The sequence below is a fragment of the Hyperolius riggenbachi genome, chromosome 8 (assembly GCF_040937935.1).
Source record: "Hyperolius riggenbachi isolate aHypRig1 chromosome 8, aHypRig1.pri, whole genome shotgun sequence".
Classification (NCBI taxonomy): domain Eukaryota; kingdom Metazoa; phylum Chordata; class Amphibia; order Anura; family Hyperoliidae; genus Hyperolius; species Hyperolius riggenbachi.
The window spans coordinates 204,768,060-204,889,955 of record NC_090653.1 but is presented as its reverse complement, the minus strand read 5'-3'; the positions used below and the strand labels follow the sequence as shown (position 1 = coordinate 204,889,955).

Here is a 121,896-nt window from a genome sequence, read left to right as displayed (position 1 = left end):
TTTCCATAGTTTCTGCACTGCTCGGTGTCCTTTTAATTTATATACTCTATCCAAGACTGGCTTTTAGTATAGACTGATTTTAAAACAGGATTGAAGTCTGACGAAGGCTGCACAGCCGAAAGCTTACTCTTATTCTCTTAAGCTAGCCAATAAATGATTCAAAACTTCTTGATTTTAAAAATAAGAGAGTTTAAAAACAGAATGCAAATGTATATGCTAAAACAGGTTACATTTTTTATTTTACTTATTTTTATTTTATCAAATAACTATTAACTATTATACAAAATCTCACAAAACTAAGTACACCGTTCACATTTTTTGTAGATATTTTATTATATCTTTTAAAGACACAATGCTGAAGATATGAATATTTGGTACAATGTAAAGTGGTCAGTGTAAAGCTTTTGTAACGGTGTAAATTTGCTGTTCTATCAAAATAACACACAACCATTAGTGTCTAAACTGCTGGCAACAAATGTGAGTACATCCCTAAGTGAAGAATGCCAAGATTCTGCCAAATTAGACATTTTCCATCCCTGGAATTATGCTCCCAGTTAATGTTGCAAAGTCTCAGGTGTGAATGGGGAGCAGAGGTGTTAAATTTCATGTTATCACTCTCATACTGGTCACTGGAAGCTCAACATGGCACATCATGGCAGGGAACTCTCTGAGAGAAAAAAATAAAGGTTGCTCTACATAAAGATGGCCAAGGTTATTAGAAGATTACCAACACCCTGAAACTGAGCTGCAGAAAAGTGGACCAGACTACAGAGATGTCTTACAGGACATGTTCCTTTCAGAACAGTCCTGAAGTAGTTGAGTTCACATTTACAGTTTCATCTCCAGAGGTTGTCTTTTGCAAATAGACGTATGAGGACTGGCAGCACTGCTGCAAAGGTTGAAGGGGTGGGGGTTTGGGTCAGCCCTCAAACTATATGCGATATAAACAGACAAACCGAGAGCCCGATATAGTGTAGTAGGTATTAGCCCAGATGGATTGAAATGATAGGTAAGTATTATACTTACAAACACGGGTTACCGCTGAGGCAACCACTGTATAGGCAGGTGGGGAGTATAAACCTGTCCCCACTCAGGATTAAGATGTCGCTCTCTGTGATAGAAGAAAAAGGAGGGTATATCACCCTTCCACCAAGGGTGGTTCACTGGATCAATCGATGTACAGAGGCGCCAGTAGGATAAAAGATACTAAAAAGCTTAAAATATCTAGGTGGTGGTGGTGGACCAACCAACCCAAAATGGACACGATGCTGTCAGTTAAAGTCAACGACAATTTATTCACATACTCCAATAAACACTGCGACGCGTTTCACGGGCATGGAAACCCGCTTCTTCGGGCATTAAACAATAGGAGTATCTCACAGTTCTAGGTCCTGATAGGGCTTGGCATCGATTGACTCAAACTATATGCCGCACACATCAAATTTGTCCCAGAAGGAAGCTTCTTCTAAAGATAATGCACAAGAAAGCCTGCAAACAGTGTCATGATTTGGGGCTGCATGAGTGCTGCTGGAACTGGGGGTGCTACAATTCATTGAAGGAACCTTGACTGATAATATGTACTCTGGCATACTGAAGCAGAGCAGGGCAGTATTCCAACATGATAACAACCCCAAACCCACCTGCAAGAAGACCACTGCATTGATAAAGAAACTGATAGAGGCGTTAAACTGGCTAAGCGTGTACAGGTAATTAAGGCGCCGGGAAATTTGGGCCCCGGGTGAAGCTGAAAAATGGCTCATCCTGCTAGTGGCTGAATTATGCTGTTTTTATCGTAATTTGGACTCCGTCTTTTGACGGCCCCCAAATTACTGACTGAGAGCAGCTATAGCCGTAATTCACATTACAGCCAACGGCAGCGTATGGTGCACCTAAATTTCCAGTGCTGTTTTTGCTTGACTCGGGCTAAGCATGCCTCCAGACCAAAACACTATTGAGCATATGTAGGGCATCCTGAAATGGAAGATGAAGGAGTTCAATATCTCTAACATCTACCAGCTTTGTCAAGGAGGAGTGGAAGAGGATTCCAGTGGCAACCTGTGAAGTTCAAGTGAACTCTATGACCAAGAGAGTTAAGGAAGTGCTAGAAAATAATGACAGCACACAAAACATTGACACTTTGGGCACAATTTTGACTTTCTTCACCTAGAGGTATACTCACTTTTGTTGCCAGCAGTTTAGACATTATCAGCTGTGTACTGAGTTATTTTGATCAGACAGCAAATTTACAATGTTATACAATCTGTACACTCACTACTTTCATACAGTATTAAGTGTCATATCTTTGGTGTTGTCCTATGAAAAGATACAAAATATTTACAAAAATGTGAGAGGTGTACTCACTTTTGTGAGATTCTGTATATTAAATAACATGTAAACAAGGTTGAATCTATATACAAATCATAGAATATCACTAATTCACCATCGCTCAATCTATATCTAGGTCACTGTCATCGCTGTCATAGCACTGCACAGAAGGATTACAAATTGAAGTGCGCACTAAGTCCTTTTCTGGTAACAAGCTGCACTCATGCAGAAATGCTTCCAATTCAACGGCAAAGAAATCATCCCCGAGCTGATCTGTTATCCGCACAAAATTACCAATCAGCTCTCCTGATTTGTACACGAGCAGAGCTGGAAGGGCATTTTTGGTGAACTTAGCGCTTGTTCCTAACAGGGAACTTTTTACTCTGCAGAACTTGACTCCCGTATATTCTGCTGCGAGGCAGATGATGCTGCCATTTGCTGCTTCAGCTCCGGGAATATCGTCCTCATAAATCAGAATGATCACAAGGATGTTTTTCTGTTCCTTATCTACCGTATCCAGGAACTCCTCTCCACTGTTTATGTCAAACACCTGTTTGAAAAGCTGGGAGTGGATCAGCTGTTTCTTCATCTCCTCTATCCTCTGCTTTCTGTACTGTTGTAGAAACTCTTCATCCTCTTCCTCATTCAGCATATTGTACTCCTGCATGGTCATCTAGAAAAACAATGGTACATTTACCCACAAATGATGATAATGGTGATAATGAGTGCTGTATTTGGTATCTGTATACTGGAAAAATATAGGTCTTTTAAGAAACACCAAGGCTGGTATAAGAAAAACAGCTGTCTGGCTGTAATGCTGATGTTCTGGTTAGAATACGTTGTTACACTGAATTTAATTTTGCCTTCTTAAAACAAAAAGGTCTTTCTGACAATTCAGCTGTAAGTAAGCAATCAACTGTGGTTTCCCATGATGCATCACTTCCAAATATGCAAATCATCATTTTATACCATTGCTTTTAAAGGGCATAGAGATTATATGCATATTTGGGAGTGATGCATCATGGGAAACCACAGTTGCTTACTTACAGCTGAATAATCGCAAATATCAGAATCTTTATTTTCGCCAAGCACGACTGGGTCGTGCCCGGAATTGATCTTGACACGTACAGGATACAGGTAGGATAGGGTACACAGAATACATCAGAAAGGATCAACACTATATCAGACATTTCATACAGAGAAAACATACAAGCAAAAACAACACTCAATTTTAGTATAGTTACACCACACAAGTTATTCACTGGGCTTGGCGCTGCTATGGATATGTGTGACGGCAAACCATGATCACACTGTGGTGGGGAGCGCGTGGAGAGAGTTTGGTAAGTTTACAGCTGAGGGGAAGAAGCTGTTTCTGTGTCTAGTGGTCCTGGTGTAGATGGACCGATACCTCTGGCCCAAAGGAAGCTGGTCTTCGACTTATGAACGCCCCGCCGATACGAACGGCATGGATTCTCTTAAAAAAATTGTTTTTGAGAAAATCGATTTAAAAAAAAAAATCTAAGAAAAAATGGCTTTTAAACTTGTATTAACAGGTACAAAGGGCAGAGGTGACAGAGAGGGAGACACTAGAGGCACAGAGGAGGTACAGGGGACAGAGATGGCACAATGTTCCGACTTAAGAACAGATTCGGGTTAAGAACGAACCTACAGTCCCTATCTCGATCGTTAACCGGGGACTACCTGTACATTCTGTTTTAATAAGGCAAAATTACATTTAGCATTGCTTTTTAATAAAGTGCTTTTTGTCTCTTTAAGCCCTTTATACCTTTCAGGTGGTTCTGGGTCACCATGAAAGCAAGTGTACAGAAAATCATATGACAGCTTTAGGTTTTTTCACCCGCCATGGGGACAGGGAGGTAAGCTACCCTGGAAGCAGCATGTGTCTTCCAGAGTCGGCTGAAATGACAGAAAAATAAAATATAAAAAAATCTGGCTCACAATGCGGCGTTCGCGTAAATGACAGGAAGCGTTGATCAACAACAGTACAAGTGCTGCCCATTCAACTTGAATGGGCAGCACTTTAAGGAGCGCCACGCCTGGTGGTAAATGTCCTGCAATCGCCCATGTAAACCAGCTCTTATTCAAAAAAGATTGTAGCTAGCAGATTAGGCAGGATAGACCGAAAACTCGCACCAGAGCCTGGAGCATGCGCTTTCCACTCTGCACACCCTTGTGGATCACGCTCCCGCATGGCTTTGCACAGTGGCTGTGGCTGAGAGGGTCCTGAGGCGCTGCAGTTGGAAAACAATCCTAATTGAGCATGCCCAAAATGCTTCCGGTGACGACTGTTGCACAGAGCCAAGCGGGAGCATGTACAGAGAAGGCACACAGATGGACATCTGTACATCCCACCAGGGTTCCAAATGGGGGCTACAGCAGCAAACGGAAGCAAGGTGGGACTCGTTATGAAGCCTGGAGGTGTGTGGAGACCTTATATATTATTCTAGGTAATACTAGGTATACTTTTTAACATTATTTTCTATTTTTACGGAGACTTTACTTTAAAGGGACACTTAAGCCAGAAAAAAAATGAGTTTTACTCACCTGGGGCTTCTACCAGCCCCCTGCAGCTGTCCTGTGCCCTTGCAGCCACTCACTAATCCTCTGGTCCCCCACTGCCGGCTAGTTTCGTTTTTGCCGACAGGCCTGGCCACGCGTAGTTTCCTCTGCATTCCCGACTGCAATTAGCGCTATTGCGGGACGTAACGCGTACAAAAATAAGTGTTGCCGCATTATCAACACATAGATATGCGGCAACGCGTATTTTTGTACGTGTTGAGGCCCGCAATAGCGCTAACTGCAGTCGGGAATGCGGAGGAAGCTACGCGTGGCCAGTCCTGTCGGCAAAAACGAAACTAGCTAGCAGCGGGGGACCAGAGGATTAGTGAGTGGCTGCGAGGGCACAGGACAGCTGCAGGGGGCTGGTAGGTTTTTTTACTAGCTTAAGTGTCCCTTTAAGCTGGACTAAACCTAGATTTGAACTGGGCAGCTTTTGAGAGCATTAAGTCAGATAAATGAATATAAACAATGTCTAGAGGTAAAGTTTTGGACAGAAAACGTTTCATGGGCCAAATGTGATTTCAAAAATCCCCTGTAGCTCTCATGCTGTCCTCTCTGAAGGTTAAGGAAATAAGGGGTAGTCACACAAAAGGCATGAGAATGGTGAAAAATGTATGGAAAATTGGCAGTATGCATGCTCTTGCACATGGTGGAAGTAACTTCCCTGACATCACAGTTCATCTCCTACTTTAACCAAATCCAACTTTATGCATGCGTGACCAGCAAGAACTCATGTCTCTCACTATAATCTCTACTTGAGGTTGCAGACTTGCACTTCACAGGCAGTAGGTGGTCAGCAAATGTACAACAGCCGGCTCACAGAAAACTGAAACTCTATGGTATATGTATGAATCGATGCACCAAAAAAGCAAACGCAGCTTCATAATGGACTTTTGATCCTGTCAATTCCATTATCCAAAAGGCAGAACTTATCATAGATACTAATCATCATGATTGCTTTGAGAATTTACCTTGTTCAGTGTTGGGTTTAGATGAGTTTTGATAATACCAGGTAAGAGTGTGATGGACTTATCACCACTTTGCTTCATAATAGCTAATACTGCTATATTACTAACACTCAAACTCTCTATTTTCCTAAAAACACAATGAGGCAAAATATCTTTTTAATTAACCACACAAGTAGCAAAAATTGCGATCATCCCATAAAGCTTTATTTGATTTTACCTTCCCATGCAGTTTCTCTTCAAGTTCCTTTTGTTTCTGTTTATCCTTCTCTTCATCGAGATGAGATTTACAAGTCATTGAAAGCTTCTTAATTAGCTGTTCCATTTCCCTCCGCTGTTCCTCGCTCTGCTCAGTCTCCATCTGTTTATACCGCCGCCAGTCATTAATGACACCTTTTGGACCTAAATAATCACACGTAAGAAACCCACTTAGTAAGCAGAAAATGCGAGGAAATTGCATTGCAGCATTTGCATCATTGCTGTTTTATGTGCTGTATAGCTGACTCATTACAAATATTTCCATAGCTAGCTGCCTATTGCCTATTTCAGAAGAAAAAAAAAAAAGCTTCACAAACTGCTTGTAGGGAACATATAGCGTTTTGATTTTTTTTTCTTTTCTTGAGATATGCATACGGATGTGATCTGTATAATGCAAATATAAATGTCAAGGTATCGCAATGTTTTTAATAATTCAGAGGAATGAGAAAATGGCTACTCAGCAGTGCAAAGCCTCAAATACAACTTTGTTCCTTAAATAAATGAAGCAGTAATTTAAAAATGGTTATGTGTACATTTTTTCCTCTCTAGCTTTGCATTTGTCTGAAAATCTGGAGGGGGGTCCACATGGCCCAATACCATGCCTGACTAGATCGGACAACTGCACCCCTAGCGACGAGTCCAAATGCGGACACATAATACTTAAATTACATGGTGGAGCATGGGGCCAGTGGTGATTACAGTGTCAGACTTAGTGGGACACTTTGGTCTAAAAGGCCTGATGCCATGTTTTCCTGTGTCTGACTATGTCCAACATTGGTACTGAACTGGAAAGTGCCAATGTGTGATATAGTTTGACACACGATTGGAAAGTATTAAGTTGTGTATACATTCACAATACTTGTCAATGTAGGCATCACTTGATCCCCTGGGTAAGGGTTTGGAAGCCCAGCGCTGTAAAGAGGCCTTATTCTACTATAGTAGAGCGAGGAGTCTGTTGCTATGGACAAGGGAGGAAGAACCAGGCACAGCGCAAGTAAGAGGGGCTTGCAGCAGGAGGGGCAAAGTGGAGAACAATGGACTCCAATGGCAATTGTTGCTTAAAGATCAGCATACCAGATTATTAAGCCACCTCAAGGGGCACAGGTACACATGCTAGATTCTTGGGTGAGACAGAGCCACCTCAGCCAACAACAGTCTATTGTGTGTACGAGACTTTAGAGGCAGAGGCTAGAATCAGTACTATAGTGGACTCCTTAGTCCCATCATGGCGATGTTAGGAAAGTCAAAGCTACTGTTAATAGCCTGCACTGATGAGCAGGGCTGTGGAGTCAGAGCAATTTTGGGTACAAGGATTCAGAGTTGGAGTCGGTTTTTTCATAAACTGATGAGTCAGATGATTTTTGTACCAATTCCACAGCCCTGGTAAGTATTAGACTAAGGAGTCTGAGCAATTTTGGGTACCTGAAGTCAGAGGATTCATAAACGGAGGAGTCGGATTTTTTGTACCGACTCCACAGCCCTGCTGAAAAGTAGAGGTCCAAGAAAATAGACAATACAGATCCAATGTGTGCATAGACAGCTTCTCTGTGAAAGACAAGGGTAATAAGCCCAAATAATTTACTGAAGGACCCCTGGTACAGCTCTTCAGCAGAGAAGTCTTTTTAACAGTATAAAATAGTAATATTGCCTATACAATATAGCTACCCAAGAGCCTCCTAATTCATGGATGCTGAGCTATGGGCTACTCCATGGCCAACAGTCAAAAATTTGTTTCCGGGGCTGATGGGCAGCACATTTGCGAGGGATCGAGCTTCAACAATACAGGTTAAACGGATTTGGGTAATAGCATGAAAGACATGTATGAAAGATAAAAGCGACTAATATACCCCCTTGATGGACTAACCGCAGCTTCAGGGAACTTGCCGAATTGGATTCAGCAGGTTTTTGGAAAGGTCATGGGGACTGATGTATAAGCCAATTCTCTGAGAATCCACTTCTCTCTACCTTTGTGAAATTAAAACAAACATTCTCTGTCTCCTATCTCATGATACCTTCAAGTGTGATACACCCTTTGCACAGCTCCCTCTACTGAGCATACAAACTACTGTACCTCCAATTGTCTCTTTCTTTCAGGGAGGTGCGGTTAGAGACACTATGGGCGTTTGCGCTGGCCGAATCGTAAAGTCGCAAACCGCTAGCGATTTTACAATCGCTACGGTTTGCTTTTTAACATAGGAATCGCGGTAGGTATCAGTAGTTTATATGAAATCTTAGCACAAGCCCACTGCTGTCTGTAATGGGGAGAAGACTGACCTTAAATGGCTCTTTAATATCCCCTTCATCGATCAGGAGGGGTGGGAAATGGCCACTAACACCTCTTAGCTGGTTTTCCTATGCATCAGTGACAGGCTTGCGCAAATCTACATAATAAACTCCGAATACATGACTTCTGGACAACATGCCAAGTTTTCAAGTACCAGTGGTCCTGCATGCTCAAGGTGCTCTACACACACTCCTTCCTTTTTTCACATTATACAAGACTACCAAGTCATTCAAGAACATTGGATGCAATTTATGTCATAATGGGATGCCCTGTTATCACTGACCACCAGGCTTGTCTACTGGGTATTGTAGGTGAATCTCCAATGTTGAACTGCACTAAAATGCTAATGCTTGAGGCACTTTTCAGTGCCAGTAAGGTCATTGCAATGAAATGGCCGTCTCCCACTCCACAGGACTGAATCAGATCAGTCGATCTGTCTCTATCACATAAAAACTTGAACATGCCCACCAAGGTGGTTATATCAAATCTGACAACATTTTGGGGATTCTAAAAAAACAAACTATCAAGCAACAATAGGCTATATGTGTAGAGAACTAAAGGGCCTAAAATGTATACATAACCTTGTCAGACTTTTTGCAACATATGCAAAGATGGAAAGATGTAAGTATAAGTGGTCTTCTCCTTAGTTTTTATGCCTGAGTTCCAGCAGATGTGAATGATTTATTCTTCTGACTACAGAGCTAAGTTGTGATAGTGTACAAATTGTTAACCAGGGCTGTGGAGTTGGTACAAAAATTATCCAACTCAAGACTCCTCAGTTTATGAAACCACCGACTCCAGGTACCCAGAAATTGCTCCGACTCCACAGCCCTGTTGTTAACATTGTACTGTAACCATATAGTTATATTTTTTATCATGTTAAGACATCTGAAATGCTACAATCAAGAAGTAATTTATTTTTGATGGAACATGTACCATTTCTCCCATATTTCCAAAATGAAGTTTGTTTGGCCAGGAAAAAAAATTAGCGAGTGGTAGAGGGGAAAAGTGAGGTCCCTGAAGTCTCATGCTCACCACTACTCTAACGTATGATCAGCATACTCAAATCCCTACAAAATTGGCCATTTCTTTGTTACGGTCTACGATGCTCAGCATTGGCTATACTGTAATAACAAAAAGCCAAAGCTAAACAAATACTAACTTGCCAGTCTAGTCACACAAAACAGGAACATAATTACTGCACAACTGTGTATTACATACTGATCTATGCCTACAGTCACTTTCACACCTAACAATGATCTGTACTTTATAGTATAATACACACATATCTAGCTTTTATACTGTACAGCTTACATTTGCAACATAGCACAATCAGAAATCACTCAGAAGAAAAAAACTAAAACTTTGCTCAGGACAAAACCAAATTCAGATAAAAAGTGATATTGCAGGAATTACCTGTGTTCATGGCTCCTTCATCTTTGCTCTGCTCAGATTCTCCCCCTGTGCCTTGCTGTATTCTGCGATCCTGATCACTGTCCTCATCATCACTACTGCTGCTGTAGTAGTATTGACACTTTTCTCCCAACAGCTTGTCATCCAGAGTAGTCATCCTTTCCTAAATACATTTAACAAAAATAGTTAATCATGCAATGATGAATTTTGCATAGGAAGCTATAATTACTAACCTACCATGACAAAGAGAGACCAAACAAAAAATGTAGGGTTTGTAGGCCAGTGAGAGTCCAAGTATCAATAAAACCTACCCGGCTATCCTGACTACTGCGGCCACGAATATCACCATCTGTGATTTTACTACTAGCTTATACATACAGGATTACTTACATCTGAGCCAGATCCATTTACCCTATTGTGGCTATTTTGAGCATTCTGGATGATAGTTTTGTACCTACTTGACACTATGATGTTATCTCTATCTTCATGAATGTCTATTTACAATCTAATGCTGGGAATACACGGTTCATTTTGTAGTTGATTAGATGGTTCGATAGATCATTTCCGACATGTCTGATCTCCCTTTCGATTCTTTGGCCGCTCGTTTTCTGATAGAAGTGAATGGAAAAGATAAGAAAAACGAGCAGAAGAGAATCACATCTGACAACGCATGCAGGAGCCGTTCTCCTGCATGTGTTATGGCCTGCGGCGTGTCGTTGGGATGTTGCGGTGCGATGCAATCAGCGGTGGTAGTAGTTATCAATTCACCCGACAGGAAAACGCTGGCTCCTGGTGATAAGATACCGGGTGTGTCGAACCGCAATGCACCAAAACACAGCGTCGGATGTGAAAGGTAAAATGAAAGTCTATGGACCTTGGTTAACGCGAAGTATTGACTTTGCGTTAAAACCGCAGAAAACAAGCTCAGATGTGAGAGATCCCTAAGTAGTCAGCAGAGAGAGTTACTGCATCGTAGGTCATCTTGAGGAGGTGGCCTTTGAATATGTTGAAAGAGTGGGGCGAGTCTGATGGGTGGTGGTAAGGAGTTCAATATGGTCTGGATGGCTCTCAAGAAGTAATGCAGGGGCGCATGGGAGTGGAAATGAGCGGGGCAGTTAGGCAAAGATGATTGGAGGACCAGAGAGGGAGTGTCCTGGTTAGCTCTCTCGCCTTGCAGCGCTGGGTCCCTGGTTCGAATCCCCGGCCAGGGCACTATCTGCAAAGAGTTTGTATGTTCTCTCCGTGTCTGTGTGAGTTTCCTCCGGGCACTCCGGTTTCCTCCCACATTCCAAAAACATACAAATAAGTTAATTGGCTCCCGCTAAAAAAATTGGCCCTAGACTACAGTACTTACACTACATAAGACATATGGCAATGGTAGGGATTAGATTGTGAGCTCCTTTGAGGGACAGTTAGTGACAAGAGATATATATATATATATATATATATATATATATATATATATATATATATATATATATATATATATATATATATATATATACACACTGTACAGCGCTGCGTAATATGTCGGCGCTATATAAATACTAAATAATAATAATAATAATAATAATATCTATGAACAAGCTCCGAGATGTACCGTACTTTTTGGATTATAAAGCACCGTTCACACTGCACGCGTTTCCAGCCGCGTTTTGGAAACGCGTGCAGGTGGCCAAAACGCACGACATCAGACATTGCATAGAGTGCAATGTCTGATGTTCACACAGCATGCGTTCCGGACCTATGCGGTCCGGGAACGCATGCTGCACGCAGATTTTACAAAAACGCGCGGCTGTCCCATTCACTTTTCAGTGATGGGATCAGCCACGCAACGCATACGAACGCGGACATGCGTGCGTTCGTACGCGTTGCGGTCCGCATGCGTTGCGGTCCGCATTTTGTAGTCTGAACGGGCCCTAAGACATTTTTGTCTCTCCAAAAAGTGGGGGGAAAAAGTGCGTGCATCCTATGGTCCAAATAGTAAAATTTTGACTGCGACAGGTGTCCCCCCCCCAACCCACACACACACACACACACACACCCACACACCCTGCCTAGAATGGTGTATGCATTGCTCACTCTCCTTCGCACTGAGCTCTGAACTAGGAACTGCACTATCATGCCTAGTTTTCTTTGTAAACAAATGCGAGCAGAGCATAGATTGGATTTCAGCTGCTTATGCAGAGGGGTTAGGAAATTTGTTTTATACTTCCCTTCTCAGCCTCGTGTTACGCAATCTCCCTCTGAACTGCCCTCAGCCAACCAGCGAGGAGTAGGAATATGGGAGGGGAAGAAGGGGAGATGAGAAGGCTTTCCTTAGCTCCCCTCTCTCCAGCAATGTACAAGGAAAGAGTCAGGGATGACTGCAAACACATAATTACCCTGGAATGCTTGCAATGCAGGGTCGTGGTGTAGACTACTTAATAAACACAGAGCAGTGGGTAATTTGATTTCATGGCTGACAATCCCTCTTTAAATTAGAAAGAACCAACATGACAATGTGAAAAAAAGGCTATATTGAGTGTAATATTCCTGCCACACTTCAAGTATAATTTGGGAAAAACAGAGGGCCCGATTCACAAAGCTTTTCTGTTAAATTATCTCACCTTACTTATTAACTCACAATTTATCTCTCCTTAAATGACTAAACCCATGATTTAGCTCTCAACTGACTTAACTCATGGTTTAGCTATTCTGAACTGACTTAATTCATTGTATAACTCCTTAACCTCCTTGGCGGTTATCCCGAGCTAGGGTCGGGGCGGAAAACCGCAGCTAAGAGTGGTGATCCCGACCACTGCTCTGGGTAGCCGCCGGAGGCTGATTGCAGAGCAATGCGCGCAGCGGGAGCGTTTCTACATACCTCCTGGGGATCCCAACGTCGGCTGGCATTCTTCTTCCTCTCCTCCGGGGCTCTGCTTCCTGCTGGTGAGATTGCCATGATGACAGCCGGCAATTTCACTTTAGAGTTGCAGCGCCACCCGGAGGATGGAGGCTTAACTGCAGCACTGGAGCCAGGGAGGTGAGTGATTGCTGGGCTGCTGTAGATCTCCCTGGCAGCATGATTTTTTTCCAGGTTTTAGGGTCTGAAAGGGTGCAAAAAAATTGCACGGCTTTTAGACCCTAAAATCTGCAAGGAATCAGAACGCCAAGGGGGTTAACTGACAAATCATAGTTAAGCTCTCCTTATCTATTTATCTCATGAATTATCTCTCCTTATTTGTTTTTCTCCTGCATTAGCTCTCCTTACAGTTAAGGTGAAAAATAAGTAACCTTTGTGACTCAAGCCAATGTGATTTACAATATATTTTTGGAATTGCACCTGGAGAAAAACCCACAAAACCTGGTGAAAATTCAAACCCTTTCCTAATCCACAAATAAAATGGTTTAAAAGCACTTGGCATATTCTATCTAGGAAACATGTTCCTTTAAGCTTTTCTATAGTATGTCTAGGGCTATGTAGTCACAAAATATAAAACTACACAACACCAGCGATCATGGAATCGGTAGAGTGGAAAATTACTCTACGTACATAGGTTTCCATTGGGTAAACCCTCAGCTGACACGCATCTCTAGGAAATATGTTGCATGATACACTATTTTGAGTTCTCCCCAAGGCAATATATACAATCTTGACATTTCCCTCACACACTTGTGTTGCCATGCAGCAGTCCTCAGGTGTGAATCCCAGTTATTCCTATTTCCTGCCCTCAGTCCCTAAGAAAACATTTATTTATGATGACAAAGCAAACCTAAAGTAGATTATACACAATAAATTGTCACCTGAAACATCAATTCATGAGTTGTCAGCTTTGACGAGTTTGGTGACCACCAGTACTGTAGTTCAGGGTACCCCTTCTCTATTGTACAGAAGTAAAAGCTCATCAGTGAGTCAGTATGTCTGTATAAGGGCTGGGTCACACTATGAATGGCAAAACGCTTAGTATTTTTGAAAGAGATTTTGCACTAAACTCAGCAATTGTAGGGAATGCGATTTTGAACTCTGCATTCTCTAAAATGAAAAATCGCTCAAAAAATGCTGCAGCCCGATTGCTTATTGCAAGCGCTAGTGATTTTGAGTGGAGTCATCCTCATAAGGTTCTACTGGCGTAGCGCTTTTGGAAACGCTATTTCCAAAACGCTGCTGAAACAGCTCTAGTCGACCCCAGGCCTAACAATCATTAGTAAAATGTCACTAAATGATCACAGCCCTTTTTGCCAACACAGCCAGTGATCCTAAGGAGATAAGGTCACACAGAATGTCGCCTTACCAGCTATTATGTCTACAGTGATAAATCAAACACTTTAGAGAAATCCTCAAAGGACATTACTAAAACTACTGAACAGGCGCAGAACACACGGAGGGGAGGGGGGTGTTGCGCATATGTACGGACAGTGCATGTGCAGAAGAGCACGGTCGTCCAGATTGCTGAGGGGCATATCAAGTGAACAGAGCAGCCAGGGAAGACAGCAAACAAAGGAATCTACGCACCTCATAGGGCTGGAGGAAGCCCCAGGTAACTATGAATACACCCAATTAACCCATCTCAAATTCCCTTTAAAGTGAGCATGAGGTGAAAATAAACAATTGTATTTATGTTCCTACTCCTGGAAATTACTTTTTTAGATTTCCCATGGTTCTATTTCATATTTAAAACATTTACAAACTAGATTGAATCTTTCATTGCCTTTGCTCAGTACCAGACTAATAAGTGTCCCAGAGTTAGAAAAAAGGTAAATAGTTAATGTATATCATCGTTACTTGACCTCAAAAGTTGTATTCTGCCAGGAAAACCTTTATGGCTCTAATTTTCTTATCGGTGAAATTTACTATGTTCCCGACAAGCTACCGACAAGACAGAAGCGGTCACTTTCATACCTGGGCAGCACGGTGGCGCAGTGGTTAGCGCTCTTGCCTTGCAGCGCTGGGTCCCTGGTTCGAATCCCAGCCAGGTCAACATCTGCAAGGACTTTTTATGTTCTCCCCGTGTTTGCGTGTGTTTCCTCCGGGCACTCCCATTTCCTCCCACATCCCAAAAACATACAGATAGGTTAATTGGCTCCCCCTAAATTGGCCCTAGACTGCAACACATACACAACACAATACATACATAGACATAGGACTATGGTAGGGAATTAGATTGTGAGCGCCTCCGAGGGACAGTTAGTTACAAGACGATATACTCTGTACAGCGCTGCGGAAGATGTTGGCGCTATATAAATACTAAATAATAATGCCTAGAAATTAACTCTTTCAGGCAGCAACATAAAACAACTAAAACAGCCTGGTTATTATTATTATGTTTTGTACCACATATACACATTTATCTCATCATGTCACTTAAATTGTCCCTCAGAGGAGCTCACAATCTAATCCCTAACATAGTCATATATCTATGTATGTATCATGTATTGTATGCATCATAGTCTAGGGGCTATTTAGGGGGATTCCAATGAACTTATCTGTATGTTTTTGTGATGTGGGAGGAAACTGGAGTGACCAGAGGTAACCCACATAGATACGGGGAGAACATACAAACTCCATGCAGATAGTGGCCTGGCTGGGATTCAAACTTGGGCCCTAGTGCTGTAAGGAGAGAGTGCTAATTACTACACCACCGTGTGGCCCCTGATACTGATTGTCATAGCTGGTGACAATTGTCATAGGGAGTGGGGCACAAAGTGGCTAGATTTTTTTTTCTAACATTGACATTAATATAAAAATGAAAAGTCCTTTTAAAGTGGAGAGAGGAAAGATCAGAATTTTCTGTAGCCTAATGACTAAGCACTGGTCTTGAAATAAATAGCAATCCTAATAAATAAGTGAGGAATTTTGCATATCTAGCTTACATTATCCTTTGATTTCATGACAGATTTATTGAACGCGGTTCTACGTGGCGGTTAGAGCCAGGTGGCTACCATACCTTAGTAAATTACTAATGCACTTTCTGATATTAAAGTCAGAATGGAGATTTTTGAGATTCCGTAGCTTCAAATCTCTACAGCTACAATGGAAATTATGTAATAACATGGCAGAAAAATGTATTAAAAGAGATTAAGAGCCTTCTAGAGATGCTGAATCCAGCCATACTTGAGCAAATCCTGGCTGTATTGTCATGGAGACCAGAGAATAGCTCCAGATGTTGGGGGGTTTGTTTTGAGGCAGCACCATTTCATCACATCATGCACAAAAACACGAAAAGCTTTTTATCAACATGCCAGCAAAAGCCTGAACTTTACAAGGCATGTTCTCATTATTGTGGTCAAATTTTGAAAATGGAACTTGAGAAAAATCTGTTTGAGGGCTAAAAAGCACTAGCGTAATCACAAACACTCAGCGTTTTTAGAAGTGATTTTACTAAGCAATTCTAGGCATGTGCCTAGCAGTTTTCTAGTTGTGCCTATTGATTTTTGGAGTGTTTTGGTGTAGCAATTTCTTATTTTTTGTACAATAGAGCTGCAAGTGTACAGCTTTTGTAAAAAAAAAAAAAAAAAAAAAAAAAGAGGATGCTTGGAAAATTACTCTGTTGTAGCACTTTTTAGAGCGATGTTAACAAACAAGATAGGGACTGTCGGCCCGTCCTTAACCTGAATCTGTCCTTAAGTCGGGACAGCCACCATTGCCCCCGTTTTTAATGCAGAGTATGCGCAGCGGAAGGTAGACAGGACAACTCACCTGTTCCACGGCGGTAGAAGGTCCCATCGTGCTGCCCGGAAGCTGCGCGGCCCGTCCTCTCTCTTCGTTCGCTGACACCCCCCGCCGGCTTCTCATGCGTCGCATAATGAAGCATTAGGAGGCGCCGCCACTAGGGGACTTTTCCTGATTGCGCCATTATGCGACGCATAAAAAGCCGCCGGGGGAACAGTGAACGGAGCGAGAGGACGGGCTGTGCAGCTTCCGGGCAGCACGATGGGACCTTCTACCGCCATGGAACAGGTGAGATGTCCTCTATCTACCTTCCGCTGCGCATACTATGCATTAAAAACGGTAGCAGAAGAGGTAGTCCCCGGCGGCATCACGTCATCACAGCGGGTCAGCGGGCGTTCGTATCGCCGGGTCATTCGAAAGTCGGGCGTTCGTAAACCGGGGACTACCTGTGCCTAACATTGAGGCTGAATTGCCTCAGAAATACTGCAGGACCCGCATCTGGGGAAGAAAAAAAAAAATATCACATCACTCTGATGTGATCCATCCCATTCAAAAGAGGCGTTTTCCCCTAACTTCTCATATTGGCTATCATTCATAAAGCATTCCCCCATGCGGAAATGCTAAAAACAGCCGACTTTACCAAGCACTGAGCAAAATGTGTATTCATAAAGGCTGTTTCCGCATGCGAAGCTGACTTTTCCGAGCAGAGCGATAAATCACCGCATTCTGCTGTGATTCTATGCGGAAATGTAACAAAATGTCAATTCATAAAAACTAACGCAGGCGGTATGCGGACGGGGATTGCCGGAACGGCATGTAGCGATAGGCATGCGGAGTACATGTAAGTGAATGGGACAGACCTCCCAAGCAGCAGCAGAGAGAACACCGCATGGAGGGACTCGGCCAGCTTCTCCTGTTTCCGCATGCCTACCGACAGCCTACCGCCAGCCTACAGCGGGATATCTCCGCACTCCTATCGCAACAGGCAACATTTTTATGAATGACCAGCCAGAATGCTGAAATACCGACAGCGTTGTTTTCCCGCACGGATTTTAGTTACCGACAACACTTTTATGAATGATAGCCATTGCCTCAGTTATAAAAACAAACACCTGACACAAATGATAACGCTATCAAAAACAAAAAAAGTTTTGCATGCATCGCTTATGTCTTTCATTGTACCATATTGCAGTGTGTTCATTTCAGTGGAGGATGAGTATTTTGCATGCTACTACAGGTATTAAAAAGCAGAGTTAGTACCTGCTAACGATGTTTTCAACAATCCTTCAGGGCAAAGGTGAGACGTAGCTCCTCCCAGGAACAGGAACAGACAGCACTTCCCCTATAAAAAAGTCACATGGTTAGTCCACCCTCAGTGCGTTTAGCCAAGTACCCGACAGGTGAACATTCCACTAACCCATAACCGTGCAACTATCAGACACAGACAATTAACACCCGGGTGGGATCGTTGCCCTGAAGGATTGTTGAAAACATCGTTAGCAGGTACTAACTCTGCTTTTTCCCCACAATCCTTCAGGGCAAAGGTGAGACGATTAACAAGTAATACAACCTCAGGGTGGGACCAATGCTTGGAGAACGTTTCTACCAACCGCCTGGTCGTGTGCAGACATTGCATCAATTCTGTAATGACAGATGAACGTAGAAAAGCTTGACCATGTTGCTGCTTTACATATTTGCTCAGGCGAAGCCCCTGCATTATTAGCCCAAGAAGCTGCCCTAGCTCTAGAAAAGTGAGCTTCAAATGAGGCAGGAGCCTCACTTCCCATAACTCTGAAAGCGTCTATAATAGCTAACCTAATCCAGTTAGCTATAGTAGACTTAGAAGCTATCTGACCTACAGTTTTCCCTGAAATAAAACAGATAAGGAATCGGCCTTCCAGACATCTGCAGCTCTGTTCAAGTATTCCAGAACACATCTTCTAACATCTAATGAGTGAAAAATCCTCTCTTTTCCACAACTTGGATTCACAGAAGGTAGGCAAAATAATATCCTGCGACCTGTGAAACCTAGACATAACTTTTGGACAAGACTTTGGATCCGTCTGTAATACTAACCTATCCTGAAAATAAGGACTTTTCATAGACAAGGCCTGTAGCTCACTAACCCTTCTGGCTGTAGTGATGGCTACTAAAAATACCGTCTTTAATGTAAGAAATTTAAAAGAACTGTCCCCTAGCGGCTCAAAAGGACCTTTGGACAGCCCCTCTAATACTAACGATAAATCCCAAGGAGAAACGTATGGCTTGTAAACTGGCAGTTTCCTAGATAGAGCCTTCCGAAATCTCAGTATTGGAGAGGAAGACAAGGGGATACCTGAAAAAGCAGATAAGGTAGCAATCTGCACCTTAAGCGTACTCACAAATATTTTTATCCCAACCGTCCTGGAGAAACCAGGACTGCTGGGACTGACAAGCTATCAAACTTAGAGCCAGATAACCAAAGATGGAAAGTCTTCCAGTATTTCAGATAGATCCTCCTAGTAACTTCCTTACAGCTAGTAACAAATGTAAAGGCTGCCTTCTCAGATACTCCCAACTTTTTGAGTAAGGCTAATTTAAGATCCAGACTAATAGATTCAATTTTCCTGGATGCGGATGCCACAGGTTCCCTTGTAGCAGTAGATCCGGCCTGCAAGGAAGTCTCCAAGGGTCTTCTGATGCTAACCTGAGAGCTGAAAACCAGCTCCTTCTCGGTCACCAAGGTGCTATCAAAATCATCCAATCTTGACAACCTCTCCATTTGCTGATGACCGCGGGAATCAAATTGAGAGGAGGAAATGCATACAGAAGTGGAAAGTTCTACTCTTGAATGAATGCATTCACCCCCCTGCTTTGATCTCTTGGATTGAGAGAGAAAAAAGTCTGAATCTGGGTATTGTCTTCTGTTGCCAACAGATCGATTGACGGTGTTCCCCATCGTTTTATGATGTCTGCGAAAACACCTCCTTGTTTAGAGACCATTCTGATGACAGAATCCTGCTTCTGTTCAGTTTGTCTGCATGTATATTGAGTGTTCCCTTGAGATGAACAGCTCTCAAGGATGACACATTCTTTTCTGCCCAAGACAAGATGTCCTCCGCTTCCTCCTGCAACAACAGGAATCGCGTGCCTCTGTTTGTTGATAAACGCTACTGCCGTAACGTTGTTCGACTGGATCAGAACATTGGACTGCAACAGTATCGATTGCACCTGAAATAAAGCCTGCCTTACTACTGTTAATTCCTTTCAATTGGATAACCTTTGAGACTGATTTTGTCCATTTCCCCTGAAAGGCTCTGTGAGCTATATGAGCTCCTCAGCCCCAGGCGCTTGCATCCGTAGTTATTACGTTGTCTACAGGCCCCTTCCAAGGCCTGCCCTTCATAAGGTAGGATTCCTCCAACCACCGTTGCAGAGACACACAGTTTGAGGGATTTTGACTTTGAAATCTAATGTTTGTGGACGACCGTCCCAATTTTCTAGGAGGAACCTCTGTATCTTCCTGATATGCGCTAATGCCCAGGGAACTGCCACCATCGTGGATGACATTAACCCAAACACCGACAAAATCGTTCTTAGGGAAACTTTGTCTTCCCCTTGTAATGATTTCACTGCCAAACTTATCTTCAGAATCTTCTTGGGAGGAAGGAAAATCATCTGTTTTACTGAATCCACTAGCATGCCAAGAAACTGAGTTCTCTGACTTGGAATTAGAGAGGACTTCTCCAGGTTGATGATCCAACCTAGGGATCGGAGATGTTCCGATACCAGATTCAAATGGATTTTCAGCTGTTTTGCTGAACTTCCTAGAATAAGCAAGTCGTCTAAATACGGAATGATTAAAATCGATTGTTCCCTTAACGGAATTAATGCTTCTCCCAGAATTTTTGTGAACATTCTAGGGGGAAGAAGTGATCCCAAACAGGAGGCAAACAAACTGGTAGTGTTCTACCATCCCATTTATTCTCACTGCAAAACTTAAGAATTTTTGTGATTTTTGGTGAATCGGCATATGCCAATATGCATCTCTTAGATCCAGAGATGCCATAAAGGCCTCTGGAAACAATAACTCCCTTACTGATTCCATCCGAAAATTTTTCATAAACCGACTCAGGTTTGTTAGGTGCAGAATCAGGCACAGGATGAATTCCATTACCTTGTACAGCTCCACGGAATATGTTGGCGCTTTATAAATCAATAATAATAATAATAATAATTCTGTCTTAGCATGTTCTGCAATATGCTCAAAATCTCTGGAACCAGAGTGGGATCTCTTAGGGCCTTTGAGATCACAAATCTTGATGGTGGAGGAAGGGCAAACAATTTGGAAACCAAACATTATTGTCTGGCGAATAAATGGATTTTTTGACACTTTTGCCCACCTAAGAGAAAGTATCTTAGCCTTCCCCCCACCGCCTGACACGAGTCATTGGGATTCTGACTGGGACTCTAGAGCTTTAGACTTAAAGCCCCCTTTCCTGGACTTGTCAAAAGTCCACCTCCTGCCTTTACTTTGATCCTTAGAGGCATCCTTTTGATCACTCCTTGGCTTACGAAAAATATTGCTACCACAGTCTTCTGTTTCTTAAGCAAAACTTTATTTTTATTCAATGTTTTTTCCAAAGCTGAATCCAGTTCTGGACCAAACAACCATTCACCTGAAAAAGGGACACCACACAGCCTGTTTTTGGATGAGATATTACCATGCCATATTTTAAGCCACAAGGCTCTAATAGAAACAGAGCAATGGACCTGGCAGTAAAGCTAATTGCTTCAGCAGAAGCATCTGATAAATATGCAGCAGTTTAAATGAAAATAGCAATAGAATTAAACAATTGCAAAACAGGTGCACCAGCCAGTATGTTAGCTTTGAGCTGATTAATCCACAGCTCCAAAGTTGTGGCCACACATGTAGAGGTAAAAGCCGGCCTAAACATAGCCGCACTAGCCTCCCAAGACCTTTTCAAATAAACATCCACCTTTTAATTAAGTGGATCCTTCAGCTTTGTATAATTGATTATGAATAAACAAAACAGCTACCACATCCTCAATACAGAATTTAAACTTTGAAACAGATTCAGATTCTATTTCTCTAGTGTCTGAAACTATCAACTTCAATCACAGATACTCCAGATACAGCAACCTGAGAAGTGGATGGATTAGCATTCAATAATGAGGACTTAATTGATTCCAATGAAGCATTAATCACCTCTCTAAAGGATTCAATGTATCCTAAACAGAGTGACCCGGCTCCTCCCCTACAACCCTCTGTATGCACAACTGACAGAGTTTTTGCATAGGGCAACATAAAAATTGCACAAAGGGCATGTTTTATCATTAGGAGGATGCCTATGCTTATCTGCAGCAGCAGCAGATTTAGCAGAAGCCTTAAGGCAGCCATACACTGGTCGATGTGCCATTAGATCGACCAGCTGACAGATCCCTATCTGATCGAATCTGATCAGATAGGGATCGTATGGCTGCCTTTCCTGCAAACAGATTGTGAATCGATTTAAGCCTGAAACCGATCACAATCTGTTGTGGTGGTGCTGCCGCCGCTCCCCCCGCCGGTATACATTACCTGAGGCTGGCTCCCGGGCGTGATGTCCCCGTCATGTGGCACCTCCGGCTCCGGCATCCGCATAGAACTTAAGCTATCACACCAGTGACAGCGGAAGTTCAAATAGAGCGCCCTCTAGTTGTACTTCCGCTGTCACTGGCATGACAGCGGAAGTTATACGAGGATGCCGGAGGCGCCATGACGGGAGCAGTGACGGACGGGATGCCCGGGAGCCAGCCTCAGGTAATGTATACCTGATCGGATCGGCCGCCGCTAGCGACGCGCTCCCTACCCGCGGGCGATCGAGGGTAATTTCCCGCACGGCGCGATCGACGGACCGATCCGATTTCGGGAGGAAATCGGATCGGCGGGTGCGTGTTGCGCGAACGATTGGCAGCAGATTCGATCCCAGTGATCGAATCTGCTGTCGAAACTGCCGCAAATCGGGCCAGTGTATGGCCACCTTTAGTATTGGCATAAACAACAACACAACAAGGCATGTAACTCTGCTCACACATATAGCACAATCAGCCCAGAAAGAGAAACCATTATCTCACCTTTTGGGCGGCCTGGTTGCTCTCAATCCTCTCAGCGTCTGACATGCTTCCAGCTGACACATCCAGCGCAGGACAAACTCTCTCTGAGCAACAGTGCTAGAGGCCCGCGCAGCTTCCCCTTGAAACATACCTGGCCTGCCGCGAATGGATGAGTGGCGGCCCGGAAGCTGCAGAGAGAGTAATGAGCCGGCACTACACATTGTTACTTTCGGCATACCCGCCGGAAAGTACGCATCCGGACGCGGCCAAGCGTCCTAATGGCCGCAATGCGCTCCACGCTGCACATGGCCGCCGGCTTACCTCCGTCCTGCTCACTCCGCCGCAAGGCCGCCAAGGGGAACCCACGCCTTCCACTCTTGCTCTCCCTGGAAGCGGGAGAGAAAGGTAGGCAAACCCCAGGAAAGCTCCAGCCTGGGGCGCATGGCCAGACTGCCTCAGTACCACAGTCTCAGCCACCCAGAGAGATCCACCTGCAGCCCAGCACACAGGCTTCACCCAAAGGGGAGATGCCGACCTGCCTGGACGCAGGAACAAACAGCACTGAGGGTGGACTAACCATGTGACTTTTTTATAGGGGAAGTGCTGTCTGTTCCTGTTCCTGGGAGGAGCTACGTCTCACCTTTGCCCTGAAGGATTGTGGGGAAAATATATATTAAGATATACACACAAACTTTACTGTATGTGTAGTTAGCCACTATTCTAATTTGATAATGTTGTTTATATACGTTTTATTTGACTGATCATATTCTAAAAAGAAAATAACAAAAAAATAACATTTCTTATATTTCATTAACTATATCAAGCCCCCTGGATCCACCAGAAGTATTCCCCCTGGGCTACCCGTACCACACATTAAGAATCTAGGTTAGATGGCAGGAATGGAAATTTTGGAGCAAGCACCATCCCAAATAAATACGATAAGCAATAATGGTGAACAAAAAATAAAACGTCACTGTTTGCACCGAGCGACAGTTGAGAGCATCGTCCAGGGCTGCGGAGCTGGTACAAAAATCATCCGGCTCCAACTGCTCAGCTTATAAACCACCAACTCCAGATACCCATAATTGCTCTGACTCCTCAGCCCTTGCAGGGCTATGGAGTGGGTACAAAAATCATCCAACTCCTCAGTTTATGAAACTACCGACTTCAAATCCAGGTACCCAAAATTACTCAGACTCCAAAGCCCTGGATGTAACACCTGCACCACTCCTCAGACCCCCACATAGCAACAGAACATAGTTAACCTACAGCAGTGGTCCTCAAACTAAGGCCCGCGGGCCGAATGCAGCCCCCTAAGGCTTTTTCACCAGCGCCCCCTTCTCAAAATGTATAACTTATAGATGCGGTCCACTGCATCTTTAAGGCCTCTTTCGCACCTAAACCACAAGCACTTTAACTTCGTTGTGCGCTTTGTTTCACCCTCCCGGATGCTCCACCGCACGCTGTTTCCGGTAAAAGCGCTTTCTAAGCGATTTTCCAGAGCGGTTTCGTAATTCACTCCCTGACGCAAGTCAGGAAGTGAACTCTTTGACCCGGAAAAGAATAAATACAATGTATTTATTCTTAAAAATGCAAACGCTGCACAAAGCCATTTTGTGAGCATTTGCGTTTTTACTATACCTACCACTGAGGCAAAATCGACTCACAAATGGTACAGGCACCACTTTGCTGAGCGGATTGGAAACAACCCGCTCAGCTGTGAACTCTCTCATAGGGAATCATTGCACAAGCATTTTAGGGCGATTTTGAAAATGCCTGCACTTGAAAAAAGGGCAAAAACTCCCTTAGTGTGAACGAGCCCTAAATATTGGCAGCCTGCATATAGAATAGTAGTGCTGGCACCACCCATCCACACAGCAAGAGCAGATAGTATGCCCTGCAACACAGCAAGAGCAGATAGTATGCCCTGCAACACAGCAAGAGCAGATAGTATGCCCTAGTGATGAGCGAAAATATCAATATTCTTTTCGCATGAATTTTTGCGAAAATATTATATTCAATTTATTTTGTGAAAATTCCAGCGAAAATGTGTTTGTGTTTTTTTTTTTGCACTTCTTGTAAATTTTCGCAGCAAAAATATCAAAAAAAATTTTTACAGTTCAAATGGCGATTTTCCACGTTTTTGTGGAAATCGCAAAAATACAAGCCTGTCTTCCGTAAAAAAAATTTAAAATTAAAAATAGCATGTTCGATGCGGAATTGACTGACGAAACTTCACAAGCAACACCGTTAACAGGTAATAGTTTATACTGCCTAGGGTCAATATAATATTTTCCACATCATTTCATGAATACTCCTTCCCCCAGCAGTCTCAAGTATGTTGACCCGGCCCTTGACAGAAAAAGTTTGGAGACCCTGATCTACAGGCTAGCGACACTTCTGCACAGCCTCAGCCCTGCAATGTCGCCCGAAGGATCAAGTGCCCCAATCCCACAAGGGTGACATGCCTTGTACAGGTGTGTTTTTTATTTATATAGCACTGTACAAACAACATATTGGGGAGCACAGATACATGAGAAGTTCAAAACTCTGTACAATCGGGTCATCCAGCAATACAAGTACAAATACACAATCGCTTCTCGGCCTTTTGGCTAAGATCAAGTGTAGTATCTGTTCTTGAAATTTTTTGGGGGACCTGGAGGGATGGCACTGTGGCAGGGTGTCCTTCCTGGTCGTAATTCCCAGGGGTTGATTGAATGGATCTATACCATGGTCGAGGCTGAATGGCTGAGGGCTTTGCTTAGGCGTACTGCCCCTGGAAGTGGCGCTCCAGGTGCACCTGAAAAAACCTGAGATGTGGCAGATCTCAGGCGGAAGTAGGGTGCTTTGGTCTGTACTGCCCATATGCATCGCCAACTAACGCAGCTCCCCGGCCTTTTGGCTAGGGAGAGTGCGGAATTTTTATCACTCCGGCCGCAAGGTCGGGGCCAGCTTGCTGGCACCGGGGACTTCGGTTCCCACCCGGCTCCCTCTCGGGGGAGCCACCCGGACCATGTGGGATGCCACATGGCCAGGCCCTTTGGGTAACCACTGGGCACAGTAGGGGTCCTCCTCGGAGGACTCCAGGATCCTTCAACCCCTCGGGTGTTGGAGGATGCCACCCCCTGAGCCGATGGCAAAGGGGGAAGGTTCCCTTCGGGGAACAACCGGAAGGGCCCTGCTGTATTGTGGGGCCCGTGGCTACTCGTGCACGTTTTGTGGGGGTGCTTTAGGGCACTCACGCTTTTTCCGTGCACGGGGCTAATAGCCTTGCTGACCGGGAGCCAAGACAAGCTAAAAAAAAACAAAAAAAAAAAAAACAACAAGTACAAATACACACGTAGCTGATGTGTGGGTTAAGCCTAGATTTGGAGTATTAGGTTACACGGAGAATAGATTTAGATATTATGATTAAAAAGTTGAAGCATACCTGAAGTGAGGAAAGGGGGAGAGATAGATACTTAGTGCTTAAAGTGGATCCGAGATGAACTTTTACTCATTGCATAATTGTGTTCCTTTCCTATTGTTTATAGGGCATTCCTCAAGCCAAATACTTTTTTGTTTTAATACTCTAATTCCCTATAAACTAAACAAGCCTTGCCCATAGTTTTTCAGAGAGCCTTGGCAGTAGCAAGGGCTCATGGGAGCTCAGTCTGGGCAGGAGGAGGGGGAGGAATTACTAGCCAGAAGAAATGTTAAAGCGGACCTGAACTCAGAACTTTCTCTCTGCACTAAAAGATACGCAACAGTATAATAACCTTTACAGAACAACATTTCTTTGTTACAGCGGATACAAATACTGCAATAAATCTGCAGTATGTCTACTTCCTGCTTTCAATCAAGCAGACATCCTGTGTTTACAAATCAGCTGCTCCACCATGGCAGATAAGATTCCTGAGCTGACACAGCTGAGAAATCATATTACAGTGGAGTTTAGTCACAGATGAGGGGGAATTACACAGGCTAAACTGTAAATACATTAAGGATGCAAGTCTCTGTTTTCTTTCTGTCTTGTGCAAGAGTTCAGGTCCACTTTTACTTTAGCTGCTTTAATCCTAGCAAGCTACAACTGTGTGGACAGGTCAAAGATTGGTCATTCCGGCCACCAACCTGTGTCTGGGGGCTCGACAAGGTAAGCTAAGGGAAGGGGAGGCAGAGAAAGGGAAGCTGCCATTGCTGCCAGTGTGTTGTGTGTGAAGCTATTCATGCAACTATCTAAGTGCACACTGTACACCCAGGAGTCATGCGGGACAGAGGGAAGGATCGGTACATTAGATAGATAGATAGATAGATAGATAGATAGATAGATAGATAGATAGATAGATAGATAGATAGATACATACGCTGTAAAGTCACTGCCAGTCCGCTCACGTTATTCTGTTTCAAGACACACGGCGCAGCCTCAGCCCTCACACAGAGCCGCCCACTAGCTGCAAGCAGCACAGTGATTGGCCACCTCCATTATCCATTACAGTCTCAGCATCGCTGATAGGTTACAGGCTACTTCCGGCTTCAGAGAAGACAACAGGGATTAGCCGGCTTACTATTGGCTAAGTGCTGGCGTAAGCACCAGTCATTGTTTGCGATGCTCGGCTTTTCCCTGTAATAACGTATTCGTGTGTCTTGTCTTCAAAGGAAAGTAGGTTACTAACACTGGTGGTACTGCTCAGAGCCCTCTGCTGGAGGAAGAACCGAATGAGAACAAAACAGTAATGCAGTGTTGACAATCTTCAGAACACACGGTCTATAAATAAAGTAATTCATTTATCCTGTTCGTGTACTCCTTAATGGGAATCTTAAAGTGAACCTTAAAGGACTTACGAGCCTTAATCACAAAAAAAGGTCTGTACCTGCATGAATTTTGAAGGCACGGAGGACGCCCTCCGTGCAGTTCCGCCAAGTCCCCGCTGCTTATTCGGGTCGGGCTCTTCTGCCCCCTCAAATATGGCTGCTGGAGGAGGCTGCGGCTGCGCAGTCCGCACAGACACGAGTGCGGCTGCGCAGCTCTAGGGCCACTCCCCCCCCCCCCCCCCCCCCGATCCACGCTACAGGAGAGCCTGTGGTGTGGATCGGTGAGGGAGGCCCTTGAGCTGCGCAGCCGCACTCGCGTCTGTGCGGACTGCGCAGCCGCGGCCTCCTTCGGCCGCCATATTTGAGGAGGCAGGAGAGCCCGACCCGGTCTGTGGGGTCGGGATCAGGCCGTGGGGAGAAAAAGCAGTGGGGACCCGGCAGAACTGCACGAAGGGCGCGGATGGCATCCTCCGTGCCTTCAAAATTCATGCAGGTACAGACCTTTTTTTTGTGATATAAGCTCGTAAGTCCTTTAACCCTGGGGGAAGAAAAGTTTCACTCATCCGGGGCTTCCCCAAGTCGGCCCCCGGCAACGTGTCCTTGGGGGGGGGGGGGGGGGTCCGGTCCGGAGGACACTCGAGGAGCTGCGAGGGCACAGGACGGCTACAGGGGACTTGGGTCCAGTGCTCTTCAATTTATTTATTAATGACCTAGTAGATGCAGTAGTGAGCAATGTTGCTGTTTTTGCAGATGATACAAAATTGTGCAGAATCATCAACTCTCAGGAAGATAGTGTCATATTGCAACAGGATCTGGATAGGATGGCTATATGGGCACATAAATGGCAGATGAAATTCAACGTTGAAACATGTAAAGTCATGCATTTTGGTCGTAGCAATGGTCTAGCACCATACAAAATAAGTGGGATACAGTTGGGGACATCAAACTTGGAGAAGGACTTAGGAGTACTCATCGACAACAAGTTAAATAATCGTACTCAATGCCAAGCCGCTGCAGCTAAAGCTAACAAAATGTTGGGATGCATTAAAAGGGAAATTAAAACTCGAGATGCTAGCATAATATTGCCCCTGTTTAACTCTCTAGTAAGGCCACATCTGGAATATGGAATTCAGTTTTGGGCACCACATTACAAAAAAGATATTGCAGTTTTAGAGCAGGTGCAGAGATGAGCAACAAAATTGATACGTGGGATGGAAGGTCTCACCAAGAAAGGTTAGATAAACTTGGTTTATTTAGTCTAGAGAAAAGACGCCTTAAAGGGGATCTAATTAACATGTATAAATACATAAGAGGGCAATATAATAGCTTGGCGGATGAGCTTTTTGTCCCTAGGCCTTCTCAAAGGACTAGAGGACATGATCTGCGCATGGAGGAAAACCGTTTTAGCCATTTATTTAGGAAAGGTTCTTTACAGTAAGAGTGATTAAGATGTGTAATGCATTGCCACAGGAAGTCGTTATGGCAAACTCTATACCTGCATTTAACCTCCCTGGCGTTCTATTAAGATCGCCAGGGCGGCTGCGGGAGGGTTTTTTTAAAATTAAAAAAAACTGTTTCATGCAGCCAACTGAAAGTTGGCTGCATGAAAGCCCACTAGAGGGCGCTCCGGAAGCGTCATTCTGATCGCCTCCGGCGACCAGAATAAACAAGGAAGGCCGCAATGAGCAGCCTTCCTTGTTTTGCTTACATCGTCGCCATAGCGACGAGCGGAGTGACGTCATGGACGTCAGCCGACGGCCTGATGTCAGCCGCCTCCGATCCAGCCCTTAGCACTGGCCGGAACTTTTGTTCCGGCTGCGCAGGGTTTGGGCGGCTGGGGGGACCCTCTTTCGCCGCTGCTCGCGGTGGATCGCCGCAGAGCAGCGGCGATCAGGCAGCACACGCGGCTGGCAAAGTGCCGGCTGCGTGTGCTGCTTTTTATTTTGCAAAAATCGGCCCAGCAGGGCCTGAGCGGCGACCTCCGGCGGTGATGGACGGATATATTCGTCCATACCGCTGAGGAGGTTAAAAGGGGCTTAGATGCTTTCCTTGCCTTGAAAGAAATCCATGGCTACAATTACTAGGTAATGCCCAGTGATGTTGATCCAGGGATTTTATCTGATTGCCATCTGGAGTCGGGAAGGAATTTTTTTCCCTTTTGGGGCTAATTGGACAATGCCTTGTAAGGGTTTTTTTCGCCTTCCTCTGGAGCAACAGTGATATGTGAGGGAGCAGGCTGGTGTTGTATTTTGTTCTCTGGTTGAACTCGATGGACGTATGTCTTTTTTCAACCAAAATAACGATGTAACTATGTAACGTGGGGGGCGGGGCTCAGGGCTACGCGTGCGCAGCAGCTGCCGACTGGCGGTGATAGCCTAGATTTGTGGGGTCGCTGCTGCTGCCCAGGGGAGATCAGGAGGACATAGTGGGAACAGTAGGAGTCCAGGGGGCTAGAAGAAGCCCGAGGTAAGTTAAAAAATGTTTATTTTTACTTAAGTGTCCATTTAAAGTGAACCCGAGCCGAAGCTCGGGTTCAAAACAAGATCTTACCCTAAAGAGAGGGAAGCCTCAGGATCCTATTGAGGCTTCCCTCCCTTGTCGGCAGCCTCCCGTTGCAGAGCGGCCCTCTTTCTCACCGGGGCTGTGCAGCTCCACTTCCTTAATCATTCATCATTGCTGCGCTGTAGCCGCGGGAGCCCGCCCACTTATGCGCAGTAGCATGGAGCCCGTGTCTCCGACTCACTGCTCACTGGCGAACGGAGGGGCTGTTCTGGGTGTCTGGAACACCCCCCCTGCACTGAGCTGTGTATTCAGCCAGGGAAGCGAGGGGAGCCATAATATAAACAGCCTCATTCTCCCTCCCTTTTTACTTCTGGTGCCTCCCTCCAGCTAATAGAATGAGAGAGGCAGCCGAGCTTCCCCTACAAGAAGATGCAGCCTGCAGTGAGAGAATGTTGATTCTGGAGTCCCTGGACTCTCCACAGCACAGAAGTGTCAGACATGATTCAATTAGAGGGCAGGCAAGCTGGTAAATATACACAGCATGATGCAGAGCTTGCCTGGACTCAGGGTCCGTGGGCAAACATCTGTATGGTCTCTCCCCATTGTTATAATGACTGCATGTGTGAATAAGGTGTTAAACAAGTTGAAAAGTTTTTGACAGTCCCTAGACTCCAGGAGGGCTTCTTTCTGACTTTTGTGGGAGACTGGCAGGGACAGGAGTCAGATTACAGGCAAGTAGCCTGTCTAATGTGGGACTGCAATACAGATAAGTTCTCTGCTCCATCTCAGGCTATTCTCAATTTCTCCACTCCTATCTCTGGGCTAGTGCAACGCCAAAATGACAATAGCAATCGCTAGCAATTTGTGAGTGTGATTTTGTGAAGCGATTTTCAGAGTGATTTTTGAATGAATCGCTCAAAAACATGCTACATGCAGTATACCTGCGATTTTGAAAAAGTCACATTGCTGCTGTGGGAACACCCTCATAGGGTAACATTAGCCAAGCGCTTTTCAAATCACTGTTAATTTGAAAAACGCTCAGAAGCCCTCTTGGTGTGCACCAGCCTCCTTTATTCACCTTTGTTTTCCTCTTCCCCTAGAGCTGGCTGTGTCTTTTTGTCATACAGGAAAGCTAAATAAAAGTGCAATTCTGGTGAGGCAAAGCGCCGCCATCTTCCGCAGATGCAAATATCCCTGCATCATATGGGTATCGCTTGTGGTATGTGACACTATGTAGCATATTCCACTGAATTGTCCAAACTAAGTCTATCTCCCGTTCCTCTCTCGGGGAGTTGTTCCAGCGCTGTACCCCGTTCAAATTTGCTGCTACCAGAAGCCCTCAGAAACACTTGTGTCCTTGAGTACTTCCAAAGATAGGCAGCTCCGTAATACGCCAGCGCACTTTTGTGCATGGGCAGTATGGAGCCACCTGTATTCAGAAGCACTCGGGGACATAAGTGCTTCTGGACCTTTCAGGAATCCCCCCCTTAAAAATCCTGCGTTTGCCCCTGCATGCGTGGGCAGGCTCAGTCGACTATTGCGCGGCAATAAATAAGGAAGTGGAGCTGCGCGGCCCAGATCTGATTAGTGACCATGCCTTGCTGCTACTCTTCCAGGGTACTGCGCTCAGCGACAGGGGACATTAGAATAGAGAGGAAAGCCTCAAAAAGATACTGAGGCTTCCATTTCTTTAGGTAAGTTTCTGATTTTGTGCACCCGAGCTTCGGTTCAGGTGTACTTGACAGGGGTAAACAAGTTTTATTTTACTTATCTGGGGCTTCTTCCAGCCCTTGTAGCCTTACAGGTCCCTCAGTGTCCTCCCAAGCTTCTCTGTTGTGCTGCTATGTCCCTCCAAAAGCTCAATTGTGATCTCTAATGCATGTGCAACCCAGGCTGCGCACATCTTCAACTGGGAGCATTCTGTGCATCCACAAAACACCCTTGGCCATGGGAGCGTGATCGAGGAGGCACAGGCCCGGTATGCGCATGTGCAGAAACCCGCTATGGCAACTATGTTTTCCTGTGTCAGACTACGAAAGACTTTGGCACTGAACTGTAAAATACAGTGTCAGTCGTATTCGACACAGGATTGGAAATGGTTAAAGTGAATTCCAAGTAATTTTCTTTTTTAATTAGATACCCATATAAAGGGAAGCTTCTGCATGTTTCAAATTACACTAAAGATTACACTTAAATCAATGCATATATCATAAATAAATTCACATACTTTAAAACACTTGTATAATTAATTAATCAAACTACACAATCCATGCAATAAAACCCCACTGTGATTAGAATAAAACAGTAACTGAACTAATTTGCATCTAGATCCTTAATTAATTATATATTATTACTATAATTGGAATACCATTGCATAATATTACATACATATATTAAATAAATATCCAACAATTCATAATTAATTTACAATTACAGTTATATTTATTTAATCTATGTATTTATTATTTTGGAAATTAATTATGAATTGTTTATAATGTGTAATTTGTGTATATATTGGAAGTTTAGAGCATTCTTTTGTGTTCAAGGCACAATCACTGACCTGAAAAGCAGTGTGTACACCGCGAAACATGTTGTCCGTAGTGCAGTACAGTCTAAATAAACTGTGAAACATTTAATATTTTTGGGTGCCCTCTGCTTGTAGTGTTCCTTGCTTTCAATCCCTTTGGGTGCAGAAAAACATTTCACAGGTTTCGGCAGCAATCTGCATTTTTCACCTCTGCAGGGGGACACGGAGGCACGCATTTAAACGACACTGGAAGCAACCTGTTGCTTCCAGGGTCACCTCAAACAACAGGATTTTTTTTTTTGCGGGGGCAAGGCAACCCAGAGTTTTCTTCAGTGTGATTTCAGGTCTTATACTCTCTAAAGCTATACTGCAGTGCTCCTGCTATAGCCTGATGAAGTGGGCTTTGACCCGTGAAATGTGTTGCAATACCTCCGAGTCACGAATAAACTATATTTTGCTGACATAACTGAATGTCTGCTCTTCTGGGGACGTAAGTCCACTACTACCTCCCTTTTGAAAAAGTTTTTAAATATTTTATTCAATACTGGTGCCTCTGCTAACTTAGTCCGCCCTTGGTGGAGGAATGTTACCCTGTTCCTTTTGTGGTCTACAGAGAGTGACTGGGTCGAGTCTAATCTCCCCACCAATACAGTTGTTGCCTTAGTGGTAACCCACCTTTATGAGTATCATTCCTTTATTTTGTTTACATTTCATTGATTTTAACATACTATACTATTAAAGTGAACTAACCACCCTTTTTCTCACAGAAATTTTTCCTGGCATAGAAGCTGCCATGTGCCCCCCTCCCCTTCTCACAGTCCTTAAAGAGAACCCAAGGTGGGGTTCTGACAATGCTATCCACATACAGAGGCTGGGTCTGCTTATATTGCCCAGCCTCTGTTGCTATCCAGATCCCCCCTAAGTTCCCTCTGCGCTCTGCTATCCCCCATAAATCACAGATCCACCAAGCGGATTGCTCAAGTCCAGTCTTATCAGCTGAACGACGGAGTGTATACACGCCCGATTTAACGTCCACACGTTCAAACATCCAAACACTAGGTCGTTTGCGAAAATCTGACGTGTGTATGTACCTTGATTTATACAAGTCAGAGATGCTATCTTGACACATTGACACACACAATGTCTTTGAAGAAACTGTCCTAATTACCCACCCCCCTCTGTTGATGAAAAGGTATTGTTTACTTCTTGGTAATGACCCCAATAAAACAATTAGCTTCCTGAAATCTCTGGGGCTGGGGACTGATGGGCAGGCCTCCTGAAGTAGACTAATAAAACCACTTTGAATATAAAATAAAAGGTAAAATGGAAGTTCATTTTAATAATGACAGAATCCACTTCAATCCAGCACAGCACTTTTACAAATCCACTTTATTTTATGAAAATAGAGTACAAAGTTCCATTAAAAATGCTGCACGAGTGGCTTTTAAAGAGGAGCTGTTAGGTATAAGGTCTCAGAGAAAATAAACACATATATCAGTAGCTAAAGATTGGCTGTACTTACATTACATATGCATTTCACTGTCCACGTTTGGATTTCACAGAATTTGTATATAGTATATGCAGAGATAGATGCTCCTGACAGCTCATGGCAGGCTCCATGTTTTTCTGTCAAATGTGTCGTCATGTCCTGCCTGTTTCCTGATCACAGAAAAGCTGGTACTAAATAACACAGTGTGCAGTGAATATTAATGAGCCATGTGGCTAGGAACAATAGCTGACTCCTGCAGTGTAGTCTGCCCGGAGATTTATCAGTGCTACGCTCTGGACTGATTACAAGCTCCTGTAACGTCTCATTAGCAGCCGAGGGGAGGGCCCCAGAATGCTTTGCAGTTTAGTATGCGGCTTGCGTCCTTATGGTTCTATAACAGCCTTTCTGATAAGCACACATCAAAGGTAACTGAGATTTTTATCTTCACTAATGGCTTTATGGCTTCCTTCTAAACTGTTTAACACAGGAGAATAGAGGTTTAAATTAGCTTCTGCAGCCTGACAGTTACTCTTTAATGGAACTTTGTACTTTATTTTCATAAAATAAAGTGGATTTGTAAAAGAGCTGTGCTGGATTGAAGTGGATTCTGTCTGATGACCTGCTGATACACAGGTGAATCCCTGCACACTTCTACACCATGGCCATTTGAGTGCTGCTCCTGTCTTGTGTTTGAAGTGCATTTTAATAATGAGACATATTGTTGGCATGCATTTTTCATGTGCTATTGAGATGCCCTAGCTGCTAAAAGTGGTGCTCAGTTCACTCTAATGGCTCTCAATTAGTTTTATTTATTTTTGCCAGTTTATCAGGTTTCGGCAGCCATCTGCATTTTTCACCCCCTGCAGAGGGACTCTGAGGCATGCTGGTAAACGACCCTGGAAGGTCACCTCAAACCACAGGATTTTTTTTTTGGGGGGGGGGGGGGGGGCAGAGTTTTTTTCATTGTGATTTCAGGTTTTGCCTAATTGCCTCTAGATAATTTCATTATTTTTGGACAGCATGGACATGTCTGCAATGTTTGAACGGATACTCGTATTTTTAACATTGCGTGTCAGTTGGTCCGTTGTGTGAGAGTTCTGGTTCTTATTCTGAATGGGGGCTTAAAAAGGCAACTATTCTCTTTGTGTACTGCTAATCTCACTTCAGAAGCTACATTTCTACTGTAGTGGTGCGTTTTCATGCAAGGAAAATCACTTGCAATTTTTCTGAAAATGAAAACAATGCATGGTATTTTACATGTGTTCTTTCACAATGGGCCTGATTTACACGTTCTACCTAGTAACAATATGACAAGTTCATTTTTCCGGTAACAAAACGGACATGAAAATTCACATTTTATGGGGATATGCGGAATGCATGAAAATGCAACAATTGTTTTTTTCATGCATACAGTCACATGCGAAAATTTGGTTGAAATAAAAACTAGCCCATTGGTTTTTATGCAAATGCGAATTTTTGGTACAAAAAGGTGGAAACCTAGCCTGAATGTCATCTTTTGTCTAAACATCTATTTTTGCCTTTTATCTGCTGTCCTGCTGTGCTTATTAGAATTCACCTGAGCTTACTGAAGCCAGAAAAAAAATCGTCAGTTGGAAGGGCAACAATAAATAGTACATTCCCACACATATTTTCTTAAAGGACAACTGAAGTGAAAAGAATATGGAGGCTGCAATATTTACTTTTAAATAATTCTCTCCGCTGTGGATTCCCTCCAAGCAGACCAATGGTTGTGTTCAGCTACACCATGCCTCCCTTCCTGCATATTGGACTCTTTGCGGAGGTCTCTTGCCTGCTTCTGACTGGAGTGCCTGATCCCCGGCTGCCATCTAAACCTAGGTACACACTATACCATTTTCTGTTAGATTTTCTGTTAGATTTACCTGCCAGATAGATAATTTCCAACATGTTGGAAATTATCTATCTAACCATCTATCTGCCTAGCAGGAGATAACCAGAAAACAATGCACCAGAGAGAATGACCAGTCTCTACAGAAAATAATCTTTAACAGAAAATTGTATGGTGAAATCTAACAGAAAATTGTATGGTGTGTACTAGGCATAAAGCTGGCCATACACTAGGCCGATTACCCGCCGATTGACAGCAGATTCGATCGCTGGGATCGAATCTGCTGTCAAATTGTTCACGCAACACGCTCATTTTCGATCTATTTCGGCCCCGAAATAGATCGATCCCGTCGATCGCGCCGTGCGGGAAATTATCGTCGATCGCCGCGGGTAAGGAGCGCATCGCTAGTGGCGTACGACCGAAGCAGGTATACATTACCTGAAGCTGGCTCCCGGCATCTACTCCGCATCACCTCCCGGCTCCCCACTGGCATCTTCTCCGCATCAGCTTCCGCATCCCGGCATCCGGCATAACTTCCTGTGTCACTGCAGTGACAGCGGAAGTACAAGTAGAGGGCGCACTATTTGAACTTCCGCTGTCACTGGAGTGACAGAAAGTTATGCCGGATGCGGAAGCTGATGCGGAGAAGATGCCCGCCGGGAGCCGATGCGGAGAAGATGCCCGGGACCAGCCTTCAGGTAATGTATGCGGGGGGCGACAGCGGCAGCTCAGCAGATGGTGAATCAGTTTCAGGCTGAAATCGATTCACAATCTGTTTGCAGTAAAGGCAGCCATACGATCCCTCTCTGATCAGATTCGATCAGAGAGGGATCTATCTGTTGGTCGAATCTGATGGCAAATCGACCAGTGTATGGCTACCTTTAGAGGGACACAAGCTGACTAACTACACTATGAGATTTTATGGTCGATTTACTGTCAGATCGGATTATTTCCAACATGTCCGATTTGCTTTCCGATCTATATCCGAGCATTTTCCGATCGATCTCCATTAACTTCAATAGGAAATCAGAAAGCAAATCGGACATGTTGGAAATAATCGATCTGACAGTAAATCGACCATAAAATCTCATAGTGTGCACCCAGCATTAGGATGATCCTTACCGACAGCCACTACATTCCAGGTGAGACCTGTCCTGGATAGGACAGTCTGATTGCTATTTTCTCTTTTTGTTTATTTTTAACAAATGTCAAAGTAGGAAGCTGTATTGCTGGCTCCTGAGAGAGGGAAGAAGGGAACAAAAAAGGTTAGAAGGAAGAAAAAGAAGGAAAAAAGGAGGAATAAAGAATATAGACCTCTGAGACATTTTAAGTACCCTTTCTTGTTGAAGAAGGTATCTTATTGCAAAATTTGCAATCATATACTCTAATTTGTCCAGTGCAATCTGGCACTGTGCACTTAATGGTCAATAAGCTATAAATCAATAATCAATAGATATAAATACAGCCACCAAACCTCGTAAATCTCTGAAATATTCCCATTCACTCTCTTTGCTCCTCTAACACTCTATGGGCTTGATTTACTATATGGTGCTAACCTACTTAGCACGTCTAAAGTCTTTAGGCGTGCTAACCAGGGTGCTAAGTAGGTTAGCACCGGTTTTCTCAATCAGATCGCGCGCTAAGTACCGCGTGCAAAGTTTTGCGCGCGCAAAGTCCTATGCGTGCGCTAAGTCTTATAGGCTTTAGTCGGCACTTTGCGCGGAGCGCCCTGCGCTCTGTGCAGTGCGCGCACAAAACTTTGCGCGCGGTACTTTGCGTGCGATCACTACTTCTCACATTTAAACTCAGTTTAGATGTGATAAGGGCCAGTGCTAACAGTTAGCAGTGCTTTGTGAATCGAGCCCTATGGATATCCTTCAATCCCAAAGAAAAGGTGCACAGGACAAGTGCAGCAGCTTTCAGGAGTGCAGCACACCAAGTTTCCATTAATAAGTTGTATCAAGGAGTCCAGAGGCAGCACACATCCACAATAAAAGCCACGACTTTATTGGTACATCTTAAAGAGGCGCGTGCCAATACACAAATCAACAAGGGGGAGAGAGTGGAATCAACGTTAATATAGAGGTCGACAACCATTTTGCACCCACCTACCTGGTGCTTCTCCAGAGTAGCCTCTACTCTCTGGAACTCCCTTCCACTCTCCCATCAGGCTTCCTCCCACCTTCAGCTTGAAAGCCTTAAAAAGAACCAGAGACGAAGCACCCTCATGTATTTTATTACATTTATCAGTGGGAACATGACAGTAAACACCTACCCTGCTTTTAGTTTCATTTTTCCCTGCTAAATCTGCCTGTTATCAGCTGTGATAAGAATCCCCGACTGAGCATTCAGTCTAGGTTTGACCTGGAATCATTATAGCTGAGTCAGTCTTCTGTGAAGTCTTTTCAAGCCCGTCCTCTTCTGGCTCAGCTTTCCTGCTGTGCATACTCAGAGCTCTGATGACATGGAAAGAAGCTCTGAAACAGACAAGTGTGGCTGGATGTGTGATCTGTGTGCACTGTGCAAGTTCATTCCTATGAGGGACACTTCCTACAGGCAGCCACACAGCATACAAGAATAATAAAAGCACACAGATGAAAGCCTGCAGCAGCCCTCCTTGTCTATAGTCTCATAGAGCCTAGACAGCACATCTTGAACAGCTCATAATCTGGAAGCAGAATGGGTATGAGCCGGCAGCCATATTGGATTTTTCCTGGAGCAATAATGGATAAAAACACTCAAAAATGCACACCAGAGCGGTGAAATTATCAGGTAGAGCATTTATTCTTTACAAGCTATCGACTGATATGTTTATATTGTGTGAATCGCTCATCTCTGGTTCCCTTTAAAGACCCACCTGTGCAAGCTCACGTATCCTCCATCTGTTTCGTCCTAGACCCCTCCTCTGAATATAGATGCACAATTTGCCTTTCACCTAGTGTGTCCTTCTTACCTTTCTCTTAGATTGTAAGCCTTTTTTGCAGAGGCCTCTTCCCCCGTATTTACCAACCCCATCTGGCGCCATGCTACTCTGAAACCGATTCCACTCAGTGACTTTCCCTCCTCTGCTCCATTCGTACATTGTACATACGCTACCTTACTTGTATACCAACCCCTGTTTTGTAATACGTAACCTGTCTCTGTACCATTGTATAATGTTGAATAGTTTCCTCTATTTATTGTACAGCACTGCGCAATATGTTGATGCTCTATAGATAAAGCTAATGACAATAATAAGCTGCTATGTGTGGGACTTCAAGCCTGATATTGGAGACCCTAATACACAAATCATTGGAGTTTTAGGTACAGATGCTCACCTACTGTACGTGGAGGGAAGGCTCTGGATGCCATAGAGAGCCTTTCCGAGCCTCTCTCTGTGCCCTCGGTCCAATGATATCATCTGTTGAAATTCCATAGGACTTCTCGGAAGTCTTTAGAAGCTTCCAAAGATAGGCACATCCATACTGTGCATGCACAAACCCAGACTCGCATGTGAGCAGTATGGATCTGCTCACTTCCCTGAGGACTCCTAAAGGCATATGCGACCGGTTAGTCAAATAACTTCAATAAGGGGACTGCCAGGGACGGATTTACCATAAGGCACTGTAGGCAAGTGCCTACATGTGCCTGATAATGGAAGGCATGGGCGTAACAATAGGGGATGCAGCCACTGCGCCCGCGGGGGGGGGGGGGGGGGGGTCGGCTCCCTTCCTGGGGCCCGCTTGTGGCTATTTTGGGGGGCTGGAGGGGACACAGCATGAGGGGAAAGCTATGGCCACACTCGGCGGGGAGGGGGACGGTCCCCCCTCCCTCCCCTCGGCTTTCCCCTCTGCGCTCCCCTCCAGCTTCAATAGCTATATATGTGCAGCGGAGCGGCGAGCAGCGGCAGGCAAACATACCTTCCGTGCGTTCCATCGCGGACGCTTCTCGCTCTAGTGACTGACGTGACCTGTACAAAACAGGAAGTAGCGTCAGTCACTAGAGCGAGAAGCGTCCGGACGCACGGAAGGTATGTTTGCCTGCCGCTGCCCGCAGCTCTACTGCACAGGTGGCTGGATGGTGTACTGGTTAAGGGCTCTGCCTCTGACATGGGAGACCTGGGTTCGAATCTCGGCTCTGCCTGTTCAGTAAGCCAGTAATTCAGTAAGGAGTTCATTGGGCAAGACTCCCTAACACTGCTACTGCCTACTGAGTGCGCTCTAGTGGCTGCCTCGCAAGCGCTTTGAGTCCGACAGGAGAAAGGCGCTATACAAATACTGCCATTATTATTATTATTCTTATATAGCTATTGAGCTGGAGGGGAGCGCAGAGGGGAAAGCCCGAGGTGAGGGAGAGGGGGGGGGACGCCAAGTGTGGCCATAGCTTTCCCCTCATGCTGTGTCCCCTCCAGCCCACCCAAAATGGCCACGAGTGGGCCGAGGGGAGAGGGGGGGCACTCAGAATTTCTGCAGGTTATCCCGGTGGCTCTTAGTTACGCCCCTGATGGAAGGGCAGCTTTCTCCTCAAGCGCCTCCCTCCCTCCATACCTATGAAGAGTCCTGAGCAGAGTGTAAATGAGCGGTTACTCACCCTGCTCTCTGCATTCCACTAACGAAATCTCCCTTTAGTCGAGGGCACCTCCAGCTACCTAATACTAAGTGGCACCTTTAGCTACTTAATACTGAAGATAGTTCTGTCTGCCTAATATTAAGGGGCACCTGTAGCTACCTGATGACAGGCAAGGGAGGAGTTCAGTATTTGTTTGTAGGTTCATGGAGGGCAAAATCTAGGGTGCTAGGACATCTGTGCCTATAGGATCCTGTGATGTAAAATTGGGCCTGGGAACTGCAGTAGATCGAGTGCATGGAGATAGGACCGGGAAGGCTTTATGGGATCCAGAGCTTTCCTTCTGCATAGGTGAGTAACTTATGTTTTTTTCAGCGTTGCTTCAGTATTGGACAAGGTCCTCCGGCACCCAAGGCACCAAAGTGCGCCCCTCCACCCCTCCCACCCCTCCCACCCCAGCTGTCACTCACTGATTGCTGTTAGACTAAGAGGGCCACAGGGCCCCCAACACCTTAATCTCTAGTTATCTGTCTTGCAGTCACTGCTATGTATCCCCTTTTCTTATTTCTTTCTGCTTCATACACAATTAGGAATGACAGCTGAATGAATTGTGCGCCCCCTCCTACACTGCGCCCTGAGGCTGGAGCCTCTCCAGCCTATGCCTCGGCCCGGCCCTGGCTTTAAGTATGACATACAGCCAGTCATGAAGGGGTGAAGATATTAGGGTCAGGTTTGCCAAGACGCTTATGGCCAGAGATTTCCAGTCCGGGCAAACCTACTAATCAGAACTACCTCATCGTCTTCCTTTCATCCAGTGCAAATGCTTCACAGCCACCCATGAAATCCAGCCAATGACCAAAACATGCAGTAAAGTTGTAGGTAGTGCAAAACATTTATGTTTTAATCCAAGTTATCCTGTAACCCAGCCATATTTTTAAAATTATGTTTCTGGAATCAGACTTGTGTCAAAAAAGGACACTAAACCTTTTTTTAACGGTGACAGCTGAAAAACTGCTTTGTAAGCAGGTAGCCGCGGTTTCAGTGGTCTGATGCTAAGCTTCTTTCTAAATCTTGTGAAAGGAATAAAGCCCTCTACTGTACCCCGTCATGCTGCTGGCACATTAAGTAAGTTAGGCCAAGCAATCAATGAGCTTCTGACATCTGTTTGTCAGCAGTCATTATAACTAGTGCACTAAAGCTTGTGGAGATTTTGACTTTTATTATATGAGATTTAAGTTATGGGTTTTTAATTGTTTAAAAAAAGCTAAGTGAGGGAGTCTATATTTAGCTAGGCCGCCATAAATATTAATAGGGCTACTTTATACATAGACACACCATAAGGCTGTCACATTCCATTCCTGGAGGGCAGAGATAATAGTATTTAATGACTTGCCTTTGCACAGGTGTCAGAATAAAATGACAGTAGCAGTATGCAGCGAGTCGGTACCAGACAGAAAGCTGTATTTCAGGTTCAAAATTAGTGCTAGCTTTAGGTTCGTGCAATATGGAATAAAATAGGAATTTATTTAACTTTTTTTTTCTGTGGTAGATTTCCAGCACTGACTGCATTAATAGTGTTCGTAATGTCTGGTCACCATTTATTTAAGCTAGTGTAGAAAATAAAAGTGGGGTTCTTTCAGATTTGTTTAGACTAACATAGAGAGCTTTGGTTTTAACTAAACAGGGATTTGCAGCAGATCACAAAAGAACATTCTCAGTGGAAACCATAAGGAGCGATTGGATCTCCGATACACGTGAGCATGATGCCTTGTCCGTGACTGTCTCAATAAAGATTGGACTCTTTTAGGTTCCGGTTTCAGCAATTATTTTCATCAATATATTCTCAGTGGAAACTTAACTCTTCCCCCCGCAAACCTACTGAATGTACTCTGTAAGCTTGTAATGAATGTCCTCTTTTGGCATCTTTTTAGTTAGTTAGACTTTTACCAGTGTATGTCTCTAAATCTAAAAATAACTGTTATTTTTTAATTTGTGGGCTTATACAGTGGTTTGTAAAAGTATTCGGCCCCCTTGAAGTTTTCCACATTTTGTCACATTACTGCCACAAACATGAATCAGTTTTATTGGAATTCCTCGTGAAAAAACACTTAGTGGTGTACACGTGAGAAGTGGAACAAAAATCAGAATCAGAATCAGAATCGCTTTATTTTGGCAAGCATGACTGGGTCATGCCCGGAACTGGGTTTGGCACAATACTGAGCGGTACATAGACAAGAAAGGCAGGACAAAGTATCAGAATAAAGCAAGACAATATTTACATACACAGATATACAATCAACATCAAATCAAATATGCATTCACAACCGTATGCACCTTTCAAGGATATTTTCCAGTTCGTCGCTATGCAGGTGGTAGGGCACTGATGGAGGGTGGGAGAATAATAAGGGAGTTTAGGAGGCTAACGGCCATAGGGAAGAAAGAGTTCTTGTGTCTGGTGGTCTTGATGGGGATAGCCCGGAGTCTCCGGCCCAATGGAAGTGGGGTGAAAAAGTAGTAGCCCGGGTGTGAGGGGTCTCTTGCGATCCTCAGTGCCCTGGCACGCAGTCTTGTATTGTACAGAAAGTCAAGTGGAGGCAGAGGTCTCCCAATGATTCTCTCTGCCGACCTGATGGTCCTCTGTAGTTTGTGCCTGTCGCTGGCAGTGGCTCCCGCATACTAGACCAAGATGGCGGAGCAGATGATTGATTCAATGGTGGCAGAGTAGAAACAAGTTAGGATCTCCTGCGCCATGCCGAACTTCCGCAGTTGGTGGAGGAAGAAGAGTCTCTGTTGGGCTTTCCGCCGGATTGATGTAATGTTGGCCCTCCAATTAAGATCGCTGGAGATGGTAGTTCCCAGAAGGCGAGCGCATGGCACTCTGGCCACCTCAGTGCCATCGATGTAGATAGGAGGTGGGGTGGGAGCAGACTTCCTAAAGTCCATTATGAGCTCGACGGTTTTGGCCGCGTTGAGCACCAGACTGTTCTCCTTGCACCAGTGGCATAATCTCTCCACCTGCTGCTGGTAATCCTGGATGTTGTCCTTGGTGACGAGGCCGACGATGGTGGTATCATCGGCAAATTTTATGACTTTGACAGAGTCAACCGTGGATCTACAATTATTTGTGTAGAGGGAGAACAGCAGCGGGGACAGGACGCAGCCCTGGGGTGTCCCTGTGTTGGTTATAATTTCTCGTGAGTAGATGTCCCCCAGCCTGACAACTTGGGATCTGTTCGAGAGAAAGTCCGCGATCCATAGGCGTAGGGTGGGGTGGACCCCAAGTGTTGCAAGAACATTCAGGAGGGTGCGTGGGCATATAGTGTTAAACGCTGAGCTGAAGTCTAGTAGCAGTACTCTGGCGTACGCATCTTGTCTGTCAAGATGGTTGTAGATGAATTCCAGACAAATGTTAAGAGCATCATCAGTGGACGTATTTGCCCTGTAGGCGAACTGGAGTGGGTCTAGTAGGGGCATGGTGGATAGCATGAGGGTGGATAAGACTACTCTCTCTAGGGACTTCATGATGACAGATGTCAGGGCCACAGGCCTGAAGTTGTTGAGGTCGGAGATACCTTGTTTCTTAGGAACAGGAATGATGGTGGACCTCTTGAAGCACGCAGGGACTCTGCCCTCTGCTAGTGACTTGTTGAAGATGGCAGAGAGGATGGGGCAAGTTGCCACGAACAGGTTTTGAGGCAGGCTGGGGACACGCCGTCGGGGCCTGGGGCTTTCCTGGCATTTAGCGTGGACAGGAGGTGCCGAACGTCCGCCTCACCCACCTCCAGGGTGGGTGGGTCCTCACTTGGGTCGCTGATCACGGGGGCTGGAGGGAGAGTGGGAGGTGGTAGGTGCCCCCCAGGCTCAGCCTGATTCTCAAACCTGTAGTAGAATCTGCTTAGTTCTTCAGCTATCTCAGAGCTGGGTGTTGCATGCTGCGGGGGAGGCTTGTAGTTGGTGGCAGCCTTAAGCCCCTGCCATACGGCTCTTGAGTCATTTGAGCGCAGGTTCTGCTTCATCCTCTCAGCGAACTCCTTTTTTGCGGCTCTCAGCTCTCGTTTCAGCGCGTTTCTCGTCTTCCTGAAATCCTCCTGGTTTCCCGCCTTGTGTGCCACCTCCTTGCGTTTCCGCAATAGCCGTAGCTTGTTGGAGAACCATGGTTTGTTATTCGGGTAGACCTTGAAGGATTTGATTGGGACGCAGGAGGCCTCACAGAAGCTGATGTATGAGGTGACGTTATCCGCCCACTCGTCCAGGTCTGGGGCCGCCAGGGACTCCCAGTCCGTACAGTCAAAGCAGGCTTGAAGGTGGAGCTTTGCCTCGCTTGACCATACCTTGGAGGACTTTATGACCAGTTTTGCTGATTCCAGGAGCCTCCTGTAGGTGGGGATGAGATGGACAAGGCAGTGGTCAGAAGAGCCAAGCGCCGCCCCAGAGATAGCCTTGTAGGAATCCTTCAGTGGCGTGTAGCAGTGATCGAGGGTGTTCAGGCCTCTGGTAGGGCAAGCAACATGCTGATGGTAGCGTGGCAGCTCTTGTCGAAGGTTTGCCCTGTTGAAGTCTCCCATGACGATGAACAGTGAGTCTGGGAGGGATGTTTCCCACTGTGAGATGGCGTCGCTGAGGGTACTCAGGGCAGATTTGACCTCCGCGTCAGGGGGGATATACACTCCGACAAGGACATAGGAGGCGAACTCCCGTGGTGAGTATGCTGGCCTGCAATTCACGAGTAGAAGTTCTAGGTCCGGGGAGCACCTCCTGTCGAGTACTGGTGGGGTGGGGCACCATGAGGAGCTGATGTAGAAGCAAATGCCACCACCTATTTTCTTCCCAGAGAGGGTAGGGTCGCGATCCCCCCGTATGAGGCTGAAGCCTGGAAGGTGTAGGGCATTCTCAGGGATGTTCTCATGTAGCCAAGTCTCCGTAAAGCAGAGTACTGGGGTGTTCTTCCCGAGCTCCCACCTGCCACAGAGGAGACGTAGTTCGTCCAGTTTGTTGGGGAGTGAGCGGACATTTGCCAAGAGTACTGCAGGGATGGTTCACCTTAGTCCCCTCCTCTTAAGTCTCACGCGAGCCCCAGCTCGACAGCCCCTTCGCCGCCAGCCTGCACTGGGCCATGGAGCAGAGACCAGGACTTGCTGGATGTACTTCTGGACCAGGTTTGGCAGGAAATTGGCCTCAGGGAGTGGTGGGCCGCGGTGTTCCCACCACAGAAGTTGCTCCCTGGAGTATGTGGTGCGTGTGGTGGCGTGGGGGGCATGCCCGATGGCGGGAGTGGGGCGCCAGCGGCGGGTGGAGGATCATGGCATTTCACAGGGTCGCAGGCCACAGACAGATCAATTATGGTGCAGGTCAGAAACAGATCGGTGGATGTAGCAGTAAGTAATCAGATCAGGCAGTTTGGCAGATCAGATGCCAGTGGCAGAACATAAGATGTGCTGGACAAGTAGTTCCTGGGGTCAGCAAATGTATATATACACAAGTAACAATTGAAGCCCTAGCAAGCATAGCAGTACTAGTCAGCAGTTCCTGGGGTCAGCAAAAAATAGTGATAGTAGAAGCCCTAGAAATCATAGCACAGACAGGTCGGATAGGGCAGCAGCGGCAGCAGTAACAGTTCAATGTGTGCAGGCAGCACACAGGTGATGGGAGCAGGGTTCTTACCGGTGCTGAGTCTCCTTAGTGTGCCATGGTCCAAGGTGGCTCCGTGGTGGCAGGATGGTGGAGGTGGCTGCTCGGATGGTCCGGGCGTTCTGGTGTGACAGTGTCCACGATGGGGTCGGTGTGTGTGGTACTTCTTTGTTTTCCACCTCCCCACGTGGGAGGCCTAGACGACCCAAGGCGTGGGCAGCGGTGGATGCAGTCAGGAGTGCAGCTCCCTAACTGCCGACAGAGGTCCTTCAGCAGACTTCCCCAGCTGCGTATGCTGTGGATGGGGGCAGAGTGCAGATGGCGGTTCCTGCTCCCCGACGTTCGTGGCCCTTGGGGGCAGAGTGCAGCCGGCGGTTCGTGGCCCTTGGGTGACTGGCCGGCGATGTCCTGGTCTGCCGCCAGCTGCGGGGGATCCGAGGCTCGGCTGTGCAATGGGCTGGGCCTGCTTTACTCCACTGCGAGGAGAGGCGAGGTGATCCGGGGCTTGCCGACGTGGGTGGCCCTGCTCTGTTGAGCGGTAGTGCTCCGGGGGACTTCTCTTCATGGAAGGCTCTCCTCCGATGGGTGGATGTACAGCGGGGTCTTCTCCATGTGGGTGGCCTGATCGGGATGCGTCCTCCTGGGCTCTTTACAGCAGCCAACCTGCCCGAGGGGAGCTGGAGCATGTGTGCCAGACCTTTATGTGCACTTATGTGCATCAATTGGCTATGAAAAATAGGAAAAATAGTGAAAAGAGGAGAAAAAAGAGCGGAGCTCTGTGCCATGGCAGCCGTCCAGCGCCATCTTGATATATACATGATACAAAACATTTAAAAAAATAAATAACTGCAAAGTAGGGTGTGCGTAATTATTCAGCCCCCTGAGTCAATACTTTGTAGAACTACCTTTTGCTGCAATTACAGCTGCCAGTCTTTTAGGGTATGTCTCTACCAGCTTTGCACATCTAGAGACTGAAATCCTTACCTATTCTTCTTTGCAAAACCGCTCCAGCTCAGTCAGATTAGATGGACGGCATTTCTGAACAGCAGTTTCCAGATCTTGCCACAGATTCTCGATTGGATTTAGATGTGGACTTTGACTGGGCTATTCTAACACATAGATATGTTTTGTTTTAAACCATTCCATTGTTGCCCTAGCTTTATGTTTAGGGTCGTTGTCCTGATAGAAGATGAACCTCCGCCTCAGTCTCAAGTCTTTTGCAGACTCCAAGAGGTTTTCTTCTAAGATTGCCCTGTATTTGACTCCATCCATCTTCCCATCAACTCTGACCAGCTTCGCTGTCCCTGCTGAAGAGAAGCACCCCCAGAGCATGATGCTGCCACCACCATATTTGACAGTGGGGATGGTGTGTTCAGAGTGATGTGTAGTGTTAGTTTTCCGCCACACATAGCATTTTGCATTTTAGCCAAAACGTTCCATTTTGGTCTCATCTGACCAGAGCACCTTCTTCCACGTTTGCTGTGTCCCCCACATGGCTTGTGGAAAACTGCAAACGGGACTTCTTATGCTTTTCTGTTAACAATGGCTTTCTTCTTGCCACTCTTCCATAAAGGCCAACTTTGTGCAGTGCACAACTAATAGTTGTCCTATGGACAGATACCCCCACCTGAGCTGTAGATCTCTGCAGCTTGTCCAGAGTCACCATGGGCCTTTTGACTGCATTTCTGATCAGCGCTCTCCTTGTTCGACCTGTGAGTTGGACGGCCTGTGAGGTGGACGGCCTTGTCTTGGTAGGTTTACAGTTGTGCCATACTCCTTCCATTTCCGAATGATTGATTGAACAGTGCTCCGTGGGATGTTCAAGGCTTTGGAAATCTTTTTGTAGCCTAAGCCTGCTTTAAATTTCTCAATAACTTTATCCCTGACCTGTCTGGTGTGTGCTTTGGACTTCATGGTGTTGTTGCTCCCAATATTCTCTTAGACAACCTCTGAGGCTGTCACAGAGCAGCTGTATTTGTACTGACATTAGATTACACACAGGTGCACTCGATTTAGTCATTTGCACTCATCAGGCAATGTCTATGGGCAACTGACTGCACTCAAACCAAAGGGGGCTGAATAATTACGCACACCCCACTTTGCAGTTATTTATTTGTAAAAAATGTTTGGAATCATGTATGATTTTCATTCCACTTCTCACGTGTACACCACTGTGTATTGGTCTTTCACGTGGAATTCCAATAAAATTGATTCATGTTTGTGGCAGTAATATGACAAAATGTGGAAAACTTCAAGAGGGCCATATACTTTTGCAAACCACTGTAAATAGTGATGGACGCAAAACTGAAAAAAATGCACTTTTTTCCAAATAAAATATTAGCGCCATACACTGTTCTAGGGAAAATTTTTAAACATTGCAATAACCGGGACAAATGGGCAAATAAATTGTGTGGGTTTTATCCACAGTAGAACGTTTTATTTTAAGGACCCGTTTCCACTTGTGCAATGCGGAATCGCCGCTGATTCCCCGTTGACGAAATCGCATGGGGGTGCGATTCCGCATGCGTATTTTACCACGATTTCGCACAGGTTAGTATTTATGCGATTTTAACCATGTCACTGCCTATGTGATTTAACATTAGTTTCTATGCGAAATTGTGGTAAAACATGCATGCCAAAACCACATGCGGTTTCCCTATTGAATATATTAACGGCGATTCGCATAGCGGTGTGCAGGGTGCGAATTCTGAGGGCTCTTCCATGCAGATTTTTCCCAGAAAAATGCTCAGGATTACTGACAAGTGGAAACAGGGCCATCCACTTGTATTGGCTATGCTAATCCGCATGCGGACAACGCATGCGGATTCGCGATAGTGGAAACGGGCCTTAACGCTATAATAGCTGAAAACTAATAAAAAAATAAATTTTTTCCATTTTTTTCTTATTATTCCAATTAAAATGTGTTTAGAATAAAATAATTCTTAGCATAATGTACCGGCCAAAGAAAGCCTAATTGGTGGTGAAAAAAACAAGGTATAGAGCATGTTGTTGTGATTAGTTGTGATTAACTTATTGGCGAAAGAATGGGAGGAGCGCTGACAGGTGAAAATTGCTCTGGTCCTGAAGGGGAAAAACACTTTAGTGGTCAAGTGGTTAAACAGGATGAAAGGTACAATCATTCAAGGTCTAGATTTGCATGGGAATAGTTTGTCAAGTGTTACTAATGCCTGTATACCAGGCATGGGCAAACTTGGCCCTCCAGCTGTTACAGAACTACAAGTCCCACAATGCATTGCAGGAGTCTGACAGCCACAGTCATGACTCATAAAGGCAAATGCATTGTGGGATGTGTAGTTCCGTAACAGCTGGAGGGCCAAGTTTGCCCATGCCTGCTGTATACCTTTCACTGCTTATTTCTTCCCTTAATGTTATCAAATTCCTTTCACAATTCACTGACAGTGGGTGACAGGCCAGGGTGAGGGACCAGTGAATCATGAGGGGAAGGGGAAATCTCTTTCCCTACATCTGTTAACTCTGTGTGTACTTGATATACTTAGCAAATGACAGGCCTCACTAGCTTAAACTGAAGCTGCTTGTGTCTGAGGAGAATAATGCACTGAGAGCAGAGAAAATGTATCTTCTTATGTGCAGTATACACATTTGTAATTGTGTGTGAAACCTGATATCAATGCAGAATTTTCATGCTAAAGGTTTTTTGCTTTCAAAGAAAAACACTTGTTTTATATGAAGAAACCAGCACTGGCTTTGTCACATTTCTCACGAAGCACAGACATACTCCCCTTTGCTAATGATTTGTTCCAATGCAGCTAAAATGTACACACAGCGAATTACAGCTTTTGCTTCTGATATTTAACATGAAAAGTTGGAAAATGCTTACACAGCTACTTAGACATTATTTGTACATTGTCATTTTAAAACACTTGATTATTGATAGTGTTCCTTTAAGTGTGACAGCTCTTTCAAATGAAAGACTAATATCTTTGAGCACTGTCAACACTGTGCAAAAAAAAAGTTATGCTAATTAACAGCATGTTTTGCTGCTTTACTGCATGTCACATACAGTAAAGCAGCACAAAATGCTGTTAATTAGTATATCTTGTTTTGTGCGCACAGTGCTGACAGAGCTTACATACAGTAAATTAACTATGTGACAGAAGCATCTTAACCATATAGATAATGTCACATTTATTTAAAGCCATATTAACTACCGGTATACAAAGAAAATTAATGTAGGTCTCCTAACTGTTAGTAAGAAATACACACTTTACTTCTAGCCTTTTCTTCACTCCAAGCAAGAAGCCCTGTGTACCCCTCCCCCCCTCCAGGAAAAAAGAAAACCAGACACTATATGCTGTATAGGGTGGATGCATTATACAGGGAGCCCCTGAGATACAAACAACCCACCGATCCTGTTGCATTTTGTTGCACACCCTCTTCCTGCACTACCCCAGCTTAGTGTGTAAGGGCTGGTTCAGACGGGCATCTGAGGAGCGTTTACCGCCAGTGTTCAAGACTTGGCGTTAAACACTCCCATTCAAGTGAATGGGAGCATTTGTACCAGGCTTTTACCGGCGTTTATGCGAATGCAGCGTTCAAGTCCCGATTTTCCCTGGCATTCAAGGCAACCCTGGACGCTACATGTAGCGTCCTGGGGCAGTTAACCGCCACGGGTAATGTTCCCCTAGGGGAAGAAAAATGCCGACCGCATCCGAAAGCTACGTGAAGGCTGCTGAAAGCCTGAATGCGTCGCCCGCCGCCATGCCACCAAACGCGACGCCACAGAAAGCCGGGCAGGCGCCCGTGTGAACCAGCCCTAAATGCAGAGTATAGTGCTGCAGAAGCTATGCTCTCACCTCTCCACAGTGCTGTGCAGAGCTTGATCAGGGGCATGGAGCCCCCCGGACCAATGGCACTCCAGGCAGTGGACTGTAATGCTTATGCCTAAAAACACCCCCGGCTTCTCTATTAATTTGGAAAAGTTGCAGTGAAGAGCCACTAAGTTAATGTGAGTTATGAAGGACCTCAGTTATTAGGAGAGGTTATGTAAATTAAACTTATTTAGTCTTCTTGAGAAGAGGATATGAATAGGGTATATAATTACTATGTATAACTACTGTATATACATGCTCCATATAGAAATGTAAAGCACACCTGTAATGGAAAGGGTAAAAGATAGCTCCTTATATCAGTAGTTAGAAGTCTCTGAATTGTACAGTCTTCCCGGATCCTCACTGAGTCCACTGTTCCAATGCAGGTTTCCTCTTTTCTTCTGGTCTTCTGGCCTTGCTCCCATCATGGTTGAGGTCATCTGGAGTAGACATGCTTGAGTAAGGTCCGCACATTCCCGGTAGAATAAAGCTGCTCATGCACTGTGTTTTTTCTCTATGCATTAGTGCTGGTGAATGACCACACTTTTTAAAAAAAAATATTTATGTAGGTCCGACACAGACAAATCCTGGACTATTTTTTGTCTGTTCCTTCTTCTCATAAGTGTTTCTCAGTCATGCAGGAGTTTTATAGCCTGTAATTAGTTACTAGTGAGAATTACATTTTCATTATTGTATTTGTAAAAGTATGTATTTGCTGTATTCATTATCTAACTGTACATGCACAATCGAAGGTGGTGGCACTATATAAAAAAATAACAATAATAATAATAATAATTCTGTTGTATGAAAACCTGAGTCTATTGAAATAAAGGGCAGTCAACCGTTCCATTTTATGAGTCTAGTCTTTTCTCTAGAGCTCTACGGTAAAGTATTAACAGATAATCAGTGAATACTCATTTGAAAAAGGCAAGCAGAAGATCTAGCTACAAGTAATTTTTTCCTTCTTATAATTACAACGCTTTTGTCTTTAAATGGTGACAGGCAGTACAAGGCACACTGTAGCGATGGAGTAGATCTTAACATATGTCAGCTTTTAAAGTGATTAAATTAAAATTCTAAATGACTGCAATTTATTTTTATGTGCATAGCTCCAAACTTCTGATTAAAATTTTAATTGCAGTCGAGGTAGCTGGCACTTACAAATAGCTGTTTAGCTTGAGGAAGAGAACGAGAACGGTAATGTGTTTCCTCATGGTACTGTTGGCGGCAGAGGGTTATTGGGAAGATTTTATTGTGCCAACTGTCATGTGCATTTCCACCACTTAATAAATAACAGCTTTCATTATGTGTATTTCAATTGATATTGCTCTGCTATAATCCATACCTGGGAAGTGTAACAGGGCTTATAGCTTTTTTCAGTGAAGTAGAAAAAAAATTGTATCAGAAGATGAAATTTGAATAGAAAGAAGGATACTTATTGTGGTGGGCAGATATCACATTGCTGAAGATGGCTTTCACTCAGATAACATTGACATTAGCACATTGCTGGTAGAACTTACACTACATGTTCTTTTTTAACAATTAAAGAAAATGCACATCAGAATAAGAATCAAATTTATTTCGCCAAGTACAACGGGGGTTGTACCCGGAATTATTTTTGGCTCATACAGGGTCGAAGATGGTACAAATATGCATGCAATTCAACACATACAATCAGGTACAGTAGTACAAGTAAGCATATACCTATATATACATGTCACCTATAACTGTAGTGAAGGACGCGTGGGGAAATCTGGAGTGCTATGTAAGGGGAGCAGCCTGCCAACTATCAACGGCTCCACAGCAGTTCCAGATGCCCCGCAGTGTGTCCTGGAAAGAGTGGTTAGAGAGAGAGAGAGAAAGGATAGCTAAGAGAGACGAAGAGAAGACCAAGGCAAGGAAAGACAGAGGCAGAGTCCATGGGGCTGCAGATTAAAAAACACCCCTGGATCCAGCCATCAGTCCAGTTGATGTGCAGGGATCTATGGTGGATGCAGGCAGATGGGACCCCGTGCTTCTGGCCGCTGAAGCATACAGAGCCAGGACTGGTGTAGAAAGGACCAAGCTCCAGGGCCCATGGGGATCCAGGTAAACAAAAGGATCCTCCGGCCTTGGTGGATGGGGCCTGCCATGGCGTGTCCCACGTGCAGTGAGAAGCTGGGAGCTGCTGTGACCCTCCGCTGTGCGGCCACCTGGATCCGTTGGCAGCGCCTGCTAGCTGTAAGCGGTGGGGGAACGGCCGTCACCTATTCTCAGGGATAGGTGGTGGTGCTCACAGGCTCACTGGAGGACAGGGTCCCGTGGGATGGCTGGAGCCCTAAAGGCAGCTGGTGATGTGGTGGGCTGGCTGATGACCACTTGTCCTGGAGCTGGTCCTCTGGTGACTGGAGCTGGGCAAGTTGCGATTTCCTCCTCCTAGACCTAGTTGGATCCAGGGCTGTGCTGCTGATGCTTGCTCCTGATCAGCTGGTGGATGGGGCTGAAGCCGTGCCGCTGATCCTCTGCTTTGTTCAGTGCGGCGGCATGGGACCCTCCGACGAGCACAGAACGGCTTCCATGGCACGTGGCGGTGGTGGGAGTCCAGTCGGCGGTGAGTGGCAGACTAGAGGCAGTGGGACAGTGCAGCCAGGAACCCTTGCAGGCCAGCTGATCAGCACGTGCTTGATCAGCTGGCAGCTCGATCAGCTGGCTGCACACCAGCGGCGCCTGCATGTCCTGTCTGCGAGCCCACACCTCCGCAAGTGAGGAAGAGAGCAGGTGGTGTCCAGGGTCCCGACAGGCAGGCCTCAGCAGCGACACAGCCGCACGGAGCACAGATCTAGCTCCGGGGCCAGCACCAACATGTATTGTTCTAAGCATACAGTATTTGTTTCATAATGAGGAATAAGGAGAGAGATCAAGAGCCATCTATCATGCAGTATGTCAAAGCCAAGGAGAGGTATGACAAGAAGTATATAGATTTTATACTGACAAATGTGGGTTATTGAACAGGCAACCACTTTTCAGACAGGATGGGAACCAATACCCGTCCCCTCAAGGGTTTAGGATGTCGCTCTATGTAGACAGGAAAAGGAGGACATGGGGGTAGACGCCTCCACCGATGGTGGACTTGAAATAATGTAAATCGCAGGAACAGAGGCGCCAAAAATGGTAAAATATAAATGTATATTTAAAAAGATAAAAACGAGGGGAAGTAACTACTTTGGAGTATTTATCACATTTTTGTTTTGATGATAATATCTCACTTATTCTTCAATGGGGAGTTAAGCGTTACTTCCCCTTGTATTTATCTTTTTAAATATACATTTATGTTTTTCCCTTTTTGGCACCTCTGTTCCTGAGGTTTGCGTTATTTGTTTCATTCGTTTATGTAGTGTGGTGGGGGTGTCTCAGCACCCTGTAGAAAAAGTACAGGAGACAAAAGTGGGAGCCAAGTAGTGCAATATGTCAGTAGAAAAAAATACAGGTTAGATAAGTAAGTGCCCCAGTATAGGTTAGATAGGTAGGTGCCCCCCAGTATAGGTTAGATTAGGTAGCTGCCCCCCAGTATAGGTTAGATGAGGTAGGTGCCCCCCAGTATAAGGTTAGATGAGGTAGGTGCCCCCCAGTATAGGTTAGATTAGGTAGCTGCCCCCCAGTATAGGTTAGATAGGTAGGTGCCCCCCAGTATAGGTTAGATTAGGTAGGTGCCCCCCAGTATAGGTTAGATTAGGTAGCTGCCCCCCAGTATAGGTTAGATAGGTAGGTGCCCCCCAGTATAGGTTAAATTAGGTAGCTGCCCCCCAGGATAGATTAGGTAGCTTCCCGCCAGGATAGGTTAGTTTAGGTAGCTGCCCCCCAGGATAGATTAGGTAGCTGCCCCCAGGATAGATTAGGTAGCTGCCCCCCAGGATAGATTAGGTAGCTGCCCCCCAGGATAGATTAGGTAGCTGCCCCCCAGTATAGGTTAGATTAGGTAGCTGCTCCCCAGGATAGATTAGGTAGCTGCCCCCCCCCCAGGATAGATTAGGTAGCTGCCCCCCAGGATAAATTAGGTAGATGCCCCCCAGGGTAAATTAGGTAGCTGCCCCCCAGGGTAAATTAGGTAGCTGCCCCCCAGGATAGGTTAGAGTAGGTAGCTGCCCCCCAGGATAGAGTAGGTAGCTGCCCCCCAGGATAGGTTAGGTAGCTGCCCCCCAGGATAGGTTAGATTAGGTAGCTGCCCCCCCCCAGGATAGGTTAGTTAGGTAGCTGCCCCCCCCAGGATAGGTTAGGTAGGTAGCTGCCCCCCCAGGATAGGTTAGGTAGGTAGTTGCCCCCCCCAGGATAGATTAGGTAGGTAGCTGCCCCCCAGGATAGGTTAGAGTAGGTAGCTGCCCCCAAGGATAGGTTAGAGTAGGTAGCTGCCCCCAGGATAGGTTAGGTAGCTGCCCCCCCAGGATAGGTTAGGTAGCTGCCCCCCCAGGATAGGTTAGGTAGGTAGCTGCCCCCCCCGCCCCCCAGGATAGGTTAGGTAGGTAGTTGCCCCCCCCCCAGGATAGGTTAGGTAGGTAGCTGCCCCCCCCAGGATAGGTTAGGTAGGTAGTTGCCCCCCCCCCCCAGGATAGGTTAGGTAGGTAGCTGCCCCCCCAGGATAGGTTAGGTAGGTAGTTTCCCCCCCCCCAGGATAGGTTAGGTAGGTAGCTGCCCCCCCAGGATAGGTTAGGTAGGTAGCTGCCCCCTCCCCCAGGATAGATTAGGTAGGTAGCTGCCACCCAGGATAGATTAGGCAGGTAGCTGCCCCCCAGGATAGGGTAGGTAGGTGCCCCCCCATAATGGAGGGGGAGCCACAGCCGCGGGGAGGGCAGCCCGACCTCTCCCTCCCTTCCTCTCCCCGCCCCCCCCCCTCAGATGCAGAGTGAGCGCTCACGGAAGCGCTGTAGGCAGAACTCACCTCCGTCCCTGGTTCCAATCGCCACTAATCTCCTCCCGCTCTGTATAGATGCTGATACACACACTGCCGGAAGCAGTGTGTGTATCAGCTTCTATGCAGAGAGGAGATCAGCGGCGATTGGATGTGAGTTCTGCCTACAGCGCTTCCGTGCACGCTCACTCTGCATCTGAGGGGGGGGGGCCCCGGGGAGAGGAAGGGAGGGAGAGGTCGGGCTGCCCTCCCCGCGGCTGCGGCTCCCCCCTCCTAATAGTGCGCACGGGCCGCATGGCCCTCCAAACGGACATGGCCCCCCGGGCCCCTCCCCCGCCTCCTCAGGAGCCGGGCCCGGTTGTCATGGCGACCGTTGCGACCGCGGGCCCTACGCCATTGCTTACAGGTCTATCATTTCCTGGATCTGATTTTTTTGCCCTTCTTAAATAATGGGAAAACGTGGGCCGTACGCCAAACCACTGGGACTCTGCCAGTTGAAAGAGAGTCACAAAAGATAAGATAAAGGGTTTTATATAGCGGAATGCCATCTGGGTCAGGTACCTTGTCTATTTTTAATTTATTTAGTCTTGCCTGCACTTCTTCCTGCGTTAAGTATTTAATATTATAATTGGAAGATTGAGAATCTTCTGCATCTGTAATTTGCAACAGTGCAACCTTTCTTTTTTTAGAGTTGATGTACTTGTAAAACTTCTTTGGAGTTAGATTTGATATCCCTAGTAATTTGATTTTCAGCTTCAATCTTTGCCAGCCTAATTTCTTTTTTACAACTTTTATTGCACTCCTTATAATTGCTTAAAGAGACTCCGTAACAAAAATTGCATCCTGTTTTTTATCCTCCTACAAGTTCCAAAAGCTATTCTAATGTGTTTTGGCTTACTGCAGCACTTTCTACTAACACAGTCTCTGTAATAAATCAATGTATCTTTCCCCTGTCAGACTTGTCGGCCTGTGTCTGGAAGGCTGTCAAGTTCTTCAGTGTTGTGGTTCTGCTATGAACTCCCCTTTATGCACACTGCCTGTGTGTTATTTAGGATTAGAGCAGATTCTCTCTTCTCTCTCTTATCTTTTACAAGCTGGATAAATCATCCTCTGAGCTGGCTGGGCTTTCACATACTGAGGAATTACAAACAAGGGCAAAGCTGTTTGCAGGAAGAAAAGAGCAGCCTGAAACTTCAGTGCATGGGGGAAAGAAACACACAAATGATCTCTTGAGATTCAAAAGGAAGGCTGTATACAGCCTGCTTGTGTATGGATGTATTTTCTATGTGTGGACATACTGTACATCAACCTACTTCCTGTTTTGGTGGCCATTTTGTTTGTTTACAAACAAACTTTTAAAAACTGTTTTTAACCACTTTTAATGCGGCGAGGAGCGGCGAAATTGTGACAGAGGGTAATAGGAGATGTCCCCTAACGCACTGGTATGTTTACTTTTGAGCGATTTTAACAATACAGATTCTCTTTAATGCAGCCTCGGTCCCCTCCTGTTTTAGGACCTTATAGGCATTCTTTTTCACCTTTATTTTATTTCTAACGTTTCTATTCATCCATAGAGGCCTTTTTTTTTTATTCCTAGACGTTTTTTTTCCATATGGGATATACCTACTACAATATTGATTGAGAATGAGTTTAAAAGCTTGCCATTTCCCTTCAGTGTCCTCCCCTTGTAGTACATTATCCCAGTTCACCAAACTTAGTGCCTGCGTGAGTTGATTGAACTTTGCTGTTTTAAAATTCATAGTTTAAATGGTCCGGCTTCCCCGCGGCCTATCAGTCACCAGATCAAACGTTATCATGTTGTGATCACTATTTCCCAAAGGTTCTTCAACCTGCACATTTGATACATTATCTGGTCTATTAGAAATGATCAAATCCAGTAACACATTCCCTCTAGTTGGTTCCGTTACCATTCGAGTCAGGTAACTATCCTGTAGTGATTCCAGAAATCTGCTGCTTTTACCAAAATGGGTAGCCTCAATACTCCAGTCAATGTCTGGAAAGTTGCAGTCACCCATAACTATGACCTCATTTTTACTTGCAGCTTTTTCAATCTGCTGTAGTAATTGCAGTTCTGCAGCTTCATGAATATGTGGTGGCCTGTAGCATACCCCAATAATCAATTGGCAACCTTTATTTCCACCATGAATATTTACCCAAACGTACTCCACATCTTCTCAATCTTCATCTATCTCATCGTTTATGACAGCTGTAAAAGAGTTCTTAACAAAGAGACAAACCCCTCCACCTTTTTATATATAGCCCACAAAACAGCTGCCAGCCCATAAACACTTCTTTGTCATTTTGTCTTGTTGATGTGTTAAAGGTGACTCTGCTTAATTGCAACTGGATTGGTGCCCAAATCTCTTGAAATATTTACAGTGGAATCTAAAGGCCCATACACACACTCCACCAAACCACCTGATTATCATCTGATTTTGGTCTGTTGGATGACAATCAGGTGTGTGTACGTTTGGCAAACAACTAGACGAGTGACTGATAACAGACGGTTTGCCAAATCCATCTGGCTTATCAACTCACATGACTGTTGGGCTGATATTGTGAAGTTGGCCAAATGCGTACAGTGTCGGCTGAACTACGTACTTGTTTTGAATGCAGCCATGTTGTGCTGTTCCTCTTTTTACTTGCGTATGGTTGTTTTGTTGGTTGGTGCGCGAAAACTCAAGTCATGCCAACGTTTTTTTTGTGATGTCAGTCATGTTGAGTGTTGGTCGTGCACCTTGTTGGATGTGTGTAGAAGAAAAATAGGGTACGGGATATCATAAACCTCCTTTTTGGCCTGTCTCACCCATAAAGAACATAATGATAGTAGTAAAAAAGGGGGATACGGGGAGCACTAGGCTAGTTACAAAATATAGCAACATTTATTGAAAAAAGCTGCACATAGTATCACACATTCAAACCCCCCCTTAAAAACAAGCAAAAAAGCCCTGGCTATGAGTCTCATATGAAAAAAGCCAGGCAGTCCCCTCAGGAGTGCACTCCTATAATTGAAAAAAGACTGACATGTCAAATATTGATATCTTCAGGCCCATATGCTGCATAACCAGGTTGTAGGCAATTCCCAGGAATAGCACGGAAATCCTGCACCATGTATATTGTAAATTGTAAACCACCCGTGTGCTAAGCAAAAGCACGCCTCTGTGCAATGACACATACGCTCTCATTACAGACACATGGAGTAGTGTCTAACCTCTAACTCCTATTGCTCGCCCCCCCTTGAACACTCCTTTGCCGCCTACCAGACAGGACTGTCCAACACGCCCAGGTTGACCGGCTTCACCAACACATGTGCGCCGCAGAAATAGAGGTGCTTGGGTCCTCCGTGCGGAAGCCTGCCGGATCTTTGGGTCACGTGAGTCTCTGGTACCCCGTGTTCAAGGGGGTGCGAGCAATAGGAGTTAGAGGTTAGACACTACTCCATGTGTCTGTAATGAGAGCGTATGTGTCATTGCACAGAGGTGTGCTTTTGCTTAGCACACGGGTGGTTTACAATGTACAATATACATGGTGCAGGATTTCCGTGCTATTCCTGGGAATTGCCTACAACCTGGTTATGCAGCATATGGGCCTGAAGATATCAATATTTGACATGTCAGTCTTTTTTCAATTATAGGAGTGCACTCCTGAGGGGACTGCCTGGCTTTTTTCATATGAGGCTCATAGCCAGGGCTTTTTTGCTTGTTTTTAAGGGGGGTTTGAATGTGTGATACTATGTGCAGCTTTTTTCAATAAATTTTGCTATATTTTGTAACTAGCCTAGTGCTCCCCGTATCCCCCTTTTTATTACTACTATGGATGTGTGTAGAAGCCTTGAATCTGGTAGTCCGCAGGCACAACCATACACCTATTCCCCTCAATTAGTCTACCCAATCGCATCTAGTGTCGACCTCTGTCTACTCCTTCTTACAATATATCATGAACTGACTGATCTAAAACTATATCATAATATACAATCAAATATTGTTTAATAACATGGTGATAATGCATGTCAACAAACAAATGGCACATAGGGGTTCATTCACTATAACAAACAGCGAGCGTTACCTCCTGTAACGCTCGATATATCGCCTTTTGATCTTCTTACTGCATGCTTAGCGTGCCTTATCAGACTTGACGTGCCTTGGCAGAGTTAACATGCCTTATCAGAGTTAGCATGCCTTATCAGAGTAGCATAATTAATGTTAATTGGCAATGATTATCCCCGCACTTTGATTGGCCCAGTAGGCTGCCTGTCACTTGACAGTAAACTTGACAGGCAGCCTATCGGGCCAATCAAAGTGCGGAGATAATGTCCTTTAAAGTGATTTGACCCGCAGGGGCTCAGGGCAGGATGAGTGAAGCTCTCGTCATTGCCAATTAGCAGGCATAAGTTTGTAGCGCTCGCTATGCTACTCTGATAAGTCACGTTAACTCTGATAAGGCACACTAAGCGTGCAGTAAAGGGAGCAAAAGGAGATAGCAAACATTACAGGAGATAACGCTCGCTATTTGTTATAGTGAATCTACCCCTAAGAGCCCAAAAATGTTGCATAGCGTTACAAATTGATTACAAATTACAAAAATTATAACATAAAACAGATCTAAATTTAGCTACCATAAATAATACAAAGAAATCAGATAAATAAATCTGTAAAAATGAACAATAATAATAAAAAACTAATGTTATTTTTGGACTATAAGACTCACTTTTTCTCCCCCAAAAGTGGGGAAAAAGTCACTGCGTCTTATAGTCCAAATGCAGGACGTTCCTGACTTATGAATGCCTGCCAATACGAACCTCCAACCCGACGCAATGTCGGGGACTGCCTGTACTGTGCCCATGCCATGCAGAGGAGGAAACAGGGACAAACAGAGGACACAGGGGGACACAAAGGGGCATAGAAGAGCACACAAGGACAGAGGCGGACACATCAGGGACACAGGGGGACACAGGAGGACACAGGGAGACACAAGAGGTACAAGGGGGCATGAGGTGCCAAGGCGGCATAATCCACAAGATGCCCCTTCACAATGGATGCACCCGGTTTAGTATATATATTTTTTCCCCTGGTTTTTGTCCTCTAAACCTAGGTGCGTCTTATGATCAGGAACATCTTATAGTCCGAAAAATACGGTAATTAAATAGCTGCATGTTAAAAAATAATTACACATACACATACACACACATACAAACATACACTATAGTTGAATATGACCTACAAGCTAAGGTTTTTGCTAAAAGGCTTGTTGAAAAGAGATAGAGTAACATCAAATTAAAACACCAAACATAGGGCAAGACCCATCGCTGGTATTTTTTTTTCTGCAGAGCAACCTCCAGTGGAAGGCACTGACAAATGTATAGTGCTCTTCTCAGCTTTTGGGCACTATTGTGCTATTTGTTTGTTGAGGATCACAGAGGATAGCATAGGATTTTTAACCTTTTCGGCCAGGACTTGAAGATCCATCTTTCCTCCTAGGCTGGCCCTTGCTACAGCAAACAACACATTCCATATGGTGTGACATATCAGCCACTATATTTTAACTCCCACTGTATGCTACAGTGAAACTACTGTCCTTTAAAGTTACTATTTTCCAGTTTGATATATGACAGTTGTGCTACCAAGATGTAATGTTATGATGAGGAAAAAATGAAAGTCGCATGTTAATATTGTCTTTGTTATGGCTTCATTAAAATTAAAGTTTTAAAAAAATATACTTGTGTCCTCTAATGTGGTCCCAGCTAACCTACATTTTGAACTGTTTTAAAAAATTTTTTAGTACTCCCGGGCCTATTGTCCATAGTGGCTCACTTATGATTGTTGGTTGGGTGTTTTTGCCCCCCCCCCCCCCCCCATTGCTTTATTTTTTGGACTTCAGCTATTTCTGGATACCCCTGTCTGTAAGTACCCAGTCTGTTTTTGAGATATAGAAAACTATTCACTGGGTTTACATAGTAAAAGTAATATCTAACTTATTTTACCTTATCTAATCTAATCTTATCTATATCTAACTTATTTTGAGCATTTTTATTTTACTTTAAAATGCTGTTGTACTGCTTATAGGTACTGTATATTCTGGTGGTAAATAGGATACAAGGGTGGGCCAGAAGGGTAAAAGATGCGTGTTTTATGGGCACAGCGAGATCTATTCTTCCATACCGCTCTGATAAACAGGGAGACAGGGAGAGCTGACCCATCCGCTTTAAGACAGGTAGAGCTGATCAATCCACTTAGGGAGAGGGAGAGTTGACCAATCCAGCCAGCCAGTCGACTATATACTGTTATATACTGGGTTCCATATACAGTACAGCATCAGTATCTGTTCATGCATAGCACCCGTATATGATGTTTTTTTTATTTGGTGTGTGTTGGAGGAGGGGTAGTCTTATATGGCAAGTATATCTCAAACTCTATATTTTAACTGGAAAAGTTGGGGGGTCATCTTATACGCCCAGTCGTCTTATACCTCAGAATATACAGGTAAGTTGATATACAGATTATAATTTATTATTATTATTTTGTATTTATATGGTGCTGACAGCTTCTGCTGCACTGTACAGAGTATATTGTCTTGTCACTTAACTGTCCCTCAGAGAGGCTCACACTCTAATCCCTACCATAGTCTTATGTCAATGTATGTATTGTGTAGTGTATATATCTTAGTCTAGGGCAAATTTAGGAGAAGTCAATTAACTTATCTGTATGTTTTTGGGACATGGGAGGAAACCAGAGTGCTCAGAGGAAACCCAAACAGACATGGGGAAACCATGCAATCTCCATACAGATAGTGCCCAGGCTGGGATTTGAACCGGGTACCCAGCGCTGCAAGGCGAGAGGGCTAACCACTACTTCATGCACTAAGCTACTCATGACTTAACATTTGATCTGTTTAATATCTTTTCAATGCAAAATATTTAAAATAAATCATATCAGACTTTTCTAATCAGATATGAGTTATTTACATTGACTCATTTGCTTACTATGCGCTCAAATGTTATTATTATATAAATTAAAAAAAAATAGAAACAGTAGCAGCCAGCTTCACAAGGTTTGCAGAAAAGCCACTCCCTTGTATAAAAATCTGGGTTGGCTCTGAAGCAAAGCTTTGTGGAAAGAAAAAAAAGAGGAAATGGTGGGAGTTAGGAGAATGTCGAACTGGCAGCTCTATTAGGCAGTGAGAGATGGCATAAGGCGGATGAGTGTAAGGCCTCTTTTTCACTATGCTAGGTTACACTACGCTGAAAACAACAACAACAAAAAATACATTGTTTATGCTGTATGTCCAAATCCAGACATTTCCGAAAGTAAATAAATGTATCCATACGTTTCTATATGTACTGTATAATACATAACTCAACTTACAAACACATTTGACTTGTGCACAACCTAAAGGGAAATCTATTTTATTTCCAGGTTATCATGTGACAAAGCAGGACAAAGACTGAGGTGAACGAGTGTGTGTGTTTTGCACGTTTTTGCACTGCACCGCATTATTATTATAAATTTAACAGGCTGTTCACATTAGATGAAGTTTACCTCTAATACAATATAGGCTCTATGTATAGGAAACATCTGGATGAACGTGCCTATTCCAAGAGACTTCCATTGGTAGCTCATCTGCTTTTGGTGGCTTGAGTTGGTTAACAGTAGAAAATCAGGAAGGCTGTACCTTAATGTGTATTTATGTATTAGGTCCAGGGTTAAGACAATAAATCCCTTTCAATGATTTTGCTGCCAGCCTAAGTTCACAGCTCATCCAGGAGAAAGATTCAGTGCGACTGCTGAACATACACTAGCCCAATTTCACTTGATGAGCTGCTTTTCTAATACCCTTTGAGGTTATTTATAGTGCTGTGCCAGTCAGTTGGTTTGATTTAATTGTTAATGTTCTCTTTCTGTGGTTATTAAAAGCACGGTGTATACCTCATCATGCTCCTCACTGGATTTTATTTCATTTTTAATGTTCAGTTTGGTTATTAAAAGTATTCTGCATCCCAATGATCTTTGCTGAAAATTTATTTCATTTTTAATGGTCTGTCTGGAGTTATTAGATGTACTGTGCCTCATCAATTCTTTCCCCAGTTTAATGCAACTTTAAAATGTTCTGTCTAGTTATTAGAAGTATTATGCCTTATAATTTTTTAAGGTGTTTTATTTCATATTTAGTGTTGTGTGGTTGTTTGGGGAAAAGACAAAGAGGTCATAACAGATGAAGAAGACTTCACACTTTTTTATCCAAACTTGAGAGACGTTAAGTGAATGTCTCAGTAAAATAAACAATTAAAGAGAACCAGAGCCAAAGTTCAGGTTCAGAAACACATGTTTACCTAAAGAGAGAAGACTATGGATCGTCCAGAGGCTTCCTAAGCTGTCCTTTGGTGCTGCCCCCCTGCCCGGGACCCTCCAGCTGATCAGGGCCGCACTTCTCTTCTGGCTGTGCCTCTGCAGTAGCACTGAGTAGCTCTGGCTTACTGCGGGTGTACTCACGCAGGCACAGCATGGCCGCACTCATGCTCAAGCAGCAATGGGGGACTGGAGGATGCCGTAGGAAGCCTCATTAAGATCCAGAGGCTTCCCAGTTCTTAGTTAAGTATGTGACTTTGTACTCCAGCTTCAGGATAGGTGAACGTTAAACTTTGTTTTATTTTTAAGAATTCCTCAAAATGTGAATCTTCATGATGTTGGGGGTTGGGTGAGTGTATGGCCGTGAGTACTATGTCAGGAACAACCTAGCAGAGGCAGAGCTACTAGTGAAGTGAGGCAGAGTTGTGGAGCTTATGTTTCCTCCAACACAGGGGCCATTCTAAAGAGAACATCCCCACACTTGTTATGGGGGGAGGCAGGGCCAGTTCTAGACTTTTTTGCCGCCTGACTTTTTGCCCCCCCCCTCCCCCCAGAAAAGGTAGCCTGGAGGGGGTAGCAGGCAGGAAGTGGGTATTGGGCACAGTGGCGGGGAACGTGGGAAGTGCAACGCCGTCCACTTACAGTACAGTGGGCAGCATTGTAGGAAGTGACAAGAGTGGAACGCACGCTGGAACGCGGAAGAGGTGAGTCATCCCTGACCACTGTCTGATCATACTACGCTGCTGCATTCAATAGCTGAAGGGGGACCCAGGTGAGGGAAGGGGGTCCGGCCCCCCTCCCTGCCACTATGCCCAATACCCCCTTCCTGCCTGCTACCTCCTCCAACTCGCCGCTCCCCCACCCCCTCCAGCTGCCCCGACTTTGCCGCATGAGAAACCCGCCTCACCTTGCCTTATGGGCAGCCCGGCCCTAGGGTTGAGGGGGTGTCGTGTGGAAGGGGGGAGGATGGTGGCCACACATGTTATATCACCCTTAACAGATACTTTCCCCCTGGGGGGGTTCTCGAGAGAGGAGGGTGAAGATGATATGAACATTGTTGTTGGGGAAGCATTATCTTTTTGCTGTGGGGACTCCATGATTTGTAGTTATGCCCCTGCAACGTAGAGCATCAATAGTATGTAGCTTTTGAATCCTGCCACCTTGAATGTTCTCAGTGCTCTGCACATTGAGGAACCCCAATGACATTTCCAGCACCATCAATAGACCTCTACAGAGTATGAGGTATGCCTCCCAAAAGTGGGATGGGGAAACATCTGCAGAGAGCGTTGATTTCAAATGCTGAATCTCTCTATTGCGAAAATGGTGGAAGGTGTAACCAGCATCTTTACACTCACATCATTCTATTCCAGAGATTAACACTCTGGATTTCTCAGCAATGCATTGGGGCGCTGTAAACACTCACTAGATTCTTAGCAGAGACAGCCCAAACCGACCGCCACATCTGAGAACCCTCTAACGCAGAGGTCCCCAACCTTGGGGCCGTGGCCCCCTGGTGGTCCGTGGGCAGGTTTTTGGGGGGCCACGGCGCATCTGCCCTTTCTTCCCAACCCCCCCCCCCCCGCGGCCGCCGCTCCTGTTACCTTATGAGCGGGCGGCCGCTTCCTACCTTATGATCCCCATAGCCCCTCTCTGCTTTGCATCATTTTTTATTACAGCAGCGCTTCCTGTGCGGCTGCTGTAAGGAGGGAAGGAGGCGGGGCAGCGGTTCCCATGGTAACGGCGATCCCCACTACAGGAAGCCGCTGCCCTGCTTCCTTCCCTTCCTTACAGCAGCCGCGCAGGAAGAACTGCCCCCAACCCCCCCGGGGGGCCCCGGAGAAAATTTTGGTCTGGATAGTGGGCCCCGGGCTCACAAAGGTTGGGGACCCCTGCTCTAACGTATGTACAAGGTGTTAGTGTGTTTAGGGTTCGTAGAATGTCTTAAAATAAAGCCATGATCAAGCATTCACTAACGATGTTTTCTTTATTGGTTTTACCTGAATTTTGTAATATAAGGATGCAGTCCTCCAGTTTCTCTAGTACAAGCTGTTAAATCTATGAGTATATTGATAAGAAATTAATTATAATACTTGCTAGTATCTCTTTAAAAAAATCAATTCTGACAATAAACTGTTCCCCATTCTTCTGAAGTAGTAAATTGGCATTCTACGCTCATTATCATCCCTGTGCAGATCTTATGACCATAAACAGTAAAGGTATCTGAAATAGTTATGTGTCATTTTCGTACTACACAATATCACAATATGATTTACATTATATTATCAGTATTTTTAAAACAGATTTAAGATCTGTTATACACATATATTGGATCAAAGATCAAAGCCACATTGTAACCACAGAAATGTAGAAATAAATGAGTGTTTGAATCTCCAATTCATATATTTTTTTTATTATAGTTGCTTTTGTAAAGAACTAATGAAATAATAATTTTAATAACACTTTTGACCTACATTGTTTGATTATGACTTTATGCTTTCCTCTGCTAGACACCACTGTGACAACAAAAGAAACTGAATAAATGTGTAAATGATAAGAATCACTAAACAGCTCTCCACAAACAAAGAGGCAATCCACAAATACAGCTGTGTTATCACTCCCTATGGCAAAAAACGAAACAAACTGTAAGCAAAGCTCCCAGCATTGCCTAAACAAAAACTAATTAAAGTTAGGCACTCTTGTTGCAGCAGGCTCCCCAAATAATAAAAATAGCCTCATGCACCCCCACGGAGTCTTATATTCCCATACAACACGTGCACCCTCATGCTTCCCATACAACAAGAGAAGCCTCCTGCTCCTCATATAAAACGAATGCCTCAAGCCTCCCATATAACAAGGGTTGCCTCATGTTCCTGTTATAACAGGTACAGCTTCATGTCTCTCATATATCAAGCGTAACCTCCTGTGCCTTGTGCCTTCCTTATAACAAGAGTAGCCTCCTGCTCTTCATACAAGTACAGCCTCCCTACCATATAACAAGGGTAGTCTTCTGCTTCAGATATAACAAGTACAGCCTTGTGTCTCTTATATAACATAGGTGCCGTCCGGATTTTCCCCTGGTCACCTCTCCCTTCTACACCGCCACAACTTCGACACAAACAGGTTTGACACCTTTCTTTTGATGCATGTCAAGGCTGAATGATTTTGTCCGAGGAACGAAATAAAACTTTTGGAACTGTTATGATACAGGTGCACAGTATCCCTCTTTCACATGTACTGTATATGCTTTGGTGCCCTGCACAAAATTACTTGCTGCACAGTTCATAACTCCTCCTGCATGTCCTATCGAGGTTGCTGGAAAAACATTAAAAGGTGTAGGTATCACAAGCTGAAAGTGAGATAAAGCACCCTTCAAAGCAAGGCCTTCAAACCCCCAGGTTGAAGCATATGAGTGCCAGATCCTAAATTTTCTGCTATATTGTACCAGTATAACATAGGTATCCTCCTGCTCCTCATACAAGTACAGCCTCGTGCCTCCCATACAACAAGGGTCCACCTGATGAAGGTGAGAATTTGCTGAAACACGTTGTGACGCTGCCAGCACATGGACACCAGAAGCGACAGCCACCCAGTCCTATTCCATCTGGGCACGGACTTCCACAGGCCACGGCAGTCCAGTAGGAGGCATCCCTGAAGTCACCAAGATTGGGCATCCCCCATTACTATAGGCTTATTACGTTGTTTATCTAGTAAGTGCAATTTGACATTGTGCATATTTTGGAAATAAATATTGTCTAAGTACAGCCTCATACCTCTAATATAACAAGGGTAGCCACATGCGGTTCATGAAACAAGAGCATCCTCATAATTCCCATATAACAAGGGTCTACTTGGGTCCTCAAATAACAAGTACAGCCTATCCTTCATAAGTACACCCTAATCGCAAACTTCTTTCCATAACCTTCTGATATTTGCTATCTCTATTATTTTGACTTTAGCACCGATGCTCAACTTACCATTGCACTGTCACACTGTCATTGATAATTCTTCTATTGCCAAGTGCTGGGCCAAATCCACCAGGCTGAGCTAACCTGGTCCCATATAACTAGCTAACTGACTAACTATCCCCACTTGCACCAATGCTAAACACTCACAGGTAGTGTTTAGCATTTAGCAAATTCGGTATAGTGAATTCAAACACCTGAATACTCCCGACCGCTGATGTTCAGAACCTGAAGGAGCGGACAAGGTCAGAAGGAGTTCAATGTCCTGTGTGTCATGTTGCACTTCGCATGACTCGCTTCCTACTTCCAAATGGTAGAAAAGGAATTTTACTTTCCTGGAGCTTCCTCCACCCCACTGTAGTCTGTCAGCTCCCTCGATGTTCTACTGATCCAATCTGTTGTGCTCCTTTGGAGTATGTGATCCAGCTGTGTTGCAGGCCACTGCGCATGCGCTGTTTCATGCTGCGCAACTCCTACATCACACTCCTGTGGTCGGGAGCATTCAGTGCAAGTTCAGTTATAGTATTAACAGACTGGGCATGCACAGAACTCTTCTGGCCACAGGGCTCACTGAAGTGTATTCGCAAGTCAGGGACTTTATGGGGCTGACAGCTGCACAGTGGATGGGACCAGGAGAACCTTGAGGGAGCTGATAAAATACAGGGGGCTGGAAGAGGCCCCCAGCATAACTATGGGGGAGCAGCAGCCCGTGGACTCCTGTGCTCTTCTGGCTCTGCCACCTACACATCAGGGTGGCAGCAGTGATGGAGCTTACCTATTCCTCGTCAGGTTTCTCTGGCGATCCTGCCTGGCAGGATCCTGACAGCTGGTGGTTTAACGTCTGATGGAGCCCGGAGCCTAGTGAGTGTGAAGCTGTAACTATGGGGGAGCAGCCCGTGGACTCCTGTGCTCTTCTGGCTCTGCCACCTACACATCAGGGTGGCAGCAGTGATGGAGCTTACCTATTCCTCGTCAGGTTTCTCTGGCGATCCTGCCTGGCAGGATCCTGACAGCTGGTGGTTTAACGTCTGATGGAGCCCGGAGCCTAGTGAGTGTGAAGCTGTATCTTTCATGCTAACTCTTATGGAGGGAGCACAGTTAGAGGAGGGGGGCCCCCAGGTGAGTTGTCCACTCTCTAACCCCACCAGTGTTGCCCACCTTCCCACCCCACCAGCCACCAGTGTTGCCCACCACTGGCGTAACAATAGGGGAAGCGACCCCTGCCGCCGTGCTCAGGGACTCAGGGACTTTTTCGGGGCAGGGACTCACCTCAGGCTCTCCTCTCAGCGCTCCCCTCCTGCAATCATTGGTGGCATCGGGCGGCGGCGGCAGGCTGAACACATACCTCCTTCTCGCCGGAGGTCTTCCGTTGCTACTTCCTTTTTACACAGGAAGTTACATGAAGCACTTAGTGATTGGAAGACCTCCGGTGAGAAGGAGGTATGTGTTCAGCCTGTCGCCGCCCGCTGCCAGGAGGGGAGCGCTGAGAGGAGAGCCCGAGGTGACCCCCCCTCCCCACCGAACTGCGGCCGCGCTCTCCTCTTATGCTACGACCCCTCCAGCCCCACAAAAGTCCCTGAGCGGGCCCTATGGAAGTTGGGGGGGGGGCAGATTTTTTTTTGTAGGGAGGCACGGGGATTTTTAGGTACGCCCCTGTTGCCTACCCTCCACACCCCACCAGCGTTGCTCAGCCTCCCGCCCCACCAGCCACCAGTGTTGCCCACCCCACCACTCCGCCAGTTTTGACAACCAGCCACCGGTGTTGCCCATCCTCCCACCTGTGTTGACCATGCTTCCACCCCACCAGTCACCAGTGTTGCCCACCCTCCCACCAGTCCCCAGTAATCACCCACCCCACCAGCAACCAGCATTGCTCACCCTCCACCCCACCAGCCACCAGTGTTTCCCACCCCACCACCCACCAGCATTTCTTCCACACCACCATTTGACATTTGGGGTAAATGTTTCTGTATTTTACATGTGTGGCAATAGTTTCTGCATTTGATATTTGGGGTAATCATTTCTGAATTTGACATTGTAATGGTTTCAGCATTTGACATCTGAGGTATTGGTTTCTGCATTTTATATGTGGCGTAGTGTTTGTTTTATTAGTTACGTCTTGTTAGTACTGAGTTGGAGTTTGGGATCAAACAGTTTCTACAGATTTATCGTCTGCACATCCTTGATGTGAGACCACCAAATTATCGGTGCAACACTGCATTGTTTTGTGTTTTTTTGTGGGGGAAATGCTGCCTTATTATATGTGTTGTTGGAGAGAAAACATTTTCGAATTACCTTTAGGGTCACTTTGCTTTACTGTGTTTTGGGCAAAAAACTCAGGGGCCCGTTTGAGTTTGACACTGTAACATTACAGTTGGCTACTCCCACATCATGCCCATGCCCATTTTCACAGGAACCCACGTTGTGGCCACACCCATTTTTCACCACATTCTACCTTTCTCCTTGGTGCCCTAAGGATCCCCGGATCTTTTAGGATTCTAGAAATGCCCCTGTGTATTTAGCTTTTTGTTTAATCAAACTCACAGGTTTACTTTAAGTAGCAAGAGGTGTTTGGAAACACACCAGAAAAGGCTAAAATGTCTGCCTTGGCTTGTAATGGAAAGCGCAGATCTGATATATTGCCTCCTGAGACCCTGCCGAACTCTTCATATGAAGACATTTGCCATGACGCTGAAATTACTTACTGAATATTTATTTGCACCAAGGAAAAACAGATGAAACTATTGTCTTTCACATTCTTGGTGTACAAAAGTGCCTCCTCTGACCAAAAAACCTGGATCATAAGGTAAGTTAGCTTGTTCAAAAATAAGATGATTAATTTCTCTTAAAGAGGAACTCCAGTGAACATTTTACTGCTGGCAGGTGGTGTAGCTGCTGCATGGTTTTTGGCAGTTGTAAACAGCTGTAAACAGCTATTTCCCACAAAAGTTTGAACTTTTCTTGTGGGAGGGATTACTTGTGGGAGGGGTTTCACCACAATATCAGTCATACAGTGCCCCCTGATGGTCTGTTTGTGAAAAGGAATAGATTTCTCATGTAGAAGGGGATATCGGCTACTGATTGGGATAAAGTTCAATTTTTGGTCGGAGTTTCTCTTTAAGCAAGCACATAATTTATGATGTATAGGTTTTAGTTCATTATACTTATGTAATTGGATCTTGTATTTCTGTATATGCAAGCAAATTCCATATGCGGCTGTTTCCCACTTGCGATTTATGTAAATGATTCAGACTCCTAGTGTATTTAATAGTATGTTTCCTGTATATGCAACTCAGCATAACCTAGTGTTTTTGTTTTTTTCTGAATTTACAGAGCACCAACTTACTACACGGTGCTTTACAATATGCACTTTTTATATGTTTACCTTGTCTCTTATAATTGTGGCACACTGTCTGCTAGATTCTATTTTACAGCAGATTCTTATATTGGAACGACAAATCTCTTCTGCTGATGACACTAGGTGGCAGCAGCGTTCCACCAAAACAACATAAATATACACTGAAAAAAAAAAAGTAATTGACTTATAAATGCAGGAACAAAAAAATACGCATGAATATGAGCATATCACATTATTTCCTCCTGCTGGACTCTTATCATTTTCCTTACACTGATATGTGGTACCTGTTACATTTCCACCAGTGACTGATCTGACGGGAATATTCCAGACATTGAAACGTTTCCGAAATGTTACTTAGGAAAGTAAAAGTTCAGTCTTGCTCAGAGGAAATATACCTCTCCAGGGTAGCGGTATACAACACAATGAACTATTCAAACGTTACTACAGATTCTGCCCTGCTGTTATCCTGCTATCCTGTTCACATGTCCAGCAGTTTCTGACAGGTGCTGTAATTATGTTATTAATGCCACCATTGTAATAAGAATTTCTTAGGGCATGAGCACATTTGCACACTTATTTTCAGCAATGCCTATCAGTCTGTAACAGTGAGGTATTGCTGAAAAATGCACAGAAACACGTGTGCTCAGGACCACCACAATAATGTACATACGCAGGACTCTGGTGTCGGTTGTTACAGGAAATGGAAGAGTTGCCACAGTAAACCTCAAACTTACAGTATCTTACTCCTGCAGTTTTAAAGAGCATGCACTTTAAATAACTGTGACATAACATTGAATAAAAATGAGTTTCCCTACTTTTTATTACCCATACAGTTACCATATTTGCTTTTGTGCACAAGTCATATTGTCCATTTACAAATTACAAGTTCCCAAAGTACAGTTTATCTGCTCTGAAAGCTGTCGTTGCATTTTATTCATAGCTGCTATAATTATATATTAAAATATTCTATTCATAATTGCAGCACAGCTAGGAAAGTAACAACAGAGGAATGTAAACAAAAGATAATGGTATCACCTTTTTGGATGCGGATCACACGCTGGAGGAGCTTTCCAATGAAGAACAAAGTGTTGCGTTTAACTGCTTGAATACTGCACTGCTACACTTTTTTGTTTTTGTGGTAGTAGGTCCAGGGCTTTACGTAATCTTTCAGAGCAAAGAAGAAATGCTGAGTTAGTGTCGCCAATCAGGAATGAGCTTAATCCTACAGGTGGCACTGTGGGAAACAAGCGTCGTACAGATCTGGTGCTTTGGTATATTAGTATAACGCATACTGTCTCTAAAGTGCAGCAGGGTATGGAAGTATTCCTTCATCAGCATATTGGGGTGGCTTCCCCGACCTTGGCAATGCGTACAATTTGTTACATTTAAAATCCAGAGGCAGCGAATTAGTTCCAGCCACCATTAAAATACTCACTCCTTTGCATCTAATGCACTTTGCGTGCACTTACCAACCGAAATTAAGTCGGCCAGCACTCATACAACAAGATGACCAGCACTCATGCAACTACAGCCTGGAGCCTTGGCCTCCAGGCTGTAAATGCACCACAAGTTCACTTAATCCACAAAGCCGGTTTGGTCTCACCATTGTCACTCCAACGAGCACAGCTTCCCACTGTGATGCACTCACTGTCCTCCAAACTTTTGGTTCACCAATGTTACCAGCAGTGGCTGGATAGTGTAATGGTTAAAGAGACACTGAAGTGAAAAAAAAAATATGATATAGTGAATTGGTTGTGTACTATGAATAATTACTAGAAGATTAGCAGCAAAGAAAATATTCTCATACTTTTATTTTCAGGTATATAGTGTTTTTTCTAACATTGCATCATTCTATAATATGTGCAGATTACACAACACTCAGCATTCAAAATGAGTCTTTCAGAGCAGTCTGTGAAGTAATGATCTCTCCTCTAGCAGAGAAAAAGTAAACAGTTCACTTACAGTTGAGATAATAAAAGTCAGATAACAGCCCTCTCCACGACTAAGACTTAGTCTGAAGCAGCGTACACACGCCGGACTTTAGGCAACGATGGGTCCGTCGTTGCCTCCCGCTGGGTGGGCGTGCCAGCGACAGTCCGGCGTGTGTACGCTCTGTCGTCAGACTGATACGGCTGTTTCTGAGCGATCCGCCGATCTAACACTGCTACTGCCTACTGAGTGCGCTCTAGTGGCTGCCTCGCAAGCGCTTTGAGTCCGACAGGAGAAAGGCGCTATACAAATACTGCTATTATTATTATTATTATTACCAAGCCTCAAATAGTCGAATGCGGCCTCCCGTCGTTCAGACATGGCAGGTGAGTGTACTTCCACTTTGACTGCCTCAACCTGCTACCCTGCTGGTTCCACCTTCTCTCTGCCTACATGTTTCACTACGGACAACCATGTGTTCTCAAGGCACAATGGAGAATCTTAGTAAATTATGTCCTTAATCTCTTGAGACACAGCAGAGCTCATGTTTCATTGAAATGAGTATTTAGTCTCCTGCAGTATGGTATAAGTCACTCAGTCTTCTGTAACATAACAGCAGCCACTCAGTTCTTTGTAACTGCTATTATTCACTTACAGTTTCTTGCAGAAAGTTCACAGTCTCTTGCAACATGGATGAGGTAACAGTCTCTTGTAGCAGCAGCTAATGTCACTCATATACTGGCATCAGTCTATCATAATTTTTTCTAACGTGGAAGCATGCTTTCAAACTCTTCAAACATGGCGGTGATATGTAACACGGCAGCAGTTGTTGGCAGTCTTTTGTAATATAACACCTTGATGGGGTCCTATTACAGGTCAATGAATATGCTATAGAGGTAGGTATAAATGTGCATATTGTTTGCTTTTGGGGAGTGTTTCAGTGTTCTAAAGATCACCGGCAACCAGAAAAACACTGTGACAAGTATATCTCTATGGGATCATTTTCACTGCAACACTTGTGATTTGCATTAATCAAAAACATGCTGCATGCAGCATTTTGGCAGTGACCACAAAGCCATTCTTGTTCTCTTAAATGGGAATCGCACAGCAGAATCGCCAAAAATCGCTAGGCTAGGCTGAGGACAAAAGACTTCTTGAGTGTAACATTCATATAATTATTTCCCAAGTTCCAGCTTCATCTACTTAAAGCGGAATATAACCCTGCATTTCAACTTTGCTCTAAAACATTATTTACAGCATATTATATGCAACCAGCATTTTTTTTACTAGACCAGCATTGGAAGGGTTACACACAGAGCTTTAAAGTTCCGTGGAGAGAACTGCTCCCCACAGCCAAAGTTTAGATAGATACATTTAAGTAAACAAAATGTAACAAGTGAGGAATGTTACACACTCTTTGGCTGTCCTCCAGCTCCTGCACAGTCAGAGAGAGTGAGTCACATTCCACACTTGTTACATTTTGTTTTGCTTAAATGTATCTATCTAAATTACAGCTGCTGGGAGCAGTTCTCTCCAGGAACTTTAAAGCTTTGTGTGTAACCCTTCCAATGCTGGTCTAGTAAAAATAAAATGCTGGTTGCATATAATATGCTGTAAATAATGTTTTAGAGCAAAGTTGAAATGCAGGGTTATATTCCGCTTTAAAAGGAAAATAACTTGCAAGTAACTAAACAATAAATGCAAACATAAAATGTAACCCAATTCTTGTAGTCAGTATGTTAATAGAATATTAGCGCTTTTAAATATACGTTAACTTTCTTGACAAACTTTGCCCTTTATCTGTGCAGTTGAAGTGTGCTCTAGCGCAAATATTTTACCTCACAGAGAAATAGATTTTTAGACAAGGACTTCTGCTTAAAAAAAACCTGATCTATTTTTACAAGTCTTGTATATAGTCACTATTTCACAATATGAAACCAGTGTAAACATGTCACCAAACTGCTGAGTAATAATGACTTTACCTTCAGGCTGTTTTGTGCATTTCCTCTTTACTGCCACATAGCAGTATATTCATTGCATAAACGATGATTGTTGCTGACTATACCATGGGGTAATCACTTTTCATACTTATGATAAAAAATGCACTGTATTTCTATGGGACATAACTCTAGTCCTTTATTCCTTTACTCAGTACTAGACATAAGCCCGCTCATTTAAAAATGGCTGTAACCCTCCTCACCCCCTTCTTCCACCTCCCGCCAGCAACGGCAGTGCTCCCCGATGCCAGCCACCCACCCCCTGCACCCGTCCTCCTGCAGTTCCAATACCACTTGGTCCAAACACACGGACGCAGGGACACAGGGGTTTTATTATATAGGATTGGTACATCAGTTTTCAAAGGTCTCCTTTTATTCTTGTGGACAACTATAGACCCTTCTAAAGTTCACATCTCCTGCACTGCTTGGCCGGTCCACTCAGGTTGATAGGCAGAAACTGTATAAGGCCTTGTTCTCACTGGCAATTAAAACATTCCATATAGCAAAATAAAATAGAATAGATTCAAACAAATATAAACCATTCCGTCCTTTCTGGGGTGCGGAACACAACTTTGGGTGCTGCACGACATTTCCAGAGGCAGATGGAATCAGTGCTAGCCTATGAGAACAGACGATGTCCATTCTCACTAGGTTCTTCACCACGTACATTTTGCACAATGCTCACGCTAGAAATCCTGGTGCTGTTATCTTTATATAAGACTAGCTGATGGCCCTGTGTTGCCTGGGTATGTATTTGGCTGGTGTTGGCTCCGCCAAATTTTTCTAACCCTAACACACAGTTACTCAATCACTCAATGACCTAGTTTGTGAGCTTTGCAGTATTTGACATCAATAATTTGTATTGAAATGAAATATGTAGGTAGAAAAAAACAAAGTCTTGTAAAAGTAAGGCCCAGTGCACACCAAAAACCTCTAGCAGATCTGCAAAAGGTTTTTGAAGCAGATTTCTGAGCCATTCTAGGCATGTTTAGAGACGTTTTCTAAACATGCCTAGCGTTTTTTGGAGCGTTTTTGTGTAGCAGATTACAAATATTGTTACAGTGAAGCTGTTACTGAACAGCTAATGTAACAAAAACGCCTGGAAAACAGCTCTGATCTAGCGTTTACATTAAGGCAGGAACGCATCTGCAAACTGCAAAAGTGCTGCAGGACCCACGTTTGCGGTTTGTTAAAAACCTCAAACCTCTGGTGTGCACCATCCCATTGAAATACATTAGCCAAGGGTTTTCACAGGCGGAAGCGGTTTGCGGAACGCTTCAAAAACCGCTCGGTGTGCACCAGGCCACATACCTTTTAATGGCTACCTAATAAAGCTAAATTATGCAAGCTTTCTGGGATCTAGTCACCTTCTTCAGGCATATTTCCAGATGTTAGCTGAAGTAAAACACTGATGCAGGGAAATAGTAAACACGTGGATGGCAGTTGTGCTGGTCGCTGTTTAGCAGTTAGATGTCAGGTGAACCAGCACAACTGCCATCTACGTGTTTACTGTTTACCTACATCAGTGTTTTACTTCAACTAACATCTAGAAATATGCCTGAAAGAAGATCACAAAAAGCTTGCATAATTTAACTTTATCAGTTAGCCATGAAATGGTATCACTTTTACAAGACTTTGTTTTTTTCTACCTACATAAGTTGTTTGGCTAACACGGTACAGAAACATTTTTACTACTATTGAAATGAAACAAATCTGATTGGCTGTAGCTCCACCTCCTTTTCTGAAAAATGGCCAACTGTACCAGGTTTGATGCTTGTGCCATTAACAGTGCAAGAATGGCAGCAATTAAATATTCCCCTTGAAAATCAATAGGTGCATTTTGATTGGCTTTTGTAGGCTTCACCCACTTTTCGGAATACTAATCGCAGTCACTCAGTGACCAACTTTGCAAAGTTTGAGAACCCTACAATAAACAGTGTAAGAATGGCTGCAATTTACATTTTCCCAACGAAATGTGTATTTGTCTCTGCCCACTGATGACCAGGCATTGCTCAGGTATGTATTTGGCTGGTGTTGGCTGTGCCCACTTTTCTAACCCTAATACACAATTACTCAATGACCAAGTGGCTACCAGGAGTCACGCTCGGGGTTACTGCTCCTGGCTCATTTTTTCCACCCCGAGCCTGACTCGTGATAACCGCCAAAAAGGTTAAAGTGGAATGAAACCCAGCAATTCTTCTTTGCCCTACAACATTATTTACAGCTTATTATATACTAGCAGCGGTTTTTTTTTTTACTAGAACAGCGTTCAAAGGGTTAAACACAGGACAGGAAAGCTGGACGAATCCGAACTAGAGATAATGTTATCTTGTGTTTAATTGTATCAAGTGAGAAATGTAAACAAACACTTCTGACACTGCAGAGTCTCCTGAACAAAGACAGAGAGTCGGAAAGTATTTCTGCTTATATTTCAACATGAAAAAAAAACAGTTATGTATAAGATGCAAAGTCAGCTCTCAAAGCAAAAAAGTGTACTTTGGAAACTTGTAGTTACTAAATGAATAAGAATACTTATGCACAAAAGCAAATATGATAACCGTATGGCATATAAAAAGTAGGAAAACATGTTTTTATTGAATATTATGTCAGGGTTTTATACCGCTTTCAGGGCAGTGAAGTTAGGAAGGAATCACACTTGTGTTTGTGGGAAACCAAGACTACTCCTCAGTTTTTTTTAATGAGGAAACACGTGTTGTGTGGAAAAGTAGAGCAGGTTGTGTCCTTTTTTGAACGCTATGCATAATTGCAGATGCTTCCTGAAAACGCAGTGGCCCCATAGAAACGCATTACATGCCTTTTCACATTGCGGAAAAATGCTGCCAATCTACACAAGTGTTATACCTCCCTTGCAGTTTTTTTTATTTGTAATTTACTGGAAGTTCCTCAGAGAAGTATTGCGGTACACTGGTGCCCAAGGCAAGTTAATAGGTATAGTTTTTCATGCTAGATTTTCTCGTAAACTGACATGAGAGAAAGGTCAAAGGTGTTGGGCCCCTTGACATCCACTGGGCCTCAGGCACCTACTTAGGTTGCTGTACGAATGATCCTGTGCCCGCAACATGGTGCCGCTCATGTTTCTTTTTTTTAAATTATCTTTATTTATAAGATTTTCAGGTTTATAAACATACAAAAAATATACACAACAGTCAATACTTTGCAAATTCTCCCCATTACATATACAATTGAGTGGACCGGAACCTTAAACTCTGCGATACAAATTATTGAAAAACATGACATTCAAAGTTATCTTATATCGTTCCTCAAGATTTTCCTTTATAAAGAACCGACCCAAGTTTCTATTAACCTTTCTTCCCCATCACAACCATATCATTACATACTCCACTCTCTTCCCTTCACTCTACCAGCATTCATGTTTCCCATCCACTCACTTATTGAGTCGATCCATGTTCTGTTGATCTACTATATTTTATTATCTATTTTCTGTCACTGATACCCAGAGGGACATCTCATAACATTCATATCTCCCTCATTAGTCTATCATATTCCCCTGAGTTTTTAAACTGGTCCCACTGGCTCCATCTCCCCTCGTGAAGGTGTCCTTCTCCCCGGATATAGCTAGTCAACTCTTCCATTCTTTGTGTTTCTGCCACTTCTCTAAGCCATTCCTGTATTGTAGGACTTTGGGTAGACTTCCAGTGTCTTGCCACTAGAAATCTCGAAGCATTAAGTGCTGCTCATGTTTCCACCTCCCCCCTGCATAGAGCAAAACACACTGGTGGGGAGTCAGACAGCATGTCTGTAGCCCAGATCGATTGCTGGAGATGGTTGTGGGTGACATATTGTGCAGACATATCCACAGCTTTGTTTTTTTCATGTTTTGGAGCTTCTACATGCATGTCAGTGAGGAGAGGAAGGCAGTGAATTTCTCTCTGTGCTGTCACGCACATCAATAAAGAACTGCGTTTTTTAGATTTGTCAGGGTATTAAATAATAAAAATGTGATTTTTGTTTTTCTTCTGAATAACAATGACGCCATTTATGAACTGCAGCAGATTTATATCAGCATATATAACAAATTGTAATAGTTACATGCAGCCTTTCCAGTACAAACTCATGGCTGTGAGAGCTCAGCTATAAATAAGACTATGTGCAGAAAACATTGATACGTTTGAATTGTGATGCTGGAGAAAATTATTCAGTGTTTTCTAGACTGCCAAAAGACATAATCAGTTGGCACACAATGAAATATGTCCCGATTGCCAGATTGCTCACTAGAAGGACTTGTGTTAAATTCAAAACTAAAATATTTTGATTACGAATTAGAGAGACAAGATTTACTGGAGGAGACCTTTATACTGGGTTTTTTTTATAGCCCCATCAACTTCTTTGGCACTGTACAGAGTAAGAAACAAACATGGGTGCATAGAAATGCAGACATCGGTACATAATAAACAGTTGGTAGACAACATCAATGTTAACAAAATATGCAGCAATTTACAAGAAACAAAAGGGAGAGAACCCTGCCTTTGCAAGCTTACAATCTGGATAGCATACTGGTAAGGCTGTTGCCTTTGATGTGGGATTTGAGCTTTTGACCATGGTACGAATCCCGGGTCAAGCCAGTACGTGAAGCAGTAAGGAGTCTTTGGGCAAGGCTCCCCAATAATCTGTGTCGCCCATGGAGTGTTCCCTAAGTGACTACAGCCCCGAAGCACTTTGAGTTCGGCCGGAGAAAAGCGCAATATAAATGTTCTGTGTCTTGTATATAATCTAAAGGAATAGGAAGAAAACAAGATGGGTAAAACATTCGGTGTCTATTCAGAGATGGTGCCTTTATTGTATGCAGCAAGAAGCAAAGCTTGGCCAGAGGCTGAGGGGGAATAGCTTAGGTTAGACTGTACACTTCTCTGAAAATGTGAGTTTTATGGTTGCTGTTAACGGATTCAAGGGTTGGAGAATGAGACAAATAATTTGGAAGGAAATTCCAGAGAAAGGAAGAGACTTGTGAGAAGTCTTGTGTGTGAATTTGATAAGGTGAAAAGGAGGACAGAAGAAGTTTGTGTGCAGAGCAGAGGTCACGGTCCGGGTGGCAACTGAAAACTAGTGAGGAGATGTGTGGGGGATAAAGATTTTGGAGCACTTTAAAGGCTAGCATTATGAGTTTAAAGGGGATCCTCTGGTTAATTGTCAGCCATTGAAGAGCTTGACAGAGGGGGCAACAGATTAGGAACAGGAAAGGAGATTGATAAATCCATCGGTCAAGTTCAGTACAAACTGGAGAGATTCAAGTCAATTAGTTGGAAAGTAATTACAGCAGTCAAGGATTATTATTATTATTATTGATTTATAAAGCGCCAAAATATTCCGTCAAGGATAGAGATTATTAGGGCATGCCCTAGTATTTTAGTAGTGCCTTGAGAGAGAAAGGGCCATATGTGAAATGTGTTCTTGAGTTGGAGATGACCAGGTGGTTAGAGAGTAAATGTGTCTAATAAATGAGAGAGGAGGCAAATATTAGCCCTAAGCAATATGCTTGGAAAATTGAAGTTATAGGAGTGTCATTGACATTTACTGTTATGTCTGGCATAGAATCGGATAGAAATAGAAGAAAAATGATCAGTTCTGTTTTATTGTTGAGTTTTAGGAAGCCAGAGGTCATGAAGGAAGATACAGTAGACAGGAAATCAGGAAGGCGTGATAGGAGGGAATTATGGCTTGAAGCTGAGAGGTAAAGTTGTGTGTCACCTGTGTCACGTGATCTATCAACCAGCGAATAAATCACACTTTTGACACATTGTGCAATTTTCACAGGCACAAACATGCACAGTGCTGTCATTGCTAGCTTTTGCAGTGCTGAGCTTTTGCACATTTGACAAATGTGTGGATGGGCTGCCATCTGGCTAGTGTGATGGCCAGTTACCTATAAGGGCCGGTTCACATTGGACAAAAAAGGTCTGCTTAGCGGACCATAACGGAACAGACCCTAACGGAGGTGAACAGATCCTATATTAATCAATTGGATCTGTTCACATTGCTCCATTCGAATGGTCCCGGTTCTGTTTGTTCCACCACATGGGCCGCAAGTTTGGGTCTGCAGTGTTTTTTCTAGGTTGACGGATGCGTTGTATTGACCGCGTGATAATGGACAGATGGAAAACTGGTGGAAAAAAATGGTCCATTTAGCAGACCGTAATGGAACAGACCCTAACAGTGGTGAATAGATCCTATGTTAATAAATAGGGTCCGTTCAAATTGCTATGTTTGAATGGATCTGGTTCTGTCAGTTCCACCGCATGGATCGCAAGTTTGGGGCTGCAGCGTTTTCTAGGTTGATGGATGTATCGCATTGACCACATACTAACAGAATGGAGGGCCACGGATGGAAAACTGATGCCTTAAAAAACTGATCACGGATGGAAAACTGATTCCTTTAAATGCTGATCTGTTCCACAAATCAGTTTTTATACTGTTGCAGGCCTGTGTGCCATTTTCCTGTTCAGTCCAATGAATCCATGGCTCACTCCAGTATCAGCTGGGCATGGCTCTAAAAGCATGATAGCTTGCACTTCTGGCTGTCCGTTGCTGCTCATCTAATGATTAGGCAGTCATAGCAGCGCTAAGGCAAGGTGAGATGCAATCCTTCAAATCATGTTCACAGTATGAAAAGCTTTGTAGCAGTCTGTCCTAATGAAAATGGGAGCTTTAATATCTGGCATTTTCATATTCTGTATGTGGCTAAATATCATTTCCCTGCTTAGCCTAATGCAAACAGATAGATATTCATGAGCTACAAAACAGAGAAGCAACAGAAGAAGTATGATAGTGTCATTTCTGTAAAAAGCTTAGACAAAATATAATTGAAACTGTGATTTCTGATCCGTGACTTATGTAACTTAAGGAAGGTGACTACTGAAACTGCTGCTGCCACACCTAATGGATTATACTATATATGTATGATGCACTTTATTATACACACAGACATAAGAACTATTAACACAATGGAAGTGTAGTGTTATGGTTGTGCAGTCGTGGACTGATATAGTTTGGACTATGTAATGCCTTTTTTGTTCCACACGACTGATCGCAATTCAGTGGAAGTACACTAATGTCCTTGCTCTATATGTATTGCTGCTGCTATTGCTCCATCAAGCTTTTGTTTGTGGCTCATTGAAGTTCGCCTGTTTGCTTCTTCTTCATAAGTGAAATTATATTGTGTGCTGCTGACAACCTGCTGACAGCTTTTATACGCACTTAATGGTAAGATTACATCATTTTGCTGCATGCTCTGACACAGATTGTTACAGCTGTGGTATGGACTATAAAGCAGTGATGACATTTTCTATATCTGCTCATACAAAGTAGCAACATTTGCTAAATGGTGTCAGTCTTTTTATTCCGAAGACAAAAACATACATTTGCTTGATTTTTATTAAGTAATGGCCTCAGAAATCTGAATATAAAGATAGTCTTTCGATGGAGTGTTCTATTTCGTTTATATTATGTAATAATAATCATGCTGACTTTTACAGAGAATATAGAACCCACCATTTACTACTGTCCATTAAATTGAATACCATCAACCAGCTAATGCCAACTATTTTGGGGAAGCCTAGCATGTTTTTAACATGCTGGATGAAACCCATGCAAACACTAGGAGGATACTTGTTGCAAAAAGTATTCTTGGATGCATTGATTTTGGTACACAGGGCTGGTCAGTGGCGTAGCAATAGGGGGGCCCCGAGGGGCCCACCCTCAACCACAGTATTAGCTCTTTATTGGTTCTGTGCTGATAATATTCACTTCTATAGATGCTTTGAATAATAGTGATCATTAACAAATTGTTTCCCATCCCCTACTTGCACCTCTGACACTGTGGTTGTCCTTGTTTGGTTTTGGTGCACCGAATCAATTGTTATCTATAGCATGCTTGGGGGGCACCAATGTAAAACTTGCACCGGGGCCCACAGCTTCTTAGCTACGCCACTGTCTAGACTCTGTTGCCTGAAGCAAACTTGTGAGGATGCATGAACACCTGCATAAGGAACGAGGGAGGGACACACTAGGTGATGGAAGTGAACCGCCTTTCTATCATCAGACACCTGTAGGCAAATGCCTACAGTGCCTTATGATAAATCCAGCCCTGCAATTATAACATACTGGTGTAAAAGCAAGATATGATACATAATGCATGCAGCTGTCCAGTACTGCTTGCGAGTGAACATACAACAGAACTGTGAACAAGAAACATAGTATATGCATCTGGGTATACATTAGACAAGTCTTCCACAATAATCTGCAGTACAATTAACAGCAAATGGTGCCACCTGGTTAACCTAGGATATGTGGCTCAGTCATTTGGTAAAAAAGTGAAAGCAAAGGGGGCCCAGGGCCCACCAGGATCATACACCCAGGGCTCCCATACATATGTTTCAGGACTGAGGCCAACAGAATATAATAATATAGACCCACCAATATGCAAATTGAGCTTACAGAAACATATGGAAAAAGGAACTTAAAAAGAAAAGCAGGAAGAAGGAGAGGATAATAAAAAGAGAGGAAAAGAGAGAAAGAGAAGAGAGATGGGGTCCCTGGACCATCCCTATTCGAAAGAAAACAATGCAGGGAATTCCCATGTGTAGTGTAAGTGAACGCAATAGGGAGCAGGGTATTGCAGCATACGGAGGTAGATGACCCCACAAATTGTCTTGCACTCATCTGACTACAAGATAAAGAACTTTTGGGGGTATACAGTACAGGTAGTCCCCGACTTACGAACGCCAGACTTACAAATGACCCGCCGATACGAATGGCATGGATTCTGTATTTCCATGGGAACGAGTCAAAAAAAATTTCAAATTGGACTTTTTTGTTGTTGAGAAAATCAATTTTTTTAAAATCTAAGAAAAAATTGCTTTTAAACTTGTATAAGCAGAGGCTTTCTCCAGCTCCTTGCAGCCGACTGTCCCATGCTGACAGCTCCGCTCTCCGCCGCTGGCCCGACATTATACATCGTGGGCAACGTGGCCATGATTGACAGTGGCGCTTCATGCAGGCGCAGTAGGGGAGACCTCAAGGTCGTCTTCTGCACCGGGCTGGTGGCGGAGAGCGGAGCTGTCAGCGTGTGACAGTCGGCTGCAAGGGGCTGGAGAAAGCCCCAGGTAAGTAAAGCAGATTTTGTTGGTTTTGGCTGATGATTCCTTTAAATAGACACTGTAACATCAAAAAGTTCCCCTGGGGGGTACTCACCTCGGGAGGGGGAAGCCTCAGGGTCCCAATGAGGCTTCCCACGCCGTCCTCTGTCCCACGGGGGTCTCACTGCAGCCCTCCGAACAGCGGCCCGACATCCGTCAGCTTGTTCAATATTTACCTTTCCAGGCTCCAGCGGGGGCACTGTTGCGGCTTTCGGCTCCAAAGTAGACGGAAATACCCGATCTCACTCGGGTCCGCTGTACTGCGCAGGCGCCGGAGACTTGCGCCTGTGCAGTAGAGCAGAACCGATGGTGATCGGGTATTTCCGCTTAAATCGGAGCCGAGAGCCGCCACAGCTCCTGCTTGCAGCGAGACCCCCGAGGGACAGAGGACGGCGTGGGAAGCCTCATTAGGACCCTGAGGCTTCCCCCTCCCAAGGCGAGTACCCCTCAGGGGAATTTTTTGATGTTACAGGTTTTCTTTAAGAACAGATTCAGGTTAAGAATGAACCTACAGTCTTTATCTCGTTCGTTAACCGGGGACTACCTGTATATAAATGCAATGGTTATTGTAATTTTATGCTGACCATAGGGGTGCACCTTGATCTTTGTATTTTACTTGTAGATGTGCTCCTAAAAGAGGAAGTGGTGTAACTATGCATTGAGAAAATGCATGCACGCAGGTGATGATTGTCCTGTGGAAACCCATACTTATATACATAACCACATCAGTTTTATTTCATTTGTGCCAGTAAATACTAGTGTGACATTACAGGAAAATGCTTTCAGAAAAACTAATATGCACTTGAGAATGTTATACAGGCAACATGACTGTTGTACTGTGAAAACCATGTTATTACTTACAATGATCAGCTTTGTGTCATTTGTGTTGCAAAAAAAAAAAATTGTGTGACACTTGTCAAAGTCAAATGTGCAACAAGGGTTTGCTTCATCACAGAGATTCAGTATGGAACCATTAATTTTAGGTACAACAGCAACTGCTATTTTCATCATAAACTACAAGTAGTACTATAAAAGTAAGGAATATATTAGCAGAACAGAAAAAGAACTCAGATCAGTTATTTATTTATTTTCTTTTAAATATGAGCCTCAAAGATGCTTGATTAACAACCTCAGTACTAGGGATGATAAATGGGGTGCAACTATATCCATTTATGCAAATGTACATTTTTATGCAAATATATGCAGCTTGAAAATGGACCAATCAATTTAAACCTGGGTGGAACTAGATTGGTCCATTTTCAAGCTGCATATATTTGCATAAAAATGACATACATTTTCATAAACTTGGAAATATGTGCATCCTAATGATCATCTCTACTCAGTACAAAGCTGCACAGCCCATTTAAGGACAAGAGTAATTGTTTTTACAATTCTCACCCTGTTATCATCACTGTGATTGCCTGCTAAGTATTACATGGTCAGAAGCCAATAAAACTGGCTCCTGATTGGTACATACAACTTACCTGTCATTAGACAGCTTAGTTAGCCATGGTGCAATGTGAAATCTCAACTAGGGTCCATGAAGCCAGTGTAGTTAAATCTATGCTGTGCAAAGATTAAACATCCATAAACACAGTGTAGACTAACAACATAGTCCTGAATTGGTGAAATAAATGACATACTTCCAGAAAACAGGACAGAAAAGACTAGATATCCAGTAATTATGTAAACTAATGCAGGGCCGGTTCTAGAATTTTTTGCGCTGCCTGAGGCAAATTTGTGAAGATCTCCCCCCCCCCCCCCCGACTTGGAATGATTGCACAGCACCCGACTATTTGCCCTGCACATTATAGCTGCGGTGAGACCCCTAAAAACACCCTCAGTATAGGTAGGTAGCCAGGTATAGGTGCCCCTACTATTGCTAGCTAGGTACAGTTGCCCAGTATAGGTTGGCCAGGCACTCTCTTTACTTCCTGTTTCTGCCTGGTGCTGTCTCCAGACTTCTGCCGCCTCACTTGGCATCATGGGTGGACCGGGCCTGGACTAATGAACAGAGTCACACCATAGAAATAGTATTGTGAACTACACCAGTAACTATAAGTGCTTAATTGAAACTTGAAAACAAATGAGTTGCAACAGGAGAACACAAATGGCACCATATAATGGCTTTGACAATTGCTTGCCCTATTTAATCACTTCACATCTAGACTTTGTTTCCCCTTTTTGGGTCAGAGCAGTTTTGATGTTTTAGCTATGTCCCTGTGTAATCAGCAATAACTTTATCCCAACTTAGGACACCTAAATGATACTGTATATCTCTTTTTTCTTCAGTGTTACTGCATGGAGGGGACAGTGATGTCCGGTTGAACAAGGACAGGTGAGCGATACTTATCGAGTAATGCTCCATGCTGCTTGATCTTTGAATGTGGGGGAAGGGTGAAGGGCGGGGGTGAAGGGCAGTGGGTAGGGTGATCCCCATGAAGAAGTTTCCTAATTAGTGTAGTTGTGAAGGGGGAGGGGGAGGGGGGGGGGGGTGAGCACAGATGCGTGCTTCCATAAGCAGCATCAGTATATCTACGTCCTGGAGGCTTCAGACACGGGGGACGAGGTAAACCACCACTTTCATTTCATTTTAGTGATTTTAACTAAGTGATATCTACCTCTGGCTCTTTCCCCTTGTGTGCATTAGCCCTCCCTGTGGAGGGACGTTGGTTCCTTGTGGCTCTGCTCTGTGGCCATACCCAGCACGCCATCTTGGGATGCCCAAGTCGATGTGGTTGATTGCCAACCTATTGCAATCCACCTTTGTGAGTACCACCTTTCTGTTTTTTATTTCCATATAAGGTGACATATTGCACTACTGGGCATTCCTTTGTCTCTGTGCTTTGTTTTCAAGGTGTAAAGTCACCTCAACCCTCTTACATTCCTGCTTGTGGGGGTGGCCATGCCCTTCAGCCAACCATCAGGAAGAGCATATGCTAATTCCAAAACCCTGTATTTTCAGAATTAGTAGAGTCAGGATCTGCGGCCGCAACCCAAGGTGTTATAGTAGATAAGTAAGTGTCATTTCCTATAAAACTGTAATGGAAAGTGACTTTTTTTTAAGTTCAGGATCTCTTCTAAAAAGCACATTCACTTGCTGATGTCACAATACTAGTTTAAGTGGTTTAAGATGGTCATAACAGTCGTAACCATGACTACATCCTCTGTTTTAATCATGTTCTGTGACTACTTATTAATGGCCTGTATTGCAGTTTTTCTGTGCATTTTCTGCACAGGAAAACTGCAACCAATGTTAAAGTGGTTTAAAACTCTGACAAAATATTCAACAAAAATGTGTTTTCCTACTTTTTATAACCCATACAATTATCATATTTGCTTGTGTGCATAAGTAGTATAATTCATTTATAAATTATAACTTCCCAAAGTTCAGTTTATTTACTTTGAAAGCTGCTAGTGCATTTTATTCATAACTGTTGTAATTCTGTTTTAAATGTAGCCATCAGTGATTTCTGACCTGTGTTTCACTCCAGGACTCATTAGCATAAGTTTCTGCACAGCCAGAGAATGTTTACTTAATTGTCTCAAGTAAAGAATGTATACAGAAGATAAGCTAATCACCAGTTCGGATGCGGCAGCCCCTGCAGGAGAAAAAGTCAGTCCTGTGATATAACCCTTTAAATGCGGTTTTACTAAAAAAACAACAACATTGTGTTAGTATATTATATGCTGTAAATAATCTTTTACAGCAAAGAAGAAATACTGGGTTATATTCCACTTTAATCAATGGGCCTGTTCACACTTGAATGCATTTTGTACCATGTTGTATCATTTTGTACATGCAGAAAAACAATTGACAGCAATGCAAAGCTGTCAACTCATGTAGAAAAACTAACGTACGGAAAAAACTGAGTGGAAACAGGCTCTAAGAGAAAAGAGCTGTAAGCCTGCAGGTTTAAAGCAGGAAGGTCAGACATACTATGACAGGAAAAAAAACACATATAGAAGTAGATAAATCGGTAAGGTAAATAGATCTACTTAAATAACAGATTTATTGTACTGTCTACGTTTTGATTTCAGTGAATTCTATATAGTAAATGAAGAGAATTTTGTTCCTGGCAGTCTCCATTTCTTTTTCCTACAGTCTGAGGCTAAATCCCTGATGTCATTTCTTCCCTTAGTTCTCCTCCAATATGCTGTGTCATCGTGGCTTGCATTCTAACCATGTGTAAGCACAAGCATCAGATTTCAGCTAAGCCTGTCACTGCAGTGTGCTCAGCCCAATCAGAGAGGAGCAGGAATGTGGGAGGGGAGATGACCAACTTCCCTCTCTCTCTGCCTTCAGCGACAGCAAGAGAACAGAGCCTGGGTAACTGGGATAAGATAATTACAGCAGAGACATTCCCGAATAGATTGGAGAGCTTGTACTGCAGGGTGAGATTTCTGGCAGCATTAAAAACACAATGCAGTGTTTAAATAGAATTTGATTTTGTGGCTGACAATCCATCTTTAAGAACTCAGGCAAGGGACAGTTCCAAAGCTCCACAAACTGGAGCAAACAAAAGGCGGAGATATGAACACTGACTTTATACAGAGGCCTCTGACAAACACTGAAAACAGGTATAGGTGTGCATTGTATACTCCGCAAGAGCCAGGATAGTCTGCAGTGAATTAACCTCCTAACTGACCTGTGAAGACCTTGGCACTTGGTTAAACACTTGGTTAAATATTGCATGTCTTAGTAGATTTCAGGGGATGGTATTTGGAAGCATTGGAGGTACCAGTACTCACCATAAAGCCAGTTTAATTGCATCATTCTAGAGTAGTTACAACGATTCTCTTGACTGCTAAAACTGTTACCAAAATAGCAGCAACTGCAAACGTTAGAATTTAGGAAAATATACTTAATATTGCAGGGGATGCTTTACCTAAGAGCAGAAGCACTGCCTACACAGGTAGACCATCAAAACAACTAGCACTCAGACTGGCCACCATACCATTGATGTTGGATATATTACCTGGTGCAGAAAACTTTAAACAAACTAGTTGTTTTAATAGGACTTTAAGTGAACCTGAACTGAGTAAAACGATTTAAAATAAACACATTATGTACCTGCTAATTATTATTACATACATACCTCGCTTTCTTCTCAGAAGCTTGTCATTTTCCTCTAACAATGATTCCTTCCATTTCTGAATAGATCTAGTCAGACTTGTGCCTCTGAAAGCTTAAAGAGAACCCGAGGTGGGAATTACTAATACTATTGGGGCACAGAGGCTGGTTTGCGCACACTAAGACCAGCCCTTGTTGCCCCATCGTATGCCTCCATGTCCCCCCTGCTCGCCGCTATACCCCCCGCAGTGCTGGCGACACGCAGCATGTCGCCAGCACAATGTTTACCTTAGCGCTGTCTGTCAGCGCCGCTCCCCCGCCTCCTCCGCATCGGCACACCCGCCCGTGTCCCTTCCCTCCCGCTGATAGGAGGGAAGTGACGCGGGCGGGTAGCGGCGATGCGGAGGAGGCGGGGGAGCGGCGCTGACTGACAGCGCTTAGGTAAACATTGTGCTGGCGACGCGCTGCGTGTCGCCAGCACTGCGGGGTCTATAGCGGCGAGCAGGGGGGATATGAAGGCATACGATGGGGCAACAGAGGCTGGTCTTAGTGTGCGCAACCAGCCTCTGTGCCCCAATAGTATTAGTAATTCCCACCTCGGGTTCTCTTTAACGCCTTAGGGCCATTTTTCACTATATCAGTTGCTGTCAGTTTTAACTGAAAGGACAATTAATGTGCAAAGTAATGTGAATGTTTCCCTATGGCTCAAGTGATATTACTGGTTAAGGGATTCTGACCCAGAAACTGTAACGGGGTTATAATCATTTTAAAAATGGAGGCGGAAGAATTCCATCGATCAAGGTGGACAAGGAGGACACGGGAGAGGAGAAAGAGATACGTGGGAAGTAATTATGACGTGCGTTTGTTTATTTTGACTTTTATTTTTCAGTTCAGGCTTGCTTTAAGATCTTTCTAGACAGTCTTACCATTCTTTGACCGCAGGCTTCTAGGCTTAAAATAAGAGAATGGAACAGCAGTCTTTAGCAGCACAAGCTTTAAACATTTACTTTTGTTTATCCACCAAACACAGAGCTCTCTGCGCTTTCCCAGAAAAGTCTGATTCCAAACTGGGATAATCAGCCCTTTATTTCCCAGGTTATCACACCTTTCAGGGAGAACATCAAATCTCTTTACTCATCTGAGCACCTGTCTCAATAAGAACCCAAAATTATATAGCAGATAATGGCCTCAATTCACTATGCTTATCTCCTGTCTTTAATAATGCTTCTAGAGTTGTTACCATGGTGATAAGGCATGTAGTATTCAGGAAACGTTTATCTTCAGGCAAGCCTAAAGTTAACTCTTCTGTCTTTAAGTTAACTCTCCAATCCTTAAAATAACTCCAGAGTTAAAGACAGGCTGCTAATTAACTGCGTGTGAAAATAACTACAGAGGAGGTAAATTAACTACAGAGGAGGTAAATTAACTACAAAGGAGGTAACTTAAGGAATAAAGAGATAAGATAACTCTCTCACTGTGTGGAGGTAAGTTTTCTCTTGCCTTAGGGCCCGTTCACACTGCACGCGTTTCCAGCCGCGTTTTGGAAACGCGTGCAGGTGGCCGATACGCACGACATCAGACATTGCATAGAGTGCAATGTCTGATGTTCACACTGCATGCGTTCCGGACCTGTGCGGTCCGGGAACGCATGCTGCACACAGATTTTGCTAAAACGCGTGGCTGTCCCGTTCACTTTTCAGTGATGGGATCAGCCACGCAACGCACACAAACGCGGATGGCCATGCGTTCGTACGCGTTGCGGTCCGCACGCGTTCCGCACGCATGGCCATCCGCATTTGTGATCTGAACGGGCCCTAATTATCTCCAGCATGATCTTAGTGAATTGAGGCCAATGGCCTCAATTTACTAAGCTTATCTCCTGTCTTTAATAACATTTCTATAGTTATCACCATGGTGACGAGGCATGTAGTATTCAGGAAACATTTTACCTCAGGCAAACCTAAAGTTAACTCTTCTGTCTTTAAGTTAACTCTTCAATCCTTAAAATAACTCCAGAATTCTAGACAGACTGTTAATTAACTGCATGTGAAAATAACTACAGAGGAGGTAACTTAACTACAGAGGAGGTAACTTAACTACAGAGGAGGTAATTTAACTACAGAGGAGGTAACTTAAGGAATGAAGAGATAAGATAACTCTCTCACTGTGCAGTGACAAGTTTACTCTTGCCTTATTATCTCCAGCATGATCTTAGTGAATTGAGGCCAATGGCAGTGCAGATGAGAGAAATCTGGGACACAGAGAGAAACCCTCAATCACTTTCTTAGGCTCTCTCCCCCTGCAACTGCCACAATACACTACACATGGAGACCTCACATGAGTACAATCAATCTCTATAGCATCATAGGTGATGTGAGAAGAAATTATTTCTACTCAGAGGGCAAGTAGATCCTTTGACAGTTGGTTAAAGTGAGCCCACCTTAATAGAATGCACATGGCTCCAGTCATGGGCGTAGGGCCCGAGGTCGCAGCGGTCGCCATGGCGACTGGGCCCGCCTCCTAATGGGGCCCGGGGGCGTGTGCAGGAGCGGCCTCCCTGCCTGTGCACGTGTGCTTGCAATGGCCGTCAGGCACTTACTACATTGCAGCACCGCAGACAAGTGATTGCTGTCTGGTCTCCTCCTCCCCAATCTCCTCTGTCCCCTCTCGCTTTCTCCCCCTCCTCTCCTACTTGTCTCCTGTAGCTGGGCGGCTGCTGTAGTGACGAGAGTCACTCCTGTCATTCTGCACCGCCCCCTCTAGTTGGCTGCTCAGTGATGTCATCTCTGGCTGTCCTGGCTCCTCCCAATCATCTTCCAGTGAGTGAGCTGCAGAGCGAGCCAGCCAGAACCCAGAGTGCATGCTGTCCACGTGTCTGCTGCCTGCCAGTAAGTGCCTGCCATAGACTAGTGTACTTTACAGCTAAATAGAACAGAGGTTTTACAGTGGAAGCCATCAGTAAAAGCAAGGAGTTCTGATTCAAAACTCCTAGCTAAATACAGGTGAAAGGGAAAACTTTGAGTGCAGCTGCCCAGAAATCATTAAGTAAAAACGGGGGAATATATATATATTTATATATATATTATGTAGTCCTCATGCCCACTGTTCTCCTCTGCCCCCCCCCCCCCCTCCTTTACTGTGCAAATGCCCCCTGCAGCCACTTCCTGGTCGGCCCAGTCAGTCATTATTTATTGCTGCACAGGTGCTGCTCACATTCTTGATGATGTGCCTTTGAGCGCTCTGCACATGCACACTAATGCCCGACTCGTCCGACCACTAAGTGGCTGCTGGGGGCATTTGCACAATAAAGGAGGGGAATGGAGGATAATGGGGGGAGTGGTGGTGGGCATGAGGAATACATCATATTTATGCCTGCTCACCCTGTTTTTATTTTTTAATTCAGCTCTGGTATCCTTTAAATAAAATAAAATGTGACTCTGGGCAAATGTTATCAGAGCATCTCCCCTCACCCCAAATTGCGGTGTTGTGTGCTGCTGCCCATTTCCCCACCCTTTAAATTAGTGGTAACAGAGGCCACCAGCACCCCCCTCTCCTTCAAAGTGCACACAGCTTAGCATTCTCTCCTGTCCAGCAGGCGCACTACCTCCTCCTTCCTTCAGCGTCCCTCTGTCTCAAACTATATGGCGTCCCTATCCCTGTGACTGATCAAGAAGTTACATACATGCCACTTGGTCACAGAAACACTGCAGGGATGAAGATGGAAGGACACTAAAGAAAGAAAGTGGAAGCGCGCCCGCTTGACAGGTGAGTGAGAATGCTAATCTGTGTGTACTCCGAAACAAAACGGTGGTGGGTTTGCCAAACTAGGTGGCAAGGGAATTTGTCACCGGGGTGGGGGGGGCCATGTCTAAGTTCTGCATCGGGGCCCACTGATCTGAAGCTACGCCACTGGCTCCAGTGCCCCTATTTACAGAAGTGCTATTTGCCTGACATATATCTCATAATCCTAATGCTATAGCCCCTATACATCTTCACTTTGTATGCAGCTAAAGAAAATATTATACAGAATGTCAAATCAATAACAGTAATGCTAGTGATTTTGAGAATTTATTGCGCAAGTAATTGCTTTAGGATGGCCTTTCTGTCAGTAGTGGACTTTTCTTTATAAGCCGGAGTTTATACAGCCATAATACCTGATTTCAATGCAGCGTCCGGCAATTTACTTCCCCGCGCCTGGATATCTGCCGAATGGTTATAGGATGCGCGGCTTGGCGGCTGCCCAGTAATGTTTATGCTGAGAACGGGCATTGTTATCGTAATGTTGCTTAGATATATTACCGATCTGCAGAAGAAATAATTCAGTGCCGGTGTCATTCCATTCTGTTCTGTGTAAAAAATATCATACTGACGATTTGATATGATAACCGCAGCACGGAAAGCCTTCATATTCTGATTTTATGTACACAGTGTGTTATTACAGACAGCTACATCTCTCCTACTGTTCAGGCTGTTACAGCCCAGACTTCAAAGCTCTTTTCTTCTCTTATTTCTTTAGGGCTATTGCCAGGAGCTGCACGGTGCAGTTTTAGCTAGCAGTTAAATTGGAGCACCTAAGGAAACTGCACATAATGGATTGAGAGCACTCATGGTAGAACTTGAGGTTCCTGTTTTCAGATGACTGTTTTATATTCATCACCACTGTGCTAGAGGAATTCAACAAAGCATAATATATCCAGTCCTACTGGAATTGGATTTCCTGTGTCATGCTGACATGGAGTAAAGGTAACCTTGGATATGTATATCATTCTGTGTATCTCTGCTCTGTATCTTAATTACACTGGTCTTTGTAATAAATCCTTCTCCTGAGATATGTACCAAATCTGATGTTTTCAGTTTATGACTGAGCGGATTACTTTAGCTTTCTCAAGCTCAGTTCAAGGTACAAGTTTTTTTTTTCCTGCATGGCAAGGACTGAGCCTAGTGTGATTGCAGAGCACAGATGTTCCTCTTAGAGGAAAACAAATTATCACATGGAATAATGTCTTGCAGCATTAGTATTTATAACCCATTTAAAGCTGCCAGCGCAAACTATTTCATCAGGGAGACATTTGTCTGGCCTGGTATTCCCTACTTACTTCACTACTGAATAAATAATGCTCAGGTTTTAATGTGCATTCACAGTGTGTGTTCAGTCTGATTTGCATCCATCATTTAGGGGGAAAGATAGCTATTTTCTCAAATGCCGTTTCCCAAGCCCTCTGTTATCCTGGCGGCTAGACTGCCACTTGACAGCCTTGATCACTGCCTTCCCAGTGATTGGACTGTCACCCTGATTACTGGAGAACATTCAAAAGTAAGTCACTCAACTCCAAATTGCTATAATAGTAGAGTAGAGTCAGCTATATTTAGGCAATAGCTAAGTAAGGGATAGGAATAGGGTTAGGGTCAGTGTGGCTAAACAGAGAAAATATATGAATACTGATGCCCCGGTGTTGGGAGCTAACCAGTTGTTGTTGCAGTCTATCAGGCAGTTTGACTTACAAATGTTGATGGCAGCTTATGTTCCTGTCCAAAGGTGTAACTACTGGGGAAGCAGACCCTTGCAGGAGGGTGGAATGGCCCAACTGCTCATCCTATCTTCCTCTGATACAACCCATCCCCATCCACTGGTTATGGGTGAAAGCAGTCATGGTGACTGCATTGGTATGGGAGGGGATCATGGTGGCCATAATTTCTTATATGACCCCTGGGAGAGGGCCTCTAGTCTGTGAGGGACACCCTAGAATAGGGTATGTAGCCACCTCAATGCACGACATGCGATGTGACCGATAATGTGATTACATATCTTGGCCATGAGATATAATCACATTAATGAGCTATAACTCCCCCCGACATGCATTGCGGTGGTCAGGGATGTCCGACATCACTGCAAGTACTTCAACCTGTGGTACAGAGACAGAGACCATTGACTCTTGCATATACATGTGGGGCTAAGGAGCAGTCCCCTATAGGTAAGTGAATGCCCCCCAAAGCCCATACTATTTATGAACCTCCCTTAAGGAGAGGTTTGTTTCATAGATTTGCTGAACTTAGGAGCACCCAACTGCTCAGTTTCCACATCACGCTGCTGCCTCATATCATGGTTATAAATATAGGACCCTCCTTCAGTTGCTGAATTAGCAATCTGTTGATGCTGCAGTGGTACTATATGTGCTTCTTTCTAGTAGCATTCAATCACAAACTGTTCTCTTCCCCATCTAACAAATCTGCCACTTTGTGACTGTCTTTGGAGAGCAGGTTGTGGCACTTGTACTTTGTAATTATTATACTGTATATATAGTGCTTGGGGATGGTGGTGGTAGGGGTCATTTTTTTCAAATTTCTTTTCATTAAAGTATTTTCAGATAACATATACCAAACATTGAGTATAACATCCAATCTTGGCATTGGTATAGGCATGAAGCAATATATTACATTGTCAGAAGCATGACATGAAGAAATCATGCCGGTGCCAGGCAGACCCGATGCAACCGGGTAGAGGGTATTTTTAAATTCACACTGGGTCCTGTAGCTCTGTAGCAATGTCCCTGCCCACACATTCAAACAGTGACTAAATCAATACAACATTTGAATGATTTATTTGATTCTGATCTTGCAGTGTAGAGTCAGTGATTTCCTTAAAACTAGTTCTTTGGAATTATTACCATAACAATGTCACATTTTGGAATTCCTTGCAAGACTTGAATTGAGATAGATGCCAACCTTGGTCATTGATCATAAAAAAAGCTGAGTGAACAGGCAGCTAGCCAGGTCTTTTATGGTGTGTTGATATTAGATTAATGGTGCTTAATGCATTTCGGTAAAATTATAACAGTGTTCTGTTTTTTTTAATTACTTTTATTAGTTTAGAGAAGTCTAGCGGAGGACGGACACATGAATATGTCCAACTGATGCCACTAGTATTCCTGATACACATCACATCTGTAAGAATATCTCTTGGTTTATGAGCTATCAGAGGTGTAAAATAGGCAGTTATCATCATTATTATTACTATCCCATTTTACACTAACGTTATTTATTTATTCTGGGCACTGCACTGCACTGAAGCCTATATATGCATATCTTTCTAAGCCTTCCTATTATCGTCTAACAACTGAGGGTATTTTACATTTTTGGCATGCTAGGCCAGCCAGTAATACATATTCATCAGCTATCTAGCTAAACTAAAATACATCACATTTACTGGGCATTTTTCCAGCCATATCTATCAATATCATTTCCATTGTCAAAAGTTTTTGACCCGCAAGGACAGCTTCTACCCACAACTTGTTTCATTCCCATCTGAATAAAAGGGGACAGCTGCCTTATACTGTGCTGCTGTTACCACAGCAACCATATTGTCAATTTCATGCTGTTATGCTACATAAAGCTATAAGGGCAAAGAAAATGTATGCTCTGTTTAGGACACTAATGCTTCATTAAAAGGGGAACTGCAGTGAAAATAATATAATGAAAAAAAGTGCTTAATTTTTACAATTATTATTTATAAATGATTTGGTCAGTTTTTGCACATTGTAAAAATCTTTCTTCTCCCTGATTTCCATTCTGACATTTATTACAAAGCGACATTTTTACTGCTGTAAGGTAATGTATGTGGAATGAGATGCTGCTTTTTTGACCGTTGGAAACAGCTGTTATTTACAAGGCTCCCACAGTGTGATGTCAGTTCTTAGGTGCTGACCTCACGCTGTGGGAGGGTTTTCACCACTATATCAGCCATACAGAGCCCCTTGATGATCCATTTGAGAAAAGGTAAAGATTTCTTGGAGGAAAGTGTGGGAGAGGGGTATCAGTCACTGATTGGGATGAAGTTCAATCCTTGGTTACAGATCCTCTTTAAAGTTGCTGATGAAATGTAGAGATGGCTCGAACCTCCGATTTTAGGTTCGCGAACCTTGAACGCGAACTTTTGCGAACTTCACGAACCACAATAGACTTCAGTGGGCAGGCGAACTTTCAACACTACAAGCATTAATTCTGGCCACTAAAGTGATGGAAAAGATGTTTCAAGGAGTCTAACACCTGGAGGGGGGCATGGCGGAGTGGTATACACACCAAAAGCTCCGGGGACAATTCCGTATTTGACACACAGCAGGGTTTGAAGGGCAGAAATCACATTGCATTGCTAAATTGGAGGCATAAAGTGCTTTAAAACATCTTGCATGTGTATACATCAATCAGGTAGTGTAATTAGTTTACTGCTTCACACTGACAGACCAAACTCACTGTGTAAGGCACCGCAAACAGCTGTTTGTGTAGTGATGACGGTGCTGGACTGGTGCGCACCATGGCGAGATTGCTCTTCCTTAGTGATGTCAGGTAATGTCTGACTGCCTTATCAACTTTCGATGGTTCTTTCTCTACCATTGTTAAAGCTTATATCTATTTTTTTTAATAACTTTTTCTTCTGTCTGTTCAGTTCCTTCAACGAGAATCTGTTATGGAGGGCAAGTCTGCCATTCATTCTACTGTGTGATAAACTTTCCATATTACTTTCTCAGTACCATGGTGACCATGGTAACGGCCGGGGAATCAGGGTTCGATTCCGGTCCGGAGTGGGAGCCTGAGAAACGGCTACCACCACACGTCCAAGGAAGGACCCAATGTGCTGTATAACTAATGTACCTGCCCTGACCATGCTTTGCAGACCAGGCATCTGTGCTCAGATGGACCCTTGACCCAACGCTGTGTGCCAGAGATGACACCGCTTGCTTTTCAACAACACGGTACAGTTTGGGTAGAAAAATAATTGTGGCCTTGCTGACTGCTGGTATAATACATTGTGCAGTCACACAGGTGCAGTGAAAGGTATGCACTGACTGCTGGTGTAATACAATGTGCAGTCACAGATGCAGTGAAAGGTATGCACTGACTGATATATAAAACAGTTTGCAGTCACACAGGTGCAGTGAAAGGTATGCAGTGACTGCTGGTATAACAATGTGCAGTCACACAGGTGCAGTGAAAAGGTTGCAGTGACTGCAGGTATAAAAATGTGCAGTCACACAGGTGCAGTGAAAATGGATGCACTGACTGCTGGTATATAAAACAGTGTGCGGTCACACAGATGCAGTGAAAGGTATGCAGTGACTGGTATATAAAGCAGCAACACCAACGCTGCTGCCTTATATAAGGGGGGGGGGGTAGCAGGGAGTGCAGCCTGATTGGCTGCCTTTTGTCTGCTGACTGATGTGGAGGGTCAAATCTTAGCCCAATGATGTATTATAGAGGGCGGGTCGAACTCGCATAAAGTTCGTGATTCGATGCGAAAGCGAATGCGTGTTGTCCACGCGAACAAGTTCGCATGCAAACCGTTCCGGCCATCTCTAATGAAATGTTGTTTACTTCGTAAATGGCATCTGCTGTGTTGTTGATTGTGCCAGGTTCCCAAAAATCTTCCTGTTTGAGTGTCTGAGAGAGTGGGAGAGAGAAAGTGAGAGAGTGGGAGAGAGAGAGTGGGAGGGGGGGAGAGAATACAAAAAAAGGGGAGAGAACTGAAGAGAACGAGGAGAAGAGTGGTGTTGTAAGAGAAAAAGATGTGGAGGCAGAGTGACAGTGACATGGGGGGCAGGAGAAAAAAGGTATAGGATGGGCAAAGGAAAGATGGATAAAAAGATAGAAAGAGTGAGAGAAGAGGGGAAGTGAGAAAGGGAGACAGAAAGAGAGAGAGAGAGAGAGAGTGGAGGAAAGAAATGTGAGGCAGAGGAGGAAAGATAGAAGGGAGGGGGAGGAAATATAAAAAAATATCTGCCATAGAGGCAAAACCTATGTAATTAATAATAAGACATAGGCCTCGATTCATAAAAGTGCCTGCGAGCGGGGAAAGTCGAGCGGGGAAACACCGCTGTCGGTATTTCCACCTTCAGGGTGGTAATTCATAAAAATGTTGCCTGTTGTGACAGGCGTGCGGAGATACTCCGCTGTAGGCAGGCGTTAGGCTGTCGGGAGACATGCGGAAGCCGGAGAAGCAGGCGGAATCCCTCCGTGCGGTGTTCTCTGCAGCTGCTTGGGAGGTCTGTCCCATTCACTGCAACGGATTCCGCACGCTTCTCGCCACATCAGAGGTAGCGGTAATACCCGTCCGCATACCGCTACCTCTAATTTTTATGAATTGACCACTTGTTACTTTTGCTGTGATAATCACCGCGCAAGGCGGTGATTTATCACTTTGCTCGCGAATGTCGGCTTTTCATGCGGAAAAGCCTTTATGAATACAGATCTTGCTGTGTGGTCGGTAAAGTGTGCCGTTTTCTGCATTCCCGCATGCGGGAATGCTTTATGAATCGAGGCCATTCTGTTGGAAGTTGGAAGAGATGTTGTAGGGATATCCACAATATAGTTTACATTTCAGCACACCTGTTCCTATGTCAAAACAGTGATATTGTTTTCCACATTGGGCACTTGATAGGGCCAGATTTTGTCAATAATGATATAGGCCATGGCCATTGCCAAAGTGGGAATACCTTCAAAAAGTTCTGAAGATGAAATAGCTACAAGGAGACTATACTTTTAATCCTACAACCAGGGATCAGCAGGGGCTCTCATGAGTGCTGGGCTTGAGCAGCAATCATCACCTTTAAATGGGAGCACAAGTGCACAGGTGCACACACAAATATGTGTACAAGTGACAGCAACAGGGGAGCTTGCAGCAGCTGCTTTCAGTGCAGAATGTAGATTCTACTTTCCTGGAACACACAGGGGAGTTTTTTTTTTTTGACGGGGGGGGGGTGCATCTACATCCTGGAATCCAAAGTGGTTACATATGAAAATCCTGAGTTTAATTATGTAGACCCCCTATTCACCTTAGGTAACTGTGGAAAATCTGGAAGAGTGAACCAGGGCTTTAAATTACTAGACAGAGTTTAGCAAAAAGTTTGGATGAACTTGGGCATCAAAGATGTAAACTTTCGTCGAATTGATGACACTATGGCACTTATTCACTTAACTTATTCTCCTGAGTTTTCTCTTAGGAGATTGTTTTTCATCTCCTCTTTAAAATTACCTTTTTGCACTTTGCAATTAAAAAAGTACAAAAAAGTAGGGAGAATAGTACTATCGAAATTATTTTGAGCATTTTCCAGCTTGCTTGTGGTTTAAAGGGCATTGTATTGACAAGGTGTTACAATATCCCCTGAGAGAAAATTCAGGAGAAAAAGTTAATTTTATGAGGCCCTTATGTGGTCTATGTCACACTTATATGTCGTTGATTTAAAGATTAACACAAATTAATAAAAAACAAAACAAAACTAGACCAAAGAATGTTTGAGAAAAAGTGGATCAGACTTCACTGGGAAAATTACCTTACTAGTTTCTGTAGTTGGCAGCTGAATTTACAAGCCTCATGAAAGGTACTCATATTCCCAGTGTAAATATTTACATTCAGTGACAGTCCAGATGTAAGTGAATTTTAGGAAACTTAGTAGTCTAACTGGAGCACTTTTGTAACTAAAACTGAGAGGTGAAGGAATATGGGTTCCATTGAGACCCATACAGAATGGTAATAAAACTTGCACACTGTAAAGAAAATGGTACTTGAAAGTAGTGGTGTGCAGCTGATTAAATCAAACTCCCATGCCGATATAACATAATAGATGATTGTCGCCTGCAGGAAATGCAGTTGCTTTTATAGCCTATGGAGGGCTTTTAGTTAACAACCATGGACAGTTTTATTATCTTCTTCCTCCTGGGATTACATATGACTGTCATCCTTACACCAAAACATGCACTCATGTATAGCAAGAGATGTGGTAAACTTATGAGTACATAGAAGAACTGGTATTGCTGTAAAAAGAGAGGTACACACACACACACACACACACACACACACACACACACACACACACACACACACACATATATATATAGTGGGATGTGAACGTTTGGGCAACCGTTGGTTGTTATGATAAAAATGTCAGATAAATATATCATATAGGAGACAGACATAGTGATATTTGAGAAGTAAAATGAGGTTTATTGGATTTACAGAAAGTGTGCAATAATTGTTTAAATAAAATTAGGCAGGGGCATAAATTTGGGCACTGTTCCAAAACCTTCAGAACTAATTATTGGAACTCAAATTGGCTTGGTAAGCTCAGTGACCCCTGACCTACATACAGAGGTGAATCCAATTATGAGAAAGAGTATTTAAGGGGGTCAATTGTAAGTTTCCCTCCTCTTTTAATTTTCTCTGAAGAGTAGCGACATGGGGGTCTCAAAACAACTCTCAAATGACCTGAAGACAAAGATGTTCTCCATCATGGTTTAGGGGAAGGATACAGAAAGCTGTCTCAGAGATTTCAGCTGTCTGTTTCTACATTTAGGAACATATTGAGGAAATGGAAGACCACAGGCTAAGTTCAAGTTAAGGCTCAAAGTGGCAGACCAAGAAAAATCTCGGAAAACAGAAGCAACGAATGGTGAGAACAGTCAGAGTCAACCCACGGACCAGCACCAAAGACCTACAACATCATCTTGCTACAGATGGAGTCACTGTGCATCGTTCAACCATTCGGCGCACTTTACATAAGGCGATGCTGTATGCGAGAGTGATGCACAGCACAAACAGAGCCGCTTGAGGTATGCTAAAGCACATTTGGACAAGCCAACTTCATTTTGGAATAAGATGCTGTGGACTGATGAAACTTAAATTGAGTTATTTGGGCATAGCAAGGGGCGTTATGCATGTAGATAAAAGAACACAGCATTCCAAGAAAAACTCCTGCTACCTACAATAAAATATGATGGAGGTTCCATCATGCTGTGGGGCTGTGTGGCCAGTGCAGGGACTGGGAATCTTGTCAAAGTTGAGGGATGCATGGATTCCATGCAGTATCAGCAGATTCTGGAGACCAATGTCCTGGAATCAGTGACAAAGCTGAAGCTGCGCCGGGGCTGGATCTTTCAACAAGACAATGAACCTAAACACTGCTCAAAATCCACTAAGGCATTCATGCAGAGGAACAAGTACAACCTTCTGGGATACCCATCTCAGTCCCCAGACCTGAATATAATTGAAAATCTGTGGTGTGAGTTAAAGAGAGCTGTACATGCTCGGAAGCCATCAAACCTGAATGAACTAGAGATGTTTTGTAAAGAGGAATGGTCCAAAATACCTTCAACCAGAATCCAGACTCTCATTGGAACCTACATAAAGCGTTTAGAGGCTGTAATTTCTGAAAAAGGAGGATCTACTAAATATTGATTTAATTTCTTTTTTTGTGGTTCCCATATTTATGCACCTGCCTAATTTTGTTTAAGCAATCATTGCGCACTTTCTGTAAATCCAATAAACTTTATTTCACTTCTCAACTATCACGGTGTGCGTCTCCTATATGATATATGTAACTGACATTTTTTATCGTAACAACCAACGCTTTATACAGGCAAATCATTAAGATTAACAATATGTAAAAAGAAAACAGAGAGCCCAATATAGTGTAGTAAGTATTGACAATTGGGTAAATGAAACGAGTACAATAATATACTCACAAACCAGGGTTACCTCCAATTAACCACTGTACAGGCAGGTGAGGAGATTAGCCTGTCCTCACTCAGGATTAAGAAGTCGCTCTCTGTAGACAGGAGAAAGAAAGTGGTATCCCCCTCCACCAGGGGTGGATATCAATTATAACGTAATGAAGATCAGAGGAGCCAACAGGATAAAATCAATTCTTAAAACGTTTATAATTGCTTAGGAGGCAGTGGTGGAGTTACCCCCTGTAAGCAGACACAAAAACTGTGTATTCAAAACAATCTAATTTATTGGTACACTCCAGGGGTTTTTGCAACGCGTTTCACAGGTATATTCCCGCTTCCTCAGGCAATAAAAAATAGGAGTACACACAGTACAGTCTCAAGGTCACGATAGAGGCACTTATCGTGACCTTGAGACTGTATTGTGTGTACTCCTATTTTTTATTGCCTGAGGAAGCGGGAATATACCTGCAAAACGCGTTGCAAAAACCATTGGAGTATACCAATACATTTGATTGTTTTGAATACACAGTTTTTGTGTCTGCTTGCGGGGGGTAAGTCCACCACTGCCTCCTAAGCAATTTTAAAAGTTTTAAGAATTGATTTTATCCTGTTGGCGCATCTGTTCTTCATTACGTTATAATTAAGATTAACAAGGTTGCCCAAACTTTCGCATCCCACTGTATCTACAGCCTGACCATTTTGGTGCATCAGGAAAGGTACCTTTTGCTTATAAGTTGGAAGATAATATCCTACATAAATGATTTCTACTAGAGATGTCGTGAACATAGAATTTTCAGTTCGTGAACGCAAACTTCCGCAAAATGGTCGCGAACAGGCGAATCTGGCAAACCCCCATAGACTTCAATGGGCAGGTGAATTTTAAAACCTACAAAATCTGTTTCTGGCCACAAACATGATGAAAAAGTTGTTTCAAGATGTCTAAAACCTGGACAGGGGCATGCCAGAGGGGGATCCATGTCAAAAGTCTCACCAAAAATTATGAAGTTGACGCAAAGTCGGGGTTTAAACCCTAATGGAGAGAAATCACATTATGCACAGCTCTGGGTGTCAGTGGGCTGTGGAGTGTCTCACACAGAGAGATACAATAGTACTATCATAATATAGTGAAATAACAATGCATTGTAGTGTTTCTGTGACTGCAACTTAATGAGGCAACAGCAGTAGTGTGCACACAGCTCTGGGTGTCAGTGGGCTGTGGAGTGTTACACACACAAAAAAAAACACAGGCAACCGATGTGCTAGCCTTTAAAAGGGCTGTTTGGAGTGCTTTCACAGCAAGTGAGGAACAAGAACACAGGCCTAGCTAATACTTTTCCTACCTATCTGCAGCAAGTCTGACCCTGCTCTCACTAACAGTCAGCAGCCAGCAGAGAATTGATTAAATATGGTCACCACAACTGCTTTTTGATAGCGGAGTGGGAGGTCCAGGAAGGGGTGCTAGCTGATTGGCTGCCATGTGTCTGCTGACTGTAAGGTAAGGGGTCAAAGTTTAGCTCAATGATGATATGATGTATAGGGGCAAATCGAACACGCCAAATGTTCGCTGTTCACTGCAAATGCAAACAGCCGATGTTCACACAATACTGCTCGCCGGCGAACTCGCCGGGCATTCTCTAATTACTACAGTAATCAGCATGCTCAAATTTTTCAGGTTGGTGTGTCTTCTAACGCTAAAGAAAATTTTGATTGCATAATTATAACCAACAACATGGCTTGAGCTAGTTTTATGTTTTGCGGGTGCGGCTGCTGCTGATGGCTGGATTGTGTCATCTTCTTTAACAGGTAAATTTTTATTGTATTTTTTGTTTGCATATAAAACACAACATAGAAAAACATTTCAACATTTTAACATGTCAAAACATAACCTTATTGGTAAGTTAGTATGCTCCTAAGAGGAAATGATTAGAGAAGGAATAGAGGCTCCCCTCAAATAAGACATCAAGGGAAGCCGAAAGAAAAGAAGAAAGGAAAAGAAAGAAGAAAAATATCAGAATCTTTGTTACATGTGATATAAATTATAGCATATTCAACTCATATCCAAGCCTAGAACCATACATCGTGTTTTACAAGGTAGTTTCACATATTAAATAGAAGAACTTCTCTTTGAATATCAAATCAGGGCCCTTGATAGTATGTAGGAGATTAACAATATACATAATGTTAGGACTTTTTTATGCATAAAGGTAGATTTCGAGTTGCCTTCACATAAGTCTCACCCACCCCGTGAAATCAAACTAGTAGGTATCTCTATATATTAGTGAAGAGGCTAGCCCGTCAGTAATTGGTTTCTTTTATACAACAGATCCGTATAAAATAAAATATATACTATAATGCCTTGTCTAATATACCTTATTAGATATCAGTTAGCACTGCCCTACAATATTTATGACACCACCCAGACCATATATAATCAAATTTTTTAGAGCAGTTCCGGCTTTTATAGGTCATTTTACAGAGAGGGAGGAGTTTATTAACTGCGTTAAGCCATTCTGCTTTAGTGGGTATAGTAAGCTGATTCCAGTGGGATAATATAATCTTTCTAGCAATGTGACAAAGTGTAAATATCATTGTTTGTTTATATTTGCCATAACTGTCTTTTTTAAATATGCCCAACATGGCCATTTTCGGTTCAAACCTGAAAGGTGTGTCTAATACGCTTTCTATAGTCTTTGCAATTTGGTCCCAGTATCTGGCCAATGCTGGGCAAGTCCAGAACATATGGAAAAAAGGTTCCTTCTGCTGCTCTACATCTCGTACAGGTGTCAGGATGGGAACTATTGATTTTATGCAGTCTGCTGGGAGTAAAATATACTCCATGAAGATACTTTAGTTGGATTAATCTTTCCCTGGATGAGATCAAGACCCCCGCCCCTCTACCCACCGCCTCCTCCCATTCTTCTTCCTCTATTTCCCCTAGATCATTGACCCATTGTCTGTATATTTTATTTGTATTATAACCCAGTTGGGTAAGGAGTTCCGCGTATATAGCTGATAGTGGTTTAGCCAATCTTTCTACTATAAGGAGAGCTTCAAGTGGATCAGACTCTAGTCGCAGGGTTTCCCCACCAAACTGTGAGCTGAATGCATGCGAGAGTTGCAGGAATCTAAAGTGCATGTGATGAGGAAGACCATATAATTGTTGTAGATCTGAAAAGGGTAATAAGGTCCCATTGGGGGCTATATCTTTTAAAATTTTAATACAGTGTTTGGCCCAAAGTGCTGGGTCCGGAATAGTAGAAAACTGGGGGATATTTGGGTTTCCCCACAATGGTGTGTACGGAGACCACCTAAACAGCATGTGGAACTTATTATGAAGATATTGCCAAGCCCGTAGTGTGGTTTTCATGCCTATTGTGATAAGAGGACAGGAGGAGGGACCTCGAAATGGTAGGTTAAGGAGAGCCTCATACGATCCCATGATGGCTGCCTCTATCACCACGGCTGGATTATTTTCATCCCTAGAGAACCACCAACGGACCGTGACCAATAATGAGGCCAAAAAGTAATAGTGGAAATTAGGCATAGAAAGGCCTCCGTCTCTAGTTGGTAATTCCAGGGTACTGATCGATAAACGCGGGAGTTTATTAGACCATATAAACGGAAGTAAGATTTTTTTTATTTCAGTAAAGTATTTTTGGGGTATCCATACTGGTGAATTGCGAAAAACGTATGTAAATTTAGGCAGGAGCATCATTTTTATGCCGTTAACTCTCCCTATCAAGGTTAAAGGTAGGTTCTGCCAGGCGTTGCATTTATCTTTCACTTTTTTAATGATGGCGGGAATAAAGTAATTGGACAGAAACGTTTTAAAGTCTTTTTGTATTACCAGCCCCAGATATGTAAATTTATCGGTCCACTGCAGCACTGAGTCAGGATTCCGATTGGATAAAGGGTTGTGATCCAACGGGAATATAATGGATTTTGCCTTATTTATTTTCAGGCCTGACCAGTGACCACAGTGGTCGATGGTCTCCATAGCTGCGTCTAGAGAGGAACCTGAATCGGCTAAATATAGTAGAACGTCATCCGCGTAGAGCGAGATTTTTTCCTCTAACCTTCCCAGTTTTAATCCCACAATATTGGTAGAGTGCCTAACCATGATTGCTAGCGGCTCAATAGCCAGGGCAAACAGACTCGGCGAGAGGGGGCACCCCTGTCTGGTACCTCTAGTCAGTTTAAAGGTTTTGGATATCTTATTATTAATTCGGAGTCTAGCAATAGGATTTTTATAAAGGAGTTGTATCAGTTTTATAAAATTGTTTCCGATGCCAAATTTAGCCATCACTTTCCAGAGGTACCCCCACTCTACCGAGTCGAAGGCCTTTTCATTATCCAATGAGGCCACCACCCTATCCCCCCCATTATCATGGCCGACCATAAGGTTTGTGTGTAGTCTTCTAAGATTAATGTCTGTACCCTTTCCTGGCATAAAGCCCGTTTGGTCCGGGTGTATAATGGATAAGATGCATTTATTGAGTCTGTTGGCAAGCATTTTAGCGAGGATTTTTGCATCTACATTAATTAGCGAGATGGGTCTGTAAGAGGTACAGCGGGAAGGGTCTTTTCCTGGTTTTAGAATTAATGTAATTAAGGCCTCGGACCATGAAACTGGGGGTGAGTTAGAATCAAAGGCTGCTTTTATGACTTTTAGTAGTTTAGGGGCCAGGATTGTATGATAATGTTTGTAGTATTCTGACGGGTACCCGTCTATGCCAGGTGATTTGCCGCATTGCATATCAGAGATAGCATCTAGGATCTCATCCAGGGTCAGAGGCGCATCCAACAGTTTAGCTTGTTCCTCGGAGAGCTTGGGGAAGGGGACGGTATCCAGGAAGGCATCTAATTGGGAGTCAGAATAGGTAGCTCTGGTGGTATATAGCTGTGTATAGTACTGCAGAAATACCTGGATTGTGTCATCTTCACTGTTCAGAGGGGAAAGTCTGAATCTCTCTGAGGAATTTTAAGCATATAACACAGACTGTGAGTGGTGCAGGAAGTTGCCAGTGTTCATCTACCCTATGGACACAAAGGGGGATATGAGGCGCCCAGATGATGATAAAACTGTATTAAAAACAGTTAAAATAGAAGAGGGTAAAACTGTGTTAAAATAGTAGGGGTGAGGTGGCTTACCTCAATGACGACAAAGTCAGATAATGATAAAGAACTTTAATATGCACTTGGCCAAGTGCATATTAAGGTTCTTTGTCATTATCTGATGTTGTTGTCATTGAGGTAAGCCACCTCACCCCTACTATTTTAACTCAGTTTTATCATCATCTGGGCGCCTCTTATCCCCCTTTGGATCACACACCTTCCTTCGGCAGGGGTAGTCTTTTTGGTTAGGGCTTTCTACCCTATACAACCATCTAGATCGATTTTGCAACAAGAGAGCGGCCACGTCCGGTTCGGCTGAACACCCGAGTGGAGTCAAGTTTGCACATCTCCACCTGCCTACAGCGTGTCAGGATCTCTCCTGTAGCATGTTCTGTCGCTTGCAGCGGAGCTGCAACTGGGCAGTTCTGACTTGTCTGCTTGCATTCGGTTGTGCATTTGCAGTGAGTCTTATTGTCATTTGCAATCACTCTGCAGTTCAGAGCAGTTCAGGATACTGTCAGGATTCCTCCTACTATTTGCTGCAGTTGAACTGCAGCCAGATAGCCCTGGATTTCCTACATGCATCTTGTTGCATAGTACTGCATGTATTTGTTATGACAGTCTTTCAAATAGCAAATGGTAATCAAGCCAGCTCAGGATTGAATGATTACCATTCAGCTGTGTTGGAATTTGCATACCTGCATCCATTGGCTGATGCCGGCATAAAAGTCTGCCTCCCATTTCAGACCCCGCCCAACATAGCGTTCAGCTCTCTGAGTTGTCATTGGGTCTATGATGTGAAAGTTGTTATTGTAAAAATGTATAATGTCTTGCTCTGTATTTTCATGTCTGCTGGACGTTTGCTGACCTGCGGGGGTCAGTGAAGTCCTTCTGATCCTGATAGTTGGATTCTGCCAGCGCCACGTTGGTGACTGGTAGTATTCCTTTTAGCCTTGTTCTTGCCTTGTTCTTGAGGACGAACTATAGCAGAGGTTGCCATTAGTTTCGCTCCTACCTGTTAGTCTTGTCTATCTCAGTGTGAATGTTGTCGTTGCTGAAACAGTGACTAGATTGGCTGAGCATTCCGTCTGTCTGTCTGTTGTCTGTCATGTTAATTGTCATTACTTGTGCTTTAGCTAGTGAGTTATTTGAGAGCTACATTTCATATATTGTGCATTAGCACGATATATATGTACTCTAGTCAGTCAGTATTGTATTATTGTAATATTGTATTGTGTACCGACCTTCGCCTGCCTCTCGACTACGAATCTGCCTAATCCTTCCAATACGACTGAAATCTGAATTAACGTGTATGACCCAAGCCTGTTACCGACTACGTCTGTTGTGTATTGTATCACTTAGCATCTAGCCTGATTGGTGGCCCAGAGCTGCAGGTGCTCTGGGCAATCTTGCTCCCTTGTTCATTACTCCTGTGTCCATCTGTGGAGCCTCTTCCATTATCCAGCTACTTAGCCTTGTTGCGCTTGGTGGTCAGAAAGTATGGCCCCCCAGCATTACACAGTGGTTGGTTGCCCGCCTGCAACCTCCCTTTGTGAGTACCCATTCTTCTCCACCATTTGCTTCAATTGTTTGACATACTGCACTGTTGGGGCTCCCAGTGTCTCTGTGTTTTTTGTTTTCACTCCATGATGCTCTCAGATCACTCTACCTACCAGTATCTACCCTATAGGTTTACAATGCATTGCCCACTCATCTCTAAAGTGGAAGGTGCTATTGCTCTCATACACCCAAGTTTAGGGGCTCCAACTAAATGTTGCTATAGGGGCCAATGATTTGCAGTAATGTGTCTGCTAAGTAGACAAAGTAAATGTTATTTATGTGGCATTAGCTAATAAGAGAACTTTTATACAGATACTAACATTATGGCAAGTGTGTGCATACACAGATCTAGAAGATGAACATTTGTACCTGGCAGCCTGGAGCTTCAAAGATTATGGCCAAAATCCATTGGTTCTTTTGAACTATGAATTTAAACCTTAATAGGATCCTGCTGTAAATCCTGATCACCTAATAGGAGGACTGCTGTTACTTGACTTGTGCTCTCGTATAAACCCAGGTGGAGATAAAAGTCGGGTTATCAACATGGCAATTAAAGAGAATGAAGGTGTTATTAAGCCTGTCCATATTAGTTTTTTTATGCTTATACAATTTTGTGTATTGTAATAAAATAATGCAGATTTAGAAATGTTCTTTGAACACAACTGAAACCGGAGTTTGAATCCCATCTGTACCACAGCATTGCTGGTGTTATTTCATGTAAATTATATTAGGTGTTAGTTTCCACCTAAATCATTTTTAGGGGTTAGTTCACAAAAAGTAGACGTAGTGTACTTTGACTTTGCAAAGGCTTTTGACACTGTTCCCCATAATAGCCTGGTTCAGAATATGAGGATACGGGTACTAGGAGAAAATGCGTGTGGATGAAGACCTGTTTAACCATTTCACCTCCAAGGGTTTTTCCCCTTAAAAACCAGAGCAATTTTCACTTGTCACTGCTCCTTCCATTCATTCACCTATAACTATTACTGCTTATCACAACAAAACAATTGATATCTTGTTTTTTTCGCCATCAATTAGGCTTTCTTTGGGGGTACTTTTTGCTAAGAATAAAGGAAGTTGTTTCTGCTCAGAGTTTTTTTTAAAGAAATGCGCTCTCCCGCTTACTCTTTCTCCAATTTTAACATGGAACATAACACTGTAACATGGTGTATCTTATTTTAAAGAACACATTATAACGTTTAATTTGATACCTTATTTGGACAGTTTAGCATCTTCTATTGGCTGGTAGCAGAGGAGAAAGCCAAGGTATGGTAAATTGAAAAACAGTTTCCTGGGTGTAATCCAGGCCTGCATGAGCAAGTTCCGTAATAATAGGTGGTTTTATGCCCGCCACCCGATGTCTTACTGTCCCTACATACAATGCAATCTTTGGTATTTCGATTGGGCATATTAGCAATAAAATAATGGCTACTATTTACACTCTTCCCCAGTCCATTCCATAGGATTCCATTGATTCTCTATGCAACTTTGCAAACAATCTGCAAGAAATCTGCAAAGTAATCTGCAAGGAATTTGCATGGAATCTGCTCAAAGAAATCTGACAAAATGAATCAGCAACCATTTTTTATTAAACAAAAAAAACAAAACAAAAACAAAAAAAATCAAGGAAACAGAAGTTACATTTAAATGTTAATGTCACTTCCCGCCGGCGGGGATCGCGGACGTCCTGTTTGGGGCTGGGGGGCACTGACTGTGTGGGCATGTAGATTTACATGCCCACTAAGGTGAGGAGCAAGATCGGGGTTTTCAGGGGGCCCAGGTGCGCCGCAAACAGCGCTTGAACAAATGTCCTGCATAGCGGGACATACGAGTGCAACGCGGAATTCGCAATGTCCCTCTATGCGGGACATACGAGCGCAAAGGGTTAAAGAAGGACTTGGGAGTTCTGATTAATAACAAGTTAAACACCTCTATTAAATGCCAATCCGCAGCTAAAGCAAAGAACATTCTGGAAAAGCATAAAACAGGAAATAAAATTATGAGATGCTAGAATACTGCTCCCTCTGTATAATTGACATGTAAGGCCACATCTGGAGCATGGAATACAGTTTTGGGCACCACAGTATAGGAAGGACATTACATACTAGAACAGGTACAATGACTGGCAGCTTAATTAATCAGAGGGATGAAAGGTCTCACCAAGAAAGGTTGGACAAACTGGGTATATTTAGTTTGGAAAAAAAGATGGCTAATGGGTGAATTTATTAACATGTACTATAAATACATCAGAGGTCAATACTATACAAAAGCTTGGCAGTGCAGCTTTTTGTCCCTAGGCCTTTACAAAGGACAAGGGGACATGATCTGAGTATAAAGGAAAAAAGGTTTTGCCTTCTATTTAGAAAGGAGTTCTTTACAGTAAGAATTGTTAAAATGTGTTAAAAATTGTTAAAGCAATAACAACCTAGAAAGTATTTTCTTTCTTGTTGGGGTTTGGAAAATATTTCTTATGAGGAAAAATGAATTGCATATTATGGGCCTTTGAGAGCAACCCTTGCCAACTTCAAACCTGCATTTGAAGTCATACAGTGCACATGTGTATGAATCCAACTGTATCCCACTTTAGTAAATACAGCCCTTTGAATAATACTTTTCTTTATTATCTTTTTGTTATATCCCCAAACCATGAATCACTGTACTCATTACATTCATAATATTACCGTGGATGAGTATGTTTCTCAGAGGCAGCCGATACATGAGTTGTTAGTCTACTGAGCAAGTGAAAACAACCCAGGCAAAGGTTGCAAACGCTTTCCACTCAAAAGCAGTTAATTTGTAACAAAGAAAATCATGTCAGTTTACTGATTTTCTTAAAGCAAACCTGAATTGAAAATTGAAAGTCAAGAAAAACATACACAAGTCACACTTACCTCTGATGTAGTCTACTCATCAATCCCTTTCCCCTCTCTGGTGTCCTGTTTGTTCACTGTGATCAATGGAATTCTCCGTCCTCCATTTTGAAAATGGTCATTACTCCATAACAGCTTCATGGTCAGCACACTGTTAAACTGTAATATTGCCCACTAGAGCCATAGGGAAACATGGACATTAACTTGCTCATCAGTTGTCCCTTAAGTTATAACTGACAGCAACTGATATATAACTGACAGCAACTAATATATACCGGGATCTAATATATATTTTAGCTCTGACAAAATCTTGTCAGAACTGAAAGGAATAGTTGTAAGAACAAAATGGTGAGCTTCTGAGAGGAACTGACAGCGAAGTAAGTATGTAATATTAATTTGCTGGTACATCATGTATATTTTAAATAGTTTTTTTGGTTTAGGTACACTTAACTTAAAGGGATACTGTAGGGGGGTCGGGGGGAAATGAGTTAAACTTACCAGGGGCTTCTAATGGTCCCCCGCAGACATCCTGTGCCTGCGCAGCCACTCACCGATGCTTCAGCCCCACCTCCAGTTCACTTCTAGAATTTCAGACTTTAAAGTCTGAAAACACCTGCGCCTGCATTGCTGTGTCCTCGCTCCCACTGATGTCACCAGGGGTGTATAGCACAAGCCCAGTATGGTCTGTGCCTGTGCAGTACGCTCCTGGTGACATCAGCGGGAGCGAGGACACGGCAACGCAGGCGCAGTGGTTTTCAGACTTTAAAGTCTGAAATCCCAGAAGTGAACCGGAGGCGGGGCCAGAGCATCGGTGAGTGGCTGCGTGGGCACAGGATGTCTGCAGGGAACCATTAGAAGCCCTGGGTAAGTTCAACTCATTTTCTCCCGACCCAGTATTCCTTTAAGGCTAGCTTCACACTATACTGTCAGCAGTCACAGCAACTCTGATGTATGACCTGCTGTGTCAATTCAAGTAATTGTGTTGTCCATGGTAACGGACACATCATAGACACTACGGTATGCTATCTATGACATGCCTGTGTTCCATGGAAAGTCATGTTATATGGGACTTTGTGTTTTACTAAAACAGACATGTTTAAAACAGACTTGTGAATGGATCCTATAGATAACATAGGATGTGTCAACATGTCAGTTTGCCCATTGGTGTCCATTTGTGTCCATTTTGGAAAGCAGTCAATTATCAGGCCTTAGGCTCTAGGCTCCAGCCGTGATCTTCTATTGTGCTCCTTTTTCTGGCACAGGAGATCCTTACTAGGTCAGCAATACTGGGATTGATCCACTAAACCTATTAATGAGTAGTGTTACCTTTTCTTTTTTCTCAAGTAATCTATAAAATAACTTTTCAGCTCATTTCAAGTAAAACAAGTATTCAGAATATGCTGATATGAGAAAAGCTTCGTGCATCTGGGACATTGTATCTCCACTCCATTTTTATCCTTACTCTGCAGAAACCATACCAAGCTATTTTGAAGTGATTTAATGCAACTGGCTTTGTGTTGCATATGAATTGTTTAAACCTGCTGATTAAATTACTTTGGCATAGCTGACTGACAGCGTACGTCAGGTTACTTTTTAATCCTTTTTATGGGATGGAATCCTTTTATTCTTGTTCTGGAATTGCTCTGACAGGAAATGTTAGAATCGTGTGTTTTTGGTTCAGTAATGCCTTTCTTTAAATTTGCCTGGACAATGTCCCCTGAATATATTGGTAGATCTTATACTTAAAACACGCTGCAAGTAATGTCTTCTCCACTGACGCATTATGAGTCTCGCTGGACCTGTCACATGGAGCGTATAGAACACTCCAAAAATGCTTTATGAAAGGGTCAAGGAAACTACTTGGAACATCACACAGCTCAACTTCATAATGAGATGGTGTCCTTTGAAACTGTTTTTTCATGGTAGGATGCAGCTCTTTTGGGGGAATATGTGTTTGGAATATTAAAATGAATCCTACTTCTAAATTCTAATCCATGTACCATTTGAACTATCCACCTTGTCTGCTTGCTACACTTTTACTATAATCTTTGTTGCACGGTGCCTTGTTTATTTTCATATCTAATCTACTGTATGCTTGATTTATTGCTATTGGAAGCGTTTATAAAGTGTCAACATACAGTGTGTTAGAATAAATGGAAGCAATCTGGGTGGTGCCTGGTACTCTATATACATGCAAGTAGAGAGCCGACAGAGGTTTAAAGTGAACCCGAGGTGAAAATAAAATGATGAGATAATTAATTGGATCTGCCCTCCTACTGAAAAAAAAAGTCCTTTTTTTTTTTTTAGATATTTCATAGTTTGATTTTTTTGTATAAATATTTACAAAGTAGATTTAATGTTTTATTGTCTGTGATCAATTGCAGTGTCTTAAGAGTCCCAGAGTGAAAATACACGAAAGATTGACTTTTGTATTTATCCCTTGCAGTCAGAAGCCCAGTTATCTATACAGCTAAAGGTGGCCATACACTGGTCGATTCGCCATCAGATTCGACCAACAGATAGATCCCTCTCTGATCGAATCTGATCAAAGAGGGATCGTATGGCCACCTTTACTGCAAACAGATTGGGAATCGATTTCAGCCTGAAACCGATCACAATCTGTGGAGCTGCCACTGCTGCCGCTCCCCTGCATACATTACCTGCTCCGGCCGGCGCGAGTCCCCTGGTCTTCTCCGCAACGGCCCCGCCACGCTCCGACTACTGAACTTCCTGTCCAGGGGAAGTTTAAACAGTAGAGGGCGCTCTACTATTTAAACTTCCTGCCGGGACAGGAAGTTCTGTGTAGCTCTGGAGCCCGAAGCGGAGAAGAAGACCAGGGGACTCGCGCCGGCTGGAGCAGGTGAAGTATTACCGCTGTATTGCGTCGGTTGTCGGGCATTCGAATGCCGCTAACGACGCACTACCGACCCGCCGGCGACCGAGAAAAATCTTCCGCACGGATGGGTCGACGGGAATTGAAGGGAACGATCGATTTCGGGCGGAAATCGATCGTTCTGTCAGCGGTGTGCGCGGTGATTTCACTGCTGTTTCGATCACTGTGATCGAAACGGCTGTATATCGGCGGGAAAATCGTTAGGTGTATGGGCCCCTTTAGGAAAGCTGTAATTTGTCATCAGCGAGGGACACTATAGCCCTGCTGGTTCCCAACTGGAGAAAAACTGTCAGTTGCATAGCTGAATATTAACTCTTTCAGGCAGGGGTAAAAGAAAAGGAGCACAGAATAGGTGTCTATATGTTTGCCACTGTATATACACATCATCTCGGGTACAGTTTCAAAAATAAGAATCTGCATAAAGCTATACGGACAACAGAAAATACCCTGGTCTACCAAGAAATGTCTTTGTAGTAATTTGGGTGGCTGATCAAATATTTGATTACAGTCTATTTTAGTCCCATATACTTTCTTAGTGGTATTGGGTCACCCCATGCTGCTTGGGTATTCTGTTGTACTGGTTAAAGCCCTACTCCATAGAGCTATATCAATCCCTGCCAAGGAGGACCAAAAGTTCAAAACTGGCTGTCTGCATGTGGGGTTGATGTGGCTCTGTAAAATTTATAAGTTATAGGCTTTCTACACATCAGTCGTTTTGGATATAAGACTGGCTTCAGTGGCATAAAGAGATTATTTGCATATTCAATAGTGATGCATTGTGGGTAGAGATGGCCCGCACGGTTCGCCGGCAAACAGTTCCCCGCAAACTTTTCCGGAAGTTCGATTCACCCCCATAGTGCATCATTAGGGTCAACTTTGACCCTCTACATCACAGTCAGCAGGCGCATTGTAGCCAATCAGGCTACACTCCCTCCTGGAGCCACTCCCCCCCCTTTATAAAAGGCAAGCAGCGTCAGGCATTGGACTCACTCGTGTTCCTGCAGTAATTAGAGAAGGGAGAGCTGCTGCAGACTCTCATAGGGAAAGCTTAGTTAGGCTCTTGTAGGCTTGTTGGCTTGCGCCTTGCTGATTCTTATTGCTAAAAAAAAGCACCCCTCAACAGCTCTTTTGAGAGCTAATCTTGTTCTTGTGATCTATTTTTTTTTGTGTGTGTGTGTAAACCACTTGCATTATATACAGCCCTGTCAGTCAGTCGCATCTGGCCTTTGGTGTAATTCCTACTGTGCCACTGCCAGGCCCAGCACATTCAGTGACTACCTGTGTATGACAGGCAGCTGAAGATTTGTAATCCCATCCCAATCACTTCACCTGTTCACTGCTCAGTGTACCTACCTACCTACCTACCTACGTGAGCGCACGCATTGTTAATACCACCAGTCATTGCACCTGTTCACGGCGGTACCTGTGTGTGTTACAGGTGCACATTTGTAATACCCATCACTGCATATACCTACCTGTTGTGGTCAGTGCACCCACCTACCTACGTGAGCGCACGCAGTGTGATATTGAATACCACCAGTCACTGTACCTGTTCACAGTACATGTGTGTGACAGGTGCACATTTGTAATACCCATCACTGCATATACCTACCTGTTGTGTTCAGTGCACCCACCTACCTACGTCAGCGCATGCAGTGTGATATTTAATACCACCAGTCACTGTACCTGTTCACGGTACATGTGTGTGTGTGTGTGTGTGTGTGTGTGTGTGTGTGTGACAGCTGCACATTTAATACCAATCACTTCATATACCTACCTGTTGTGTTCAGTACACCCACCTACCTATGTTATCGCACGCAGTGTGATACTTAATACCACCAGTCACTGTACCTGTTCACAGTACATGTGTGTGAGACAGGTGCAAATTTGTAATACCTATCACTGCATATACCTACCTGTTGTGTTCAGTGCACCCACCTACCTACGTGAGTGCACAAAGTGTGATATACCACTCCGTGCATACCTGTTAACTGCACCTGTGTGACTGCACATTGTATTAGTCAAGTCAGTGCATACCTTTCACTTCATCCCCCCGATATGGACAAAACGGACAAAACAGGTAGAGGCAGAGGTAGAGGCAGACCCAGAGGAAGGCCACCCGGCAGGTCTGTGCGAGGTCGTGCTGATGTGATTTCGTGCGGCCCTGGCCCAAAGTACAGTGCTCAGAAGAAGGCACATCCCATCAACTCTCAAGATTGTCAGGACGTGGTTGACTATTTAACACAGAACACCTCATCTTCCGCAGCCACCAGCGCTACTACAAGCACCACATCTGCTGCATTTGACACTTCGCAGGAGTTATTTGGTTGGGAAATCACTGATGCACAGTCATTATTGTTACAACAAGATGAAGGCGCTAAGCAAGTTACACCACCTAATATGTCTGAGTTAGGCGTCACTATGTACGTAACGTGTAAGGAGGATGATGATGAAGTACCTGCTGTTGGTGCAGTTTTGGAGATATCTGAGGCAAGCGAAGCTGGTCAGGATGATTATGATGATAAGGATAATACGGATGCCAGTGGGTTCCCAATAGAGGAGATGAACAGGGGGACAGTTCAGAGGGGGAGTCAGAGAGGAGTAGGAGGAGACGAGTTCCTGAAAAAAGTAGGGGGAGCTCGTCATCATAAACAGCTGGTGGCAGTGTCCGGCGCCATGTATCGCCACCTATGGACAGCCAGCCAACATGCCCTTCAACGTCAGCTGCTGATGCCACCATAGTGCCATCACCCCAGGAGGGCTCAGCGGTTTGGAATTTTTTTAATGTGTCTGCCTCAGATCGAAGCAATGCCATCTGTTCTCTCTGCCTCCAAAAATTGAGCTGTGGAAAGGCCAACACCCATGTAGAGACAACTGCCTTATGAAGGCACATGCAGAAAAGGTGCAAACTGCAATGGGAAGAGCACCTGAGCAAAAGCAGCACATAAAAGAAAAGCCACCCTCCTTCTCCTCTTCCTCCTTCAGGTGCAGCATCTTCAGCCGCTTTTTCCCTTGCACCTTCAGCCGCTTTTTCCCTTGCACCTTCACAGCCACCCTCCTCCACTCCGCCTCTGACCTTGAGTGGTTCCTGCTCCTCTGCCTGCAGCAGCAGTCAGGTGTCAGTGAGGCAAATCTTTGAGCGGAAGAAGCCAATTTCTGCCAGTCACCCCCTTGCCCGGCGTCTGACAGCTGGCTTGGCGGAACTGTTAGCTCGCCAGCTGTTACCATATCAGCTGGTGGACTCTGAGGCCTTCCGTAAATTTGTGGCCATTGGGACACCGCAGTGGAAGCTACCAGGCCGCAATTAAATCTCTAAAAAGGCGATACCCAAACTGTACTGTGAAGTTGAGAGGCAAGTGCTGTCATCTCTGGCACACAGCTTTGGGTCAAGGGTCCACCTGACCACGGATGCCTGGTCTGCCAAGCACGGTCAGGGCAGGTACATTACCTACACAGCCCATTGGGTCAACCTGGTGACCGATAACAAGCAGGGAGTACATGACTGTGCAGCAGACCAACTTGTGACACCTCCACGGCTTGCAGGCAGGCCTCCTGCCACCTCTCTCCTCCTGCTACATCCTCTTCGCTGTTGTCATCCTTCTCCTCCTTGGCTGAGTGGCAGTTCAACTCTACTTGTGCTGCGATCTCCTCTCCAGCTACACAGCCCCAGCTCCCCAGGGCCTATGCTGCATGCCAGGTACGACGGTGTCACACCATCTTAGACATGTCTTGCCTCAAAGCAGAGAGGCACACTGGAGCAGCTCTCCTGGCTGCTCTTAACAAACAGGTGGATCATTGGCTGACCCCACACCAGTTGGAGATCAGCAACGTGGTGTGCGACAACGGCAGCAATCTCATTTTTGCTTTGAATTTAGGAAAGCTGACACATGTACCCTGCATGGCACGTGTGCTGAATCTAGTCATTCAAAGATTTGTGTCCAAGTACCCAGGCTTAGAGGACATCCTGAAGCAGGCCAGGAAGGTGTGTGGGCATTTCAGGCGGTCTTACATGGCCATGGCATACTTTGCCGATATTCAGCGGAGAAACAAGTTGCCGTTAAGACATCTGATTTGCGATAGCCCGACTCGCTGGAATTCGACCCTCATTATGTTCTCTTGCCTGCTAGAACAGGAGAAAGCCGTCACCCAGTACCTCTACAACTACAGTAGAAATACACACTCTGGGGAGATGGGGATGTTCTGGCCCAACAACTGGATACTCGTGCGAAATGCATGCAGGCTCATGTGGCCATTTGAGGAGGTCACCAACCTGGTGAGTCGCAGTGAAGGCACCATCAGCGACTTGATCCTGTACGCTTACTTCCTGGAGCGTGCTGTGCGTAGAGTGGTGGATCAAGCTGTGGAGGAGCGTGAACAGGAACAGTTACAGGAGGAAGCGTTGTGGGATCAATTCTCATCAGAACCAGATGATTCCTCAACACCTGCGGCAGCACAGAGGGGGGGGGGGAGGAGGAGGAGGAGGAAGAGTCGTGTGGGGAAGAGGAGTCAGACTCGGATGATGAGGAAGGTGTTTCTTTGGAGGAGGAGGCGGCAGCAGAAGAACAACCGCAGCAGGTGTCGCCGGGGGCTTGTGCTGCTTAACGTTCCCGTGGTATTGTTCATGGCTGGGGGGAGGAGGAGAACTTACCTGACGTCACTGAGGAAGAGCAAGAGGATATGGATAGTACGTCTGGATCCAACTTTGTGCAGATGGCGTCTTTCATGCTGTCCAGCCTGTTGAGGGACCCCCGTATAAAAAAACTCAAGGGGAATGAGCTGTACTGGGTGGCCACGCTACTAGACCCTCGGTATAGGCACAAAGTGGTGGAGATGTTTCCAAATCACCAGAAGGCAGAAAGGATGCAGCACTTGCAGAACAAGCTGCAACTATGCTTTACAATGCGTTTAAGGGTGATGTCACAGCACAACGCAATAATGGTACCACTGCCAGTAATCCTTGTCCCATGTCCACGCAGGCAAGAACAGGACGCTCCAGCGATCTCATGGTGATGTCGGACATGCAGACATTCTTTAGTCCAACACCTCGATTTAGCGCTTCCGGATCCAACCTCCACCAACGCCTGGACCGGCAGGTAGCCGACTACCTGGCCTTAAGTGTGGATGTAGACACTGTGAGCAGCGATGAACCCTTGGACTACTGGGTGCGCAGGCTTGACCTGTGGCCAGAGCTGTCCCAATTTGCCATCCAACTTCTGTCTCACCCTGCCTCAAGCATCCTGTCAGAAAGGACCTTCGGCGCAGCTGGAGGCATTGTCACTGAAAAGAGAAGTCGCCTAAGTCACAAAAGTGTTCAGTACCTCACCTTTATCAAAATGAATGAGGCATGGATCCCGGAGGGCTACTGCCCGCCCGAAGACTAAGTCAGTCCCCACACACAGCATCTCTGCCTGCATGCCGTGTGACTGCTTGCCCCAATACTAAGCCGCTCCCCACACAGCACCTCTGCCCGCAGGCCACTTGACTGCCTTCTCTGCCACCACCAACAGGATCCAGGACTCCAGGTGGATTCCTGTATTTTTAACTATACTAATTTTTGTGGTGCGTGTATATGCCTGCCTAATTTTTTTGGCTGCACTGCAGCTGCAATAACAAAACAAAAGGCATGTACATGTGCCAATTCCCCTTGTGGTCATTACCTTGCCGCGGTGAAGGGGCTTGCACATCACAATGAAGCAATGACTGACGGCTATATGAGTGTCTCGGGGAGGGGAGGGGGGGGGCACACCTAAGATAATAAGGTCGTTGCTTCATTGTGGACAGACCAAATTTGATCAGCTGGACAGTCATTGTTGTTCTATCATTGAGCTACCACAGCCCGGCGACCATATGGGCTTGAAAACCGCCACGACTTGCACTCTCGCCATGGTGCGCACCAGTCCAGCACGGCCGTCACTACACAAACAGCTGTTTGCGATGCGTTTCACAGTGAGTTTGGTGTGTCGGTGTGAAGCAGTAGTCTAATTACACTCCCTGATTGATGTATACACATGCAAGATGTTTTAAAGCACTTTAGGCCTCCAATCTAGCATGCAATGTGATTTCTGCCCTTACGCTGCTGTGCTACAAATCCTGATTTTTTTCCCCGGGACTTTTGGCGTATATCCCACTCCACCATGCCCCCCTCCAGGTGTTAGACCCCTTGAAACATCTTTTCCATCACTTCTGTGGCCAGCATAAATGTTTCTAGTTTTCAAAGTTCGCCTCCCTATTGAAGTCTATTGCGGTTCGCGAAAGTTCGCACAAACCGAACTTTTGCGAAAGTTCATGTTCGAGGTTCACGACCCAAAAATCGGAGGTTCAAGCCATCTCTATAGAGGGGACACATGCAAGATGTTTTAAAGCACTTTAGGCCTGCAGTTAGGCATTCAATGCGATTTCTGCCCTTAAAACGCTGCTTTGCGTCAAATCCAGATTTTCCCCCGGGACTTTT

General features: G+C 44.1%; 1 protein-coding gene, 2 long non-coding RNA genes and 1 pseudogene across 6 annotated transcripts; 2 read left to right on the top strand and 2 right to left on the bottom strand.

Annotated features, from left to right (window-relative positions):
• Positions 1-220: 220 nt before the first annotated feature.
• Positions 221-27,531, bottom strand: PDCL (phosducin like). Of its 3 annotated transcripts, none has more exons than XM_068248114.1 (4): positions 17,738-17,973; positions 9,829-9,988; positions 6,091-6,272; positions 221-2,998 (listed from the first exon to the last, which is right to left on the bottom strand). In XM_068248114.1, exons 2-4 carry the CDS (start codon positions 9,980-9,982, stop codon positions 2,447-2,449), a joined length of 888 nt encoding a protein of 295 aa, XP_068104215.1. In that variant the 5' UTR covers positions 9,983-9,988; positions 17,738-17,973; the 3' UTR covers positions 221-2,446. The 3 variants fall into 3 exon arrangements, with proteins under 3 accessions (XP_068104215.1, XP_068104212.1, XP_068104213.1); XM_068248111.1 differs by lacking the exon at positions 17,738-17,973 and adding an exon at positions 27,424-27,531 and having other exon boundaries at positions 222-2,998; XM_068248112.1 differs by lacking the exon at positions 17,738-17,973 and adding an exon at positions 26,917-27,017 and having other exon boundaries at positions 222-2,998.
• LOC137529175 (U2 spliceosomal RNA) lies at positions 25,166-25,297 on the top strand (annotated as a pseudogene).
• A 209-nt stretch (positions 27,532-27,740) lies between the features above and the next one.
• LOC137528430 (uncharacterized) lies at positions 27,741-94,330 on the top strand. Its single transcript, XR_011023393.1, has 4 exons — positions 27,741-27,857; positions 41,979-42,048; positions 86,729-86,774; positions 94,027-94,330. It is a non-coding gene; the product is annotated as an uncharacterized lncRNA (long non-coding RNA).
• On the bottom strand, positions 51,040-76,713 carry LOC137528429 (uncharacterized). Of its 2 annotated transcripts, none has more exons than XR_011023392.1 (4): positions 76,631-76,713; positions 72,941-73,053; positions 72,373-72,501; positions 51,040-51,425 (listed from the first exon to the last, which is right to left on the bottom strand). It is a non-coding gene; the product is annotated as an uncharacterized lncRNA (long non-coding RNA). The 2 variants fall into 2 exon arrangements; XR_011023391.1 differs by lacking the exon at positions 51,040-51,425 and adding an exon at positions 65,978-66,072.
• Positions 94,331-121,896: the final 27,566 nt, after the last annotated feature.

Coding starts and splice junctions, on each gene's coding strand:
- PDCL (XM_068248111.1), bottom strand. Junction 6,273..9,828: donor TGAAGGAGCCATGAACACAG/GTAATTCCTGCA, acceptor GTGATTATTTAG/GTCCAAAAGGTGTCATTAAT. Junction 2,999..6,090: donor AAGAGAAACTGCATGGGAAG/GTAAAATCAAAT, acceptor TTGTTTTTCTAG/ATGACCATGCAGGAGTACAA.